At 44.9% G+C, this 113,231-nt stretch overlaps 1 protein-coding gene across 10 annotated transcripts; it reads left to right on the top strand.

The window, feature by feature from the left end:
* The first annotated feature begins 32,784 nt into the window (after window positions 1-32,784).
* On the top strand, window positions 32,785-106,042 carry SLC9A8 (solute carrier family 9 member A8). 10 transcript variants are annotated; one of them, XM_036244092.1, is made up of 17 exons: window positions 32,785-32,874; window positions 34,722-34,900; window positions 41,962-42,042; window positions 54,676-54,734; window positions 60,434-60,517; window positions 65,127-65,228; window positions 66,773-66,807; window positions 72,013-72,156; window positions 77,798-77,936; window positions 80,399-80,504; window positions 89,064-89,180; window positions 91,664-91,746; window positions 94,343-94,454; window positions 95,169-95,389; window positions 100,088-100,234; window positions 101,659-101,705; window positions 101,794-106,042. In XM_036244092.1, exons 1-17 carry the CDS (start codon window positions 32,861-32,863, stop codon window positions 101,864-101,866), a joined length of 1,743 nt encoding a protein of 580 aa, XP_036099985.1. In that variant the 5' UTR covers window positions 32,785-32,860; the 3' UTR covers window positions 101,867-106,042. The 10 variants fall into 10 exon arrangements, 9 of the variants coding, with proteins under 9 accessions (XP_036099985.1, XP_036099986.1, XP_036099984.1 ...); XR_004957017.1 differs by lacking the exon at window positions 101,794-106,042 and having other exon boundaries at window positions 100,088-100,866; window positions 101,659-101,702; XM_036244093.1 differs by having other exon boundaries at window positions 101,659-106,042.
* Window positions 106,043-113,231: the final 7,189 nt, after the last annotated feature.

The raw sequence follows: 113,231 nt of genomic DNA, 5'->3' as shown, positions 1-113,231 counted from the left end.
CGAGCTAAGGGCCCTCAAAGATGGTTTTGTCATTTGTTTTACAAGTCAGGAGGTAGGATTTCTTTCCAAAGTCACATGAAGTCCATTGGTGACAGGATGGGAGTCACCAAGGATTTCCTGTCAGCCTGTGTGTACTTAGTTTGGCACCTTTAATGCTTCTGGTCTGCCCAGGGTTCCTTATTTCCTCGAAGGGGCCTCCCTGGTCCTCAGTGTTAGCACTGGGAAATCCCCTCTGAAAACCAATTTGACATCCACAGTTCATTAGTCTGGGGAATGATGCATTTTCTAACCCCCTCCCGGAGATTCACGGAGCATGCTAGCAGATTCAAGGCTCTGGAAAGTCTTGCAATAAAGGAAACTATTTTAAGAAAAAAAATTTCCCCACAACAGCAGCTGGGGAGTCAGTCTGCCTTGGGTTCACAACCACCCTTTCCCACCCCTGAGCTAGGTGGCCCTGGGCAAAGCACAGAATGACTCTGAGCTTCAGTTTCCTCTTCAATAAAATAAGGATTTGAATGGCACCCACCTCACAGGGTTGCCATGAGGACTAATAGGGCAAGTCCACAGTCTCTGATCAGAAATCAACGTTTGAAAATGTAGAAATGTGTAAATTTGAGAAAGTAACGTGGTATCCATGGCACCTACGTTACAACATCTCGTAATCAAACACACTGATACGAAACATACGGAGATTCACTCTAAGTGGGTTCAACAAAACAATAAAGAGCCTCAGAAAAGGTCAGGGTCTGCTCCCAAATCAATTTTGGTGCCAGACTTTTGGGAAATTGTTGTTTTTTGTAGCTTTAAAAAATAATTTCACGCCCTGGCAGGCTTGGCTCAGTGGTTAGAGCGTCGGCCTGCGGTCCAGAAAGACTCAAGTTTAGTTCCCACTAAGGGCATGTACCTCAGTTGCAGTTTGTCCCTGGCCCTGGTTGGGTCGTGCAGGTGGCAGCCACTCAATGTGTCCCTTTCACATCAATGTTTTTCTCTCTTTCTCTTCCTCTCTCTCCCTCCCACTCTATCTGAATAAAAAATGGAAAAACGTCCTTGGGTGAGGATTAAAAATAATAATAATAATAATAAATTCATGGCTGTGGTGGTCTCTTGAGTGGGGGACCTTGGTTCTCCTTTCGTGATCTGGACCAAAGAATAACTTGGACCCCAAAAGGGATCCAGAGATTTATGGCCTAGACCAGGTACTCTACACTGGGCATCTGCTGTCCTTGCCTGTCCAGCATTCATTCCGCTATGTTTGCTCATAGCACCCAGTATTTATTAGGGGAACTTCACCCCACCCCACATTCAGTCCTACCCCAACAGGTATGTGAGCAGGCCTGGGCAATTAGTATTGCCTTCTCTGCGTGACAGTGATTGGTTCAGAGACGGGCCATGACCTGTTAGTTCAATCAGAGCAAATGCTAGAACTTCAGTGGAGTTTCCAGGAAATGACTCTCTCCTCCCCACCAGACTTGTACAGAGCCCCCCGCCCCCCATCTGCGGTTTGCTTTCCACGGTTTCACTTACCTGCGGTCAACTGCGGTCCCAAAATGTTAAATGGAAAATTCCAGAAATAAACAATTTATAAGTCTTAAATTGTGCGGCATTCTGAGTATCGCCATAAAATCTTGTGCCATCCGCCCTGGCCAGTTTGGCTCAGCAGTTGAGCGTCGGCCTGTGGACCAGAGAGTCCCGGGTTCGGTTCCCACTAGGGGCACGTACCACCAAAAAAAAATCTTGTGCCATCTATCAACTGCTTCCTTTAAGTGAAAAGGTATGTACAGGAAAAAACATAGTATACATAGGGTTCAGTATAATCCAAGGTTTCAGGCATCCACTAGGAATCTTGGAACATATTCCCCAAGGCTAATGAGGAACTACTGTACCTGGCAGGGTGCAGGTATGGAGCTACTGGTTGCCATCTTGTCGAGTAGAGACTGAGAACGGAGCCAACTCAGTGACGAGCGAAGTCAAGAGAGGGCAAGACAATGTCTGGCAACTTCATTTGGGTTCATGGATCCAGCCAAGCCTAAAGCCAGAACTCTTCAGTTAAGTCAGTGTGGGTTTTTTCGTTTGTTTGTTTGTTTCAGTTACTTAAGTCAATAAATTGCCCTTTATGCATAAGCCAGTTTCAAATGGGTATTCTATCATTTACACATAAAAGAATCCTAAGTTTCTCAACTTTTAGAGAAGAGTGTTTGAAAGGCAAATTTTCAGGTCTGGTCCCCAAAGATTGTGATTGAGTCACCCGGACTCCTCCAGGAACTAGTTCCTCCGGGTCCCCATGTAGGTGGTCTTGCCCACCCCAATCTGAGATGCTGTGACTTTGACTTTTGGGGAGAAAAGGGCCTGTTAATTGCACGTGGGGGTAAAAGAAACTCAGACCTTCCCATCCCATCACCAAGTCCCAGCTAGCTGCCTGGCAAAGACCAGGGGAAATACCTTTCATTCTTTCTTAATGACTCTGGAGTGGAGGAAATGAAGGCAGCTCATTTCCCCGAGCACCAAGCACCGGTGAGGTAACTAACATTAAACTTTGGTAACTCTCCTTGCTCCACAGTGTTGCTAAAGCAACTTGTCAAGAACTGTTTTCTATCTAAACTTAGAAATTGCAAACCCTGTGGCTTTGAGGGGCCAGGTAGGGAGGAAATACATAGGGAGTAGTCCTGCCTGTGGTGAACAGCATAGCTCAGGATGTCTCAGCCTAATCAATGACATTTAAAATGACTTATAGCCTGGCCGGTGTGGCTCAGTGGTTGAGTGTTGACCCATGCACCAAGAGGTCACCGGTTTGATTCCTACTGGTTGGGGCACATGCCCAGGGTGGGTCCTATCCCCAGTGTGCAGGAGACGGTCCCTCGATGTTCTCTTTCATCGATGTTTCTATCTCTTCCTCTCCCTTCCCCTCTCTCTAAACATCAATAAAAAGGGGGGAGGGGGGGTGTAGTAACTTATATACTGCCCTGAACCAGAGATGCACTTAAAGCCATCAGGATCTGACTAGTCTTTCTCATTTCAGCACTGCTATCCTCTGAGGTGGCCTTACTCTCAGAGAATGTGGGTCCCCAAGCCAACATCCTAAAGTTTAAGGACCATAGTAAAAAAAAAAATGTTCTCTTTCTCATTTGTTCCAACAGAAATCCAGGAAGAAGTTATCGCTGGCCCAGTTGGGGTCACATGGCAGTCTCTGAACTAATCACAGTCGCTAAAGAGTTATGGTGGTGATTAGTCATATCTGAGTCATGTGCCCCTCCCTGGAGTTGGGGTGGGGTCAGCGATACTTTAACCACATAGAAAGAGACCAGAGAATGGGAGGGTAGTTGCCTCCCTTAGATTGGGCTCCCCCAGTAGAAGACCCCAAGACAAGGACTTCAGGTGCAAGTAGATAATTTGGGTGATGATCCCAGGCAGCACCATTAGGGATTTAAAGGAATGAGACAGGAAAGGGAAGGCAGCGCATAGAGGATGTGGAATCAGGTGAGTTACCACTGCAGGCCATTGGAGCTTAATCTCAGCTGGGAACTCTGGCAGCCAGTGTGGAACAGGCACGTCAGAGTTACCCCATCTCAGGGTTGGGGTACTGAGGGATTTATCTACCAATTGCTGTCAGTTATCTGACAACTGCTCTCAGAAGTTTTAATTGCCCAGAACTTACATGCAAGGACAAACTGGTCCCTAGTGATTTCAGAAAGTCCTCACACAAAGAGGTAAAGGTTGGGCCAGTGTGCAATGAAGGTTATGACAATGGCCGGGGGACTGATGGCATCTTCTCCATTCTCCAAAGTAAAACTAGGGCTCTGTAATCAGAAGAAGGCACTGATGTCAGGCAGACCAAACAAACAGTTGTTCATCTTGGGAGTCAGCTGGGTAGCCCAATAATTTCTGAGTCCATCAACCAAGCATCGGCAGAGTAGCATACAGAAACCTGAGTTGCAGTCTTGTATGGACATTTCTAGCTTTGTAACTTTGGGGTAGTCCCTTGTCCTCTCCAAGCTTTGGCTTCCTCATCTGAAAGATGGGGATCATAACTCTTACCTGCACTAAGTGTTGTGAGGATTTAATGGACAAAGGATGTCAAGCACCTGGTACACAGCAGGAGCTCAATAAATGGTAGTGACTGTGGCAGACACTGCCAATTACCCACACACCCAAACCATTTCTTCTTCTTCATGAGTAATAGAAATCCTAAATTTAGCTGGGCACGTGGACAACCAGGATAAAGACTACATTTTCAAGCCCCCTTGACACTAGAGGTGGCCATGTGACTACCGCCTGACCGATGAGGTTGCCAGGGCCAGCCAGTTGGCTCCTCCCAGTGGCTCACACTCAGAGATGCTGGCACCACTATCACTCCCCACCACCCTCACACACAGCAGCGCAGTTCTCTCTGGTTCTCCAACCTTCTCCACCCCCCTCCCTTAACTCTATTTTATGTCGTGGGCAACTCTGTGCTAACGCAATAGAAATGTATCCTTTTTAAAAAAAATAAAATATTTTTTCTTTACTGATTTTAGAGAGATAGGAAGGGAGAGGGAGAGAGAGAGAAATATCGATGAGCGAGAACATGGATTGGCCACCTCCTGCATGCCCCCCACTGGGGATCAGGCCCACAACCTGGGCATGTGCCCCGACCGGGAATCGAACCGGCAACCTCTTGGTGCATGGGTCACGCTCAACCACTGAGCCACACCGGCTGGGCTAGAAATGTATCCTTGCCTTCTACCCTCCTTAGAACACATGACACATTTATGCCTTTAACCTGAGTTTTTCCATCTTGGCACTAGTGACATCTGGGGCCAGACACATTCTCTGTATTGGGGTCCATTCTGTGTACTGTAGGATATTTAGCAGCATCCCTGGCCTCTATTCACTAAAAGCCAGTAGCAGCCTCCTCTCACCCCTTCCCCCCAGTTATAATAGCCAAAAATGTCTAGACATTACCACATGTCCTCTGGGGGACAAAATCACCCCCAATTGGGAGCCATTGTTAACTCATGCTACGAACTACTGAGATGAGTAATATCGTCATTTTACAGATGAGGAAACCAGGGCTGTGGAAGTAGGAGGAAGTAAAGGGCAAAATCAGGGATTAAAATTAATCTCCCAAACTGGTAATTCCCCAATTCGTTAGCTGAGGAAACCCACAAGGGCATGAACAGAGGTCCCTGCCTCATCCCAGACCCAAACATTGGAATGTAAGAGTCATTCCCATTTTAAAGAGGAAACTGAGGCACAAAGAGATTAAATGACTTGTCCAAACTACTTAGTAAGAAGAGTGTTATCACATGCCTGAGCCCATTACTGGCAAGTGGATGTTTTGGAGTTATTGTGATTCACTTAGACTGTGTGTGTGTGTACACAATTACACACGTGTGTGTACTCAACCTGGACACAGAAACACTGGGGTTGGGGAGAGGCCCAGCCTGTCCCTGAAACACATGCCATCCAATGCATCCCCTCCCCACAACTGAGGTTCTGTAAGCAAGAAAGAAGGGACAGGACAATTACTGACAGGCAAACACCAGGATCTTCTTCATACTTCTTTCACTTTATAGATGGGAGAGGTCCCACAGCAAGTTGATTGGCTGGACTGGACCTTGAGCCCGTTGTCCGGGGCCAGCAGACTCTCCACACTGTCTGCTACAACCAGGGACTGCGTGTCTGCCGGAGGCTGTTTCTGGGGCAACAGCAATCAGCCACTGGCCACACAGACACTCAGGAGCCCCTCATTCCCCCTGCCAACCCTGAGGAGTCTATACAGAACCCACCTGCTTAAGGAGCAGGCGATGACGCTCTGGTCACTAGGGAACTCTTTGCCAAAGCAAAACCCTGTGAGTCACTCTCCTGAGGCTTCGGGCTAAAAGGACTCCCAGATAGCGGCCCATCCCAGAGAGAAATAAAGCCTTGGCACAAGGCCCAGGCTTTCAGGGAAACCAGCTGGCCCCCTTGGGGTGGAGAGGTCACCTTAAATCGAGGTCTCTCTGAATAAAACTGTTTTCTTATTCAATCATTCATCAACTACTTATACTTAAGATTTTTATTTCTTCATTCAACAAATATTTATTGGGAGGGGCAAGGGAGCTCACTTTTTTTTTTTTTAAACTCATCTTTATTGTTGAATGTATTACAGATGTCCCCCCTTTTTTTCCCCATTGACCCCCTCCTCCCAATCCCACCCCCTCCTGCCTTCCCCACACTATTGTCAGTGTCCATTGGTTATGCATATATGCCCAGAAGGTCTTCAGTTTATCTCATCCCGCCCTCCCTCCCCCCCTCCCTTTGAGGTTCATCAGTCTAACAAACAATTTGTACTTCTTAATCCCTTCATCTTTTTTCACCCATCCCTCCAGCCCCCACTCATCTGGCAAGCAACAAAAAGTTCTCTGTATCTATGAGTCTGTCTCTATTCTGCTTGCTCATTTTGTTTGTAGATTCGATTGTTGATAGATATGTATTAATTGACATTTTATTGTTCATATTTTTGTTCTTCGCCTTCAAGAAGACCCTTCAACATTTCATATAATACTGGTTTGGTGGTGATGAACTCCTGTAGCTTTTTCTTGTCTGAGAAACTCTTGATATGTCCATCGATTCTAAATGATAGTTTTGCAAGATAGAGTAATCTTGGTTGTAGGTCGTTGCTTTTCATCACCGTGAATATCTCTTGCCACCCCTTTCTGGCCTGCAGAGTTTCTTTTGAGAAATCAGCTGACAGTCTTATGGGAAGGTAGCTCACTTTTAACTATACTTTTGAATTGTATACATTCATTATTACAAAGAGCATGTGTTGCTTTTGTTAAGCCCCATTTTAAATTACTTTTTAATAATGACTGATACATAGACACATTCTTCTTGTAACCACCATGATGCAAGGTAACTTATACCATGATGCATGGGTGGTATCTTTCCAGACTCTATTTGTGCATTTCCATATGGACCCATAGAAAAGTTATACACTTGTTTTATGCATATTTGCATATATGCTATCATAAATTAATTTGTAATTTTTTTTCTTTATTGATTTTTTTAGAGAGAAAGGAAGGGACAGGGAGAGAGAGATAGAATAATCAATGAGAGAGAACATCGATTGGCCACTTCCTGCATGCCCCCCACTGGGGATTTGACCCACAACCTGGGCATGTGCCCCGACTGGGAATCGAACCAATGACCTCTTGGTGCATGGGTCGATGCTCAACCACTGAGCCACACTGGCCAGGCACATTTATAATTTTTAAAAGGCAATTAAAATTGAATTTATTGAGTTGCTATTATGTGCCATACATGGCTATGTGCTAGAGATACAGCAGTAAAATGAGGTGTAACTGCTCCTTGAGTTTAATGGGAGATATGAGTAAACAAAGAGATCATTATGAGACAACCTAATAAGTGCAATGAAACAGAGAAAAGGGGGCTATGTGAAATCCCAAAGAGGGGACCCACTCCAACCCAGGGTCAAGGAGTATTAGTTAGGTGTATTTAGGTTGTAAGTGATAGAATACCCACCAAACTAGTCAAATAAATAAAGAGGGGTAGAGAGATTATTGGTTTATGAGAAATCATGTAAAACTGCCTTCAGGCAAGACCGAATCCAGGGGCTCGAGTAGTGTGTGTGTGTGTGTGTGTGTGTGTGTGTGTGTGTACACATACATACATATCTGTCTCTTCTCTCTCTCTCTCTCTCTCTCTCTCTCTCTCTCTCTCTCTCTCTCTCTGTCTCCATCTTTCAGCTCTGCTTTCTTCTGTTTGGACTTACTTTCAGATTGGCTTTTGGCACATGGTGGCAAAGATGGCCAGCGGCCACTTGAAGCTTGCCTTGTTTTGGTAACTGGCAACCCCAGTGGAAAGGGAGATCCTCTTTTCCAACCATTCCAACCAAATTCCCAGGAATGAGTCTCATTGGTCTCTCTGGAATGACATGCCCATCAAGAAACCAATCACTGTGGCCAGAGAAATAGAATATGCTGACGGGCTGGGCTCACCTATGAAGCCAGGGGTCCATCCCTGAACCCCATGAATAAGAATGGGGGAGCCCTGGCCAGTTTGGCTCAGCGGTTAGAGCGTCGGTCTGCGGACCAGAGAGTCCTGGGTTCGGTCCCACTAGGGGCACATACCAAAAAAAAAAAAAAAAAAAAAAAGAATGGGGAGGGAGTGGTTTTCCAGAGGAAAATTGAAGTGCTGTTTTCTGATCCAGAGGTAAAACTGTTGCACAGGCAAGATAAAAGATCTCCACTGCAGAAAGCTTCCTGGAGAAGTTGACCTCTAAGTGGAAATCTCAAGGATGAACTGGACTGTGCCAGGTGACAGGGAAAACATGAGCAGAAAGGGGGGTGCTCCTGGCAGAGAGAACTTTGTGTGCAGAGGTCTGGAGAGCATTGCTTGTCCCAGGGAATGCAAGTGATTTCCTCTGACTGACTGGTGGTCCCGCAGGAGGAGGGCGAGGAAGTGCTGAGGTCAGAGAGAAAGGCAGAAGCCTTTAGGGAACCGTGATTTTTATCAGTCCCCTTTCACTCCTTCCCTACCTCCTCACCCCCTTCTGCTCCCTTAGGATCATGACTTAGTCATGGGGTTTTCACACTCTCAAGCTTAAAGCTTAGCACAGTTTCTCCATCTCAGCGAATATGTCTCCATCTCAGCAGAGCATGTCACACCACTGATCCACCATGGGATTCCCAATTGTCAGCTGATCATCACAGATTTGACCGAGTTTCACAAGGCTAAGGAATTCCAACTTGAAAATCAAGGGAGCATGAATACATGTGATACAGCCACATGCACAGCGCTGGAATGTTTAGGTGAGTTTTGTTCATTTGGAAAGAGGGAAATCACATCATGACTAAGTCTACAGTGTCCTGTCTCTAGGAGCTGAGTTCCCGTTCAGGCTCAGAAGAACTCCCTGAGGGAAATACTTTTGCTATCCCCATTTCACAGATGAGAACTGAGGCCAAGAACTCAGATTTCACTCAAATCGCACATGCATGATTTCTTTTTAATCCTCATAACAGTGCATCCCCATCTCAGATATGGGAAACTAAGTCCCCGAGAGCTGAAACAACTTGCCAGAGTCACAGCCAAAGTGAGGTTGGGGAGATTGGGAAATGGTGCAGTCGCTTTGGAATACAATCTGGCAGTTTCTCAAGAGGTTAAACAACATTATCATATCACCCAGCAATACCACTCCCAGGTATACACTCCCAAATGGAAAACATATGTCCACACAAAAATGTGTACACTGGATTTATAGCAGTATTATTTATTATAGTCGAACATAGAAACAACACAAATGTTCAGCAACTGAGGAATGGGTAAATAAAATGTAGTCTATCCACACAATGGAATATTATTCAGCAAAAGAAGGAATGATGTAGTGATACATGCTACAACATGGATGAACCCTAAAAACATGCTAAATGAAAGAAAGACCCAAAGGAACGCATAGGATATAATCATATTTATATGAAATGTCCAGATGGGCAACTCTAGAGAGACAGGAAGTAGATTAGTACTTTCAACAATAGCGATACATTTTAAAAATGAGTGATAAAAAAAGTAGATTAGTGATTACTAAGTGTCGCAAGGAGAAAGGTTGGGGGTTAAGTGGAGAGTGGGTAATAATGGCTAGAAGGTTTCTTTTTTTTTTTTTAATCCTCACCAAGGATATTTTTTCATTCATCTACAGATAGAGTAGGAGAGAGAGAGAGAGAGAGAGAGAGAGAGAGAAACATCGATGTGAGAGAGACACATTGATTGGTTGCCTCCTATACAACCCTGACCAGGGCTGGGGACCGAACCACAACCAAGGTACGTGACCAGAATCAAACCCGAGACTCTTTGGTCTGCGGGCTGATGCTCTAACTGCTGAACCAAACCGGCCAGGACATACAAGGCTTCTTTTAAGAGTGATGACTATTCTAAAATTGATTGTGGAGATGGTTGCATGACTCTGAATATATATAAAAAGCCATTCAAACACTTTATTTATTTATTTATTTTTAAAATTTAATTTTGTTACAGATGTTTCTCCTTTTTTACCCCATTGACACCCTCCTCCCCATCCCCCCACCCCGTCCCTAGCTTTGTTGTCCATGTCCACTGGTTATGCATACATGCATATAAGTTCTTTGGTTTATCTCTTCCCTCCCCCCACCCCCCTCTTCTGAGGGTTGTCAGTCTGTACCCCACTTCCACGTCTCTGGGTCTATCCTATTCCTCAGACTGTTATGTTCATTATATTCCACAAATAAGTGAGATCATATGATACTTGTCTTTCTCCGTTTGGCTTGTTTCGCTTAGGATAATACTCTCCAGGTCCCTCCGTGTTGTCTCAAAGGATAAGAGATCTTTCTTTCTTACAGGTGCATAGTACTCCATTGTGTATATGTACCACAGATTTTTTTATCCATTCGTCTACTGATAGACACTTGGGCTGTTTCCAAATCTTAGCTATTGTAAATAGTGCTGCTATGAACATGGAGGTACATATATTTTTTCTGATTGGTGTTTCAGGCTTCTTAGGGTATATTCCTACAAGTGGAATCTCTGGGTCAAAAGGCAGTTCAATTTTTAATTTTTTGAGGTAACACCATATTGTTTTCCATAGTGGCTGCACCAGTCTGCATTCCCACCAGCAGTGTACTAGAGTCCCCTTTTCTCCACACCCTCGCCAACACTTGTTGTTTGATGATTTGTTGATGGCAGCCATTCTGACAGGTGTGAGGTGACATCTCATTGTTGTGTTTTTTTTTTTATCTTCACCCGAGGACATTTTCCCATTTTTTGTTCAGATAGAGTGGGAGGGAGAAAGAGGAAGAGAGAGAGAGAGAGACAGAGAGAGAGACAGAGAGAGAGAGAAAAACATCGACGTGAAAGGGACACATCGAGTGGCTGCCACCCGCACAACCAACCAGGTCCGGGTACAAACTGCAACCGAGGTACGTGCCCTGAGCGGGAACTGAACCCGGGTCCCTCTGGACTGCAGGCCGACGCTCTAACCGCTGAGCCAAACCGGCCCAGGGCTGTTGTTTCAATTTGCATCTCTCTGATGATTAGTGATGTTGAACATTTCTTCATATGTCTCTTGGCCATTTGTATGTCCTGTCTGGAGAGGTACAAACACTTTAAATGGGTGAATTGTATGGTATATGAATTTTATATCTCAATAAAGCTGTTAAAGAAAGTAAAAAAGAAAGAAAGAAGGAAAGAAGGAAAGGAAGGAAGGAAGGAAGGAAGGAAGGAAGGAAGGAAGGAAGGAAGGAAGGAAGGAAGGAAGGAAGGAAGAAAAAGTAAGGGGATGGGCTGTGACCATGACCTAAACTACAACCAATGTTTGAACATCTACTCTTACTATGTGCTAAACTAGCCTGAGCCAAAAAATGGGGACAGGGGAAGGAGGAGAGAGACAGAATATATTAATTCACATAATAGAAAAGTCTACATTTTTCAGGGTATTTCAGGCATGGCTGGATCTAGGAATGTGGTCATGCTCATTCTTTTAGCTCAGATTTGCCTGCGTTGCCTTCTTTCTCAAACAAGTGAAAAGAGGGACTTGGAAGCTCTTACCATTCCGGCCACCCTAAAGGAGTACTTTCTTCTGCATGATTTTAGTAAAAAATTGAGGGAGGGTTCTCATGGACCTGGCTGGGGTCACTATTGAATTGATCACTGTGGCCAGGACCATTTGTGGCTCTGATGGGCCAGGACTGGGTGACATGACTCACCCAAGAGCCAGAGAGTGTTGTCAGCTCTACCCAAATCGTATGGTCTATAGAAGGGCACGTGGGTCCCCAAAGGAAAATTGGGATTCTGGCAGGTGTGAGCCACAAATGCCCATAGTATTGGGGGACCATGGACCCACTGCCCAGGTTTGACCCCTGTTTCCACATGCCAGTCCTGTGACCTTGGCAAAGTATTTCACCTTTCTGTGCCTCAGTGTCTTCATCCGTAAAGTGGACATAGTAATAGTACGTCCCTCGTAGGATTGCTCTAAGACTTAAGCGAGATGCCTTCAGTAAAGGACTTGGGGTGTGCCTAGCACATAAGAAGCACTCATTATGTTACCTAGCATTATCACACACGTGCTATCGAGCCATTGACAGTTACCCAGGCCACTTTGGGGACAGCAGGAAAGCAGGTAATACAGATATCAATTGCTGGTCAAAAAGGAGTTTTGGAGGCAACGGTGAGGAAAGGGAGAAAGCTCTGGAACTTCATGAGTGACTGGACCCACGCTGTGGGGCATTGCTCAGCCCCATCAGCCCTGGGGCCCCCTTGACCTGTAGTGGTTATGGGCTCTAAAGTTCATGCAATGTTAGGAAAAAGAATACAAAATTTTAAATATGAAATAGGAAGAACGTGGGTATTTATTGACAATGCAAATAGTAGCTCATCTCAAATTATTGGACACTTGGAGAGCCGGGACCATTTTTTCTGAGATCTCTCTCTTTTTTTTCCCCTTTTATTGATTTGAGAGAGAGAGAGAGAGAGAGAGAGAGAGAGAGAAACATAGATTTCTTGCCTCCCATATGACCCGTCTAGGACTGTAACTTGCGATCTGGGTATGTGCCTGCGACCCTGGCATGACGCTCCAACCAACCGAGCTACACTGGCCAGGGCTCTTCTGAGCTGTCTTTAGGCAATTTACACAGAAATGCTTCCTGGTTGTGCCCTGGCTACCCCTCAGTCACCCCGGAACACTCTAGAACTCCTAACACCTCCCAGTACTGGTAAATCTGCTTTTGGGTCCAATAAAGATTCTCCATAAACGTCTGTTGGATGACTAATTGGTCAAATAGCTACACCCAGATTAATGTTCACAATGGACAACCCACACACAGCTAAGAGCCTACTGCTTATTATTATTATTATTATTATTATTATTATTGTCCTTTATTGATTTTACAGTGAGAGGGAGAGAGAGATAGAAACATCGATGAGAGAGAACATTGATTGGCCGCCTCCCACATGCCTCCCACTGGGGATCAGGCCCACAGCCTGTGCATGTGTCCTGATCAGGAATCGAACTGGTGACCTCTTGGTGCGTGGGTTGACGCTCAATTGCTGAACCACACCAGCTAGACTGCTTTTTTTTTTTTTTTCATTTAAATAATGAAGATGGTTTTGAGAAATCTCCCCTCCTTGAAAGCAAAGATCCTGCCCAACTGATTCTGAGGCCTCTGCAATGAGACTGACCTGGGTTAGTTCTTGGTTCTGGGCTCTGCCTTGGACAAATCACCTCCCTTCTCTGAGCCTCCGTTTTTCTCCTCCATGCAATGGGAATACTTGAGAGAAATAAATGAGAATCATCTCAAACACGTAAGAGGCTTCACACAGTGCCTAGAATGCATATCTAATACATGAACTTCTGTTATTTTTCACTTTTTACTTATTTGACTAAGTTGTACTTTCAAAAAGGGTGAAAGGTGAGTCTCTCCTTCTCCATTTCTTTCCTCACCCACTTCCCCACCCCGGAAGCAACTGCAATTACAGGTTGCAAAATAGTTTTAGGTTTATAGAAATGTTGCAAGAATAATTCAGAGAATTCCAGTATACCCTTTACCCAGATTCACCAATTTTTAATATTTTACTGGGTTTGTTTTATCATCCTCTCTTTGTTCATGTGAATGTATTTATTCATTATTATTAGTATTTATTTTTCTGAATCATTTGAGAATAGATTGCACACATCATGCCCCATTTGCCCCTTAATATTTCAGCATATATTTTCTAAGAACAGGATACCATGTAACTACATCACAATTACCAAATGCAGGAGATTTGCCTTGATACAATACTTTAATCTACCATCCATACTAGAATTTTGTCAATTATTGCAACAATGTCCTTTACAGCACTTTTCCCTCTAGTACAGGATCCAGTTCAAGGTCATGTTTTGCATGTAGTCATTTCATCCGTTTAGTTTTCTTTTTTTTTTAATCCTCACCTGAGGATTTTTTTTTTCCCATTTATCTTCAGATAGAGTGGGAAGGAGGGAGAAAGGGAGGGATAGACAGAGAGAGAGAGAGAGAAACATCAATGTGAGAGAGACACACCGATTGGTTGCCTCCCGCACTACCCCAACCAGGGCCTCCGGAGGGCCTCAAACTGCAAATGAGGTATGTGCCCTTGACAGGCATCAAACCCATGACTCTTTGGTCCAAGGGCCGACACTCTAACCGCTGAGTCAAACCAGCCAGAGTTGTTTCGTTTTCTTTAATCTGGAGTGATTCCTCGATTTTCTTTATTTCTATGACATGAACATTGCAGGGATCTGCTTCCCTGCAACTTCTCTGACCTCAACAGCCCCCTCTCCTCTGGCTGGAATGTTGTTTCTCCAGGTGCTCACGTGGCCCACTGCCTCTGCTCCAAGTCTTTGCTTAAATGGTACCTTCTCAGGGAGGCATTCCCTGAGCACTCTGCTAAAGAGTGCAAACTCCAGACCTGTCTTATACTCCATATCCCATCTCTGCTCAATTTTTCCCCATGGCACTCATCACCATCTAATATACTGTATATTTACTTGTTTAATTATCGTCCATCGCCCTCCACTAAAGAGTTAGCTCCAGGAGAGCAGGGACCGTGTCTATTTTCTGCACAGAGGCATCTCCAGTACCATGCCTGGTAGGTGCTCAATTAATATTTATTGACTCACTGAATGAATGAATGAATGAATGAATGAATGAAGCATTTTTGTACAAACCATGAGGCTCACCTAGAGCTACATACATAGTGGGTTGCCCAAAAGTGCTTCAATTAATGAAATAAAGAATGAACAGCACCAACCTCACTTGTGAAATGAAGAATATGAGGCTGCTGTTCATGGTGACTTACTGATATTTCCTGTTCAGGAGCTGATGACATTGTTGGGCTGGCTGGCATCATAATGGACCCGGATGTGGGGCAAGGGGAGCTCTGTGGGCACCAGACTGGACACGGATGTGGTGATCGGGCTGCATCACAAGAGGAATTTGTGGGTGCCAAGTGGAGCATTTGGAGAGGAAGCTCATGCCTATACCTTGAGTTGAAACAGAAACTGTGGTGACTGGCAAGGAAAGAGGCCCTATTTGTGCCCCTCAGCGCTTCAGCAACTACTCTCTTCCAACAGACCACAGATACTTTTTGAGGCAAACTTTCTTTCTTTCTGTTTTTTAAATCCCCACTCGAGGACATTTTTGCATTTATATTTAGATAGAGCGGGAGGGAGAGGAGGAGGAAGAGAGAGAGAGAGAAACACTGACATGGAGAGACACATCAACTGGCTGCCACCCACATGACCCCAGCTAGGGCCAGGGACAAACTGCAACCGAGGTACGTGCCCTTAGCGGGAACCGAACCCGGGTTTTTCTGGTCCGCAGGCCAACGCTCTAACCGCTGAGCCAAACTGGCCAGGGTGAGGCAAATTTTCCACTGAAGTGTAACATACATACAGAAAAGTGCACACATAAATGACAGTTGATTAATTTTCACAAAGGCAGCACACTTGGGTAACCAGCCCTCAGACCAAGGAACGGACTGATACCATCACCTAGCAGCCCCCTTCCGGTCTCCACTACCACCCTCAGTGGTAACCATTACCCTGATTCCCAGGACCAATGACTAGTTTTCTGGTTGTGAACTTTGTGTAATGGTGTGATGCAGCACTAATTCTTCATGTATGACTTCTTTGCACAACACTGTTTTGTGCCTTTTAACCCTGCTTCTTCCTCCACAAGCTCAGAGTGGGAACAGGAACCTAAGAAGAACTCACTTTGCTCGGCTGGTTTCAAGGTGCCAGCCATTCCTTAGAGCCTCAAAACCACTTAGTGAGTTGGGCCTGTTATTGATCCCATTTCACAGATGAGGAGACTGAGGTGCAGAGAGGTTAAATAATTTGCCCAGCTAGGAAATAGGACATTCTGTATTTGACCCCAGATCTGTCTGATCTCTGAGCTCATGTTCTTACCCACCAGACACAATTTTTATCAATACAATGACCCTTTATTGGTTATCTCTTTGGGCTGGACATTGCGCTTGAGGTTTATGTTCATTGTTTTCTTTTATTTTCCCAGTCCTTGTATGAGTAATATACATTCATCCCTGCTTGACAGATGACTCAGAGAGGTTAAGTAGTTTATCCAAGGTCACATAGCTTAGAAAGGCATGAAAATAAAGATTTGAAACCTACTGCATTGACTCCAAAGTCAAATGTAGGGTGGGATCAGTACCCGGGAGTTTAGTGCATCTTTCAAATATACCTACAGGGCTTTTCAAAGAAGAGGTGACAAAAATAGCACTTATTTTTTGTAGGGCTACTTTGAGTCAGATGCTTTGGGCAAAGATTACAAATGATTCCCCCCCAATATCAGTTCCTGCCCTCCCTCTCCTAGGAAGAGAACACATGATTTTTAGCTGGAAACACAGCTTCCCATGACTTCACCACGTATCCCAGGCTTCTTTGCAGCCAGCTGGAGCCATGTGACTAAGTTATAAGCAATGGAAACCTCTTCCCTCGTGATCCACAGGCCCCCACCACTTCTGGGTCCTGCCCCTCACAGAGAATGGGCAATGCTGTTTCTTTCTCTGTTCCCTTCCTGCTGGCTGGAATAACAGACACGGTGTCGGGGAGCCATCCTGGACCACGTGAACAAGGCTGTCTCTGCAGCGATGGAGAAGCCAGGGTGGCGTGGCTCCACAGGGTGGGGCCTGGGCTCCTTCCACGTTGTTACTCATCCATCCCTGGAGAATGCTGAGGAGGGGGGTTTCACACTTGCCTAGGAACAGCCCTTAACCAATAAGTGACAGAAGTTGATGGATACATACCCCTACCCCTTCAATTGGGTGGACAATTCCGAGGGGTGTTTTACTCTGGGTCCTGGAGTTCTATGGTGGGCTGAGGCTTAGTTACCCAGAGGGAAACCTGCTCAGCAACCCACATTCTATTGGCTTCTTTTTCTTCCCTGTCTCACTTCCAGATTCCCCCACCAGTGCTTCCTGGCAAGCATTCTTTGAAAATATTCGCTTCATGCTTATATTTTTCTCACCTACTTTTCAGCTGGTAAACAATGCAAGCACTGACCTACTGATGTACATGGCAGAAAGGGACCCAATGGGAGAACACCCCCCCCCCCTTGTCTGGCCCTGGGACGGCTCAGGGATCCACCCTGCCTGCTGCCTCCTTCTCATACATCAATGTTTCCCTGAACCCATTCATTGCAGGGCTCCAGCCAGCTCCCCTGCCCACCCCGGGCGTTAGCCCCAGTTCCTTCCTCGGTGTCTATTTCATCCGTAAGGCCTCCGTGTTCTGTCCTGCCAGTGATAAGACATTCCACATCGTCTTTCTATCCCTGACCTTTAAAAGAACAGTACCCAGTACCTATCCAGGACCTGTGACGTTACTCCTTGGGGATAAAAGCAGCGGGAACGGGAAGATAGAGAAATGGAGGCACAGAGAGGTGAAGTAACTAGCCTCGAATCACTCAGGAGAGGCAGAGTGTGCTATGAACTCAGGGGCTGCTTCCACAGCCTGAGCTATGAACCACCCTTCTACACGTTGGTATTTTCTGATTTTCAAATTGCTGTCAGTCTTTGGCTGTGAAACATCTCTAAGTGTTTGAACCAACTAGATTACCCTGCTTTGGAGGGACCTTGAGGATCTTTCCATCCATTTGTTGACTAGTCAGGTGTCCTCTTGGGAAAAATGCCTCTTTGTAGCCTTGGCTGCCCCTAAATTTCTGATCTTCAAAGTAAATGCTCTGGAGGTCAGAACGCCGGGCAGGGCCTGGCACAGTGTGGGTGCTTGGTGGAAATATACCAGACTGAACTGGCCATGTCTCTCACCCTGTCTTCCTCTCAGAAACCTGATGCTGATTAATAAACCTGCGTATATGGCCCTGGCTAGTTTGGCTTAGTGGTTAGAGCGTTGGCCCTCGGACCAAAGGGTCTCAGGTTCAATTCCCAGTTGAGGGCATACACCTGGGTTGCAGGTTTGATTCCCCCGGCCCTGGTTGGAGTCAGGAGGGAGGGAACCAATCAATGTGTCTCTCTCACATTGATGTTCTCGCTCTCTCTCTCTCTCTCCCCCTCCCTCCTCCTCCCTCCCTTCCACTCTATCTAAAAATCAATGGAAAAATATCCTCAAGTGAAGATTAACAAAAAAATAAAATAACATAATGAACCTGCATATATTACTGGCCTATCACCGGGGCACATGAGCAGCTCCTTGGCCTCAAACCCATTTCTCCCTCTGTGATCTGACTCCAGACTATCTCACTGACTTCATCTCCTTCAACTCCCCACTCCCTTGTTTCTCATGAATCCCACTGGCCATTCTCCCGTCCCTTCACTCAGCCAGCTTCGCTCCAACCTCAGGCCTTTGCATGTGCCGTTCCCTCTGCCTGGAACTCTGCCAAGACCGCTCTGTCTCATCCTTCGGGCCTCGGCTCAAATGCCACCTCCTCAGAGGCTTTTCTACGACTTTGTTCAGAGGAAACAGAGGCACAAAACTATTGAGCATAATTGCCAACAATTATGCAACTAAAGTATCGGTAAGAGTTCTGAATTACGTTATCTTATTACATGAATGTATTTCCAACTTTTTTCTAAAATGGTGATGTATTCCCTACATGAATTTTTTTTCTTACTCAAATTTGAAATTAAGTAAGAGCAAAATAATAATAATAATAATAATAAAAATTAAGTAAAAGCAAATCCTTAGAGAGGACAAGTACATTTCTGGGGCTCTATTTGCCAATCTTCCTGGCTCAACACTTCAGCAGGATTGAAATAGGATCCTGGCCTTTTGTAACCTCCAGGAATTCCTTACTCCCCACCCCCTTGCCTGCCCTTGGCTATGTATGAATCATCAACCCGTAAGCAATCCTCAGATCCAAAATCTTCTCTGCTAAACACCTCCCCTATGGGTGTTTGTGATCTACAAAATGGGGATAATAAAAGCACTTACTTCAAAGGGTAGTTATAAGGATTCATTTTCATGGTGCTTAAATGGCATGTAACAGAAGAAAGGTTACTACTGTGCGGGAACTGTACTGTGTGATGAGTATGAAATCAAACAAACCCTGGATTAAAGCTCTGTTTGCTGTGTGACTTTAGGCAACTCACTTGGACTCTCTTAGCCTTAGTTTCCCCATCTGTGAAATGAAGATTAAAAAAATCCATACAGCCCTGGCCGGTTTGGCTCAGCGGTTGGAGCGTCGGCCTGCGGACCAGAGAGTCCCAGGTTCGATTCCTGCTAGGGGCACATACCAAAAAAAAAAAAAAAAAATCCATACTGAATCCATTAGAATACCTTTTACTAGAAAGAAGAGAGCTAATAAAATCCAAACTGGCTTAACTGGAATAAGCCATCCTGCCTCCCACTTGGGACAGTGGTAGATGTAGCAGCCTTATGACATCATCAAGGCCCCAGGTTCTTTCTATTTCTGTTCTGCTATCCACAGTGTTGGTTTCATCCTGAGGCTGGTTCTCCTTGTGATCATAGGATGACTGCCAAGAGCTATCAGGGCTACAGGCGTCCTCTTTCATGTCCCGTATGCAAATAGTGTCACTTCCAGACCCTCTCCTGGAAGAGGGAGGAAGAACTTTCCTGGCAACCATCTCCTCACTTGTCATTGGCTGGATGTGGGATACATACCCATTCCTGAACCAATCTCTGGCAAGGGGATGCAATTTCTATGATTGGCTTAGACTAATTGGGTCCCAGGCCTATGGCTGGGCTGGAAAGGATGTTAAGGAGTCAACTACGCTGTCCACTGCACCTGCCTCAAGGGTTGCAGGGGAGATGAAATGAGATGATGCTTACAAAGCTTAGCACACAGTAGGTACTCAACAAATAGTAGCTCTTGTTACTATAATTATTAACATGGTCATCATCTTTGGGGGGCTTTGGCATCAGAGAGACTTCAATTAACAGTTTCTCCACTTCTTAGCTGCCTCGCCTTACAAACGTTGCTGACCTTCATTTGTACTCTGTAAAAATGGAAACAAGTATTCCTATCTCCTGTCATTGTTGAGTGGCAAATAGTTAATGTTCAATCTGTGCTAATTGTGCTTTTTTCTTTTTTTAGCTTTCCAGTTGGATTTGATGGCCTCTCCCTCTCCTCAGTAGATGCAGTTCAAGTGAGGGAGACTCTCCCTTCTGGCTCCAGGAGTGGATGCATTATCCTTACCTGAATTTCCAAATCCCTCAGGCCAATGTGATTGGTTCAGGGGAAGCATGCGATCCACACTGGACCAATGACTGGCAGCTCTAGAACTTTGCTGATCTTCCCAAGAAAAGGGACGCTCTATCCTCTCTCTCTCCTCTCTTCTCCCTTCTCTCTCAGCTACAAGGACAGAAGCTGGGAGCTGCTGGAGACCATCTTGGTGACCACATGGGAAAAGCCTGCCTGAGAATGAGGCCAACAGAAGGGAAAGCAGAAATAGGAGATTGAAAGGGACAAAGGCCTGTCAACACTGTTTAGCTCCTGGATCCAGCCATGCCTGAATGAGTTATACCACTAGACTTTTCCTTCTGTGACCTAATTTTGTTTAGATTACTTTAAGTTTCTGTTACTTGCAATGAGGAGTTCAGAGTCCAGCCTAGCTTGGCTGAGTGGGGAATCGGAGAAGGAGGCAGTCCTCTGAGGGCAGGACCATGCCTACCCAAATCAGCTTGGTTTCCTAAGAATTTTGCCCAGGCCAATGCATAGAACAGAATTCCAGAAGTATACTGAGTTAAAAGCACCGTCTGGCCGGTGTGGCTCAGTTGGTTGAGCATTGTCAAGTGCACCAAAAGGTTGCCGGTTTGATTCCTAGTCAGAGCACATACCCAGGTTGTGGGTTTGATCCCCGGTTGCGGTGTGTATGTGAATGTGTACATCAATGTATCTGTCTTACATTGATGTTTCTTTCTCCCTCTCCCTCTCCCTTCTTCTCTCTCTAAAATCAATAAAAACCATAAAACCAAAAAAAAAAAAAAAAAAAAAAAAAGCACAAATAGTCTGGTGAGAATTCCTTTTTCTTAGTTTATAATAAATAGACATACACACACAGAAAGAAGTCTTTTTACAAAACTGGAATCACACTGTACGTCTTCAAATGTCACTTTCTGCACAGGCCTTCTATGACCACCCCATCTACGTCGCTCGGCCTCCATCCCATCTCTTGTACCATAGCGTGTTTCACTATCTAAATTAGGTTATTTTGTTTCTTCTGCACCGTCTCTTCTCCCAGAATGTCAGCTCTACGAGACCAGGGGTTTTTCTCCGCTTATCATTGCTGTGTCTCCAGGCTCTCGAACAGAATGGTTAAGTATTCAATACGTATTTTTTGAATCAATATCGTTCTGTATGTTGTTGGTTTGTTTGTTTTAACGAAGTGTTGTGATCACAAACATCTTTCTAGGGTAAAAATATGAATCTCCCTCTACGTTTGAGATGAAGGCATGGAATTGTACTGGTCGGATGGGCCGTGTTTGTTTCCCAGACCTTACTGAATGACTGTGTGTGAAATAAACAGCCACATGAACCAGGGGATGGGTGGATCAGTACTTCTTTTCCTGCAGCGTAGAGTAGGGCAAGGGGAAGAAGAACCCACCCAGCTTTAACAGGCTCGTCCTGATTCGCAGGGAGAGGACTTGAGCAAACACAGGTGACTTTGTGCTCTAACAAGAATTTCCCAGGCAAAAACAGTCCTCAAACACACACAGCTGAGGACAGGCAAACAGTTCATTGAGGATGGAGTTGTTTATTAGGCTCCCACCCTCAAATAGAATTAACTTTAATTTTTTCTAATTACAAAAATAGTATTGATTTAGTATAATAAATTTTCTTTTCAGACAATACAGAAAAATATAAAGAGAGTAAAAAACAACCATAGTTTTAGAGCATTTTATAAATTATTTCATAGGTTTTTTTCATGGCATCGACATTATTTAAATCCTAAGGCATATTTGTGCTTTTTAAAAATTCAACAGTAATAGCTAAGGTTTATTAAGAACTTATAATCATATGCTTGTTGCTCTCTGTTTACTAATTTTAGCCTAACAATAGTTCTGTGTGATAAGTTATATTACTAACTCATTTTGCAGATGGGAAAACTGAGACACAGAGAGGTTAAATGACTTAGCCAAGGTCACACAGCTATAGAGGTGGTTAAGCTGGGATTCAGACAGAGGTTAGCCTGGCTTCAAGGCCCATGACCTTAACCACTACACTACATTGCCAGGGCGGGGCACAGGCCCTTTACTAAGACAATATCCACAGATAAGAATAATCATTTTTAGTATCTGCATTTACTTTCATATTAATGGATAATTAGGATTTTTGCAAGTTTCCCCTATTCATAAACAGAGGGGGATTTCCCTTTTGGTCTTTAAATGAGGTAAGAAAACTGGTTAGAGACACCACAACCAGTGTTTCTAACCCAGGAGAATCAATAAAGGGGCACAGCACACTTGGAGCCATTATGCACGTATACATCATCTGGGGGAGTTACTTTAATTTTCGAAATATCCATAAAGTACTTATCACGTGCCTGTCATGCTTCTAAGAATTCATGAATATAAGTTCAATTCAGTCCAAAAATAACACTCTGAAATACTTACTTGGGAATCTTGCCCAAGATGACAAAGGCGGTAAGGAGCAGTGCTGGGATTCAAACCCTGAATATTTGGCCAGTGTCTGATTCTTTTTTTTTTTTATCCTCACCGGAGGACATTTTTACATTTATCTTCAGATAGAGCGGGAGGGAGAGGAGAGAGAGAGAAACATCCATGTGAGAAAGACACTTGGACTGGTTGCCACCCACACGACCCCAACCAGGGCCGGGGACAAACTGCAACTGAGGTACGTGCCTTTAGCAGGAACCGAACCCAGGACTCTCTGGTCTGTGGGCTGATGCTCTAATGGTTAGAGTCTAACTACTGAGCCAAACTGGCCAGGGCCACGGTGTCTGACTCTTAACCCATGTTCTGCCTGACCGGTGGCCCACAGAAGCCACCCAGCCTGCCAGGCCTCAAAGCCTGCTTTCAGCTGGGAACTGAAAGGAGCAAAGTGAGTATCTTTTCTTCTTCTTTTAAACTACGTCCAGATTGGAGTTCTTATGGCCTAAGTCCACGCAGGCTCTGCCCTGTTCTATGCTCGGGGTCTCCCAGGCTGAAGTCAAGATGGCAGCCTGTCTGTGTCCTCGCCTGGAGGTGCGGGTGATTCCACGTCCAGGCCCGTTCCAGGCGGCGGGCAGAATTCGCTCCTTGCAGTGGTAGGACTGAGGCCCCAGTTCCCTTGCTTGTTGGCGGTAGAGGCTGTTCTCTGCCATTAGAGGCCTCCCGCATGCCTTGTCCCATGGCTTCTTGCGTTTTTTATTTAAGAGAATCATCTAAATATCCCACAGATTTGTCTTGAATAAGAACCAAAGAAACCGGGAAATCCCTTAGAAACAGGTGCTCAGCAGGACTTCAGTTTTGTTCGGGGCCCCTGTGCTGGTGTGAGGTGTCCCTTTCTACAGAAAGCTGGATCATGTCTGCTGGGCCAGGATAAGGGAGATTTCCCCAAACCAGCACCTTCGGGGTGTACAAGGGGAGCCTTGGAGATCACTGAGGAGCAGAGAGTTTCTTTGGAGAGGGTCTTTTGTGTTACTGCATACATAGCACATAATAGGTGCTTAATCCGTATTTCATGACTTATACTGGACACTATTACAGGTGTTAGAGTTCCTGAGAGTCTAAAGGGGATGACAGATAATAAGGAGGTAAATTAAAAAACAAACTCAGAATATTCTGCTACATAAAAGAAGCCACACCCAAAATGCCACATATATGATTCCATTTATAGGAAATGTTCAGAATAGGCAAATCCAGAGAGACAGAAAGTAGATCAATGATTGACACTTTGGGTGATGGAAATGTTTGGAACACAGACAGTGGTGATGGTTGTAAACATAATAAAAGCCATTGAATTGGACACTTTTTAAATGATGAAGTCTGTGCTATATGAATTACATCTCAATAATAGTTTTTCAAACTTTTTTTTTTGTGGTACGTGCCCCGAGCGGGAACCGAACCCGGGACTCTCTGGTCCGCAGGCTGACGCTCAACTGCTGAGCCAAACTGGCCAGGGTTAATTTTTTAAACATTTTAAAAAGGGAAAGAAATGGGATAATTTCACATGATATGTGCAGTGAGGACAAGGAAGTAAAATGTTGGAAGAAGTAGTAGCTGGTTGGGCAAGTGAACAGGGTGGTTTCTGAAGGCTCCAGGGAGGTGTGACATTTGTAATGACCCCTGATTTATGACTAGGAGGCAGCTATGTAAATATCTAGGACAAGGCAGATGAAAGATCAGTATATGTGAAGGGCCTTTTTTCGGAGGGCTTCCACACTGGGGAACTGGCGCGCTTCTAGGTGCCCACCGTGCCACGCCCCAAGCTGCACGCGGACGGAGCTCCTTTGTTTGGGACCTTGCTTACGTATCTCTTCATCGGGCTGTTGATTCACCAGAGTGATAATGCTAGCACCGTAATTCAGATATATCAAAAAGAAGCCATAAAGTGCTTCCTTTAAATGAAAAGAGCATCTCAAATGATGTCTGTGTTTACTTTGTGTTTTTATAGGACAGCCCTGCTAGGGCCTCTCCGGGTATAAGGGTTCGGGAAGGACTTATTTATGTAAAACAAAAGACACACCCAACTACTGATGTCAGTGTGCTTAGCCTGCTCCTTGTACAGCCTGGTGCACGGTGCCTCCCTGGACACCGACATGTGACTTGATGTTTGTTTACTGTCCAGGGGACGTGTGGAAGATCAAGGGCACAACCCTCATACCGATAACTTTTAAACATCCACAGATCCACGTAAGGATTTGTTCAATGAAGTGATTGACTAAAATGTGAAAACAACAACAAAAACCAAAGGCCCTGAGGTGGAGACAAGTTTGGCACGTTCAAGGAGCAGATCAGGGAGCAGAGCCTGGAGCCCAGTGAGTTGGGGTCCAGTGAAAAAGGTACAAGAGAAGGTCAGAGACCCCTGCAGGGCAGAAAGCAGACCAAAGAGGGCCTGCAGAGCACTCAGGGGAGTTTGTTTTTAGTTCACAATAAGATGGGGAGCCATGGGATACTTCAGAGCAAGAGAATAGCATGATATAATGAATGCTTAACAAGCAAGTAAGAGGCCCTGGTCGGTGTGTCTCAGCGGTAGAGTGTCAGCCCATGGACCAAAGAACTGCGGATTTGATTCTGACCAAGGGCACGTAGCTCGATTGCGGTTTGTCCCTGGTCCTGGTAGGGGTCGTACGGGAGGCAACCAATCGATGTGTCCCTCTCATGTCAATATTTCTCTCTCTCCCCTTCTCTCCCTTCCACTCTATCTGAAGATAAATAGAAAAATATCCTCGGGTGAACATTTAAAAAAAGCAAGTAAGAGTAGAAGCAGCAGAAAATACAAGTAAAGCCCTTTGTCACTCTGCCTGTCACGAGGAATGTTCAGTAACTGCCAGGCGTCTGTCATAAACTAGACACATGCCAGCTTGTCATACAGGAAGTCGAGGCCATGGTTATTTGATATTTTCATCTTTGACACTGCCTCACCTTCTTATTCCGTGAGTCACCAAGCTCTGTCAATTCTTCCTCCCTAGCCCCTCACCCCTTCCCCTTTGTATCCTTCCCACTGTCCCCATCTTGAGACCTAGTGACAGATGGAAACACTAGTTTCCAGGCTGCTCCTGGGATACCTTTTTTTTTCTCCCTTTAAAAATACCCCTCCCCCCCATTTCCTTGCTGTATATTATTTTCAGGGGAAAAAAAAAAATTAAATACCAATAAAAAGAAAAGGAATACCCATGATCTACAATTCAGAGACAACCGTTATCAAAACAACAATATGTTATTCCTGCCCTTTTTAATTTAATTTAATTTTTATTTCTTTTTGTCTTAGGTTTTATTTGTATCAAGGTTATGCATACACATAAATTGAAGAGCCAAAGTTTCTAAAAACAGAAATCTCCACTTCACTCCCTCCTCCCACCTCTCCCTTCCCAAAGACAACCACTTTGACCTCTTTTAACTGATGTTTGATATTTAACTTTATGTCTCTAAATAATAGGCTTCTATTTCCATTTCTAAATTTTCCAGTCTAATCGTCTTTCCCACTACAGGATATGAGGGTCCTCCTCTCTTTCCTTCCCTACACTTGACCCCAGCACGTACACATACCCTTCCCCCACCCCCCATCCTGTCAAGACTGTGATAGTTTTGGTGAGATCAACATTTACTGTTTACATAATCGTGACCATGCAAATGCCATTCGTAGCCGCGCTCCATGGTAAACTATGGTGTCCTTTGCTTTCCTGCACAGCTTTATAGTTTTCCTTGAGTTAATAATTGTCTTGTCCCCTTTCCCCACCCCGAGCGGACCTCAATTCCTCAGTATTTGTTTTCAGTTCAACTTTAAACTTTTGCCAGTGGTCCAAGTGGCCGTTCAACATCGTCCAATGCTTCAGAAATGGTATTCATTTACCTTTTTTGGAGGAATCTCCCTGGGGCCTTCAGACGTGCTGGAATCTTGACTGGTTACCCTCTCTGGGATCTTCCTTCACTATCACCCGGGAATTCCAGTTGTTTCTATTTTGTGCTGGGTTTCTGTTTCCTAAATGTGCTGTCAAGTGGGTCACCCTTCTGGGCAGCTGAAACTCTGGGAAACTGTTTAGAACATGCACCTCAGAGTTGTCCCACCCAAGGGGCAAGGGACTGGAGGTACTTGTCCTTCAACTTCTGTCAGTCATTGGTTGAGGGCTGTTCTGGGAACATCAGCATCCCAGTAACGCTGGCTTGTCCTGTGCTCAGAGAAGTGCTTAGAGCAGTAGGCCCCTCCAGGGAGTTATGAGCGGTCACCAACAGTCTGCTATGATGTCTGCTATGATGTGAGATCCGGACACTGGAGATCCGGGAGGGCTGTGATAGGACTGGAATCTGTATTTCTTCACAAACTCTCTCAGATGTATCTTTTGCACTTGACTCCACTGAATTCTACAAGCCCAGATTTTTCATTTCTGCCCAGTAATTTTAGTGCCTGTTACCTGCCAAGTGGCCAGGACTAGATTAAAACATTAAAGTCCACAGCTATAAAAAAAAAAGTATGCCCTTGCGCTGGCTGGTTTGGCTCAGCAGTAGAGCGTCGGCCTGCAGACCAGTGAGTCGCAGATTCAATTCCAGTCAAGGGCACATATCTCGGTTGCAGTTTGTCCCCGTCCCTGGTCAGGGTTGTGCAGGAGGCAACTAGTCGAGGTGTCTCTCTCACCTCAATGTTTCTCTCTCTCTCCCTCCCACTCTATCTGAAGATATAGAAAAATATCCTCCTGTGAGGAGTAAAAAAAACCAAAACGTTATGCCCAGCTCTCCCTTATATGTAAATCCACATGAAACAATACTAAATAGTAAAAATAAATGAAGGGAAGGTCAACAGAGAACTTATATTTTCCACAGTGTGGTAGGCAGAGAAATGCCCCCCACCCCCAAAATATCCACGTGCTAATCCCCAAACCCTGCAAATACGTTCTTTCACATGACAAGGGGGGATTAAAGTTGCTAATCAGTTGAATTTGAGAACATCAGGATGAGCTCAATGTAATCACAAGTCTCTTTTTTTTTTAATCCTCACCCAAGGACATTTTTCCTTTTTTTTTTTTTTTTGTTCAGATAGAGCGGGAGGGAGAGAGAGGAAGAGAGAGAGAGAGAAACATCGATGTTAAGGGACACATTGAGTGGCTGCCACCCGCACGACCAACCGGGGCCAGGGACAAACTGCAACCGAGGTACGTGCCCTTAGCGGGAACCGAACCCGGGTCTCTCTGTACCGCAGGCCGACGCTCCAACCGCTGAGCCAAACCGGCCAGGGCATCACAAGTCTCTTTATAAAGGAAAGAAGGCAGGAAAGTCAGAGAGAAGATGTGATGACCAAAGCAGAGGTTGAAGTAATGCCATTGTTGGCTGTTTTTTTTTTTTTTTAATCCTCACCCACCTGAGGATATTTTTCCATTTATCATCAGATAAAGTGTGAGGGAGGGAGAGAAAGAAAGAGGGAGGGAGAGAGACACACATCGAATGGTTGCCTCCTGCAGGACCCAGGGCCGGGGACGAACCGCAACCGAGGTATGTGCCCTTGATCAGAATCGAAACCACAACTCATTGGTCCGCGGGCTGATGCTCTAACCGCTGAACCAAACTGGCCAAGGCTCATTGTTGGCTTTGAAGAGAGGAGATGTGGCCACAAACCATGGAATGTTGGCGCCTCTAGAAGCTCGAAAAGGCAAGAAAACAGATTCTTCCCTAGAGCTTCCAGGAGGAACACAAGCAGCCCTACAGACACCTTGCTTTTAACTCCATGACACTTCTAACCTATACAACTGTAAGATAAAAATCCGCATGGTTTTAGGCCAGTTCTTTGTAATTAATCTCTTAATATATTTCTCCTCCTGGTTCTGCTTCTCTGATGGAAACCTGACTGGTACACATTTGGTAACTGCTTTGATTTCCTTTAAAAACATATTTGAAACAGCAAATGCATTAAGTTTTTGTTGGTGCCCCTGTTCTGCTGACAGCTTCGAGCATTTTCTAAGCTCTCTGGGGGAAAGAGTAATGAACAAGACATCGAGTTTCCATAGCTGTAAAATTAGGCTAATCAGAGTATCTCATAGGGTTTTTTATAAAAGGTAAATAAATTACTGAACATAATGTGCTTGGAATAATATCTGGTACAGAGTAAGTGTTCAATAAATGTTAAAAGAGAGAAAGAACAGCCTGGCTGGTGTGGCTCAGTGGTTGAGCATCAATCCATGCATTAAGAGGTCACTGGTTCGATTCCCGGTCAGGGCACATGCCCAGGTTGTGGGCCTGATCCCCAGTGGGGGGCATGCAGGAGGGGGCCAATCAATGTTCTCTCTCATTGGTGTTTCTACTTTCTCTTCCTCTCCCTCTAAGATCAATAAAGAAAAAAAACTTTTTTTAAAAAGATAAAGAACAGGATATAGACAGGAGTGTGATAAGCTCTGCTTTCAGGGACTTATATACTAGAGGGGAAAAAGGATGATAAACTTAGGAAAGAAGGAAAAGAGGGAGGGATGGAAAGAAGAAGGGTAAAAAAAGTCTGATACTGGTAAGTAGCTCAGAAACACTTATTTTAAGACTAGACTAGGCTCAGCTGTCCATGGTAGGCCAAATCCAGCCTGCCACCTGCTTTCATATGGCCCCTAGCTACAAATGGTTTCCACATTTTTAAACAGTTGAAAAAAAAAAATCAAAAGAATATTTTGTGACATGTGAAAATGGTAAGAAATCCGAATTTCAATATCCATAAAGTTTTATTGGAACATAGCCATGCCCATTGAAATAATCTATGGCGACTTTCCCACTGTAAAAGCACGGTGGAGTTGTTGTGACAGAGATCAGACTGAAATATTTACTGTCTAGCTTTTTACAGAAAAAGTTTGCCAACCTCTGCTTTAGGCTGAGTGGTCATGGAGGGCCTCCCTGAGGAGGTGACATTTAAGTTGAAATCTGAATGGCAAAGTTAGACATAAGAGGGCAGAGAGAACAGAGAACAAAGGTACAGCTTTCTCTCTAATCCTATAAAAACCTCCCAAAGGCTTCTGTCACAACCATGATGGGGCCTTGAGTTTCTGCAGGATCTGTGGGGTCCCAGGGTCACAGAGCCCACAGAGATCACGTTGGGGTAGGGAGCCGGGACTGCCTTGCACCAGAGCCTGCCATGCCCTGCGCCAGCTCCTTTGTAGCCTGGCAGGGCACAGGAGCCCAGGAACTGCATGTCAAATGGCTTTATTTGCCTTCCAGGGGGCAATGACCGGGGATTTTAGATTCGTTCCCAGGAATAGGTGAGAAGGGCCTGTAATGTACTCATAGGCCTGAGAGCAGGTGTTCTTTTACTTCCTGGCAGCAGGTCTGTGATTGCCACAAAGCCTGGACCTGATGACAGGATGTGTGGCTAGGGCAGTGGGTGGGACGGCAGATAAAATGGGGCATCCATTGCTCAATTCTGGGCCGTGCTTTCATCCTGGCTGACCTGCAGTCCAATGCAAGGGTCCTACCCCTGCCCATGGGGGCTCGACTCCAGCTAGTTGGGGTTTTCTGGGGCTGGAAGGAAAGTGACAACCTCAAGCCCTGTCCATAAGTGTGGCTCAGAGAGAACCTAGCTCTCAATCCCAATCATTTTTGCCAGGCTTCATCTGTGACAAGGGGAAAAAAGAGGCTGTTCACCCCATTTAGAGCACAGCCTTTGCCAGAATCACAGCCTCGGCACTTGCCAGCTGTGTGACCTCAGGCAAGTGATTGACTTCTCTGGGCTTTAGTTTACAGATTGTGGTAGTATCTGTCTCAAAAGAAATGTAAGGAATTGAGGAAACAATACTGTAGCCCAGCACCACACCCACAGGAAGGACTCAGTAAAACCTTGGCTGATTCTAAACACATTCTCTCAGTTAGCTTTGATAGCAGTTGAAAAAGGTATGGGTTTGAGCCAGTCAGATCTCTTCTCTGCCCAGCCAAAAGCTGGAAGTCATCCTTGACTTCTCTCTTTCTTTTACATGCCACAGTCCATCAGCAAATCTTACCTTCAGTATGCACCCAGAGTCCAAGCATTCCTGCCATCTCCATAGTATCACCTTAATCCAAATTGCGATCAGCTCTCACCCAGATTATTGCAAAGGCCTCGCGGCACATCTGAGGGCTTCCATCCTTGCCCCCAAGCACCCCCCCCCCCGCCCCACCCAACTTATGGTCAAAGAGGTCCTAATAAAAGTCAGGTCACGCCCCATCCGGTGTGGCTCAGTGGTTAGAGCCTCAGCCAGCACACCAAAGGGTCATGGGTTAGACTCCTGGTCAAGGGCACGTATCTGGATTGCAGGTTTGTTCCCTGGTCTCGACTGGTCAGGGCATGTGTAGCGGGCAACCGATAGATGTGTCTCTCTCACATCGATGTTTCTCTCTCTCCGTTCCAGTCTCTCTAAAATAATCAATGGAAAAAATATCCTCGGGTGAGGGTTAACAACAACAAAAAGTCAGGTCATATCACTCCTCTTTTCAAAACCCTATTGTTTCCTAACACATCTAGAGTTAACTAATGTCTTTATTTATTCAGTGATCATTTATTATTGAGTACCTACTATGTGCCAGCTACTGTTCTAGGCATTGGAGATAAAACAGAACAAAAACCTCTTCATTCTGGAAATTTACATGCTCATGGAGGGAGAAGAACAATAAACAAATATATATGTAAAACATAATAAGTTTGGTGTTCTGGTGAAAAATAACTCAGGGAAGGGGATGGGTCTTGGATTTTAAACAGGATGGTCAGGGAAGGTAGAACGGACAAGATAAGGATTAAACAAAAAGCCCTAAAGTGGGAAAAGTGGGAGCTAAGGGCCAACGGAGTACAGCCATGTGCCACTTGACAATGGGGATACATTTTGAGAAATGCATCGTTAGGTGATGTCATTCATCATTGTACAAACATCACAGTGCACACTTACACAAACCTAGACGGTATAGCCTACTGCACACCTAGCCTACCACTGTGTATGTGAGGTCGGTTGTTGACAGAAAGTCATTATGGTGATTATGCAGCACATGACTGTATTCTAGGTGAAAGGATCAGCCAGCGCAGAGGTGGCAGTGTTCCTGGTGTATTTCAGCACAGGAGAAAGCCACTGTGACCAGAGTAGAAAGAGTGCAGAGTGGAAGAGGGGATCCTCCTCAGAAGGGGAAAGAGAGTAGGGTTGAGTCCTGTAAATATTCCAAGTTGTCTTTTTTTTTTTTTCTCTGATAAAGATTGGAAGCCAGTGGAGGTTTTGAGCAGTTTTACTTTTTTTTTTTGTACGTGCCCCTAGCGGGAACCGAACCTGGGACTCTGGTCTGCAGGCCAATGCTCCAACCACTGAGCCAAACCGGCCAGGGCTGGGGCAGAGTTTTAAAAGATCACTGGGGCCCGCTGTGTGGAAGACCGTGGGAACAATGGCAGGGTCAGAGAGACCATTTAGGCAGCTTTGCAGATGTTATAAGATGGCTTGGACCAGGACAGAGGTAGCAGCAGAGGTGGTGTCAAATCCAAAAGCCTTATTATATTAGTCCAGCTCTCCTGATGGGATCCCTCTTACTCCTCTAACCTCACCTTGTTCCTTCCTGTATCACCAACCCACAGACCACTGCTGGGCACATATAGGCATCAATGATCAAATTAATCAATGATCCATCCCCTAGATCATTATCACCTATTTTAATAATAGCCATATAATCAGAACTCAATAAATGTTTACAGATAGAATACTGCACAATTCTGCAAAGGCCAGGGGGCTAGTCGTCTTTACAGCTGAGAGAAACTAAGGCTTAGACCGGAGAAAGGTACCCCGCACCCGCACCCGCACCCGCACCCGCACCCGCACCCGCACCCGCACCCGCACCCGCACCCGCACCCGCACCCGCACCCGCACCCGCACCCGCACCCGCACCCGCACCCGCACCCGCACCCCGTGGAGTCCCTCTGCCCAACCTAGGGTAGAAGCTTCCTTCCCCACATTCAATAAGGGTGAATCACAGGGACCGCTCAAGAGTTTCCCTCAAAACGTCCCCGCCCTGAGGTGGGGAAAAGCCGAAAAAAACCCCGTGGAGTCAAAAAGTCAAGAAGTCCTGGAAAAGCCCAGGAATGACCTCCCAGAGGCCTCCTCCCACCCCGGGCTATCGAGACAAAGGGACGGAAGGGCCGCCCCGGCGCGGCCGAGGCCCCGCCCACGGCCGTCGGCCCGCCCTCGCCTTCAGCGGAAGCCGGAAGCAAAAGCGGGCCCTGCTAGCCCCGCGGCGCCGAACTCTGTGGTCAGGAGGCTCCGCAGGATTGGGGAGAAGATGGCGGAAGAGGAGTGAGTGGGCTTTTCCGGGGCGGCGGAGGCGACAGGGCTGGGCCCCAGTGGGTGACAGCTAGAGCCTCAGGCCGCCCCCGTTCCCAGAAGGCGGAGCTCCTTGCGCTGGTTGGCCAGGACTGACCTTGCTGGCCCCTGCGAGGAGGGCGGGAGGGACGGGCCTGGGCCCAGCCCAGCCTTGCATTCTACTTGAGGTCGGAACCTCGGCCTGGGGATCGGTCGCCCAGCGCAGGCCTCGAAAGCCTTCTTGCGGCAACCGCAACCCCGTTTCCCTTTCCCAGTTTTCGGTCATCGGATGATTACGGAGTGTTCCGCCTCCTCCTCCGGGAAGTCCTCCTCCCGCATCCCTTAATTAGCCATTCTCCTCCACTGTAACGATCATTTTTCGCATCTGACTTCACTGAGTTTCATTCATTCCTTAACTGTTGGCCATCTACTATATTTCAGGCCCTGGGCACATAGTAGTGAGGGAGGTAGACCAGGAGCCGCCCTCTGGAGATTTACTTTGTAGTAGGAAAAGACCATAAATAGACAGGATGATTTCAGTGCTCTAAGGAAGTGAAATAGTGGTAGGGTGGGGGAGTCTACTCAGGAAGGAGTGCTAGTGCCGAGGGTACAGCGAATACAAGAGACCAGAGACAAGAAGGGCTTCAGTGCCTTTGAGGGACAGAAGGGCAGGCAAGGTGGTTGGAATGTAGAGAGCAAGGGGGCTAGCCATACAAGATGAGATGGGGGTGGGCTGGGTCCAGTCCTCCAGGTACTTCTGGGGAAGGACCACCTTCAGTCCATCTCCATGCCTGTTGGGCACAGTGTATTGCATGTTACAGATGCCTTATCTGTGTTTGTGGAATGAATATGTGAAAACTCACAGGGAATCCCATGGTTGAAATGTGGCTCCCTCAGCTGACAACTTTTCAGATATGTCTCTTGGCTGGGTGGTCATTTCTTTTAGTCACCTTATTTATTAAGCATCCACTTTGTCCCAGACACTAAACTGTACCTCAGCAGCACAAAGCAGAAGGCAAAAGAAGTGGTATGAACCAGTGATTTCAAGTTTGGTCTCAGTTCTGCCACTGACTGAGACATTGGCCAAGTTATGCAACCTCTCTGAATCTCTGTTGTTCATCGGTATAAAAGGGAAAGTAAGAGTATCCACCTCGGGCATGTTCTGCTTATTAAATGAGAAGTTGTATGTTACTTAGCCCCTGAATGAAGCAAGCCTCAATAAACATTAACTGTTATAATCACAGTTACAATGACTATTACATCAATATTGCACTAGTGTACAATCCCAACACATGTGAGAGAGCCATAGGGAACGTAAGCAGTGGAGTGGAGTGGGGTATTAGACAGGGAGGTTACACTGAGCCTTTTGAAATCTGAGAAGGATTTTGTCAACTAGGATAGGGCATTCCAACCAGATCACCAATTGCGCAAATTCAGGTGGCTTCTTCAACTTGTGGATATAATCCAAGGCAAAGAATGTAAACTGGAGAAATAAAGGCGCCAAGTAAATAATGTTGGACCTTGTAATTGATGAGACTCCAGTTTGCCTCTGTTTAAATCCCCGATTAAGGCCCCAAAGCAGGCGGCATGTGGTTTCTACACAGGCCCGGATTCCCTCTTGTTCCTGTCCTCTAAGTGGCTGCGTTCAGTGAGGACACTGGTACCATTCTGTGGCAGCAGGCAGGAATTTTCTTAATCAGTTTCTCGCCAAGGCCTGGTTGTTGGTTATAAGACTTATGATTCCTATGAAGCTCTGTGCCAAGTTCTCTCTGTCTTTGTATGTTGATACTTTGGGGCCCTTTTTCCTTTATCTAATTTTGTTTTTTTGTGTCCTCCAACAGGTTCCCCAACACAACTCATGAAGGTTTCAATGTCACCCTGCACACTACCCTGGTTGTCACTACGAAACTGGTGCTCCCGACCCCTGCCAAGCCCATCCTCCCTGTGCAGACAGGGGAGCAGGCTCAGCAGGAGGAGCAGTCAAGTGGAATGACTATTTTCTTCAGCCTCCTCGTCCTAGGTGAATGCTGAGTCACCATCGTCTGCCATCTTGAGTGCCTGTGTATGCTGTCTGTGTGGTTAACTCGGTTTAAATCACTGTTTAATTTGTCAAGTCCTCCATTTGGTTTTCACTGCAGACACTGAGGGACAGTGATCAGTGCATAATATTATAGCAGAGTACTTTTTTTCATAAAATCATAGAGCTTAGCAATTCTGAAGAGCCCATTATGAAATATCTTAGATGTCCTTTGGAAGAGAGAATTAAAGAGTTTTTTTACCTAGAAAGGACCTTGAACATCTTATCGTTTAGTGGATTTCAAACTCTGCTCATGAGAGTCTATGTGTGAGTGTGTGTGTGAGAGTGTATGTGTGTGGTGGTGGTGGTGGTGGTGGTGGCAGGAGGTAGGGGGAGTCAGATGGGAAGGCATCTGACTTTGATCAGAGCATTTGTCTCATATCTATTAAGCTTCTGTGTAAAATTTTATCTAAAGGTTTTGCTGCTGAGGAAAAGACCAGGTGCCCTTGCCCTAACACACTGCTGTCCTTAACCTCTCATTCCACTAACCGTGGTCATGACTTCCGTCGTATCTGTTATTTACTTATGTAATGTTTTTCTTTAAGTGGATTCACTCTCTCAAACTTAAAGTCTCATTTTGTTCAACCTCCTACTTTAACCGGTGAGGAAATTTAGGTCCAGAGAGGTTGTTAAGCGATTGCCTGGCGTTTGGGAGACTAGTGACTGATACCCAGGTTACCAGACATCGGTTAAGAAGTTTAGATAAAAGGCATCAACTTCAGTGCCTCCCAGAGTCTATAGACAGTAGACAGCTGTGTTAAACACAAAAAATCCAGTTGAAACTGTACAACTACTTTGGGTTAACTGACTATAGAACAAATAGCTTAGAATTTGACCCAAGTTCAAACTCTTGTTTGAAAAGCAAAGTTGGCATGTTTACATTTCCCAATCTTCTTTAATGATAGTTAGTCACATTACCAATTAGATCTTTTCATAAAAGTGAGAGTTGTAACTGGATTTAAAGGTGCAGAGTATTTCTCTGATGTCTATTAAGAGTGTTTTTTAAAAAAATATGTTTGTATTTATTTATTTTTTATCCTCACTTGAGGACATTTTTCCATTTTTTGTTCAGATAGAGTGGGAGAGAGAGAGAGAAACATCGACGTGAAAGGGACGCATCAGGTGGCTGCCACCCACACGACCAACCAGGGCTGGGGACAAACTGCAACTGAGGTATGCGCTCTTAGCGGGAACCGAACCCAGGTCTCTCTCTGGACCGCAGGCCAATGCTCTAACCACTGAGCCAAACTGACCAGGGCTATTTTTATTTTTTAGAGAGAGAGGAAGGGAGAGAGAGATAGAAATATTGATGTGAGAGAGAAACATCGACTGATTGCCTCCTGCACACCCCTCTACTGGGCATCAACCCTACAACCCAGGCATGTGCCCTGGCTGGGAATCTAACTGGGACCTCCCAGTCCATGAGAGGATGCTCAGTTCATTGAGCCACACTGGCTGGGCTTAAGAGTGTTTTTTGAGGGATAAGGTCATTTGTTTCACCCTTGCATTCAGACTATTTTAGAGTCGATTTTAATAATACAGTGATTTAATTTAAAGTCCTACGACTCATCCTTGTCTCTTCATAGATTAAAAAAACAAAACAAAACAAAACTGTTACATCAGGCTTCTTTCACTTAGCATCATGTCTTCAAGGTTCACCTGTGTTGTAGCATGTGTTAGAATTACTTCTTTGTATGGCTGAATAATATTCCATTGTAAGGATATACCACATTATGTTTATTCATTCACCAGTTGATAGGCATTTGTGTTTTCCACCTATTGACTATTGCAAATAGTGCTGCTATGAACATTTGTATACATGTTTCTATTTCTTTTGGATAAACAGTATATACATAGGAGTGGAATTGCTGGGTTAAATGGTTACCCTCTGTGTAACTTTCTCAGGAACTGCCAGACTTTTCCAGAGGCTGGCTGCACCATTTTACATTTCCTCCAGCAATGCCCAAGTGTACAGTGTCCCATACAGATTTATAATATGCCCAGGTAATTTTTTACCCTGTAAATGTAGTTAAAGTCTATTTCTAGGGAATTACTTCAACAATCAAGGACTCCTATTTTGTTAATTTTTGTTGTTATAGTAGCTGAATACAAAGAAGAAAAGCTGTTCTTTTCTTGATCAAGAAATCTTTAGTTCCTTAAGTCCTGGAGTATTTTTAATTTATTTACATTGTTGTCAGCTTGATATATTAGGGAATATAAAAGACTGGCCTGGAAAAAAACTTTTGTTTTGTGATCTTTTTTTTTCACAGGAGGATGAAAAGCATAAGTAAGACTCAAAGTAATTTTCAGGGTGTGTAGCATTTAAGATTATTTTGTGCCAAAGACCACAAAACTGGTTTTTATAATGTGCTTTTTCATCCAGGCAAGATTCTGCCCAGTGTTAATACATGTTTGGGGCCAGAAAGGTCTGAACTGTATTTAATAGTGCTGTATATTTCTCTTGGATTGTCTTCTCTTCATACAAATCATAAACCTAGGTTCTAGCGTCCCTCTAATGTCATGTGGGTCCCATTTTCACCTAATCAGATTCTTGGCAGTTTATGAGTTGGTATCTCCACTTTTTATGTGTAGGTCAACATGCTTTAGCAGAATGGAATGCTTCTTTTTAAGTAGATTTGAAGGTATTTCCTTTGTTCTTGTATATTCCTGATTAGATGTTAAGTCTGATAAAGTAAAAAAAAAATACTGTGAATAGGTAACTTGCTAACTCATTTAATGCATGAACTTTGTTGAACTGAGGGAAAACATTATTAGTCCATAGTTCATTCTAGATTTCAGGAACTACTAACCTGTAACATACTTGCCACTTTTGTTTACTATGTTAGTCAAATCAAATGAGATTGTAACATTTGGTCCCATAAAGATGGGAAAGGATTACAGTGTGTTCCTCTTTGTTGAGAAGGGATGCCAAAACTTTTGACTTTTAGAAACTTGTCATCAGTTGACTTATGTGTACTTAACCTTTGCTGATCTTTGACTCTGCAGAAACATTGCGGAGTCACTGTTATTGATTTGCACTAGAGTTAGCAATTAGCATCATTTGACACGTATTTTATGGGCCATTAAATTTATTGAGTTATTAAAATGGACATGTCTGTTTTAATATAATTTACATAATTATTGCTTCAGGCATGAAAAATTGGATGCATTTTAACTTTTGGTATGCATATCTTCCATGCCACATAGAAGTTTTTGTCTCTTCTTGCTTTCTCTTACCCCAAGTGTACTTGGAAACATGTATTTGTATTTGTGTATTTAGTTTTGTACATTCATGAGCACATACACACGTACAGGCATATATAGCTTGGAGTTTGTTTATTTTAATATAAACGGGGTCCTGTAGCTTGCTTTTTCTTCTCACAGAATGTCTTGGAGATCTTTTCATGTTAGTGGGGTTTTTTAAAATTATTTCATTTTATTTTTTGGTAGGTGCCCCTAGCGGGAACCAAACCCAGGACTCTGGTCCACAGGCCAATGCTCCAACCGCTGAGCCAACTGGCCAGGGCTCTATGTTAGTGTTTTTTATATATATCATCTTTTTTATTTATCATCTTTTTAAAGGATGTGTATGTGGTAAAAATAAACAACAAAATTTACCACTTTATTTTTTTAAAACACACAGGACAGCTTATTTATTTATTTTTAATCCTCATCCAAGAATATTTTTCCATTTATCTTTAGATAGAGCGGGAGAGCGAGACAGAGAGAGAGAGAGAGAGAGAAACATTGATGTGAGAGAGAAACATTGATGTGAGAGAGACACATCGACCAGCTGCCCCCCATACAACCCTGATCATGGCTGGGGACGAACTGCAACCAAGGCACATGCCCTTGATGGGACTCTAACCTGCAGCTCTTTGGTCTGAGGGCCCACGCTCTTAACCACTGAACCAAACCAGCCAGTGCCAAAATTTACCACTTTAAAGTGTACAATTCAGTGGCATTTACCACATTCACAATGTTGTGCAACCATCACTATTTAGTTCCAGAACGTTTTTATCACCTCAAAAGGAAACTCAATACCCAGTAAAAAGCATTCACTCCCCATTTGCCCCTGCCCCCAGTCTCTGGTAAATATAATTCTGCTTTTAGTCTAAGAATTTGCCTACTCAAAATATTTTCTACAAATGGAATCATAATATATGATATTTTATGTCTGGCTTCTTAGTGTCATGTCTTCAAGGTTCACCCATGTTGTAGCGTGTATTAGAATTACTCCTTTGTATGGCTGAATTGTATTCCATTGTAAGGATATACCACATTATGTTTATCCATTCACCAGTTGATGGGCATTTGTGTTGTTTCCACCTGTTAACTATTGTAAATAGTGCTATGAACATTTGTGTACATGTTTTTATATGGACATAAGTTTTTATTTCTCTTGGATATATACTTAGGAGTGGACTTGCTGGGTTAAATGGTTATTCTCTGTGTAACTTTCTTAGGAACTGCCAGACTTTTCCATAGAGGTTGGCTGCACCATTTTACATTCCCTCCAACAAGGCCCAAGGGTTCCCATTTCTTTACTTCCTTACCAACATTTGTTATTTTCCACTTTGTTGTGTTTTGTTTTTTAATTATAGCCATCCTAGTGTGTGTGAAGTTTTATTTCACTGTGGCTTTGATTTGCATTTTTATAATGACTAATGATGTTAAGCATCTTTTCATGTGCTTATTGGTCATTTATATATCTTGGAGAAGTGTCTGTTCAGGTCCTTTGTTCATATTTAAATTGTGTCGTTCTTTTTGTTGTTGAATTGTAAGAGTTCTTTATGTATTTTGGATACTAGATCCTTATCAGATATCTGATTTACAAATATTTTCTCCTATTCTGTAGGTTGTTTCTTTCAGACCTTATTCTTTTTAATGGCTGAAGACCTTCCTTGAGCCCTATATTTTGCTCCCTCTGTTGATAGTTTCCCCCTTTGCTCTGAAAGATGCAAATCATTCTTTGATTTATGAGAATAAATGTGTTAAATACTTTTTTTTCCATCCAGCTTGGTGCAAAGAAAGAGCAGAAACTGATTCAGCTCCCTAATTTATTATCAATCTACTTTTCAACCTGCCCTTTTAGACCGTAGGCATGCTTTGGTCACATGTTACAATTATGCATTGGAACTTTTTTCTTGCTCTTAGTATTTAATGTAGGATTTTTCTGACTAGGTTAAATATTTATAATAACACCACAGATTGACAGTTTAGAGCACAGAATGAAAGGAGGACAAAATTTCTATATTTACAACTGTTTCCTTTCTCTGGCCACCTGGTGCTTTTTGGTGGAACTAAAGATATCTAATTTGTCAATGCAGACTCTGAGGATGGCCATTTCACAGCCATGCAGATTGTTGAAACATCTCTTTTTACAAAAAACCCCAACAAAATTATTTTTAGTATTACTGAGATGATACTGTGATTGATGAGATGGCACACCACCTACATGCCTAGCAGAAAGAGACGTGCACGTTAACATTTGGACCAGGAAATTACATTTAGGAATATTTATGAGAAAGTATGCTTTTGGGGAGGGGGTCCAGAAATAATTTATTCCTCTCAAATAGTTTGATATTCTATTGTTCTCTTTTCTTTCATGATAACACCTCTGTGAGGAAAGTCAGACATTATTCGAATTTTGGTGACTGGGGAATGAAAACAGCCAGGAGAGAGGTGGTGGGTGCCCGAGGTTAAGGGCACAGGGTTGAAATCTGGTTCCACCCTGCAGTACCTACCAGTGAACTGATCTCTGATCCTCAGTTTTCTCATCTAGAATCAAAGGAGATGATGGTAATAATAGCTAATTAAGAGGGGTGTTGGGGGTCAGGTGAGACAGTGTTTGGAAGTGCTCACTGCAGTGCCTGGCTCATGGGGAGCCCTCAACCAGTGGGAGGCCCAGTATCCAGCTGGAGAGCAGGTACCCCATCTTGAGGTCTCTGGCGTTCTTAACAGCAAACCAGAATATTTACTTTGTTCTGTTTATAAAACACCCTCATTTTCTGTGTTAAGAAAATCAATGACCAGGTGGCGAAATACTTTGTGTCAGCATATTCTGTTGTAATTACATAAAAGTGATTGATTTTATTGACTTGCGCCTCACTATTTAGAGTTTTCCAGTGGATGACTACTTCAAAAAAGTTGAGGACCATTTCTTAGAATCAGGGAAGTTTGCCCTGGCCAGTCTGGCTCAGCGGTCAGAGCGTCGGCCTGCAGACCAGAGAATTAGGGAAGTTTGAATAATTTTAAATGGTTGTATAATGTTTAGAACAAAATTAGATGTCTGATGCTCTTAGATGTAAGGAAGCATGAAGAAAATGTTATAGACACTGTGAGTCTACATCCAGTTTAAGAAATAAGAAATTGAGCCCTAGCCAGTTTGGCTCAGCGGTTAGAGTGTCGGCCTGTGGTCCAGAGAGACCCGGGTTTGGTTCCCCCTAAGGGCACGTACCTCGGTTGTAGTTTGTCCCCAGCCCTGGCCCTGGTTGGGTCATGCGGGTGGCAACCACTTGATTTGTCCCTTTCACGTCGATGTTTCTCTCTCTTTCCCCCTCCCACTCTACCTGAACAAAATATCGAAAAATGTCCTCAGGTGAGGATAAAAAAAAAAAAAGAATAAGATATTGAGCCCAGCTGGTGTGGCTCAGTGGTTGAGTGTCAACCCATGCACCAAGAGGTCGCCGGTTCAATTTCTGGTCAGGGCACATGCCCAGGTTGTGGGCCTGATCCCCAGTAGGGGCATGCAGGAGGCGGCCAATAAATGTCCTCTCTCATCGATGTGTCTGTCTCTCTCCCCCTCTCCCTTCCTCTCTCTCAAATCAATAAAGAAAAAAATTTTTTAAAAAAAAGAAGAGATTGAAAATTCCACCGAAGTTTACAGTATCACTGACAGTTATCCATTTCCCTGGCAGCCCTACAGAAGTAACTGTTGCTTTGAACTTGGTGTTTATTGTTTAAAAATGTGCTGTTTTAACAATGTCTTGTTTTCCCCACAGCTATCTGCATCATATTGGTGCATTTACTGATTCGATACAGATTACATTTCTTGCCAGAGAGCGTTGCCGTTGTTTCTTTAGGTAAGTGCTTATTGGTGAGTCTATAATAAAAGCAGTAGCAAAAACTATCATTTTTTTAGTGCCTCCTACTGCCAGGAACCACAAGAGATGTGGCACATACCTGATCTCATTTAATCCTCACTGCAACCTGCCATGAGGGTGTTATGATCCCATTTTACAGGTGAGGACACTGTGCCACAGAGAGGGGTGATGACCTTATGAAGGTCACATAGAAGCCCCTTTGTACAGCTCGAAGGTCTTTTCTACTTCTAGAACAAACACATTGGGGCACATTGAGCTCTGCTACTAGGCTATGCTGGCATCCAGCTGAACTAAGGCATGTCACTGACACTTTAATTCATAGTGTCACTGAATTGTACAGCCAAGAGAGGCTCTCACTTTGCAGTTTAGTGAGAAATGACACACTTTAACCAGAGTCAGATCTAACAGTCTTCAGAGAGCATTCCATTCTACCCCGAATTTCTCTCGTTTCCTGTGGCAGTGAACTCTTAAGATAATTAGCCTCTATTTAGAGTGAATGAATTGGCATAATAACAGGTGTGAGCTCACATGCACACACGTTCATTGAAGTGGTTAGTGGAGGAAGAAGCAGAGACCTTATTTTCAGTATGTATTAAGATCAAGTGGAAAATGTGGGTGGATGCTTAAGGCATAGTAAGTAAGGTTTTACTAAGTTCAGCTAAAGCTCTCATCAGATTCTATTGTAGTTACTTACGGGCCTACTGATGATATTTAATTTTTTCTTATCGCTGATGCTTTAAGTTAATTTTCTTTGCCTTGTAGATCTTGTTTAGTATATTTAGTAATTCTTTCACAGTATAGCTGTGTTTTAGGTTAGCTTTGGAAATGAACTCTCAGAGTTTGTTCTTTCTCCTCCCCTCTGTCACCATCTGCATTCCTACTGCAGTGGTTCAGCCCCTACTATATTGTCCCCGCCCTTCACAGTACAAGTTCTGGCCTATGAGCTTTCACGCTGCCATCTCACTTAAGCCTCATGACCCCCAGAGATGCCATATTTTAAGGAAGAGGCACCACTGTATAGAATTGATCTTCGGTAAAGAGCTGGAAACCAGTTTTGCTCAAAGGAGATCCTGTTCTCTATTTAGCAGGCTCTTCAGCTGTGCATCCCGGCAGATTCCAACAACCTTAGCTAACAGTATAGCCTTAGTGCTCTAAGAATGGGAGGGTCATTCATTAACATCTCTTTCCTGATATTGGGCATGTTGAAAATAGGTACATAGCTAATACCTATTATTCTGGGGCATTTCAGTAAAGACTTTAAAAAAGCTATTCCAAGGAATTTACAGTTTTGCAGTCAGTTTTCATAGTTTCGTAAGAATAATAAATATAGTTGGTGTGTATTTAGGTGTGTGCACATGGAAATTAAAATGATGGTTCTTATCATTTGGTTTGGAATGTCAAATTCTTCACTGTCTCTTTAACATGTGGGTTACTGCAGGGCAGATCAGTGGCTACCGGTGCTTATATTAGGACCTACAACATACATTGGTGGTTGCCTACCCAAGAGCCCTCTCTTTCCTTCTTCCTTGAAAGTAGAACCTCTATATTGATCAGGTGTCTTGCCGAAATGTGCTCAAGGAAGATCGGCTCCTCCAGCTCAAGACTGGCCTTCAACATCATCATAATTTTATTCTCCTTTGCCAGAGAGGGATGGAGGCAGCAAGGAAGTGTGAAATCCAGTTCTGGCCAGTGAGACCAAGGGGAAGGGTGCTCACTGGTGGGTCTGGGAAAAATCTTTTCCTCTCTGATAAAAAGAGTAATCTTCCCTTTCTTTGAGCTATTATATGAGGATAGGCTGCCTGGAGTACTGGTAGCCATCTTGCTGTCACTGTGGCTCAAAGACAAAAGCCAGAATGCTAAGGATTGCCAGGGGACAGATGAGAAGCCTAGTCTGGACTGCATTTTTGTTTTGTTGAATTGAAAGCTACCTATCTCTGAGCTGCCTATTATATGAGATGATAAACATCTATTGTTTAAACCATTTTTTAGTCAGGTATTCTTTTACTTGCAGCCAAAAACATCTTAACTGATACGGGATAGAACTCTTTCCATTCAAAGGACAAAATCAATTCAAATGGACTCAAAGGAAATAAATTGGTGGGGATGAAGTTACACATCTATTGGCTCATAGAACCCAAAAAACCACAGGTGGTGCTAGCTTCAGACTTAACTGGGTCAAGTCTCCTGCACTGAGTTTTTCTCCATTTTTCCACAGTGCTTCCCTTTGTTTTGGCTTCACTTTTGGGCAGGCTCTGTCCATGTGGTGAGCCCTCATAGCTTCAGGCTTACTGTCTTCACAGTGGCAAGCACAGTGGGAAAGGTGGCTTCCTCTTCTCTCTGGTTCCACCAGAAACTGTAGATGAACTTTGACCCCTTGGCTACCCCAGAACTGGGCATGGGGGTGAATGGTGTTGGGGGTCAGCCAAGGCTCTCTATCCACAGGATTCATTTCTTCACTGATAAATGCAGAAATTACTATAATCTGTACAGCCAGGTCTTGGGAGGGGTGATGGAGAGTAAGTCATGCTTTCAATAATTACTTGCTGACTAGGGTGCTTGGAACACTAAGAGCACTTCCAGGAAGAGCGCTGGGGTCAGAAAGTAGTTTTTATTATATTAGAGGACATTTGGTTAAAAGTTAGAAAAGCTGACAAAGCTATCAAAATAGTTCTGCATTTCATAAAGTTATGTAAATTGAAGGAGAACTTTTGTACTACTGGAGCAAAGTGTAACAAAATACTGAGATATTCACCATTTCAAGAATTTCCAACTTTTGTTCCAAAAAATAATCTAGATGAAGCTGCCAGAGAGAATGGGGTTTTCATTCTTTCAGGGATAAATTTCCTAGCCTACCTCTTCTAGCCAGAAGTTACAGAAGTCCACAGTCATTCAGAGACGTTCTTGGCCTTTTGAGCGATAGGTAAGAAATTTCTTCAGAATTCCTAAGAAATTGTTGGTATAGGAAAGGACTTATCTGCACTGTAAAAGCACATTTTCTCCCTTATATTTTATTGTATTTTAAAATGAATCTTGAGACTTTTTTCTTTCTTTATAAAAATTAGTATCAACATGAAGTTCTAAAGATAGTTCCTTGGCCTGTATTCAGGGCTTTCATATACTTTCTATACTATATGAAATGATGTAGTTTGGACCTCTTTTTTAAAATAAAATTTTTGCACAGTTAAACAGCTATACAGAAAAAGGGAAATCCTATATGCGTAACCAATGGACACAGACAGTAGTTTGGGGAAAGCAGGAGGGGGGTGGGGGCAGGGAGGAGGGGGTCAATGGGGAAAAAGGGGAAGAACACCTGTAATACTTTCAGCAATAAAGATAAAAATAAAATAAAGAAAAAGGGAAATCCTTTTCATTGACAAATTTAACTATATCATGCTTCATTCTCTTCCACAGCATTTGTAGGCATATATATCGATTAGATTACTTTATTTGGTTTGAGTTAAATAATTTCTTTGTGTTTGTTTCTTTTTACTTTTCTTTCCATGTATTATTTAAGTTCACATATTTATTTTCATTGGCCATTTAGTGCTGATTTAGTGTTCACAGATTTGAGGCTGAAATTTATAAAGAAAAAAAGTGAAATTCTTATATTGTCCACTATCCTCTGTTGTGTATAGCAAAAACAGTAGTAGATTTTCCCCCCCACCCTTTATTTTAGAGCATAGAAAGGCCAGAATGGGAGTAAGCAAAGGCTGGAAATGTGACTTTCCAATGCCACGGTTTAGCCTGAACACCGCTGTTAGAAAACCTGGTTTTAACTTATATTGAGTGAATAGGATACACAAAAATACCCCCTGTCATAACCTTAACTATATCTGTGTTCTTACTTATAGCAATGCCTTGTTTTGACTAAAGGATTTTAATTTTTTTTTTAAGTGTAGTGCTCTTTTTTGTTGATGGGAATTTTGAGTGGAAGATGATGAGAGATCACTCAGTTCCTGAGTTATTGACTAACGGTAATTCTGGAAAAAAGCAAATAGAGTAATTATATTCTAATTGTACTTAAGTTATAAAAAATGGTTTTAAAGGAAACTTAAAGGGAGGCTCCTAACTGTAACAGCTTTCATTGCTTTATTTACTTATTTATTTATTTATTTATTTATTTATTTATCCTCACCCGAGGACACTTTTCACATTTATGTTCAGATAGAGCTAGAGGGAGAGAGGGAGGAAGAGAGAGAGAGAAACATCAATGTGAGAGAGACACATCGACTGGCCACCACCCACACGACCCCAACTGGGGCCAGGGACAAACTGCAACCGAGGTACGTGCCCTTAGTGGGAACCGAACCCGGGTCTCTCTGGACCGCGGGCCGACACTCTTACCGCTGAGCCTAACTGGCTAGGGCCATTACTTAATTTTTTTAAACACTTTTTTAAAGTGTTTTTTTATTTTTTATTTTTGAGAGAGAGAGAGAGAGAGATTAACATCAATCTGCTGCCTCTTACATACCCCTCACTGAGGTTTGAGCCCATGACCCAGGCATGTATCTTGTCCTGGAATCGAACCTGGACCTCTCAGTCCATGGGAAGATACTCAATCCACTGAGCCACACTGGCCAGGAACTTTTATTATTTTTAGACTCTTAGAGTCTAACACTGATACAGCTTAAGCTGTCTCACAGGTAACTCCCCGAATCTGAGGTGCTTTGATTTATTAGAGAAGAAACAGGCATTTGTGTGTTGGTATTAGAGTAGCTGTCTTAGAGGCCCAAACTCGTTGTCAGACCGACAAAATGATTACATTAGACTGAGGATTTTCCAGGCTGTCACAGTCTAAGGAAGTGTTAACACAGATTTTCAGCCTCCTTATTTCTAGAAGCATGGATTAGAAGTGCTAATTTATCCTTGGAACGTCATGTTGCTGTTTTGCTGCCATTAGCTAACTGTGTGCTCCATGTGTAATAACTACCTACTTTTGCCTGGAGTCTTGCTTTGCCTTTTCTAGTTTTATGATCATTTTCTCTTGTGTCAGCATTTTATCATCTCTAAGCTGTCTTTTATACTTAAATCTTCCAGCTATATGCCAGAATAGTGAGGGAGTCTAAATTTTAAAAGAAAAAAGTTTGTTGAAGAATTGCATTTTGAAACTGGCTGTATTGGGGCTAATTTCTACAAATTTCCTCTTTCACCGTATAAATGTTCTCTGTGGGTTAGTAAGGAATACCATTCCTTTGAAGAAGTCAGGTACTTTAAAAACAAAACATTTAGCCCTGGCCAGTTTGGCTCAGTGGTTACAGCGTTGGCCCGCGGACCAACGAGTCTCGGGTTCAATTCCGGGCAAGGGCGTGTACCTCAGTTGCGATTCGTCCAGGCCCTGGTTGGGGTTGTGCGGGAGGCAGCCACTCAGTGTGTCCCTTTCACGTCGATGTTTCTCTCTCTCTCTCTTCCTTTCTTTACCTCCCACTCTATCTGAACAAAAATGGAAAAATGTCCTCCATTGAGGATTAGAAAAAACAAAACATTTAAACAGCCTTTCTCCCAGAAAACAGACTGACAACCCTGAGGTACTAATTCCTATCTTATTGGCAGGTCTTCTGTCTTTTAGAGATTCTTTGGAGTCATAGATGCTTTACATGAGCAGCAGGATCAAGGACTGGATTTTCAAAATTACCTTATTGCAATATAACTTGATTCTATAATTATAGCAGACAGAACATGCTGACAATATTTTAAAGTATTTTCAATAAATCATTTATAGTTGAAAAGCATTACATAAGCAGTTATATTCCTTTTTGCCCGATTATGTAGTAGATCTATGTCCTTATGATGATCAGGGTCAATCATTCCTGCCAGTGTGGTAGCCTGTTTCTAGGCCCACTGGTCTATTGGCACAAAGAACCCAGTGACTGGGCAGCAGCCATTGTAACTCTTACTATGTGAACCCTGGTGGAAATGCCCTTTCAACTAATTGAGCCTAAAGTTCTAGGCTAAGGAAGCAGAAATTCCCCAAGTAGGTATCCCCACTCCCACGTGAGTCCTTGAGGGGTGTTGAGTGGGACCACATCTATTTATTGTGCGCTGTCCCCATGCTTACCTGTTGGGGACGTACCACCATATATGGCCGTCTGTTTAGAGAGTGTACTGTATCCTGGAGGAGGGCTCCATTCCTCACAGGATGTCACCTCCAGCAGGTGCCTCAGCTCCGTCTGTAAGAGGCCGTCTCAGCACTGCTGGCTGGCAGCTTGTGTCCCACAGAGCAAAACAAGAAGCGGGGAGCCCTTTCTGTGTCGGTGTGGAATGGTTTCCAAGATACAGTGTGAGTCAGAGACAAAGAACAGTGAATATCATACTACCATTTGTCTTAAAAGTTATTTTGTACGTGCATACACGATTTTAAATGTATGGACACTCTCAGAGAAAACATCCTATGTAACCAAGAAACTGATAACACTGCTGGCCTCTGGGAAGGAGAAAAGGGAACGGGGATGGGAGGGAGACTTAAGTTTCACTGAATACTGTTTTGTACCTTTAAATTTGTACTATACGCATCTGTTACATAATTACATGAGAAGAAAATAACTTATTTTTAAAACAATTCCAGATATGCTGTTTACTAGCTAAGTGTGGTTGGGTCTTAGCCTCAGTTTCCTTATATGTAAAATGTGAGTGACAGTGCCTTCACTTCCAGATTACAAGCACTAAACAGAGTGAAATGTGGAAATCCCTTAGCCTAGCCTCTAAGCAATCAATAAATGTTGGCTGCTGCTGTTAATGTTATCATCTATATTATTGTAGTTTGTTACCTTATAGGCTAATTGTGAGAATGAGCTAAGTAATGTATATTTTATACATTGGCATGGTGCCTGGCACTGTGTTTCAGTGTGTTTATTTTTAACACAGTGCAAATAAATATATGTGGGCAAATATATACTTTAAGGGAACTAGGATCATGTTCTACATACTATTCTGTAACCTGGTTATTATACTTAATGCATTTTAAGCATTTTCCTGAAATGTTAATTATCAGGAACACTGTTGTTTTACAGTGGTCGTGGTAGGCCAGCCTCATGAGGTGGTAGAATGTACCAGGGAAGTACTCAGTCCAATGTCACTGGCTGGTCCTGAGCTGTCAGATGAGCTTCTTAAACTCTCTGAGCCTTCCTACCCGCAACATTCTCTTGAGGATTAGAAATTAGTTAAAGTGACAAATCCTGGGAGAAGAGATTCAACAAATAATTATTTATTTATTTATTTAAATTTTTTTTTCTTTATCCTCACCCGAGGACATTTTTCCATTTTTTATTCAGATAGAGCAGGAGGGAGAGAAAGGAAGAGAGAGAGAGAAACATCAACGTGAAAGGGACACATTGAGTGGCCGTCACCCGCACGACCCAACCAGGGCCGGGGACAAACTACAGCCAAGGTACATGCTCTTAGCGGGAATCGAACCCCGGTCTCTGTAGACCGCAGGCCAGTGCACCTACCGTTGAGCCAAACCGGCCAGGGCTCAACAAATAATTACTAATTGTTCCCGATGTTTTGATTTAATCCAGCAGTGTCCATAATGAGGTGAGTGCATGAAGATCCATTGGGGGCAGGGGGGCAAAAGAAAATAGTAGAATTTATGTTTCTATTTAATTTTAATCTCACTTTTTTACAATTCATATTTTTTGTGTTCTAAAATATAGTAGCACTGTTTTATAATAAACATTTGTAACTCAAAAGGGCATGCTCAAATTCTTTTTACTGATAGGAATATAGAAAATTGTATCTAGGGCATTATTTCTATCTGATGGCCGGTTGTGTGGTATAAATTAATTTCTCCTAATGTTGGACCTCAATCTCAAAAGGTAAAAGAATAGTTTGCCAATTTAATGCTGCACCACAGTTTAGTTCTAGGATTTCTCAAAAGGATTACTCAAGCAATAATAATAATAAGACTAGTAGTAATAATATCGTATATTACAAAGCTTTCTAATGCCTCATAAATAATATAAAAACAAGCTTGGGCAATAGAATAATTACTGATTTTCAAATGTTACTGCTTCATGTGTAGTTACAAGTGTTAATCATGCTATTAAAATTTGGTGTACATTTACAAGGGAAAAAGCAAATTGAAGTTTTAGTAGAGCAGAAAAACACTAGCTTTAAATGTGAAATCTGAAACCACGAAGAGCCGTTCAACTTTCCTACTATTCAGGAATGATTACCGAAGGCAGATGGACTGCAAATGCAAATTGAACCCTCAAGTGCAGTTTCTTGCTCTCCATATTGGCAGAAATGTTTCAAGCCTGATGATGAGGGGGTTGGTGAGGACGTGGGGATTGCTCTGGTAGAAAGCAGTACTGCCATTTTGGAGAGCAATTTGGCAACATTTTCAGAGATAAAAAAGCTCATGCCATTCATTGTCTCTGGATCCACTTTAAGGCAACACTCTTAACAAGGGGCATGCACAAGCATGTTCACTGCAGCGCCAGTGTTAATAGCAAACAGTTGGAGATGCCATCATTGGGGGAATGGTTTTTGTCCTGGCCAGTGTGGCTCTGTTGGTGGAGTGTTGTCCCGTGTACCGAAACTTTGCCAGTTAGTCTCCCTGGTCAGAGCATACACCCAAGTTTCGGGTTACCCTAGTCAGGGTGTATATGGGAGGCAACCAATTGATGTTTCTCTCTCACATCCATGTTTCTCTTGCCCTCCCTCTTCCTTCTTCTCTCTCTAAAATCAATAAAAACATATTTTTTAAAAGTGACTTAAAAAAAAGTAAAATGTAATTTGTATACCATAAACTTCACAGTCTCTAAATGTACAATGCATTGCTTTTTGGTATAGTCACAGGGTTGTGCAACCACCACCACCATCTAATTCCAGAACATTTTTGTCACTACAAAAAGAAACCCTCTACTCATTTATAGTAACTCCCATGTCCCATTTCCCCTTTAGCAACTACTAAGTTGTCTCTATAGATTTACCTTTCAGGACTTTTCATATAAATGGATTACAAAAGATGTCTTCTGTGTCTGACTTCTTTCACTTAGTATGTTTTCTTTTTTTTTTTATCCTCACCCAAGGACATTTTTTCCATCCTTTGTTCTGATAGAGCGGGAGGGAGAGAGAAGAAGAGAGAGAGAGAGAGAAACATCGATGTGAAGGGGCACATCGAGTGGCTGCCACCTGCATGACCAACCAGGGCCGGGGACAGACTGCAACCGAGGTACGTGCCCTCAGCGGGAACCGAACCCGGGTCTCTCTGCACCGTAGGCCGACGTTCTAACCGCTGAGCCAAACCGGCCAGGGCTCACCTAGTATGTTTTCAAGATTCATCCATATTACTGCATGAATTAGTGCTTCATTCCTTATTTATATATGTGTGTGTGTATTTATTGATTTTTTTTAGAGAGAGAGGAAGGGGGGGAGAGAGAAATATTGATGTGAGAGAGAAACACCCCCATTGGGGATCAAACCCATAACTCAGCATGTGCCCCCTGACTGGGAATCAGACTGGGACCTCTCAGTCCATGGGATGACACTCAGTCTACTGAGCCACACCAGCCAGGAGTGCTTCATTCCTTTTTATTGCTGGGTAATATTCCATTGTGTGGATATACTACAATGTTTATCCATTTATCAGTTGATAGACATTTGGGTTGTATCCACCTTTGGGCTATTAAGAATAATGCTGTTAATGAACATCCACGTACAAGTTTCTGTAGGAAAGTATGTTTTAAGTTGTCTTGGTGGAATTCCTGAGTCCTGTGGTAACTCAGTTTAAATTTTCAAGGAACTGCCAAACTGCTTTCCCACATCAATTGCACCATTTTACAATGCCACCAGCAATGTAGGAGGGTTCCAGTTTCTCTATAGCCTTGCCAGCACTTGTTTTCTGCATTTTTAAAATTATAACCATCCTAGTGAATATGAAGAGGTATCTCATTGTGGTTTTGATTTGCATTTCCGTGATGACTAATGTTAAGCATCTTTTCATGTGCTTCTTGGTCGTTTGTATATCTTCTTTGAAGAAATAGCTATTCGATCTGTGGCAATTTCTTTTGGGGGGGGTGTGTATATGCCCCTAGCAGGAACTGAACCTGGGACTCTCTGGTCCACAGGCCGATGCTCCAACCGCTGAGCCAAACCGGCCAGGGTGAATCTGTGGCATTTTTATGTTACACTGTAGAACTGTTAAAAGGAATGAGGCAGCCCTGGCCAGTTTGGCTTAGCGGTTAGAGCATCAGCCTGCGGTCCAGAGAGACCCAGGTTCGGTTCCCACTAAGGGCACGTACCTCAGTTGCAGTTTTTCCCTGGTCCTGGTTGGTCGTGCGGGTGGCAGCCACTCAATGTGTCCCTTTCACGTCAATGTTTCTCTCTCTCTCTCTTCCTCTCTCTCCCTCCCACTCTATCTGTACAAAAAATGGAAAATGTCCTCGAGTGAGGATAAAAAAAAAAGCAATGAGACAGATCTGCATGTAATAATCCCTGATCTGTTATTACATATAGATTAAGACTTAACACTGAGCAAAATAGCAAATAGTAGAAAGATACATTACAGCACCATAAATTTTATATGAATACACACAGGTGTGTGCCTTGTGTATACACACACACAGTGTGTGCGCACACACATATGCACACACCAGGACTGTATGGTTAAATAGAAATATGTAAGGGGATAGAGAAGGGTCTGGAAGAATATTTCCCAAACCTATCAAGATGGTTGGTTACCTTGGGGCAAGAAGAGAGACAATTAAGATGAGAGTCGGGGGTGGGATCTCATCAAAAGGGACTTTTGTCTTTTCTATAACATCTTACCAAGTATTAATGAAGTGTTTGCTTAATAACATAAAACTCCTTAAAATGTATACACAATTTGAAAAGATAAGGACAAAGAAGCGATTGGGAAACTCCAGCTGGAGAGGGTTGGAAACAGTGTTTCCTGCCGTCCTGCAGATGCGGACAGTGACTCCCTGTATGGCTCATCTCTTTTCAAAGTAATTTTATTAGTCGTTTAATAATATATAACAATTCAAATAGCCTAGAGGTTCATAAGTTAAAATTGTTCATCTCCTCTCTTCACCTCAAGTCCCTCCTTCCCCAGGGCAATTCGTGTTAGTGCGACTCCTTTTCCCAATAAACTTCTGTGTTCTATAATTGTCTCCTCACCCCTCCCAACAAAGTATGTTTCTTCAGCTGTCTATAATTGATGGAAAGCTCCTTCCTCTGCTGGGGGAAGGGGGTCTGTTGCTAAGTGTCTATGACAGTGGTTTTCAGGCTTGCTTTGTGTCACCCCCTACCAGAGATAGTGGTTCAGTATGTCTGGAGTTCTGCTCTACTGTCTTTATTTTTTAAAAAGCTCCCATGGTGATTATAATGAGCCAGCAGGGTTAAGAATCGTTTACCTAGCCCGGCTGGTGTGGCTCAGTGGTTGAGCGTGGACCCATGCACGAAGAGGTTGCTGGTTCGATTCCAGGTTAGGGCATGTGCCTGGTTGCAGGCTTGATCCCCTGTGGGGGGTGTGCAGGAGGCAGCTGATCGATATTTCTTTTTTCTTTTTTCTTTATTGATTTTAGAGAGAGAGGAGAGAGAGAGAGAAACATCGATGAGAGAGAACATTGATTGGCTGCCTCCTGCATGCCTCCACTGGGGATCGGGCCCACAACCTAGTCATGTGCCCTGACCAGGAATCAAACTGGCGACCTCTTGGTGCATGGGTCCATGCTCAGCCACTAAGCTATACCAGCCGGGCTCTCATCGATGTTTCTGTCTCTTTCTTCCTCTCCTTTTCTCTTTCTCTAAGATAATCAATGGAAGCTTATTTTTTAAAAAAATCATTTACTTAGTGAGTAACACAGCAGTCATAAATTGTATCCATGATGCTTCTTTGAGAATTATTTTATGGGAGACTTATGAGCCTGTCAGCTTTATGGAAACATGCCTGACCTTAGATGGTCTGTTTTATTCCAAGAATTTCACAGAATTTTTACTTTAGGTTACTTTCAGCATTGGGATTTTATCTCTAAATATTCCACTTTGAGCTGCTGAGTCCAAGAAAGTGATCTTGGATTCATTTTTTTTTCTTTATTGATTTTAGAGAGAGGGAGAGAGAGATAGAAGCATCAATGAGAGAGAACATTGATTGGCTGCCTCCTGCATGCCCCCTACTGGGGATTTGGCCCACAACTGGGCATGTGCCCTGACCAGGAATCAAACTGGCGACCTGTTGGGGCATGGGTCGATGCTCAACCACTGAGCCACACTAGATTCCACTGAGCTGGGCTAGATTCATTTTTGAAAATAGTAGGAATAAGGGGCAAACTTAGCATGTAAGATTTCTCCCATTTCATGGTGATGATGGATGTAGAAATAATCAGAGGTATTAAATCTTCTGGGTCAGGCAGACAGACTGTCCTTGCGTACTATTTTGTAAACTCCCCCACGCCAATTTTTGTAGACTTTATTATAGTATGTTTACCTGAGGTGCAAGTCAGAAACTCATAAAACTTCACACTAATTTCCATTCTTGTGTTTTCAGACATGAAATTGCAGAAATCCATAAAAGCCATTTAGAGACATAATATTCACTTTCCCTAGAATAATAAACCTGAGTAATCTTTCTCACACCTTAAATTTATGTTAAACTTACATTTTCTCTTCTAGGTATTCTCATGGGAGCAGTTATAAAAATTATAGAGTTTAAAAAACTGGCAAATTGGAAGGTAGGTTTGCCCAACTATTCATTTTTCAATGTAATTATAATTTTTATTGGTTGTTATTTTTAGTAACACTGATGGTTATGGTGGCTTTCTTATCAGTGAAGTTTACATTATTATATAAATTTATTTAACATTCTATTAAATTAGGGTTGATACTTTCACATTTGAGTGGGTTTTTTTTAAAGCATATATCTGTTTCAAGTTAACATGCGGCACTCAATATTATGTTATGTTATTTATGCACATTTTTATAATCTTAGGGAAAGGCTCTAATTAGCATTACTTATTTTTATTTATTTATTTAAATTAATTTAGACAGAGGAAGGGGGAAAGAGAGAGAGAGAGACTGATCGGTTGCCTCCTGCACGCGCCCTGACCGGGGATTGAACCTGCAACCTGGGTATGTGCCCTGACCAGGAGGAATCAAACCTGCCACTTTTTGGTGTATGGGCCGACGCTCCAACCAACTAAGCCACACTGGTTGGGGATCTAATTAGCATTAAATATTGAACAGTGTTCATTGCTCCCAATTCCATTCTTACAGCTGAGAATAATAAAACATACTTGTCTAGCACTGTAGAGCTTACAGAATGCTTTACAAACTGTAGCTCATGTTGTCCTCATAATTTCCATGGGAGGTAGATTGAGTATTATTATCATACCATTTTACAGATGAAGAAAGTAATGCTCAGAGAAGTCGGGACATGTCCAACATCACAGAACTAGAAAGTGGCTGAGTTGAGTCATGTGTCCAGACCCTCTGGTCCTGTGTATTCTATATTTTCTCCACACATCATGCTGTCCTTAGTGTGTGGATGTCCATACCTTTGTGTTTACACAATGGTCATTAGAGAGTGAGCATCATCTTGTGGTATGAAGACCAACTGAAACTTGAATTTCAACTTAAACTTGAGCATCCGATATTGAGTAGAGGGATTAACAAGTGTGTTACAAAGTTGTATTTGTGAATGGACATAAGGTCCATTTCAAAATATTAAAGAATTGGATGGTTAAAATTGATCTAATTTGAGCTCCCACTAGGATTAATGTGCCTATTATGCTGTAGAGTATAAACTTTTACAAACAAGCCGTATAGCCTGACCTAAAACACAATTTGAAACTGTTAAAAATAATATTCAGGAAGCATTGTATGTATTAAATGAATTCTCAAGTGTATATTCAGCTCCTAATATTACAGAACTCCCCTCTGCTGGGGCTGAGACAGGCAGGCCTCACTGGAACACGTTGTAAATGGTATGTCTGCCTTCCTGCAACTTGTTAAATTTAACCATGCTCGCTGTGGCTCGTCCTAGGCCATGGGTGCAGACTAGGCTTGTTAGAGAATTGAACGTAATACATTTTGTTTCATTTGATTTAAAAGCAATTGACTAAAATTGGAATTGATTTAAAAACAATTAAAAATTGCTTGATTTTAAAATATACTTATTTTATATAAAATTTGGGAACTTCCACATAAAAATCTGAACTCCTAGCTTCTGTTGAAAAAGCAGCTCTTTAACATCAGCCCACATTCTGGTAGCAGAGATCCAAGGCACTGAGGGGCAACTGCTCCCCTGGTAATGTGTGGCCCCCAGAAGACTTTGAGTTGGTGACCTTGCTCTGAGTAGTGGGAGGAGGGGATGGGAGGTTACCTCTCACTTTTAGTTTTATACACTTCAGTGTTATTTTTATTTATTTTTTTTATCCTCACCCGAGGACATTTTCCCATTTTTTTGTTCAGGTAGAGTGGGAGGGAGAGAGAGGAACAGAGAGAGAGAGAAACATCGATGTGAAAGGGACACATCGAGTGGCTGCCACCCGCACGACCGACCAGGGCCGGGGACAAACTGCAACCGAGGTACGTGCCCTTAGCGGGAACCGAACCCGGGTCTCTCAGGACCGCAGGCCGACGCTCTAACCGCTGAGCCAAACCGGCCAGGCTACACTTCAGTGTTATTGAATTTGTTTTTCAAAATGTTTCTTTCCAAATAAAAATAATAGTAATACATTTAATAGTACAGACAAGTGAGCCCAAGTTGAGTGATGAATTAAGCACCTGCAGAGCCATCCAGACAACCAGTGCTTGCCCTCAGAACAGGGCGGGGTTTCTGGCGGGGATGGTTGGGGTAGGCTTCCTGGAAGAACAGGTGTCTGTAAAGCCGAAGCGGGAAGCAGCACCCGTTTGGAACCTGGGTGCTGCATGAGGAGTTGGAGATGAGAAAAACAAGGAGCTTGGTGTTTTTTCTCCAAGAAGTTCTATTTTCGGGCTGTCTCACTAGGCCTGCCTTCTACCTGTATTGTTATACACCTGATAGGTTTCTTTAAATCAACTTGCTCTTTTTCTTTTTTGGTACATGTCCTTAGGGGGAACCGAACCCGGGACTCTCTGGTCTGCAGGCTGACACTCCAACTGCTGAGCCAAACCAGCCAGGGGTCAACTTGCTTTTTTATTTATATACATTCTTATAGCAGTTTTTAAAGCTTTATTGTGATAAAATATACATAACATAAAATTTGCCATTTTAGCCATTTTAAATGTACAATTCAGTAGCATTAAATATACCCAAAATGTTGTGTAATCATCACCACTATTTCCAGAACTTTTTCATCATCCCAAGTAGAAACTCTGCCCATTAAACAACTCCCCATCGCCCCCTCACTTTCTATTCTTTTTTTTAGTAGCCCTATTCTATTTTGTCTTCATGAATTTACCTACTCTGAGTACCTCATATAAATGAAACCATACAATATTTAGCCTTTATGTCTGGCTTATTTTACTCAGCATATTGTTTTTAAGGTTTATCCATATTGTAGCATGTATCAACTGCCTTTCTTTTTATGGCTGAACGATATTCCATGTAGGTCTGTGCCACACTTTGTGTATCCATTCCTCCATTGACAGACCCTGGGGTTGTTTCCAGCTTTTGGCTGTTGTAAATAATGCTGCTGTGAACACTGGTATACTATATATACCTGTATTTTAAAGGAAACATCATAATACTGTTTTAAGTGGAAAACCAATATTGTTTTTATACATAAACATGATAAAAACAAAGGAGTACATACGCCTGCTGAAGCCTCTAAGGTCAAACCTGTTCTCTTTGTCAGAAAGAGAGGTCGGCACGCTGGAGAGAGGCGAGGCTGTACACGCAGTAGCACCAGGCCAAGGTGGCTCTGACTTAACTGGGATTGAAAAAGAATGCAAAGGGGCTGACTTTCCCAGTCTGTGGGGTCAGCAGTGTTGGGCACACACTTCTCAAGGGCCACCAAAAATCACCTCTGACTATTTTGGGGGAGATGTTACCAAAAGGAATCAGGGAGCCTAAGGTGGTGGGTGCATTTCCTATGGCCACTGTAACAAATTGCCACAAACTGGGTGACTTAAAACAACTGAGATTGCTCTCTCCTGGTCCTGGAGGCTAGAAGTCTGAAATCAAGGTGTTGGCGGGGTCACACTCCCTCTAGGGAGCAAATCCAGGCTCCTGGGGAGAATCCTTCATTGCCTCTTCTAGCTTCTGGTGGCCCCAGGCGCTCCTTGGCTGTGTCCTTCTCTGTGTCTGTGTGTCCTTTTCTGTCCCTAATGGGACACTCTCATTGGGTTTGGGGCCCACCCTAATCCAGTATGCTCTCATTTGAATTCTTCCCTTAATTACATCTGCAAAGACCCGATTTCCAAATGAGGTCACATTCTTAGGTTCCAGGAAGACATGAATTGGGGTTGGAAGACACTACGCAATCCATTGTAGGTGGGTTCTCCTTTTCCCCAGGGGAGGTTTAGTTTCTGAAACGCCAAAGGAATCTATACAGTGGCCCCACTGCACAGCTCCTGAGAATTGGTTGCCTCACAAAACACACGAATCAGCCCACTTCTTTTCACATGGTCCAAGTCTGAGTCACGAGCTTGTTGTACAGGCTCATTGTACTATTTTAAGACGTAATCAGAAGTCATCATTTGCTTCTATTTTGAACCTTTTAAAAATGCTATTTTAGTCTTCATGGTAACAGCTGTACATTTGTAAGAATACATTTAGTTATTCTTTTGAATAGGGAATTTTGATAAGAAACTAGACTGTCAAGATTGTGGCATAGAAATTTTCATATGAAAAGGGCCTGATTTTGCAGTGTTTAATAGACTGTATATTACATGTAGTCATTTTGGACGTGAGGACCAATATGTATTTTCCCCCAATCCACCAACAATTAGAGAAATCGATTAATATAGAAAATCCAAGTGTTATTTCATCCCACCAAAGTTGGCTGTATCTAGAAACACCTTTCATAATTGTAATTAGTATTTGAATCTGAAAGCACGGTGAGGGGCTGCCTTGATAGGCGTGTCCCAAGTCTCAAAGGCCTCAGGTGGGGACTCTTATCACTGTCAGATTTAGGAAAATGGCAGTTGTATGAGAGGCAGAGAAAAGGTGGGGCTGTCCTAGACCTTTGGAGGGTTTGCTCTTCTCTAAGTGGATTGTTTTAGGGCTTATCATTACCTTTATCCTGGACGGTTCCAATTTGTGGACTTGTTTTTGAAAGTGTTCTGTTTGGTCCTGGCCAGTTGGCTCAGCGATTAGAGCGTCGGCCCACGGACCAGAGAGACCCGGGTTCGGTTCCTGCTAAGGGCACCTATATCGGTTGTGGTTTGTCCCTGGCCCCAGTTGGGGTCGTGTGGGTGGCAGCCAGTTGATGTGTCTCTCTCACATCGATGTTTCTCTCTCTCTCTTCCTCCCTCTCTCCCTCCCACTCTATCTAAAGATAAATACAAAAATGTCCTCAGGTGAGGATAAAAAAAAAAAAAAGAAAGTGTTCTGTTTGAATTGAAATGTTTTCTGTATTAATCTTTTTTTTTTTTTTTTTATCCTCACCCGAGGACATTTTTCCATTTTTTGTTCAGGTAGAGTGGGAGGGAGAGAGAGGAACAGAGAGAGAGAGAGAAACATCGATGTGAAAGGAACACATCGAGTGGCTGCCACCCGCACAACCGACCAGGGCCGGGGCAAACTGCAACCGAGGTACGCGCCCTTAGCAGGAACCGAACCCGGGTCTCTCAGGACCGCAGGCCGACGCTCTAACCGCTGAGCCAAACCGGCCAGGGCTGTTTTCTGTATTAAAATGAACTTTTCTTATTAGTAAAGGATGAAAAGCATATGACTGACTGTTCCAAAGCAGTTCATTCTGCTTTTTCTTTAGCTGGTCACCTTTTAAAGCCACTTATCCTACATTTTTTTTTTTTTATTGACCTTTACCTGAGGATATTTTTTTCCATTGATTTTTAGAGAGAGTTGAAGGGAGAGGGGGGAGGGGGAGAGACAGAGAGAGAGAGAGAGAGAGAGAGACATCAGTGTGAGAGAGACACATTGATTGGTTGCCTTCCGCTTACTCCCCAACCGGGGCCGGGTAGTGAACCTACAATCCTAGGTACGTGCCCTTGAGCAGGAATCAAACCCATGACCCTTTGGTGTGTAGGCTGACACTCTAACCACTGAGCACCACCGGCCAGGGCTGTCTTACATTTTTAAATGCATGCATTTTTTGGGGGGGGTGTTTTTTTTGGTCTGTCTTCCTGCTTGATGTTTTAATGAGGTAGGTACTTGAACGTGGTCTGTTTCTACTGAGCCTGAAAGATGAATTACTCCTCATTGATGGGTTTATTTCTTAATTACACAAGTTTCATGCCCCTGAAAATACCCATTTTATATTTACAGGAAGAAGAAATGTTTCGTCCAAATATGTTTTTCCTTCTGTTGCTTCCACCTATTATATTTGAGTCGGGATATTCATTACACAAGGTAAGACCCAGGCACACATTAGGGGTTTTGGTCCAGGTGGCTTCTCGAGTTTGTAAGGCAAGGTCCTTAAAAGCCTGGATGTTAATTTCGCAGTATTGTCTCCACGCGCACATCCTGGGTGTGCATGGTAGAAGCTGGACGGGACTGCCTCACTTGTGGACAGGAGCAGACATGGTCAGTGGGCTGCTTTCATAGTTTCAGGCAGTGTGCTCGTTAAACTAGTATTTTCCACAGAGGGGTGCTTTGCCTAGGAAGGTGGTAAGAGTGATTTCAAATGGTAGATGGATGACACATTGACTCTTCTTGTTGGACACAGACTGACACGTGTGAATAGGATAGACTGTGTACTGGGAGAACAGGGACATGGGCCCTGGGCCTTTTGTTTCTCTCAGCTCATCACGTGGGGCCTTTCTACTTCCTTCGCTCATTCATCCTTCAGTGTCTCCCCTCTCAGTACCTGCCCTGGGCCTCAGCTCCCAGCTGGTATCCCCTTCTCCCCACTTTTCCATCTTTTCCCTTCTTCTGCCTGGCCCGGCTGCTCTGCACAGGCTGGAGCCCCCTCCTTCTACCTAGTCCTTCAGCTCCCACCCTTGGCTACCCGGCTCCACCCTGAAGAGCGGCGTCACTGGCCCCTGCACATTGCATTTGCCTTGTCATTTCTGGTCTCTCGTCCTCCAGCTTCCCTTTGGGCTCTTTCTGCCTGGGTGGGAGCATCTCACTTTTGAGCCAGTTTTGTGTGTATGCATGGGTGGGTTTTTTTCTTTGCCTATTCTTTAAATATAAAGGTATTTAGGTTTTAAAATAGATTATTCAACTTAAAATGTTAGTAATACAAAAGTTATTTTGTGAGTATGATAAAAAGTTATGAAGGTTGAAAGCACTAAGGTTTATCCTACCCTTGGAGAGAGGCAAGAGCCTGGACTTTGGAGCCTGAGACCTAGATCTAATCATGTGCTGCCCCCTATGGATTCTTTTTGGGTATAGTAGAAATTAAAAACAAAAAACAAAAATCCCAGAGAACCCTACCTCTCAGGTTGCTTTGAAAGTTACACTAGATGAAAAAATGTATTCAAAGCGCCAACCACCTCATTAAATCAACGGTAGTGCTTCTTGTTATTAAGAAGAGTATCTGTTGTTACTAATATCAATGTTCCCAGTAGTGTTATGAACACTAATATAATAAACTTGAGAGTTAAATTTGTCAGGAGAGTTTTGGTTAAAACACAAATTAATCTTTAATTTTTCACCTGGGTACTAAAGCAAAAATATTCTAAGATGTTCAGTTCAGATTTTTTTAAATTGTTATTTTATTTTATATCTATCTATATAAAATGTGAAAAGGGATTTTAATGTAAAAAAAAAATCCAAGTCTTATAAACCATTACTGACATCTGGTAATTCTTAAAAAGAAAACAAGCAAGAAAGAATTGAAGGTCAATGTCTTTTACTCTCTCATTTTATAAATCTTTAAAAGAACTATCAGTAGATTATGAAAATATTTCAAAATGTTGAGGAAGCGGATTTGATTTTAACTTAAAAACACAACACCTAGATTACTATATTAGAGCATTGAAAGTTTTATTTTCTAATTTTTTTGGAGGGAGGGGAAATAAACTTGCTCAAAATTTGAGGAAAATAATAGTTTCTTTAAAAATCATTTCTTGTCCTGGCTGGTTTGGCTCAGCAGTTAGAGCATCAGCCCACGGACCAGAGAGACCCAGGTTCGGTTCCTGCTGAGGACACGTACCTTGGTTACAGTTTGTCCCCAGCCCCGGTTGGGGTTGTGTGGGTGGCAACCAGTCAATGTGTCTCTCTCACATTGATGTTTCTCTCTCCTGCTCTATCTGAAGATAAATGCAAAAATGTCCTTGGGTGAGGATAAAAAATAAAATAAAAATAATTTCTTAACTTGGGGTGGTGAACACATATAATACAGATATATTATAGAATTGTATAACTGGAGCCCGTGTAATTTTATTAACCAGTGTCACCCCAATAAATTCAGTGAAAAACAAAAAAATATTTCTTTGAAGATGGCTTTCCAGCAGAAATAGTGATCATGTATGTGAAAGGGACCAATGTGATATGGAAATATGAATTAAGAAACTGTGTCCACTTCTTATCCTTCCCCAAAGAAGACAGGAAGTCAACGCTGAATGTTTTATTTTAATATTGCTGTATTTGCTGATGTAAATTTGGACTTGGAATAAAAAATTCAGTAAGACTATTCTAAGTTGATATATACTAGGGAGGCAGGTACTGGCTCTTTAAATTATTAATATCATACAAAGAATAGGACAATTATGTCAGAAACAGATAAATTCACTTTGTATAGCAAAGAGAAGTTCTTATAGTATGGTAACTTGTATTTGGGTAAAATTTCAATATCCAGATTGATATTAACCAACTATATATATTTTCTCAGAATTAGCTCCCTACAAACAGATCAAAACTTAGTTTAATCTATTTTTATTAAAAAAATTTTTTCTTTGATTTTAGAGAGAGGAAGGGGGAGAGAGAGAGAGAGAGAGAAACATTGATGAGAGAGAACATCAATTGGCCACCTCCTGCATGGCCCCCACTGGGGATTGGGCCCACAACCTGGGCATGTGCCCTGCCTGGGAACTAAACTGGCAACCTCTCTTGGTGCCTGGGTTGACGCTCAACCACTGACCCACACCAGCTGGGCAGTTTAATCTATTTTTAAAATAACAAAATAAAGCAGCTTTTTTGCAAAGAGAAGCTCATAGATGAAAGCCTTTTGTTTAGGAAAAAAACAAATCATCGTGTTTGCCTTGAGTTTTTTTAAAGTTCTTTGTGTGCTAAGGATTGTTATGCCAAGCAAAGTAATTGAATGTCAGATTATGGCGAGCCAGATCAAAATCGCAATGAATGTAGCAGAGAAACCTCCTTAAGGAGGTAGGATTAGTGGGCTGTCAGGGTTGAGCTGAGCACACCCATTTGAAGTGAGCTTTAAAATGTTAGTCCCTGTTGTCTATGGCTTGACAGTTCCTGATCAAAAAGATGGGATCCCTGGTCCACAGTCACAGTCAAGGTGTCATCAAGGTTCCCTGGTGTTGCTCCTAAGTGGATCCACAGGATTCTAACAAACTGCTACTTTTCTTAGTTTTATGGAAATTTGAAAGATGTTACCATGCTACTTGGACTCAAATATTTTCTCTTAAATGCCATATAGAGGGAAATATATTTTATCTATCATTTATATATGATGATGATGATACTAATAGAGTGAAATAAAAAATTGTTTAAAAGACCTAGACAGAAAAAATAAGTTTCTAATAGTATAACCTTCTATCTTGACAGTCTTTGTAGTAATGCACCTTTTCTTTTCTTTTATCTTTATTGTTTTATTTTGTTTTGTTTTATCCTCACCCAAGGACATTTTTCCATTTTTTGTTCAGAGAGGGAGGAAGAGAGAGGAAGAGAGAGAGAGAGAAACATCGACGTGAAAGGGACACATCGAGTGGCTGACACCCGCACGACCCCAATCGGAGCCGGGGACAAACTGCAAACTAGGCACATGCCCTTAGAGGGAACCAAACCCGGGACTCTCTGGACTGCAGGCCAACGCTCTAACCGCTGAGCCAAACCGGCCAGGGCTATCTTTATTATTGTATTACAGATGTTCCCTCCTTTTCCCCCATTGATCCCCTCCTCCCTGCTCCTACTACCTTTTCTTAATTAAATGAAAAATTATAATTGTATAAACTTTGAATTTAGGTCAGACATGAAACACAGTTAATTCCTTTGGTACCTATTCATTGGGCATCTTGCATCTAATAGGCATTATGTCAGTGGCGTTGTACAAAAGCAGATGTGGTCATTGCCCCTGTTGAGCCTGCAGCCCAGTGGGAAAGACAGATATCAGTCAAATAGTTAGATGAATAAATATAAATTTCAGCCATATCAAGTGCTGCCAAAAGAGAGTCATTGTGCATTAAGAGCATAGAACAGGATCTCACCTTGCTGAGAGATCAGAGAAGGCTTCCCTCAGGAACAGTGAAAATGTCCTGAGACCTTAGGATGATAAAAGCTCATCAAGCAATGAGGAAGGAAGTGTGGTCCAAACCCAGGGAGCACGGAAAGCCACCATTATGACTGGCCCCCAGAAAACAAAGAGGGAGGTTAGAAGTCTTCACAGGGATCGAATCATCCAGGCTTTGGTTGAATTTTAGCTGCATTTTGAGTGGAAGTGGGGGATCAGAGTGAAGGTAGCACAATCAGATTTGTCTTTTGCAAAGATCATTCTGGAAGCCTTTGGAGAGAGGAGGGCAAGGAGCCAGGACTGGTTGAGACTTGTTAGAAGCTATTGCAGTGGCCCTGGGAGAGGCGATGATGGCTTGGGCAAGGCGGTGGAGACATGACGATGGAGAGAAGCAGGGAGATGTGAGTGACATGGGGAAGGTAACGCCACTGCCTAGGCTCTGCAACAGATGTGGGCGTGAGGGAAGACTCCCAGGGTCCCAGCTTGCCAGACAGGGTGGGCGATGGTGCCTCTCACAGAGAATCAAGCACGTGTGGGGGCAGTGCCGTCACTGACTGGACCAGCTGTTCTAATCATTTCTCTCATTTCTGCTCTTTCAAACAGGGTAACTTCTTTCAAAATATTGGTTCCATCACCTTGTTCTCTGTTTTTGGTACAGCAATTTCCGCTTTTGTAGTAGGTGGAGGAATTTATTTTCTGGGTCAGGTAAGAAAAACATCTTTGAAAACCTTTGAGAATCTTACATTCTTAGAGCTGGTGCAGGGAGGTGGGGTAGGGACACCTCATGGGGCCTGGGTTCCACATTCGAGGTGAATGCTCCTCTGGAATGACCTCCAGACTCATGTGAGGCACAGTCAGTCATGTTAAAATTGTTTCTCAGATTCCTCGAAGAGCTCTGATGTCTGGAATTGAGTGAATCTTCTCCATAATCATCAGAAGTATTTGTTTGCTCTTACTTGCAAAGCAACATTGTCTTAAGTTGGAATACCTGAAGATAAAGAAGATTAGATACCATCAAGATCTTCAGATTATAACAATATCAGTTTTGTTGTTAGGTATACTAAATAGGGCAAATGCTCTTTTTTTGTTTATTAATCCTCCTGAGGACACCTTTGCACGGATTTTTTAGATAGAGTAGGAGGGAGGGAGAGAGAGAGAAAAACAAACAAACTTCAATATGAGAGAGACACATCAGTTGGCCACCTCCTGCATGGCCCCAATCAGGGCTGTGGATTGAACCTGCAACCCACGGGCCAACACTCCAACTGCTGAGCTAGACTGGCCAGGGCTAAATGCTCTTTTTTTTTTTCAATTGATTTTTTAGAGAGAGAGAGATAGAAACATCAATGTGAGAAGGAAACATCGATCGGCTGCCTCCAGCACACCCCTTATTAGGGATCCACCCAGCAACCGGGGCATGTGCCCTGACTGGCGATCAAACCAGGACCTCTCAGTCCATGGGACAACGCTCAATCCACTGAGCCACACCGGCCAGGCTAAATGCTCTCTTTTTAATTAAAATTTATGTTTTAAAAATCAAAGATGATTTTGAATGTGTTCACTCAATTCCAACTTGTCCGTCTGTAGACTTATATACTCTGGATTTTTCACAGTTACTAAACCAGTTCCCAGTGTCATCAATTGGCTGTTCTGTACTTGGGGTACAAATTACTCGAATTCACTTAAATCAGACCCACCTAGGAAGGTAGTGTCTCTGGTTTGCATTATGCACACCCATACCTGTCAGTTCTTTACCTTTATGGTCAGTAACGGAAGTTTGCCTGCCCCAGTTCTGTAAAGTAAGATGGAGGTTCAGGCAGCTGGGTGGTGTGCAGATTTCTCTTATGTGTGTTAGATGTGCTTGCTTCTTTTGATGGCTGGAGGCTAAAAACCATCCATCTGATTTCACCTTCACTGCTGCCTCAGTGGCACCAGAATAAATCTGTCTGTCCTGCAGCCTTCTTCAGTGCCCATCTTCCAGTACCAAATGGGAATACACTTCAAAGAAGAAAACTGAAGTTAATTTAGCTTGAAAAATGTAGCATGCTTTTTCATACTTCTGTTGTATGATGATCGGATGCATATTTAAATGAAAGCTTGGGAGTTTTTAAAAATTTTCAAGTGGTTTGAGGACTAACGATGAGTGTCCTTATCCCTTTGTGATAAAGCACTAATGGACATTTTAATCTTCTTGGCTGTTCTCCAGGGGATTTTTTTGTGTCTGTGTGTTTGTGTCTTTTATTTTACAGGCTGATGTAATCTCTAAACTCAACATGACAGACAGGTAAATCTTTCATACTCTAATACCCATGTGAGACTACTTTTGAGATGGGGGAAAAGCTTCTCCACATTAATTCCTGGGTGTAATACCTCTCTGTTCTTTTTCTCTTTTTGTTTTGCTGATTATTTCTCTGTAGAATCTGTTCTGAATTAATTTGGGTCTCTGAAATGAATAAAAACTAATCAAGGAAATTTTGAAGATCTCTAATCAGAGCATTGATAATTGAAATTATTAATTTAGTTTAAGCTTTGGAGAGAATAACTCATGACCTTATTGCCCCCCCGCCCCCCCCCACACACCACGTGCTACACCATTGATTTATTATGAAGAATCCTCTTCAACTGATTTATAAATCTTTTCAATGGCCACAATGAAAAGTTGTCTTCTTGATGGGTTAGGGATAGGAGTTAGGGGAAGTGAGATGTAAATCTTCACTCTGGGATTTCCACCAGTTGGGGGGGGGGGGGTGAGGGGAGGGAAGCAGACAGATGGGCTCTATTGCGCATGTCCTCCTCAGTCTGAAGCTACACCAGTAAGCTCTCAGAGCTGCTTTGCCTAGGAGCCCAGTCCAGGAATTCCCATATTGTCTTTGCAAGAAGCCACCTAGGCAGCTGTCTCTGAGAAGGTACCAGATCTAGTGCTGAAAAAGTGCACATGCAGAGTTCAGCCTGGTTTCCCCGCTCTGAGAAGTCCAGCGAGGATGCAGCCCTGCTCTGTGTTTCTGCGTCTCCTAAGTTCTGTCCTGCGGGGGCTGGTGTGGCTGCCACGCTAGGAAGCAGGGTGAGCGCTCAGCCCCGGGACACTCCCATCAGCCAGCCACCGCTTTCAGCTTATAGCAGCGCCCTGGGGACTAGAACCTGGAGCCCTTTTCCTGGGAAATGTGCCTCTGATAACATTAAGTCCAGTCTCATTTTTCTCCCAGGGACGTACATTTCAGAGCTTTGATTGTAAGATAGTTTTGATATATAAACAAGTAGCAAAAGTCACATTTTTATTCCATAAGGAGTTGGAAATAAAACAGAACTTGTCACAGACAATAGTTGGGGGAAAGCAGGAGGGGGGTGGGAGTGGGGAGGAGGGGGGAATGGGGGGACATCTGTAATACTTTCAACAATGAAGATTTAAAAACAAACAAACAAAACAACACAGAACTGGTACCTTGCATGGTGTAGGTATTTTGCCAGTAAAAAGAAATGTTCCAAGCCCAGTTCAAGCAAAGTAAGAGGTCACAGCGTTCAAGCCTTTAACCTGTTTGCGGGCAACTGTTAGAGATACAGAAAATGCTTGGCAAATTCTTGTAAAATTGAATTGGGCTTTTGGTTGGGATGTTCAGAGGAGATGAGTAAGAGAATTAATTGATCCTTAGACAAGCAGATTAACAGCCAGGTAGTTTCTTCCTCCATGGGCTGACACTTCGTTTCCTGTGGAAAATGGCCAGCATTTGCTTCTTTTTTTTTTTTATTCTTCACCTGAGGATATTTTTTTACTTATTATCAGATAGAGTGAGAGGGAGAGAGAGAGACAGAGAGAAACATCAATGCGACAGAGCCATATGAACTGGTTGCCTCCCGCACGACCTGACCAGGGCCGGGAACGAACTGCAACTGAGGTACGTGCCCTTGACCACAACCGAACCCGAGACTCATCGGTCCATGGGCCGACGCTCTAACCACTGAGCCAAACTGGTCAGGACAGCCAGCATTTGTAAACCTACACTGCTGCAGGGCCTGGCAGAACATGTCACAGGGGAAGCTGGCCAGGTGGCGACAGTGAACTGGAGAGCACGCCCTGTCTGAAGGAGACAGCCATGTCTCAGCTCCACCTAGTAATATTTAAGATTAAAAATACGTATCTAGTAATTCTGTGGGCCCAGAATTACTAGATAGTTTTTTAAATTTTTCAAAAGAGGCCAAGTTTTTAGATATTAATAGGGAATTTTCTGGTTTTCCATGTTGACAGTTTATTCAGTTTTTCAAAACACCATGTAGGTCAAACATGGGACCCACAGACCTCTGCACTAGAGAAAACATTTTTTTTTTTTTTTAATGAAAACTTTGTTGCATTTTATTTTAGTGATATTTCTGCTGGAGAGAGATTTTACTCATCGATACACCCTGAATTATTTCACCATCCTAGACTGTTTCCTTTTTGTTTTCTTGATGTCGCTATCCTTTGAGACGATGGAATCAAGAAAACACACTTTTAAATTAAACTTCCAGCTTCTGGCGTTTTTTAAAAAGTGGGTCATGAAGGGATGAAATGGAGCAACTGATGGCAAGGTCAAATGACCCCCCAAACTCAGGCCTCTTGATGACTCAGGCAGTTCATAGGTCAGACTTTTCATTGTCCTGTCAGATGCTCGGCCCCAATTTAGATTCCCAGCCAAAGGCAAATGTGTTACATAATTTATGAAAAGCGTTTTCCCCCAACCCTGTGTTATGAAAATCTCAAACTTGCAGCAAAGGTGGACATTGTACAATGGACACCCACGTGACCCTGAGTCTATCTTTTCCATTTCAGTGTATCTGCTTTAACACAGACCTTTCCATCTCTCCATCCTTCTATCCATTCATCAGTCCCCCTTCTGGTTGCTGCTCTCTGATTTCCCGTTCAGGACGCCACAGTGACTGTGACAAAGAACATCAGGCAGGCCTCTTCCAGTGCAACTGAAGCCCAGCGCTAAGTAGCTTTAGCAAAAAAAAAGGAAGTTTGTTGGTTCATAGAACTGAAGTGTCCCCCAGAGTAATGGCTTCTGGCATGACAGTTTCAGGGGCCCACGATGTCAGGAATCTCTCTTTTGCTGTCTCAGTTCAGCTCTTCCCTGACTGACTTCATCCTTGGGCACATTTGCCCCGTGTGGCAGCACTGGTGGCCCTGGGCTCACCGCACCCTTTAGCCATCCCTGCCAAAAGAGCCGTCCTAATTCCCCTGACTTGGTACATGCCTGGTGATGGCCCTCGTTCAACAAACGTGGATCCCTTGCTCACTCCTGGAGTCCCATGCAACTGCATGGATGGAGAGAAAGTAGGGGAGGTAGCCCCCCAAAGGAAAACTGGGTGCTATTACCAAAACCAGGGTCCATGGGTGTTCAGCAGGGAGAACCACGTCTGTCTGGTCTGCTGCACGGCCCTAGGGATGGAGGGAGGGGCCAGTTGAGCCGAACAAAGTCACACAGCCCACCAGATGATCCCAGAGCCGTCCCCCATGCCTCCACCTCACCCACCACTTCAGAATACACTTTCTAGATCTTCTTTCTTAGAGGCCCTTGCGATGTTGCCATGGGTGATGAGAGGGAACAAAAGAAGAGAAACCAGAAGGTCTATGTTTGGGTTGCAGCACAAGGGCCTCAAGGCCAGCTACCAACCAAACAGGGCCTCCCAGGTTGGCAGTCCCTTATTACCTACCCTCTCTCCCTGCCTCCATCCCTTCTGCCTGCCTGCCTTCCGCAGATCTCATTGGGCTATGCTTAGTACCAGTCCTGGGAATACACCTGTGACTAAAACACAGTGCCCGTGCACCTGGCACTCATGGTGCAGGTGAGAGGCAGGTAGAGTCACAGCTCATAATATGTATGACAACTTTTGTGAGGACAGAGAAAGTCTGGGAACTGGGGTCTGAGCTGAGACCATCTTTTGGGTCTGGTCCTCAGCTTGGGATCCAGAGACTCCTTGAGGTAAGCAGGCTCTCCTGCGTGAATTCACATGAATCAAACTCCCAGGGAGCTACCCAGGAGACCAGAATGCTAGGTTATTGATTTGCAAAGAGAACTGTAACAGGCAGGGCAGCTGAGCATCTCCTCCCATCAGCACCCCTCTCCCTGCACCAGGAGTCCAGTGACCATCCAGGGCTGCTGCTGGTGGCAGCGTGGACAGGGCACACTCCATCCCCAGGCCAAGTGGCTCCCTCTTCCCTCGCAGACTGCAAGCTGGCGAGGGTGGGAAGCAGAGGTGGACAGTCTCTGGCTTCCATCTCTCGTGCAGGACTGTCCCACTGGGGCTCTGTGTTTGGCCTTGTGTTGTAGAAGGGGCCGGCCGGCCATCCTGCTGGCGTGGAAAGAAGGCAGTGCCAGCCGTAGCAGTTTGAGGGGCCAGGAAGCTTGCAGGAACACTGAGGTAGAAGAAAGACAAAGGGCTGAGAACGGATCCCCCAGACCCCTCAGGTGGCCCATGGGGTGATCTGGCGCTGCATCCCTCGCCACCCTCTACCATCTCCTGCCACTCGCCTCACCGTGCAGCTGCCACACTCGCCTGTTTATTTCTCAGGCAGCCGAGCCGACTCCCACCTCAGATCTTGCCCTCTCATTGCCCCGGTTTCCTGTGTAAAACGTGCCATTTTCTGAATTGGTCTCAGTCTCTGGGTATCGCTATATCTAGTGGTGTGGTTCGGGGCAGCAACTCTGAGCCAGTAGATCTGGGTTTGAATCCTCACTCTGCCATTTGTTAGCTGTCCATCCTTGGGCAAGTTCCTTAACAGCATTGTCTCTGTTTCTCCTGTGTAATCGGGGCAGTAATAGTACCAGCTCATACAGTGGATCCTTGAGTTACTATATGTAAAGTGTTTAAGTGCCTGGAACATGGTGTCACATAAATGTTTGCTTTACTATTAGCGTCAGTGCTTGAAACACATTAGGCCATTAATGCATATTTGTTGGAGGTAATGGGCACTGTCGATGAGAGCAGCTGGCCTGGTGGGAGGTGGCACGGGGTGGGGTTGGTGCCTGTCAGCCAAGCCGCCTGTCCTCTGAAGCTGGGGTTGCTGCTGGCATTCGTTTAGATGTCACAGATATAACTGGAGGCTGGGGTCGGTCACAGGTGGTGGCAAGGGCAAAGCAGAGGTCAGGCCCAGGAGCCCATGGGTCATTTCGGGGAGGCCCTGGAGCCATCATGGTTCCAACTGCTCTGACCAAAAAAGCTGGGGAGTCTAATGCATTTAAGCAAAAGTTTTCCATCCATCACTGGTCAAAATCTTGATACTTACAGGGAGAAACGAGGCCATTCCTAACAACTCTTAGAGTGGGCACTTCACTGCTCCCTCACAGTCACTCCGCAGATACCTATTGTAAGAGGGAGGAAAGACGCCAACTTTGCCATTACTTCAACTGCAGCGTGTGTACTGTTACACCACATGCAGTCCCCGGCTCTAATGCTTTAACAGTGGACCAAGTGATGAACGTTACAGAATATCCCCTTCCTGTTCCCTTCTTTACAGTTTTGCATTTGGCTCCCTAATTTCTGCTGTTGATCCAGTGGCTACTATTGCTATTTTCAATGCACTTCACGTGGACCCAGTGCTCAACATGCTGGTTTTTGGAGAGAGTATTCTCAACGACGCGGTCTCCATTGTCTTGACCAAGTAAGTGTGCTCTCTTCAAGGGACAGAACTGAAGGTCTTTGTAACAAAGGGACGGGTGTTTCCATACAGCTCTGTATGCAATTGCTTGTCCTCTGGGTGATCAGTTCACCTGTTTCATCTTTCTGTCCTGACATGCCCGAGGGATGCTGTCAAGGTCCAGATTGATCCGCCTTTTATGACCTACCTTTTAGCAGTAGTTTTGAGTGCAGCTTCTCGTCTGCATTCCTGGGGTGCTTATTAAATGTAGTGTTCCCAGGCCCCACCCTCCGCTTCTAAGGCAGTGACTGGTCTGGGGTGAGTCCTAAGAACTTAGGTCTTTAATCATTTCCCCAGATGGTGATGGGGCAGCCCATTGAGGGATTAGAGTTTGGACTGCATTGTTGTAGACAACAATAGACAGAGGTTTTACTCTCTCACTTAGGAGCTGTTGCAGGTCATCTTTCATTTCACAGCTATAAAAGAAAGTAGTGATACTAATAGGCATCCCTCCTTAAGATGCTGTTGGGTGAGTCACTTTGGAAACCGCAAATCTTATTTATATGTCCATTGGTATTACTGCCCTTGTTGATAGGATTTGAGAAATTAAAGGTGATTCATAAAATGTCACTGGGAAAAGGAAATGAATTCAAGATTATTTCAAATGTGTTTATCTGATGCAGGGCTGTTTCCTTGAACGCTACATTTTGTGGTGGTCATTAGCGTGTGTGGGCAGGAGACCCAAACAGTTCTGCAAAAAAACAGAAAAGGCACCAATAGTCAACGCAGTTGGAGGAAAGAGCCCTTGTACAGTGTATCAGAGATGAGCCATGAGAATTTTAGGAGCCAATCAGTGTTCTGTTAGAGAACAGAATTTTCATGATCTGAATTCTGACTTGTTTCCTTTGTCGCAAGGTTCCTTGCTAAGTATAACATACTGTGGTAGTTAGCATTTTATTAAAAGCTTTATCATAGACCACATTTGAAATTCTTACATTGGACTAAAAGGATGTTTTGTAGTGGAAAGAGCCCAGATTTTGGAGTCAGGCTGACCTGGGTTCAAGGCCTAGTGAAGCCACTCAAAGCTGTGTGATCCTGGTCAGCTCTTCCACCTCCCTGAGCCGCAGGTTTCTCAGTAGTCTAGTGAGGGTGATAATGCCTCTGCCGAGGGTGGATTTAAGTATGGAATGGTTTAGTATGGTGCTATGTGAAAAGCGTCTGACATCAATTAACGTGAGACCCTTTCCTCTTCTACTCCTGCCCCCGTTACTGTTTCACTGTTTACCCCATTTTTATCCTACTTTTGTAGGGAAAAACTTACCAAAAGTTGCTTAATTGCAAGAGGTTCTCAGCAGACCTAAACAATACAAACTTTAAAATATTTTTGTCTTTCTAAAACTGGTACATTATAGCCCAGCCAATGTGGCTCAATGGTTGAGCGTTGACCCACATACTGAGAGGTCGCTGGTTCATTTCCTGGTCAGGGCACATGCCCAGGTTGTGGGCCAAATCCCCAGTGGGGGGCTTGCAGGAGGCGGCCCGTTGATGTTCTCTCTCATTGATGTTTCTATCTTTCCCTCTCCCTTCCTCTCCCTCTAAAATCAAAAAAGAAAAAGAAAAATTTTAAGTAGTACATATATTCTTCTTATGAAATTTAGAATACACACAAGCAAAAAAGAAATATTACCTGCATTATTACCCAGAGATAATTACAGTTAACAATTTGGTAGAAGTATACATATATTTTATTTAGATGGGCTTATATTCCATATACTGTACTGTAGCTTTTCCATTAAACAGAGTTGATAAAATAATCTTCTGTAATAGCATATACTGGTTACAGAGTATTCCTTTCTATGGATTTGCTACGACCTATTTAACCTATTCCCTGTTATTGGCTTTTTAAGATTTTTCTTGGTAACAATTTCTATAGCTTCATTAGGAAATTTTCATACATCATGCTATAAGACCTTTAAGAAACCCGATGGCAATATTTTTTTCTTATGTAAGATCTACCCTGAAAGCTTCTTAGCTTTCTGGTTTTGACTTTTATCTCATATTCTAGCTGCACATATTGAACATTTGTGATAAAGAATTTTGCCCAAATTGGAGGTGACATCATTGAGTTATTTTTATACATTAGGAGCTAAACTCAATGGCTTTGTTTCTAATTTATTTTGTTTTTAAAAATCTGTCAGAATTAGGATCTTTTCTGAGCTTTTTCATGTCTCTTTGCTACAAAAAGGCCGAAGATTAGGAGATATTTTATTTTTAAAATGAGAAATGATGGGATCATTCATTATAAGTAGCCAAAGGCTTCCTGGAAAAAGTGCTTTTGAAGTTGGAGATCACTTGTGATGATGGTCCCCCAAACTGGACCTGTGGACCACATGCACATATAGTTTGCAGCCCCCACCTCCAACACCCCTGGGACACAGAAGTCACTGACCTACCACACCATCCTCACTGACTCCAGACCTGCTACACATTAGTTGTCCACCATCAGCATTTGGTGAGGGCCCTCTGTGTTCCAGACACTGTTCGAGACCAGTTGGACTTGACAAACTCAATCCAAGGTGAAAGATGCTCACAGAGAAGTGAACACAGTGGTGCAGGGGGGAAACAGTCACTGGATTACAGAGAGGCCCTTGGGCAAGCTGTCTTGTGAGCTATTTGAGACAGAAGAGGGAGATAGGGGAGAAAGAGGCATGGTAGGCCTGCCCAGTTTCCGCATTACAGGTTGGAGCTGTTGTCCGCTTTCCTTGATTCTCACATAGAATCACGTCTTGTTTTTAAGGGTGTACGTCATAAGTGATCATTTTCAAAGTGATCTGACACATTTATCTTTGCAACTGAATATAGTAATGAATTGCCCCTTTTTTTAATGTTTTCACCTTCATCAGTGCCAGAATGCTGAGTATCTTCTGTTTCTTCTTTAACTTTAATTAAATTATTTTTGGCTTTGATTTGTTACTATGACAATACTTAAAATAATTGCTGTAGAGGAAACCTTTTGTTCTCTCCAGCTACAACTTAAGCTCATGAAATAGATCCTGAAACAGCATTGACTTATATTCTTGAGGTGTGAGAAACATGACCTGAAAAAATAAAATCCAGGCCAGAAACAGTCCAAATTCTACTTCTATTTATCTTGAGTTCAGAAACCATTGGCCTAAGCCTTCTCTGCGTAAAAAGAGAGCAGTGACACTAGTCAGTATACCAACCGAGGAAGCCATATGAGGTGGGTGCTAGACACTGTGTGCATGTGGTCCACAGGTCATTTGGGAACTGTGGGTGATCTTAGCCTTTGAAAGCACTGTCCCAGTAAGAACCCTTGTTGGATCCCAGCATCCCCCAAGATAGCATGTTAACCCGTGATCTACTAGGAAAGAAAGGGAGTGGGAGAGATTGTGCATTTAGGTGAATTTGGAAAACATTTGTGTGAAAAAATGTAGATTAAATTTTTTGCAGGACTTCTCAGAACCTTTATTATGTTACATTGTACAGTGAAGTGCCATGAAAGGCTTCTTGAGGTTACTTGATCAAGCTACTCTTTTATCAGAGATTATCTTGCTTTATAATTATACCAGTTCATGAAATTCTGAATAATGAAGCTGAATTCTTTATTGTCTATTGACAATTCTTCACTTTGTTTACTGATTCAGCAAAAATGGATTGAGTGTCTTTTGTGTGCTAGGCTCTGCCTTAGGTCCTGGACATATGGCAGTTAAACAGGATTGGTCCTCATGGAATGATTCGTTTCCACATGCTGTGGAGAAGGCAGCAGAAGAGCCTGTAAATGACTGGCTATGTGAAGGGGTCAGGGCAGGTGTCCCCGAGGAAGTAACACTGACCGTAGGTTCTGAGAAACAAACCGGGAAGTTAGCTGGGGCCAAGGAGGAGTGAAAGGTGACTTACAAGGAGGTGCCAGTGACCATGGGGCTGTCCCTGGATGAGGAGGAGATGGGATCAAGAGGTATGCCAGGGAGAGGAGTCAGACTGAAACGACACAGAGGGAGTGGGCCCGGAAATAGAAAATATCTGTGGCCAGGAGGCCAAGTTAAGACCAGGTGACCAGAAGGAATGCAAACATGTCACCACCCCTCCACTCTCTACTCAAAAACCTAGAGGTAGTTAATGTTTTCTCCCTTCTAACTGCCTGCTTTAACTACTGACCCGCATGCACAGTTGGTCGAGGTTTGACTGCTAGACTTGCTAGGGCGGTGGTAACCAGCAGGCCGCCATCTTGCCCCAGCAGCACACGCGTGACTGAAGTCACCATGCCCCGCAGCAGAAAAAGGAAGTCATCCCACCCTGAAATGGAGAATTTGCAGGCCTAATTTTTTCAAAAAGCCTGCCTTATTGTGTAAGCCCAGTTTGTTGCCAGCCTGTAAAAGCAGCCAAGCAGAGCCAGCCCCGGAGTTGGTTCAGAGGACCATCATTGCCTCTGTGCTGCTGTCCATGTGCTCGGGCACAACCCTAGTAAAATCTGTCTCAGATTTCTTTGGGGTTTCCTCTCAATTTCTGTCTCAGGGAACCCAAGAACCTCAACCCATTAACAAGGTTATGCTAAGAAGACTAGGCTTCCTCCTACGCAGCAGCAGGAAACTTGATGGGTTTTGAACAGGCCGATAACCTGATGAGGTGTGAATTGTATGAGGATCATTTAGGCCACTGAATGGAGAACGGGTTGGTCCTAGGAAGACAAGGAGGTATATAGAGAGCAATGAGGCATGAACCTGGGGCAGCAGACAGTAGGGCAGGGAGAGAAGTGAATGGATTTAAGAGACAGTCTGAAAGGGAGAAACAGACTGTTTAGGAGAAGGGCATTTAATGAGAGTAACTCCATTTTAATGGTATAACGGTTTTCCCTTGGGGGATAAAACCAACAATTGAATTTAATGGCTTCTGATAGTTTTACTTTGTTCTGTTACAATGAAAGGGAAGTTCTTTCCATTCTTCCTCCTAAACCCACACTCTCTGAACCCAATGGCAGTTTTTCTTTAGGTGGCTCCATTCTAATCTGACTTCATGCCACAGCCTCAGTCTCAGTTCTTACCACAGGGTCCCCCATACTGCAAACACTCCCCAGGGCCTTCAGGATGAAAAACCACCTCCTTAGCCTGGTTCCTCAAAAGCCTTCCCCAGGTTCTGCGCTGCCTGCTGCTCCGGCCTCACCTCTTGCCACTGTCCTCCCCACCGCACAGCCCCTTCTGTTCTGTGTCTTAGCCGTACTGACCTGTGCAGCAGCGCCCCAGAGTGCGCGGGTATTGTCGGGCTCTGCCTCTGCCCAGGGTGCTTCCCTCGGGGTTCTTTCTCCTCCCTAAACCCAGCCCGTGTGTCATGAAGAGTCTCCTTGAGGCGAGATGCCCAACTGTGTGTCTGTAGCCCCTTTGCTCTTACCCCAGATGGTCATTAGCTCCCATCTCATTAGACCGGGGGAGCTCCTCAAGGGCAGGGCCTTTGCGCTCATCTCTGAACCCCCAGAAACTGCCACAGCGCCTGGAACCAAGCAGGGGAACAAATGAACGCGTGACTCACTGAATGAATGATGGAACGAACGAATGAGAGAATAATCAAGAAATAAGTTTTGAGTTCTAAGTTAATTTCTAATAACTTTGTCTATAACATTTTAACTTCTTTCTGTTTTTCTTTTATTTCCTAGCACAGCTGAAGGTTTAACAAGAAAAAATATGTCAGATGTCAGTGGGTGGCAAACATTTTTACAAGCCCTTGGCTACTTCCTCAAAATGTTCTTTGGCTCAGCAGCACTTGGCACTCTCACTGGCTTAATCTCTGCATTGATATCCTTTTATACGATGCATATGCTTGGCTGAGAAGGGTATTCTTGATTATATCCACTGAGCAGTTCTGTCCGGTTCCTTGAGGGCACCAGTTCTAGTCTAAGGTTGTGTTTGATGGAGAATTTTTATCCTTAGTTTTGGTTTGAGAAGCCCTTTAATTTAAACTCAAGGATTTTTAAATTTAACATGAAAATTTTAGGGTGTCGTTTTTTTAAAGCTTAAAAAACATGTCCGGCTGGGGTGGCTCAGTGGTTGAGCATCAACCCATGCACCAAGGGGTCACCAGTTCAATTCCCAGTCAGGACACATGCCCAGGTTGTAGCTCCAGTAGGGGGCATGCAGGAGGCGGCCAATCGAAGTTCTCTCTCATCGATGTTTCTTTCTCTCTCTCCCTCTCCCTTCTTCTCTCTTAAATATCAATAAAGGGAAATTTTTTTTTAAAAAACGTACACTATTGGATATCAGATCTGATTTGGGAGGCTTCTTAGTTCCTAGAGTATGGTAACTGCATTCAGATGATTTTCATTTTCTGCTGTCTCACTTTTTTTTTCTATCTTCACCCGAAGACATTTCTCCATTTTTTTATTCAGATAGAGTGGGAGGGAGAGAGAGGAAGAGAGAGAGAGAGAGAGAAACATTGACGTGAAAGGGACACATCGAGTGGCTGCCACCTGCACAACCAACCAGGTTCAGGGACAAACAGCAACCGAGGTACATGCCCTTAGCGGGAACCGAACCCGGGTCTCTCTGGACCGCAGGCCGATGCTCTAACCACTGAGCAAAACCAGCGAGGGCCTGTCTCACTTTTCACATTCAAAAAATTAGAAATTAATTTCCTTTGAAAACATCAAATTGAGAAAATCTGGAAGTGTTTATCCCGAAGGACCAGAAAAGAGACTTTCAAAGTAAGCTCATCTGTTTGCACTGATTTTCTTGCTGAACAACCCGTAAGCTTTTCCAGCCAGAAAAGGAGCGAGGCTTGTGAAGGCCGATGACACCGTCCTTTGTTGCTGTAGAAAATTCATCGTGTTCATAATAGGAATAGACACCAGCCCATTTCTGTGCGAACCTAAGCCTACATTTTGGGGAGCTGGCCACCTGGCCCCCCTCCATGAGCAGTTTGTCGCACAGGTGGCTGGAAAAGCCTCTTTTCCCTGTGACCGGCATGTCTGCCGTCCTTTCGAGTTTTCCCTTCGACTCCTTTGTTCAGAAGTCTAAAGGCTCTATTGAGTTGATTGACAGCTCTCATATTGTACCAATAAACAGAATGGAAAAGAAAACTTTTTCCAGCTCAATACTTTCTTTCATATTTACTTTTTTTCTCAAAAGGGGCAGGGGGAGCATCTACTGTAATGAAGCCGGTGAATGGGACTGTGAGCTCCAGCATGGGCATGTGGACAGCACTGGAGTATGTGGGAGACTCCTTTTTCAGAAGCACGAGTTTGAAAATCTCCAGAAGTAGGAAAGACAGCCCTTCGATGGGGCATTGAACCCAGGGTCTAGAAACCCCATTAGTCATCTCATCTGATGGAGGAGGAGGGAGGTGAAAGGGTGACAAGGCCCTGGAAGGGACCTGGCAGTGTGGGCTATCCTCGGCCCATCTGCAGCCCAGCTTTGCCCCCACTGCCTTGGCACATTATCTGCCTTCCAAGTCAGCATTTTTCTAAAGAATTTTTTGGGGGGCGTTAATCCTCACCTGAAGATATTTTTCCATTGATTTTAGATATAGAGTGGAAGAGGAGGGAGGGAGGGGGGGGAGAGAGAGAGAGAGAGAGAGAGAGAGAGAGAGAGAGAGAGAGAGAGAAAATGTGTGTGAAATGTCAATGTGAGAGACACATCGATTGGTTGCCTCCCACATGACCCCAACCTGGGCTGGCAGTCGAACCTGCAACATAGGTATGTGCCACTGACCGGGAATCAAACCTGTGACCTTTTGCTCCATAAGCCAATGCGTTAACTGAGCCAAACTGGCCAGGGCTTAAAAGATTTTTTTAATTGACTTTTAGAGAGGAAGGGGGAGAGAGAGAGAGAGAGAGAACATCGACTGGCTGCCTCCTGTACGCCCCCTAATGGGAATTGGGCCCAGAATCCAGGCATGTACCCTGACTGGGAATTGAAACCTTTTGATGCATGGAATGAAACCCAACCAAATGAGTCACACTGGCCAGGGCTCAAGTCAATCTTTTTAAATGAGCTAACTTAGGTTGATTTTAATGTTCCCTCCACCATTTGCCTCAGGCATTTATATTTCTTAGTGTGTCAGCTTCCCTTTCTCAAAACAACAGTCTCCCTGCAAAGGAAAAAAAAAGTCCATGATGACAGGTTTTCAACTAACATTAGAGTGTTCCATAATCTTTTGTATCTGTTGTTTAACTTATATCTGGAAGGCAGCAGTTTTGTGACTTTACTAGATCTTCCTTCAACTGTCCCTTGATTCTTTTCCCTTGACAACTGTCATTTACGTGCTAAAGCATATTGACTTGAGGAAAACCCCTTCCTTGGAGTTCGGCATGATGATCATTTTTGCATATCTTCCCTACGGGCTCGCGGAAGGAATCTCCCTCTCGGGTAAGTGAACGAGAGCACTGAGGTGCTAGGTGATGGCATGCTGTCCTGCTCGGTGAGAGAAGCTGTGTCATCTGGGCCACTTTCAATCGCAAGAGGCAGTCACAACTCAGAACTTGCAACAAAGGGAATCCGCTGGCTCCTACATCTGGATTTACCCCTGGCTGGATCCAGGGCCTCTGTGTTGTCACACACTTTCTCTTTACCAACCATCCTGTAGCAGATCAGAATATCACTTCCAGTTTTGCCTCTTTCCCAGAACAAGAGCTCTGAAGAGTCTTTCCCCTGGAACCCACTGAGCTGCATTCTATCACTTTAGTTTTCTTTTACCAGAATGTCATATAAGTGAAGTCATATATTATGCAGTCTTTTGTGTCTTACTTCTTTTCAGTTATAACACTCCTGAGCAACATCATGTTTTTGCATGTATCACATTCATGATTGCCTCTACATTCTTGAGCACATAGAACATATTTATAACAGCTGTTTTAATGTCCTTGTTGGTTAATTCCAGAGATCTGTCAATTCTAGGTCTGTTTCTGTTGATTGATTTTCTTCTGTTTGTAAGTGATAAATTGCTACGCCTTGCTTGCCTATTAATTTTCTATTGGAGGCCAGTCATTGTGAACTTCATTATGTTGTTGATTATTCGATTTTAGTATATTCTTCATAGAGTATTGGATTTTATTCTGCCATATATCTAAGTTTCCTGGAATCAATTTAATCCTTTTGAGGTTTACTTTTAAACTTTATCAGGACAGGTCCAGAGTAGCACCAGGAACTACTGCACTGTCCTTCTGAGGACTCCAGCTCATGTCCTGTGTAATATGAGGTCACTCCATTCTGGCCCTTGGGAACGCAAACTATTCCTAGCCTTGGGTGTGCTTGGGGAATTGCTTGACCTATTCCTTTTTAGTGATTCTCTCCCAGCCTCTGGGAATCTTACCTCATGCATGTACAGATCAGTATCAGTCCAAGATTCAAGGGGACTCCATTGTAGCTCTCTCTCTTTTTTTTTCATCCTCACCCGAGGACATTTTTTCATTTTTTGTTCAGATAGAGTGGGAGGGGGAGAGACAGAGAGAGAGAGAAACATCGACGTGAAAGGGACACATCGAGTGGCTGCCACCCGCACGACCCAACCAGGGCTGGGGACAAACTGCAACCGAGGTACGTGCCTTTAACGGGAACCGAACCCGGGTCTCTCTGGACCGCAGGCCCACGCTCTAACCCCGCTGAGCTAAACCAGCCAGGGCAGGAGCTTTTTTTGTAGCTTCTCCTCTCTGGTATTCGAGCTGCTTTGGCCTCCCCCAACTCTCATTTGTCTTCTCTTCTCAGCAAGACTGAGAACGCTGGGCTGGGCTTGGGGTTCCACTGCCTGGTCCTCAGCCTGGAGTCTGCATCCAGGCAGGAAGCTGGACCGGGGCGTGGAGTAGCAGTGGCCACCTTGTTTGTTCCCTTCTATCAGGAAGGGATAGAAGGGATAGTCCTGCCCTGCCCTGCACCACTGTCAGAAGACAGTTCTGTTCTATATCTTTCATCAAGTTTTTTAGTTGTTTATGGCAGGTACAATAATTTATATTACGATTATTTCCTCATGGGCAAAGTGGAAGTCCCCAGTGATTTTTAATGACCCCGTTAAACAGATTCTTTCCACAGATCACTTTCTGGAATCACACATGGACACTCTGAGCAGATCTTGCCAAGGAGGAAGCAGAGAGGTCTCTGGCCATTTTCACTGAAAAACTCATTGTAAACATCAGAAACATCAGGGTTTTGGGTTTTTTTTTTAAATCCCAAGCCAGTTCTCTTGGATAATTTCATCCTGGCATCTGCCCTCCAGTGTCCCCTCTTTTGTGTGTGTGTGTGTGGTACGTGCTCCTAGTGGGAACCAAACCCGAGACTCTCTGGTCCGCAGGCCGATGCTCAACCGCTGAGCCAACCTGGCCAGGGCGTCCCCTCTTATCTTTCCCGAATTTGGGCACTTAGATAAATATTACCTGTGAGTCATTTGGCTCCAGCCAAGCTATTTTTACCTCTGTTTTTCTAAATTGTTTCTCACCCCTTGAGCTGAACACTGAGTACCCGATGGCAAAGATGTATTTCATACATCCGTTTGGAACCTGTGATTAAAACAAGGGAGTATTTGTCTTTTCTTCAGAGAGGCAGTTTTCTGTCTGTAAGGGTCTTGTTTCCTTAAGGATTTCAGCTGTTTACACTAGTGGGGCCAAAGACAGCACATGCCAGCCAAGGACATGCGAGCCACCTCTGCAGGACCTCTGGGATCTCTGCCACGCGGGGCTGGGGTGGGGGGGTGTGAGGACCCTCTGCGTCCCACTGTAAGATCATATTTTTGCTCTGTACTCCTGATTGTCACAAAGGCCTGATAGTGAGTGGTTCCCACGACCACCAAGCAGGACATTCTCTCCCTACAAGTCATTTACCCAAATCATGCATTTAGAACACAGTGGTTAAGGACACCAGACTGACCTGGGTTTGAATCCCAGCCCCACCTCTCCTCATTAGCTGAGTAACCTCAGTCAGCAGACTTAACCCCTCTGAGCATTCACTTCCTTAGATAATAAAAGCGCCACCCTCAGGCTTGTGGTGAGGATTCAAGGGAACCAAGCAAGTGAGAGTCCTGACAGAGGCATCCCTGTGTCATTACTAGGGCAGCCGTACAGTTTCTTGCTTTTGTCCCAACACGATAAATTAACAGCACACCCTTTCATTCACAAAAGTGTCCTGGTTTCAACAGCAAATTAAATAGTCTCCCTAATTACTACTCGGACGTGTGAGCTAGTCTCAGAATCTTTGTTCTAACTCTATTTCTATTTCTATTTTTCCTTCAAGTCAGGGTTGAGGGCTGCTTTGCCCTTTGGCTATAAAGAGCCAAAGATGGATCGTGCCCCGCCCCCCCTGCCATGTGAGCCAACTCTGGGCCGAGGGAGGGGAATTGGGGCAGAGAACTGGAGGGAGTCACAGAGGATGGAACTCTCAGGGTTGCAGGATGAGTTTGTAAAATTGATCAGGACATAATGCTTTCTGTAAAATGGAAACATGTTGGCCAAAGATGGGATGTATTGTACGGCACTCACATGCTCAGGCGTATGCCCCAGGAATTCCTTCGCAGCGCTCGGGGAGAGACTGCAAGCAAGGACATGCTCATCAGTGATGGGAATGATTGAGCAAGTGGATCCGTTGCGACTGTGGCATACTGCGCAGCCACTTAAAAAGTGAATTTGATCTATTTGTATTGCCACTCCAAGATATATTGCTAAATTTTAAGAAAGAAAAGAAAAACCATTCATTCATCTATTCCGTGAATATTTATTAAATACCCGCCCTGTGCCGAGAACTGTGAGAACTGTCCTTGGTGTCGGGCTATAGCGGTAAACAAGATTAAGTTTCTGCCTGCAGAAGGACAATAAGCAGTATTTATTAAATACCCACCCTGAGCCGAGAACTGTCCTTGGTGTCGGGGCTATAGTAGCAAACGACAAGATCAAGTTTCTGCCTGCAGACGGACAATAAGCAGTATTTATTAAATACCCACCCTGTGCCGAGAACTGTCCTTGGTGTCGGGGCTGTAGAGGTAAACAAAGCAAGATCAGGGTCCTGCCTGCAGAAGGACAGTAAGCAAATGAGGGAACACAGCATAGTCTCAGGCAGTGGGAAATGACATTAAGAAATCAGAGTAAGCCCTGGCCGGTTTGGCTCAGCGGTTAGAGCGTCAGCTTGCGGACCAGAGAGTCCCGGGTTTGGTTGCCGCTAAGGGCATGTACCTTGGCTGCAGTTTGTCCCTGGCCCTGGTTGGGTCGTGTGGGTGGCGGCCACTCGATCACATTAATGTTTCTCTCTCTTCCTCTCTCTCCTTCCCACTCTATCTGAGTAAAAAATGGAAAAATGTCCTCGGATGAGGATAAAAAAAAAAAAAGAAATCAGACTAAGTCCTGACCGGTTGGTCAGTGGTTAGAGCATCGGCCTGTGGACCAGAGAGTCCCGGGTTCGGGTCCCGCTAAGGGCATGTACCTTGGTTGCAGTTTGTCCCTGGCCCTGATTGGGGTCGTGTGGGTGGCAACCAGTCAATGTGTATCTCTCACATCGATGTTTCTCTCTCTTCCTCCCTCTCTCCCTCCTGCTGTATTTGAAGATAAATGCAAAAATGTCCTCAGGTGAGGTTAAAAAAAAAAACACAGAAGAAATCAGAGTAATGTGATGGACAGTGGCACGGGGGAGAGGGAGAAGCATCATGGCTTAGGAGGGCTCAGAAGATCTCCTTGAAGAGGTGAGAGGGAGCCAGCCGTGGGACGGTCTGGGGAGCGTGTTCAGCAGTGGGAACAGTAGGTGCTAAAGGTCCCAGATAGGCATGAGGGAGTGAGGCACACCCCAGAAGGGCAGGAAGACCGTGTGGCTGGGACAGGGGCAAGGACCCCATCCCGCAGGGTTCTATAGGCCTGGGAAGGAGTTGGGATTCTGCTAATCATGCAAAGGCAAATGTTGGAGGCCTTCGAAAAAATCATTTTGCTAGCAATACATGCCATATGTCTAACAGGATCCCGTTTATTACTTTTTAAAGATAGGTAGGTAAACTTCATAATGGCATAGTAAGAGAACTGGCAATCCGTATATCGAACTGTTAATGGTAGTTAACTTCTGGGCAGGCGGTGTGAATGAAGACTTGTTTTACTCTATACCTCTGAGTTTGGATGTCTTATAGCAAAATATGTTTATTATTGGCTAATTAACAGAAAACTAACTACGGTTTGACTCAGCCTTCAAAAAGTACGTTGTATTTTGCCCTGGCCGGTTCGGTTCCTCAATAGAGTGTCGGCCCTTGGTTAGGGCACGTACCTGGGTTTCAGGTTCGATCCCGGCCCTGGTTGAGTCATGTGGGAGGCAACCAGTTGTTGTTTCTCTCTTTCTCTCCACCTCTCCCTCCCTTCCACTCTATCTAAAAAATGGAAAAATATCCTCGAGTGAGGATTAACAAAAATAAAATAAAAAGAAGTACCTTGTATTTTACCCACAGTAAGATACAATACAGTGAAAATTGTACCATGATACCCTTTCAACGTCTGCCTTTCGGACTTGAATCCCTTTACTCTGCTCCTTACTGCGTTGAAAACCATGCATTTAACTGAGACTAGAAGTGGAGTTCCTCCCTCTTCCCTTTTTTCCTTCCAAGAGGCTGCCTGTTTCCCTACACTGTTATCTGCTTCCTTACATGATTTTTTCTTTTAAAAGAAGTCAATGTGAAAGGAACTCTTCCTTACAGGGCATTTTTATCTCTAGAAGTGGGCTTGTTTTCGCCATTTAGCCCGTTAGTGTTTTACAGCTCATGCAGGTGGCAGCTACAGTGGACGAGGGTGATCTGGGTGGTGGTGGAGTCACCTTTGCTTAGGGAGGGCACAGAGGGCAGACGCTTGAGCCATCCCTCGGGCTTTTGCACCTAGTGCTTACCTTGATTCTGGGCCTTGAGAGATGCCCTGACCCCACATCGGCTCAGGGTCGAGGTGGCGGCTGGCTGTTCACTCTGCAGCGACCAGAGGTTTATTTTTATCTGGTCTGAATTCATCCCCCGGATAGAACTTGTTTATTTATACAAAAAATTTTAAACATTTGAGTTAGTTGCCATCATTAAATTCAGCCCCCAGATGGGGTTTATCTATGCAGAAAATATTTAAACATTTGAATTAGTTACATCATTAAGTTAGGAGATGTCCCATGAGAAACAGATATCTGGCACCTCTAAGAAAACCGGAAGAAACACTGGTCAGCACGAGGCCCCATGCACAGGGCTGCCCTCAGCCCCTTGCAGATGGGCTTGTCTGTGCCTTCTTCACCCGTGGGCTCCTCTCCCACTCTTTATTTACTTTTATTGATTTTTTAGAGGAAGGAACATCAATGTGAGAGAAAAAATATAAATTGACTGCCTCCCACATGTCCCCTACTGGGGATCGAGCCTGCAACTCAGGCATGTGCCCTGACCAAGAATCAAACAGGAATTCTCAGTCCATGGGACATCACTCAGTCCACTGAGCCACACCAGCTGGGCTTTATTTTTATTGTCTGGCCCCTGAGGAGTCTGCTTCATACCCCTGGCCTAGTTCACCAGACTAAGCTGGCCAGCAAACCCCTTCTGTGCAGAGCCTGAGGCAGGATGGCCTGGGGCCTGGCAGTGGGCTCCAGGGTTCAGCACTGAGACAACGTCTGTGTTCCTCTGTCCTCTGACTTGCAGAGCCTTTGGCTTTCTGGAGTGGTTGTTTAATGTCAGGACTGCCGTGGACTGTAACAACCTGTTTCTACGAGTAGGACAACAGTGTGGTGTCACCACTTAATCAAGCTCCTCTGGTGACTTTTACTTCAAGATAGGAACCCCAAAGTCTCGGCTGTGGGGATATGGGGGTTTGGAAAATGGATATTTTATAACCTTGTGTTAATGCACTCTTAACCTTGTGTTAATGTATTCTCGGAAACCTGGCCCTCCCAGGTGCTTTGAGGGCCTCATTTGCATGTGAATTAGGGTTTGTTATCTTTTGGCTTCAAAGGCTTTTCCCTTAAACAGCAAGAGACCAAGCTAGGGTGGATGGCTTGTAGAAAGGCCATGTCAAGGACATGATTTACATAAATCCCCTTGTAACCTGAGGGTACCAATCTCCAAATAAATGGGACTGCGTCCAAAGCTTGGGAGCATTTGCCCCCTTGCAAAGCTCCCCCTCACTCCAGGCAGCGTGTGCTTGTCGTTTCATTGCGTTGCATCAATCCCGGCAGACTGAGAGATGGCACTCAGTTTTGCCAAGGAATTATTAAACAGGCTGGCGAAACAAAGCCCTTTGAAAGCCCAGAAGCCAACAACTTCCGTATTGGCCTGCAGTGCTCAAGACCAAGTCCGTAAAAGCAGAAGTGTGTCTTGTCCTGTTTTCCTCTCCGGTCTCCACGGGGTTCCAGATCCAGGTTCTGGTCTCTCCCCCACCACTTCCCCGTTGGCTTTGCCTTCTGATGGCTCTGTGGCAGGGTCAGCTCTCCAGGTGGTCACCTGCAGCACACACTGAACCACCAGGTGTGTGGTGTGTTTGTCCTCCCGCAGGGCAGTGGTTCAGAACGACTTGAGCTGCAGTCTTCGCAGTGCTCTGCGGTAGCAAGTACACAAGTCACCTGCTCCTTCCCTTCTCCCATCTTGTCGGGTGCGGCTGGGGACAGCATTGCTGGGATGTCCCTGTCCCACCTCTGTACAGGAAAATGAAAGAGCAAAGAATTTGCTGTTTCTTTCTTTTTTTAAGAATTTGCTATTTCTTAAGAGGGCTAGGAGATATAATGTCCTACTACTAGATAAAATGTTCCAACTACTGTTGTCCTTCAGGCCAGCAAATGCCTTTGGGCAACACAAAGAGTAGGCTTTTCCTGCATCTTGTAGGGTATTGTTTATAGAGCAAGTTTCACCGCTGAAATGTCTCCAGTGCAGTTTTATGAATTTTCACCCTTTTATAAATGGAAAGTTCACCAGTAATATCTATTTCTACAGAATGGCAGGAGTTAAGTTTTTTTTTAAAATCCTCATCTGAGGATATTTTTCCATTTATCTTTAGATAGAGTGGGAAGAAGGGAGGGAGGAAGGAAGAGAGAAACAGCGATGTGAGAGAGACACATCGATTGATTGCCTCCTACATGACCCCAACTAGGGTCAGGGACTGGATTGCAACCGAGGTACATGCCCTTGACTGGAATCGAACCTGCACCTCTTTGGTCCACGGGCCGACGCTCTAACTGCTGAGTCAAACCAGCTAGGGCTGGAGTTAAGATTTTGCTTATAAAGCTTGACTTGTGTCATGTATTTTGGCTTATTTAGTGACTGTGTAAAAATGTCAGCTTCCTTACATGAACTCGAGGCCCTAGACAGGGAGACACTCCTAGGAACCTCCCATGAAGTGCTTCGGAAGGGATTCGGGGTAGTGGCCAAATGGTGAGGCTCAAATCCTCAGTAAACAACAAAAGTTGTAAACTCTCATGGAGAGCTTTAAAGAAAAGACATTACATGTTATAGCACATTTCTCTTTCTATAAGAGTATTTCATGGTGATCATGGAGAAATTCAAAATTAAGACAAAGTATAAAAAGTAAATCAAAAGCTACCCAGATTCTTATACTCTCTGTCCAAAGAGTGGTTTGTCTGCCCTCCTTCTGACTGTGGATGACAGTGACAGCTCATACCTGTCCTGTGATGGGCACTTGCATGGCTAGTCTTCATTACCCTCCTAACAGTTCATGAGTGGGTACTGTTAGTTCCTCTGTACAGATGAGAAAACTGAGGCTTGGGGGGGGGGGTGGGGGGCTTGGCCCAAGGTCAACTAGCTGATAGTGAAGCTGCTAGACAGAAGGGGCTCTTAGAATTTCTCTGCAGCCTCCGGGAGGCCTCAGGTAATATTTTCTTCTTTTTCTTAAAACACCTAACACTGTAGGCTCCAAGGACTTGTGGGAAGTGTGACATTACTTGTGGATAACATGGTAGATGCTTTCCTGCTCCGTTCATGTCTGGGTGCTTTGCCCCTTTGTCCCTCTCCAGGCATCATGGCCATCCTGTTCTCGGGCATCGTGATGTCCCACTACACGCACCATAACCTGTCCCCAGTCACACAGATCCTCATGCAGCAAACCCTCCGGACTGTGGCCTTCTTGTGCGGTGAGTTCTGCTTCTCTGTGGTCCGGCGGGGGCCTCCTCAGAGGATCGTTCTTCTCACCCTGTTTGAGGAGCTGAGACTTTCCCTGGCAGAAGAGGTAGCAGGATCCCCCAGAGCCAGAAACTGCACTCCCTTATCTTTTGTTTGTTGCTCTGGCTTTCAAATTCCACAGAGTAGACCTAATACCTAACAAATGAACATTTGACACCTACAGTTTTAAAACCAAAAATAATGAGAGCTATTAATTATGAACATTTGAGCCTCGTACATTTTAATGTATTAAAGTGACATTTCCAAAAATGTTTTCCTTGGAACTGATATTAATGAGGGCTAGGTGAATAAAGACTCCATCATCAAAAAGCTTAGGAAATCCTGGGGTGAAGTTGAACACACTCCAGAATGGCAGGACTGGAACCAGCATGCATTGTGGGTTCTGAGAGAGGAACGTAGTCACAGCCTTTCCTGAACTTGTCCGCAGGCCCTTTGTTCACAAGAGCATCTCGAAGACATAACTTGGGGAAGTGTCGTTGGGCTTTTCAGCCCACGTACCTCCTCCCTAGTTTATGCCTGGCAGTGAAGGAGTCACTCTCACACTGTCCCTTTGCCCTGGTGCCCAGGTGTCTGTGCCCTAGCTGTCACCATCAGTATCACCCCTGGCATTTCCGTGGGACTTGCCACGTGGAAGTGTAGTTCCACCTTGTCACATGCTGGGAGGCTGTACAGGCAGCAGTGCCCGGGTAAGGGGACTCAAGCGCCGATGCGTCCAGCGACTTGCACACAGCCTCATGGCCCAGAAGTGACTCTGAGGCCAGGCCTGTCTCCTCTGGCCCAGTGGGTATTTTTTCCACAGCAGCCCTCTCAGAAAGTCACGGCAAAAGACTCTGACCCTGACTCTCACAATTAGAAGAGTGAAAAGCAAAACCTCTGTCAAATTCTGCTCTGTGCCCAGCAGATGAGTAAATTCTGAGTTTGATAAGACCCTCTTCAGCGCAGGTGTGTGGAAGACAGGCCCTGTGGGTGGGCATGCGTACTGAGCCATCCCTCTGGAGACTCCTCTGCAGCGTGTCTGAATGTGAAGTGCACGTGCTCTCTGACCCACCGGTCTACCGCCAGGAATTGTGCCTCTGCACAGGCACGTTTGTTGTCATTTGTAATATCAGAAATAGAAACAGTTGAATAAACATCTACAAAGAGTTTGTTAAATTAACCATGACATACCCATACAGGTAGGGCAAAAGGAGGTTTACAGTTGTTCATATGGAAAATAATACAATAATTAATACATAATAATACAAGAATAAATTCTAGCCCTGGCTGGTTTGACTCAGCGGTTAGAGCGTCAGCCTACAGACCAAAGAGTCACGGATTCAGTTCTGGACAAGTGCACGTACCTTGGTTGCAGTTCAGGTTCCCGGCCCAGGTGCAGGAGGCAACCGATCGATGTGTCTCTCTCACATCGATGTTTCTCTCTCTCCCCCCTCCCACTCTATCTGAAGATAAATGGAAAAATATCCTCGGATGAGGACCAAAAAAAGAGTAAGTTCTGTGTTTTGTGTACTCACAGCTGCAAACTTACTTTTGCCCTACCCTATATAGTAGAATTTATGCTGCCAGAGAAAAGCATAATGTAGATCTCAATGTGTTCTAAATGAGCTGATTTGGAAAGATCACAAAAAATATTTACTGGATCAGAAAAAAATTCAAGGAGAGAGGTGAATCTACTGTCCAACTTGTGGCTTGTTTTAAAAGGATACACATTTGAAGGAAAAAACATGGCCGAAATGTTTTAAAACAACCTTGCTGTATTATGATGTTCAACTATTTTAAAATACAGTCTTTTCTCCCTGGTTATGAGGCTGTTCTGGGGGGGTGGTTGTCACAACTTAAGCAGGGAGCCTAGCGCTGGAAATGTATGGGGTTCTTCTCCTCAAGGTACACAGCACCCGCTTGTACAAGGAACATAAATGTCAGGCCCTTTTTGATTTGTGGAGTAGAGCCGAGAGCTGGAAATATACCCCTTCCTGCAAACCCTCAGGGTGTGAGCCTTCTAAAACTGCGGTGGTGGTAGCTCTGTGAGCGTAATCAGCAGCTTTGTCCAGGTGGCAAGGACAATAACAGAGGGCCCTTCTCACCGGTCATGTGGCGTCTGTAGCCATTGGCTCTGAGTTTTTCTACTTTGCCAGCAGTCTGGATCTTTGCTAATCACAGTGTTCAGCAAATGGACTGAGGACTTATTTGCTTGAGTATTTGACAATTGCCTCATTAAATGACGACATTCAGAACAGCAAGCACATTTTGATCGTGTGACAAAAAAGAAGGAATTGTAGTACCAGTTTCACCAGGTGTTGGTTGCAGGATGTTCCAGAAAATAAACAGTGTTCTATTGGATGCTGACTTACCTGTGAATGTTTGCTTGCTTAACAGTTTAGTACTGTATCGGAAGAAATAGTTGGGGCTGAATAATCCATTTTTTGGTTTGTTTCAGAAACATGTGTGTTTGCATTTCTTGGCCTGTCCATTTTTAGTTTTCCTCACAAGTTTGAAATTTCCTTTGTCGTCTGGTGCATAGTAAGTATTTTCCTTGTTTTTTATTTAATTACTTATTCATAGCTCAGTGACCACATACGTAGATTCATTTATGTAACTGTTAACTGTTCAAAGTCAACAGCTACATAGACACTCTTATGTTTGTGTTTCTTTTGTTAAAAAAATCACTAACATACAATAAAGGGATGGAAATGAGTGAATGAATATCCCTGGAAAGGAATTTTTCCTTCTTTCTACATTTTAAGTGGACTTGAATGATATAGTCTTCTTTTAAAAGTACAAGTTTAGGGAGAAATGGAAATAAAGCTTTCTTAAAAAAAAAGAAGTACAAGTGTATGTATTTTTATATTAGATGGTAAATGCAGATTTCGGAATTGACTATGTATTTGAGCTAACCATGTAAAAACATTATTCATAGGAAAAAAAAGATGTAAAGAAAATTTCACCAAATGTTCCCAGTACTTATAGAACTGAGGATGATTCTTTTTCTTTTCTGTAATTTATAATGCATATATTTCTTCCTGCGGTTCTCTTTCGATATGTCCATTCATAAGCATGACCTTGACCACTTGTGTAAAGATTACCAGACCCTTAGTTTCCCTGGAGATTCATCCAGGGGACTCATCCCCGGTGATTCTTACCATCGGAAAGGTTTAGGAAACTGCTATAATTGGACTGGGGATGCAGTAGGAGACAAATTAAAATACATCTCTGAAAAAGGAAAGTAGAAGTTAATCATTTGCAGGAGAATCAAACCCTCGTGGGGGAATGAAAGCTTAGCATTTAAAAGAAAGGTCCAGCTCTTTCAGGCATCTAATCAAAGTGACACAAGTGACTTCTAACAATTTGGGCATTTTGCCCGGTGTCCCCAGGTCGCTGTCTGTGTTCCTCTGTGTGTCTGTTCCCTCCGAGCGAGCTCTTCCGGAGGCCCTCCTGCTGACTCACACTCCAGTCCCCAGTTTGATTTCTTTGTTGCCTTTTTAGATCCTTTTTTACTTTAAGGCATTTAAGAAGTATACCTTATTATTGTTGAATTATAATTCATCTTCAGTTAACTATTATTACCAACTCCACTTAATAAAGCACAGCTATCAAGAGGCAAACCTTTATTTCACACAGTCCTCTACCTTGTGCACACCAGGGAGGCCTACCTGTTTGGCATATGGGGAAACTGAGACACAGAGAAGACAAGGAGCCCTAAGGAAAAACATGTTTCTCCTTGCAACCTGGTACTTTCACCTCTCAGTCGGCAAGAGCACGTGGCTTTTGTCACTGTTATCTGTCCTCTAAACTCTGTTTCAGGACAAGAGGATGGCAGCAGGTCTTTTCTGAAAGTATAATCGTCTTTAGTGTGGTCACTAGGTAAAAGGGGCCACCTCTGGTGAAACCTGAGACAGAGGTGTCAGAATGGAAGATTGGATTCTAGTGGTGAAACGGAGGCGGCTGTGTCAGCCGTGGGTTGGGAGGAAAGGAGAATGAGATGCCCTGGAGCGGGGACTCGGTTTCCCCCGAGCACACAGGCTGGCCCTGCTGCTCCTGGGGGCCACTTGTGCTCTTCGGATGGATTACCTGCCACTGGATAGTGGTCAAGGGCATGATTTTGGGGACTGAACCAGGTTTGAGACTTGGCTCCACCACTCCTGCCTGGGTCAGCTTGGGCCAGTTACTTAAGCTCTCTTTGTCTGTTTCCTGGTCTCCAAAATGGAGACAGTATACCTACTTCATAAGACCATTGCAGGGATCTAATTTACCAAGATAATGCATGTTAAATGCTTAGCATATTGTCTGGCATATAAATGTTAGATGATTGGGAGCCATTATTAACTTGACCATCCAAGGTACACACGCCAAAGCACACTCATTTGGTGCTGGTTAAAAGGTAAACATGGAGCCTACAGGATGTTCAAGATTTTTTAAATGGAGGTGAGTTAGTAAGTAGCTCTAAGTATCCACTTAGATAAGATTTGAACTTTGCATAAAGCCGTATTTTGTTAAGACCAGCATGCCTTTGGAGATGGTTAGGAGCCCAAAGCCATGGCAAGCATCTGGCTGGGTTGTGTGGCCTCTTTTAGAACTTACCTGTGCATTCCTTTTGCTCGGGGAACAGTGTTTACATGTATGGGTTGGCCCTTCTCAGTCTTCCCTCCTTTACCTGAAGAGTAGGGCCCCCACAGGAGAGGCAGGAACACCTTGGCTGTCCCTCCAGAGCTAGCCCTTTGGGAATCATTAGCACAGCCCTGTCCCATGGTGGAGCACCTCTGGAGGAATTCGATTGCCCTTAAGTTAATTGATCTCTGGGTACTTCTGCATGGCCTCTTGGCATTTGCTTCTGTTCTGCTGCCATTACGAAAGCCATCGCTGATGCCTTGACAGTCCTCTCTTTCTGACTACTGAGATGTAACGTACAAAGCTTTATCCTTCCCAGACACAGAAACCAGGCAATGAGGACCACACCCGGCTGGGTTTCTGACTAGCATAGTGTTATCCACGCCTTTTATAACCAAGGGGGATGCCGTATTTGTAGTGGGTGTGCTACAAGTCCTGTGTGAGCTTCAACAAGCTTCAACTTGAAGAACCAGAGGTTTCCACCTAAGACTTGGTTTGTTGCTGTTAACAGGTGCTTGTACTCTTTGGCAGAGCGTTGAACATTTTCCCTCTTTCTTACCTGCTGAATTTCTTCCGTGATCATAAAATCACACCGAAGATGATGTTCATCATGTGGTTTAGTGGTAAGTCCAATCTGGAACGAACAGTGGGGGAACGATAGCTCTTACAAAGACACACTGCGCAGAGGCATATGGGCCAGAGCCCTTGGAAAACAAGTGTGCCTCATGAGCCCAAATAATACAGGTTCCCAAGCCTGTCTGTGCTGCCAGGAGCCACGCAGTGGGGCGACGGACAAATTGCATCCTGTGCTGTGGACTGTGAAGCTGTGTGGCCCTGGGGGGACACTGTTCTCTCAGTCTCAGTTCCTCCTCTGTAGAGTAACAGGACCTGCTTTATGGGTTTCCATGAACATCAAATGAGATCATGCACACAAAGCACTTAGCACAGGGTGTGGCTCACACACAGGAAGGCTCGGTCTGCACTAGCTGTCGTATTTCTAATATGTGAGTGTTGGGCTTGATAAATATACTCAGTCACTCACACTCGCGCGTGCACGCTCACGTACGGTACTTCATGGCCTGGACAGAGCACCTCATTTGATCTGTGAATTCACTTGACCCTGTGAAGTGGGGATGGAGGTGAGCCTCCACCTGGGCCCCACTTCTCTGCGCCTGCTTTTCTCACCCCTAGGGCCTCACATGATGAGTTTGTGCTCTCCGGGTGTCTGTTAGGATGTTCGCCTGCCATGATGCTGGGCCGTCCACAGGTCCCCTGAGAACTGGGTCAGGATATGCCGCTGTCTTCTCCTCCTCTTACTCTCTTCGCTGTTCCCCCAGGCCTGCGGGGTGCCATCCCCTACGCCCTGAGCCTGCACCTGGACCTGGAGCCCATGGAGAAGCGGCAGCTCATTGGCACCACCACGATCATTATTGTGCTCTTCACCATCTTGCTACTGGGTGGCAGCACCATGCCCCTCATCCGCCTCATGGACATCGAGGACGCCAAGGCGCGTCGCCGGAATAAGAAGGACGTCAACCTCAGCAAGACAGAGAAGATGGTTAGTGCTTGGTGGGTTAGTCCCTGCTGACTGCCAGGAATAGGGGAAATGAGAACGATTTGATGCTCAGCACCTGTGCACGCCCACTGCATGCACGCACACCTGCATGCATGCACACCCTGCACACATGCAGTTGCCCAACCTGACAAGGAGGTTGAACTAAGGTTCTGAAGCATGGCTGTTTGGTGCCTCGTCTGCCAGCCTCATGGCCTAGTGCAGCATGGAGGTCGTGGAGCAGGGGATATGGGCCTGTATCAGACTCTCCAGCAGCGCTCCTCTCCTGCCATCAGGGCCCAGGACAGAAGGTTTTAAAATCACATCATTCCCCAGTATTTACCGAACACCTCCTGTTGGGGCCTGAGTGGGGGAAGGTGCTTACAGTGGCTTTGAGGACCATGAGAGAGGTGCCCTCCACCGAGGCCGGACAAGGGCCTGATTGGGAGCTGAGGTGCCCAGGGCACGGCTGCAGTGAGCCTGCGGTCCCGGTACCTCTGCCTCCCTCTGTTCCTCCAAGCCACCCTTCTGCCTGGCAGCTGCTCCTGCCAGTGGGCTGTCCCTCCCAGGCCAGCTGTGGTCATGTGTCCCCTGTGTCCCCCTGTGAGCCCCATGTGCCGAGTCAGACTCTGACAGGAGCAGAGGCCGCCCTGGCCTCTCATCCCACCTTTCTGCACCCACCGCCCCCCACACACGAATATCCAGAAACTAATCTTTTTCTAGTTGCCTTATTCAAGGCCATCAGTAACTTAATTAGTCATGGATGGCACATCAATCCTCGACCAGGAACAGGGAGAGACGGCCCGCTTCTCGCACTGGAAGGCCGGGTCTGGGTAGATCTTGGCGCCTTGTGTCTGCCCTGCTGGGAAGGAGCCTTCCGGGGGCCGCGTGCTGGGCTGCCTCGGCCTTCCCGCTCCCGTCTCAGCTGCCCTTTCCCACCCTCCCACCAACTTCGTTGTTGTTTTAATCCTCACTGAGGATGTGTTTATTGATTCTCAGAGAGAGGGGAAGGGAGAAAGAGAGAAGCATCCATGTGACAGGGAAACGTTAATCGGTTGCATCCCATATGCGCCCCGACCCGTGGTTGAACCTGCAACCTAGGTATGTGCCCTGACAGGGAACTGAACCACAAACTTCTTTTGGTGTATGAGACAATGCTCCAACCAACTGTGCCACGCAGCCGGGGCCCAACTTTGTGGGTGTCAGAATCCGTGAAGGCTCCAGGGTCCTACAGGTCTGGGGTGGGGCTAGAAAGAAGTGGCATTTCTAACAGATTGCCAGGTGCTGATTCTGCAGCCACACTAGGTGACCCAGCCGCCCTGGGCTCCAGTAGAAGCAGGATGTTTGCTCAGAGGAAGCACATGCTGTGCGAGGAGTGTCCTATGGCGCAGGCACTGTGCTTGAGTCTCCTTGGACCCTCAGGTCGCCCGTGACCTGCAAGAAGCAGAGGCTCTCGTGCCCATTTTACAGATGAGAGCACTGAGGCACACAGCTAAGGTCACACAGACTCCAGAGCCTGCATTCTTTTTTTTTTTTTTTTATCCTCACCCGAGGATAGTTTTCCATTTTTTGTACAGATAGAGCGGGAGGGAGAGAGAGGAAGGGAGAGACAGACAGAAACATCGACGTGAAGGGACACATCGAGTGGTCGCCACCCGCACGACCAACCAGGGCCGGGGACAAACTGCAACCGAAGTACATGCCCTTAACGGGAACTGAACCCGGGTCTCTCCAGACCGCAGGCCGACGCTCTAACCGCTGAGCCAAACTGGCCAGGGCCAGAGCCTGCATTTTTAACTGCCACAGTCTCCATTAGTGGTGTCTGATGTGGGGCTCCTGGACCAGCAGCACCACTGGGAACTTGTTAGGAATGCAGATTCTTGGGCCCCATCCCATACTTCCTGAATCAGGAACTCTGCACATGGGGCCAGCATGTGGATTCACAAGCCCTCCAAACCTGCACTGGCTGCAGGGGCTCCCTGGTGGAGGCCCAGTTATTTTTATTTATTTATTTTCATTTCCCTTTTTTTTGTTGTTTTTTTTATCCTCACCCGAGGACATTTTTCCAATTTTTGTACAGATAGAGTGGGAGGGAGGGAGAGAGGGAGGGAGGGAGGGGGAGAGAGAGAGAGAGAAACATTGACGTGAAAGGGACACACCGAGTGGTTGCCACCTGCACGACCAACCAGGGCCGGGGACAAACTGCAACCGAAATACGTGCCCTTAGCGGGAACCGAACCCGGGTCTCTCCGGACCGCGGGCCAATGCTCTAACCGCTGAGCCAAACCAGCCAGGGCTCCCTTTCTTTTTTTATTTATTTTTGTTACAGATGTTTCTCCTTTTTCCCCCATTGGCACCCTCCTTCCGATCCCACGCCCCCCGTAATACCCCCCCCAGCATTGTTTTCTATATCCATTGGTTACACATATAAGTTCTGTGGTTTATCTCTTCCCTCCCCCTCGTCCCCCTCTTCTGAGGTTTGTCATTCTGCACCCTACTTCTATGTCTCTGGGTCTATTTTGTTCATCAGCTTATCTTGTTTATTATATTCCACAAATAAGTGAAATCATGTGATATTTGTCTTTCTCTGATTGGCTTGTTTCGCTTAGGATAATACTCTCCAGATCCCTCCATGTCATCTCAAAGGATACGAGATCTTTCTTTCTTACAGCTGCATAGTATTCCATTGTGTATATATACCACAGCTTTTTTATCCACTCATCTATTGATGGACACTTGGGTCTTTCCAGATCTTAGCTATTGTAAATAGTGCTGCTATGAACATGGGGGTACATATATTCTTTCTGGTTGGTGTTTCAGGCTTCTTAGGGTATATTCCTAGAAGTGGGATCACTGGGTCAAATGGCAGTTCAATTTTTAATTTTTTGAGGTAACACCATATTGTTTTCCATAGTGGCAGCACCAGTCTGCATTCCCACCAGCAGTGTACTAGAGTCCCCTTTTCTCCACACCCTCGCCAACACTTGTTGTTTAAGGATTTGTTGATGGTGACCATTCTGACAGGTGTGAGGTGATACCTCATAATCATTTTAATTTGCATCTCTCTGATGATTAGTGACATTGAGCATTTTTTCATATGTCTCTTTCTTGGCCATTTGTATGTCCTGTTTGGAGAGATGTCTATGTAGATCCTATGCCTATTTTTTAATGGAGTTGTCTTCCTTTTGTTGAGTTGTATGAGTACTCTATATATTTTGGAAATTAACCCCTTACCTCATGTATCATTGGCAATTATACTCTCCCATATAGTGGGTTCCCTTTCCATTTTGATGGTTGTTTCTTTTGCTGTGCAGAAGCTTTTTAGTTTGATGTAGTCCCATGCGTCCATTTTTTCCTTTGTTTCTCTTGCCTTAGGTGATGTATCAGTGAAAATTCTGCTGCGTGTGATGTCTGAAATTTTGTTGCCTACATTTTTTCCCAGGATTTTTATGGATTCATGAGTCACATTTAAGTCTTTTATGCATTTTGAGTTTATTCTTGTGCATGGTGTAAGTTGGTGGTCTAGCTTCATTTTTTGCATGTAGCTGTCCAAAATTCCCAACACCATTTATTAAAGAGGCTGTCCTTACTCCACTGTATGCTCTTGCCACCTTTGTCAAATATTAATTGAGCATTATGACTTGGGTCCATTTCTGGGTTCTCTGTTCTGTTCATTGATCTATATGAGGCCCAGTTATTGACTGTGGCTAGTGCAGCTCCTCTAGCAAAGCAGCAAACACTGCGTTCGAATCCTGTGTGGTTGGCTCTGCAGAGGCCTGGCGCAGGGCCGAGTAGATGCAGTGAACCTGAGACCTACTTGCCTTCCAGACCTGCTGCGCCAGGTGCAGTCTTCTCTTCATTCCTCTCTGGTTCCCGCTGGGATTGTGTGTATCTCCCCGCTCCCCCGCCCCACTCCCTCCCCTCCCTGGCACTGACCTGCAGATTAAAACCTGGAAGCTGGCCCTGGCCGGTTTGGCTCAGCGGTTAGAGCGTCGGCCTGCGGTCCCAAGAGACCCGGGTTCGGTTCCCGCTAAGGGCACGTACCTCGGTTGCAGTTTGTCCCCGGCCCTGGTTGGTCGTGCGGGTGGCAGCCACTTGATGTGTCCCTTCACGTCGATGTTTCTCTCTCTCTCTCTTCCTCTCTCTCCCTCCCTCTCTATCTGAACAAAAAATGTCCTCGGGTGAGGATAAAAAAAAAAAAAACCTGGAAGCTGCCCAGCTGGTGTGGTTGAGCGTCAACCCATGCCGGTTCGATTCCTGGTCAGGGCACATGCCCAGGTTATGGGTCCAATCCCCAGTGAGGGGCATGCAGGAGGCGGCCAATTGATGTTCTCTCTTACTGATTATTCTATCTCTCTCTCACTTTCCCTTTTTCTCTCTCTAAAATCAATAAAGGAAAAAACATTTAAAAAAAACACCTGGAAGCTTACAAACCAAGCCCAGCTCCAGCCCAGAACTTCTGACGTATTCACAATTCTGATTTATTCCTGGATATCCATGTTTTTACAAACCTTCCTGCCTCCCTCCAGGCTCTCAGGAAGCCCTCTGCCACCCACAGACACACTGCATTGATTCAAAAGTGCAGTTAGGGTTGGGGACACTGGTGCTGGGGTGAAGGGCTGCTGGGTAAGATGGGTGGTGTGGGGGCTTCCAGGAAGATGCTAGCCCATCTACCGACCCTCCGCTGCCTTCCTTCCCCCACAGGGCAACACGGTGGAGTCGGAACACCTGTCAGAGCTCACCGAGGAGGAGTATGAAGCCCACTACATCAGGCGGCAGGACCTGAAAGGCTTCCTGTGGTTGGATGTCAAGTACCTGAACCCCTTCTTCACACGGCGGCTGACCCAGGAGGTGGGCCGGGGGCCAGGCCACAAGGCCAGGGTCCTTTGCCTTCTTCCCTCAGAACCTGCAGTGGCCCAGAGGCAGGGGAGGGGGCAGGGAAGGCCCACATGCTGTGCTGGGGAGGCAGCCAGGCCACCTCCTCCCACTTGGCTCTCCTTCCCAGGATCACATCTGCTGTTTTTCCTTTGCTGCCGGATTTAGTGCTAGTTTAATAATAGACTTGTTAACACAGTTTGCTTTTCCTGGATGATAAGACTCGGGACACTGATCAGCTACTGAATCTGAGCTGAGGAATTTCAGACACGCCAGGGCCACAGGCAGTCTCGAGGCTCACTCGGGCTCTTGTTCCGTCATTCCGGGCACTGCTGGCCTCTGGGTGACAGTCTGTGAGACAGTCTCATGGGGGCCAGCTTGGGCCTGCTTTGCTGAACCCGTCACCCTGCCCCATGCAGGCCTTCAGGTTGGGGTGGGGTTCTTGGCTGCTGCCCCCCTTTGTTTCCGAGCAGTCACAACGCTGTACGTGAGCTCTCACACGAGCCAGGCGTCGCACCAGATGGTGTTCTCTGTTGCTTCTGTTCTTCTCCCAGCAACCTATGCAGCTGTTACCTTGCTTGATACCTGGGGAGGCTGAGGCCAGAGAGGTAAGGTAGCCCCTGAGGTCACACAGGCAGTTAAGAGGCAAAAGTGGGAGTAGAGCCCGAGTGTGTCTGATTCTACCGTTTCTGTTTGTTTGAGGGGGAGAGAGAGAAAGAAACACATTAGTTAGTTGTCTCTCACACATGCTCCAACTGGGGCTGAGGATCGAACCTGCAACCCAGGTACATGCCCTTGACTGGGGATCGGAGCTCTGATCACTGAACCCATCGGCCACAGCCACAGCTACCGTTTTTTGTGTGTGTGTTTTTTTACGTTGTTTTTTATGTTTTATTGACTTATTTATTTATTTTTTTCCTTACCCGAGGACATTTTTGCATTTATCTTCAGATAGAGCGGGAAGGAGAGAGGGAGGAAGAGAGAGAGAAAGAAACATCGATGAGAGAGAGACACATCGAGTGGTTGCCACACACACGACCCCAACCGGGGCTGGGGACAAACTGCAACCCGAGGTACGTGCCCTTAGCAGAACCGAACCCAAGACTCTCCGGCCTGCGGGCTGACGCTCCAACTGCTGAGCCAAGCCAGCCAGGGCACAGCCACCGTTTTTAACATCCTGCCATCCTGCCATCCTGCCATCCTGCCATCCTGCCTCCTACTCCTGCTTCTGTTCTTCTCCACCCCCACAAAGAAGAATCCCAGCTGAGTCAGTCAGTTAACACTTTGAAATTGCCTGTAGCCATGTACCCTGCCTCCCATCCCCCACACAAGATACTAAGCAGCTCCTCTCCCTTGACCCTGACCCTGACCCACTGGCTTGGTTGTGTTTTCTGTCTCAGGACCTCCACCATGGGCGCATCCAGATGAAAACCCTCACCAACAAGTGGTACGAGGAGGTGCGCCAGGGCCCCTCCGGCTCTGAGGACGACGAGCAGGAGCTGCTGTGACGAGCAGGGCCTCCCCTTCGCCCCCAGGATGGACACCCCACAAGAGCCCTGGAGGCAGGTGCATCTGGCAGCTTCTTCAGGGAGGATGAAAGCAGCGTGAAGCCAAGGCGCTGCCTACTTAACCTGACTGTCCAAGCCAGCTGGCTTCTGAAAAATGCCATCTCCCACTGCTCCGAGCCGGACCTCCGCGCGCAGCGTCACTCCCACCCGCAGATCGGAGGGACACCTGTCCAGGTAAACGTTTCCTTTAGCTCCGCAGCCAGGGAAGACAGCCATCTGCGCGGAGGAGAAATCCTGCGGTGGGAGCTGCAGTGAGGGGTGCCCTGGGGGGGGCTGGTCTGCAGCTTTTGCCATTTCAGGGGCGGGCGAGGTGCGAGAGCAGCCGCCAGCTTCCTGATCACCAGGATGCTCAGGCCTCGCAGCAGCACTTCTGACCCGAGTAGCCCAGAAATCTCCAAAACCTCACACTCCCCTTTGTGATGTTGCTTGTACACTCCCCCCCGCCCCAAAGAAAAACTGAGTGACCTTTTTCTTTACCTCTGATTGGCACCTCGCTGGCTGTCTCCCTGGGTCGCAGGCAGCCACTGCCTTCTCTGGGAATACTGTGAATGTTTACACTGGTAAGCAGCACGTGGGCACAGGCCCTTGGGAAGCTGCATCCCTCAGTTTTTCGTGGTGAGTGGGCCTATTCTGTGGTGTCAGAGCGCCCTCTAGAGGAAAAAAGCTAGAGGTACAGTGCTTAGGTGGGCCAGCAACTGCTGTCTGAATTGTTTCAATTCATGCACTTGAACAAAGTGGTGAGAGCCTAGCAGTCACCTCCCTCACCGTGATTCCCTACTTGGTGTCCTTGTGTGTCCAGAGGCCCCTTTTCCTGGGATCCACAGGGGGGTCTACTGCCACCTTCACTGCTAATCAGAATTTCCCAATTTTCTGTTGTTTGGGGTCCCACTTGTCCCCCATGCCAGTTTCCCAGCTCACCCAAGCACAAAGATGGGGTGCCAGAGCCTGCCACTCCTCCCCAGGACTCCAGTGGTCTGCAGCCACATGCATCCAATCCTCACCCACAATCCCCAAGCAGCCACTCTGACCCCAGGACCCGTTCCATTCAGAGTGCTCGCACTGTGTCTCACACGCACCATGGCCGACTCTGTGGGCCCGGCCTCTGGGCCATCTCAGGGTGAAGAGCTGCCAATCATGTCCAGATGAAATGGATTACTGACTCTCACATCCACTCCTCACCTGCCCTTTAACAAGCCTGGAACCTGCTTGCCTTTGCCCATCCATCTACAGGCTGTTTTGGCAATTCTCATGTGTGGCTTAGGGTCCCAGGCAGAGCTGGGACTTGGCACCCTCTGGGTGATTTAATTCATCATGTGCATGTTCTTGGTTCTGTGTGGGGCCTCAGTGGCCAGCATGGACCTGGCTGGCAGCCAGTACGCATCCATCCCTTCTCCTCAGGCAGTGTGGCTCTGGATGTCAGGAAGGACTGACATTGGGACCCTTCAGGACTGTCCAGCCCACGAGGCCAGGCCCCTCCCCTACGCCATTTCCTTTCCCCAGATGTGTAAGTGTAAGGCCAGTCAGGCAGGAAGCACGCGGTTTCCTTTTCATGCATGAAAAGTAAATTTGTACTTGATAGACTAAAATATGATCATTTGTTTTTATAATCTCCCACCTTAACCCAATAATTTGAGCCAAACAGGATTCTTTCACTCCACCTGATACCCCCCTGGAGAAGTAATGTGTGCACAATTCTGGTCTCCTCATTTCCTACTTCCTTTTAGTGGGAAAGTCAGAGAAGATCCAAGAGGGAGAGACCTTTGTCCACATGAAGTGGGGAGTAGGCAGAGATCTGGGACCATATTGTTCTCTCATCCCCCAACTCACAAGTGATTTACTTTCTGCCCTAAAACTCAGGGTCTGATCTCAGAGGTGGGAATTCCATTGCAAACTCAATAGCTTGCCAGAGGAAAACAATTTGTTTTTTTTTAGTTCACAGAGTAAGCAATGAAAACAGGTTCTTTTCAATTCAGACTGCCCCTTGTCACAAGGTCTTGCCTGGCTTCCCACTTGTAGCTGAGACCTGCAAATGACACTGTGGTAGAGAAGCATGTGGGGGACTTGGTGGAAGGTCCCCAAGGCGTGGCTATGGAGGAGGAGGGGCCCCTTTCCTGGCAGGTACCAGCACTGGCCTGGACCTTCTGTGGGCCTCCTCTGCCCCCTGCTGGCTGAGGGAGGGTTTAGCCTGGGAGACTGCTCCTCGGCAGTCTGTCTGGCTAGTCACCTTTGGAACAGGCAGAAGTCCATAGAGAGATATTTTTTCTGGTGGGTTTTTTCAAATGTCTTTGCCTGAGAATCAAAAATCGCTGCTGTGTACATTTAGCATACCTAATAATTCTATTATTTGGGGTAATAAATGCCTAGAGAATTTTAAAAATCCAGCATACCTCTTACCTTCTCGCACATTTTCTTTTAGGTCTAGACCATGGGACAGGAGACATGTATGTAGCAGGTAGAGAAGGTAATGCTTTAGAATGAGGTGAAGGCTGTGAGTCAGTGCCATTGGGGAAGCTGGCCGTTAAACCGCTGAACTCGGGAGACATGCCTCTCCTGGGGAGCTGGGGAGCCCTGGCAGCAAGACCCACCCCAGAATTCTCTCTGCAGCCCTGTCATTGTAGGACCCTTGGAACGCTCAGGGTGTGAGGCCTTACAGGGAGAGGAGCTGCTTTTCCTCGGTTCCCAGAGATCAAGTTTGGGCTGGCCTGGGCCAGGGCCAGGCAGAAGATGGCTCAGTTCCCTAGTCTGATGCTCAGACACTCAGCCCAGAGGCAGAATTGAGACCCTCCCACCCCCAGGCCAGCCACCTCTTTTCACAGTGGGAATGTTGGCTAGGCCCTGGTTGTTGTGAGGCCAAGTGGCAGGGTCTGGCCCAGAATGTTGGCAGCCCCCGGCTCCCCCCGCCAGCACAGACAGGCCGTGATTTGCCTGCAGGCTCCGTTGTGTGAGAAGAATGCAGAAAGATTGGTGAGTGGGGATCCTTCTCTCCTTTAAACCCACACTGGGGGTACCATCAGCAAGACTTGGCCTCATGAGGTTTCAGTTCCACATCCCCACAGGGGCCCACACACTGGGCAAAGTCCTCAGTGGGGTAGCCACAGACAGGACCCCACTTCTGCTTTGGTGGGGAGAGCTAGGAGAGGCAGGGTGGGAGCCAGCTTCTCAGCCAAGTCATGGCCATCAGGTTGCGGGCACGGCTTGGGATGGATCTGGTCGTAGAACCGGTCCCTGCTTCGGAGTGAGAAGGAATCAGCAGCAGCAATGCCGTGCCGCTGGCTAGAACTTAAAATGCAGGAAGAGAAGAGGCCCCCTTTTCCTTCCCCATCTCTAGAATGCAGGCATTGCTTCTCCTGCTGATTGGGGAGTAGAAATCAAATCTGAAACATTCCTGATGTAGCAGCCAGAAGTTGTTCCACCAGGAACCCAATCTCCAAGGCCCCAGGCCATATGTTTTCAATGAAAACACCACAGTCAGAATAAAGGCGCAAAGGGTAAAAGTAGCCACACTCCCTTCCGTTTAGGCTCCTGCCATTTCTCACACAAATGGGGTTAATTTTTCTTTTTTAATCCTCACCCAAGAATATGGTTTTCATTAATTCTAGAGAGGAAGGGAGAGGGAAAGAGAAAATTGAACCCACGGCCCCTCGGTCCACAAGACAGCGCTCCAACCAACCGAGCCACACTGGCCTGGGCTGGAGTTTGGTAGTCAAGGACTTCATTGGCCATGTGACAAAAGAAGGAAGACTTTTAAATTTCCCCTGATCCAACCATCCCCCTGGCCCACTCTGTTTTTTAGCCTTTCACACCCTGGCCAGCATTACCCCAGGGGGAAAAAGTCTTTCTTCCAGGAGTTGGTGTCCTCCCAGGCTGCTGAGCGGTTGAGTGTAGCCTCGGGGACCCTGTGCCTGCATGGGGATATGCGGTCACCTACAGGCCGGCAGCCACATGAACAGCCTGTTAGCACGTCCCGGCGCTCACTTCTCTCAGCCCCAGTCCCGCTCTGAGGAACAGGGAGCGCACCGAATGAGCAGTCTCTGTACTTGCTGGCCCGCTCTGAGGTTCCTGATTTACCAAGGGCTTTAATGTTTTCTCCAAGTACAGCTCCTGCAAACTTGATTTGTTCTCAAGGTGAATCAGAATCTTTTATTAAAAAAAAAATTTTTTTTTAATTAATTTTGAGAGAGAGAGGAAAGAAGAGAGAAACATCAATCTGTTCCACCCATTCATGCATTCATTGATTGACTCCTCCTGTATGTGCCCTGACCGGGGACAGAACCCACAATCCTGGTGTATCGGGACGATGCTCCAACCAGCTGAGCCACTCGGCCAGGGAAGAATATTGTTTTTTGTTTTTGTTTTTGTTTTTTTGTGGTACGTTCCCCTAGCAGGAACCGAACCCGGGACTCTCTGGTCTGCAGGCCAACGTTCAACCGCTGAGCCAAACTGGCCAGGACAAGAATCTTGTATTTTTTAAAGCAATTTTCTTCTTTTAAGTATGGCTTTTTAAATTTGTTTTAAGGACCACTGGGAAAGTCAGGCTTATTCTTTTGCCCTCCCCAAGTAAGTTGTCAGAGGCATCTGTTAGGTCCTGGTTCCTGAGAAATGACTTGCTACCCTTCATGATGGGGCCTCGGATTGTGGAGTGGAAGATGAGTCAGTGATGAAGGGACCTGGGGGCTTTAGCATCAGCCTGGTTGTGGGGACAGGAGGGACTAGGAGCCCTCTGCACACAGGCAGTTTTCAGATGATGCTCAGATGCAAATGGGGAAGAAAATAGGTCTTTGCTTACCAAAACAGGGCCACAAAAATGTAGTTGGTTTACACCGTGGCAAAGTGAACTCCTGCTTGGTGGGAGGGCCAGCTGGTTCAGTCTTTTTGGAGGGCAATGTGGGGACACCTGTCAAATGCCTGGAAGTGTCCCGTGCTTTGCTGTAGCAGTTTCAAATTGTTTGGGGAAAAAATATTTCATGACATGAAAACTATATGAAATTTCAAATTTCAATGTCCATAAATAAAGTTTTGAATTTTTAAATTAAAAAATTATGTAAAGTTGTTTTATTATACAAGTACCTACTTTTTTTTTTTTTTCCCCTCTGTGGTACACACCCCTAGCGGGAACCAAACCTGGGACTCTCTGGTCCACAGGCCGACGCTCAACCGCTGAGCGAAACTGGCCAGGGCTAAGTACCTACATTTTTTTGGCTGCCTAGCTCCCAAAGCTGAAAATATTCACTCTCTGGCCACTTACAAAATAATCTTACCCACCACCCCTGGCCTGCCCTAGAGAAATTCTTTTTCTTTTATTTATTTATTTTTTAAATTGAATTTAGAGAGAGAGGAAGGACGAGGGAGAGAGAGAGAGACATTGATGTGAGAAAGAAGCATCAACTGGTTGCCTCCCATATGCACCCTGATTAGGGCTTGAACCTGAAACCTGAATTATGTGCCCTGACTGGGAATCAAACCTGTGACCTTTCAGTATATGGGATGACTCTCCAACCAGCTGAGCCACACTGGACAGGCCTAGAGAAATTCTTACGACTCATGCACCATGACACACCTACAAGAATATCAGTAATAGCAAGATACTATACACAACCCTGGCCGGTTTGGCACAGCGGTTACAGCATCGGCTTGCGGTCCACAGAGACCCAGGTTCGGTTCCCGCTAAGGGCACGTACCTCGGTTGCAGTTTGTCCCCGGCCCTGGTTGGTCGTGCGGATGGCGGCCATTCGATGTGTCCCTTTTGTGTCGATGCTTCTCTCTCTCTCTTTCTCTCTTCCTCTCTCTCCCTCCCACTCTATCTGAACAAAAAATGGAGAAATTTCCTCGGGTGAGGATATAAATAAATAAGTAAGTAAATAAAGTAAAAGTGTCAACCTGTTCCTACCTCTGCCCATTGAAAACACCTAGAAACATTGACCAATCCAGGGGCAGTCAGCACCATGACTGCTCAGACTGTGGTCTCCAAATGTCATTTCACAGTGAAAGGACCAGGACTCTTTGCAGAAGCATGTGTTTCCAGGACTTGGGCAGGACCTGGAGCTTCTTGTCATACCCGGTAGTGAGGAAGCGAGGGGGTCGTGTCAGAAGTACTCAGGAGCCAGCTTGAAGAGGTTCCTACGGGCTACAGATGGGAATTTGAGCATCGATAACAGTAGAAATGATGCACTGAGACACTGAAAATATACTGAAATCAATGAGTTCATAATGACTAAAAACTAGTCACTCTTGGGGAATTCTAAGGCATCAACTCATTATTCTAAATAAAAATAAAGGGAAAGAATTAAGCATTTATCCTGCCTTTTTTATACCAGTGGTAGTCAAATAGTAGATGAAGGAAGAAGTTTTTTTAACTTAAAAAAAAAAAAAAAAAAGGTCGGTTTATAGGAAATTGCAGAAAAATAGTAATGAAAGCCCTGGCCCGTGTGGCTTAGTAGGTTGGAGTGTCACCACGTGTTGGTCCCCAGTCAGGGCACGTATCCAGGTTGCAGGTTTGGTCCCCAGTCAGGGCAGGTACAGGAGGCAACTGATCGGTTTCTCTCTCACATTGATGTTTCTCCCTCCCTTTCCTCTTTAAAATAAAAAAATAAAAATAATACCAAAAGGTCCCATGTACCCTGCACTCGGTTTCCCCAGTGGTAACATCTTGCACAGATACAGAACAATATCACAACCAGGGACTTGACATTGGTATACTCCACAGATCTTGTTCAAACGACACCGCTTTTACATGTACTCCTGTGTGTACATGTGTTTAGATCTATGCGATTGTATCACATGTGTAGATTCACACCAACACAGGGAAGTTTCTTTTTATAGTATTGCAGTTGCCAAAGAAGGAACGCTAGAGTTGGAGTATCTCCATTTTGCAACTTCCAGTGAAATCATGGATTTAAATACTAAGTAACAGCTCTTCATATCCTAAGGGATAGAATGGGGTATCATGTGCCTCCTGATGAAAGAACACAACATCTATGAAGTATTCTTCCCAAAAGGATCAAACCCTAATCTGAGTATGCCTCAAAGGTCAACTACCATGTGATATACTATATTAACAGCATGAAGGACAAAAACCACATGATCATCTCAAGTGATGCAGAAAAACATTCGACAAAATTTAACACACTTTCCTGTTCCTGACAAAAACACTCAACAAACTAGGAATAGAAGGAAATTACCTCCACAAAATAAAGGCCACATGTGAAAGTATATGTACCACAGCTAACATCGCACTCAATGATGAAAGACGGAAAACTTTTAAGATCAGGAACAAGGCGAGGGTGCCCACTCTTGCCACTTCTATTTAACCTAGTACTGGAAGTCCTAGCCAGAGCAGTTAGGCAAGGAAAAGAAATTTTAAAAATCCAAATTGGAAATAAGCAAAATTATATCTAGTCTAGGATGATGTGACTTTATGTGTAGAAAACTCTAAAAATTCTTAAAAAAACAAAAACTACTGTTGGAATAAATGAATTTCCAAGTTGCAGGATTCAAAATCAACACACAAATATCAGTTGCTTTCTACACACAATGAACAATCTGAAAAGAAAATTTCAAAAATAACTCTGTGCATCAAAGGAATACCCCCTCTCTGCTGCAGGCAGCCTCCCCCAGATCTCGCAGGCCCTGCCCCACTGTGAGAGTCTTCCAGCCAGTTTCCTATCCCTCCACCTGCCTCGGGCTCACTCAGGGGTTTTCCAGCTGAAGGCTGCCCCAGAGAGTCCTAAACTGGAGATTCTCCAGGGACAGGGACTTCTCAGAAACCAGGCTTTCCCGTTACTGAATTTTAGTTTCTCTTTCATTCTTAGCATTTGTCCAGGTTCACCTGGACCACCCACTGATGACTTCTCAGTTAAACTGGAAATGCAATTTCCATTTGCTATTTCATTTACATCAGTTGGGACTGCCCAGTGAGCCTGGCTAAAAGCAGAGCCATGTAGCCAGACTTGAGATTTGGCCATGGCTACAGCTTGGGTCCTGGTGCTGGTGACTGTGGTGCTGGGCTTTGCCAGAGCAGGCCCTGTCCCCACATCCCAACTCACCATATCCAGGAGGGTTCCACTCTCTGTTACCACGGGAGCTGGAAGCTTTCAAGAAGGCCAATGACACCTTGGAAGAGTCGCTCTCCCTGAGTAACTGGAGCCCCAGCTCTTGCCTCTTCCCCAGAACTAGGGACCTGAGCCCTGTGGCCTTGGGGGCCCGGCTAGACTTGATACACATGGTCCTGGGAACTATGGCTGACGTGTCCCCTGGGGGTTGTCCTGGACCAGCCCTTCGAAGGCTGTGCCACATCCACCCCAAGTTCCAGGTTTGTGCCTCGGCTCAGCCTACAGCAGGCCCCAGCCCGAGGCCACCTCTGCCACTGGCTTCAGCTCCAGAAGGCCCCAAAGGAGTCCCAAGGCTGCCTGAGGCCTCTGTCACTTTCAACCTCTGTTGCCTCCTCACGTGGAACCTGAACTGTGTTGCCAGTGGAGCCGTGCCCGGCTGAGAACCGGACCCACCCCCACCCATCCGGGGCCCAGAACTCCTTTACGCGCTAAGCTCCACCTAGGCCTTAAGTTCTCTCCTTATTTATGAAGCTGCAGCCCTGACTCATAAGGAATGTTTATTTTTCCACTTTTGTAAACAGTAAGGGATTGGAAAAAAAGAGCCAACGACCAATTTTCAGGAGATTGAAAGAACATAGGAACAGCAGGGCCGCGATGAGCAAAATGTAGACTGGCAAACTTGAAAGGTCATTCCAGTTTCTTCAAAAAATATATTTCTAGGAAAAGAGAAAGATGGGGCCCCTATGCTCTATAGGGACATTTTATAGAGTAACTGTGATTTAAAGAGCTATCCACCAATCCCTGGGACTTTTTTAGAGCATGGATTTATAAGACCACTGGACGTAGGACATTGACTGGATATTTGTCACTATAAAGCAGTTCTTGACCTGTGGGTCACGACCCCTTTAGGGGTCGAATGACTCTTTCACAGGGATTGCCTAAGACATAACAGTAGCAAAATTACAGTTACAAAGTAGCAACGAAAATAATTTTATGGTTGGGGGTCACCACAACATGAAGAACTGTATTAAAGTGTCACGGCATTAGGAATGAGCGGATAGAAAAAATGCACTTTAAGGAAGATAATAGCATCAGGAGCCCCCTTCCAGCCACAGCCCCACCCTCTTCTTCACTCAGCTTCCACCTGCGTCTTACGTGGCTGCTCCGTTCCAGCCAGAAAGGAGGATCAGGGTGGGAAGGACGACTCAGAAGCCACACAAAGCACTTTTCCATCCCAGGGGACCAGACAGTTATTTGACCACACCTGGCTTCAGGAGAAGCTAGGAAAGGCAGTGTTTATTCTGGATGGCCATATATCTGAAAACCAGGGCTTCCGATACCAAAGGAGAAGGGGTGAATGGAGATCAGGGTTCGATTTGCAGTGTCTGGCACAACACTCATCCCTCTGACACAGGTACAGGTGCGTGGGGTGCCACAGACTGGTGCTCGGAGCTGGCAGCAGAGCTAATGTTGTACAGCTGGTGGGCCCGATGATGTTTAAATATGCTTGTCATTTACATTACAAATTAAGAATCTGCTCGAAGCCTCCACTCCACTTTGGATGCAGAAGCGAGTGTCTGGCTTCCTTTGCTCTCCTAGGCTGGGTGCCTACCTCTTGGAAGCTGTTACTGGCAGCCAGGATGGTGGGTGCCATTTCCTAATGCTGTACCTAAAACCAAGCCCAGCACCTGGGCCCTGATCTGGCCCAAGGCCTGGATATTTGTTTAGCCGGTGCACGAAATGGAGAAAGCTGTTCAGTCTCTTCCCCGGCAGCTGAGCCACCTCGTGGAGGCCAACCCAGCAGAGTCAGCATCGTGGGCACATGAAGCCAAGGCACCCCAAACAACAGCTGCTCTTATACCACCCTTAAGATTTTTGCCATGCATTTTGCTTTTGAGTCAGGTGTCATTTTTTTTTTATCTTAAATTGATTTTTAAAGGAATCTCCCATCATTGCTGTAGATAGAAAACCAATATAGCCTACACTAAAAAAGGTAACTGAAAACCTAGCTAAGATTCTGCCAAAGGCTCTGAGCCTGAAGCCTTTCTCTCTGTTAAAACAAGCTAACATTAAACTGACTTCCTCTTTGAGGCATTAAAATGGATCGAAAGAATTAAAAATGGAATTCCTTTTTTTCCATAACATCCTTCAATGTTATTTAATGCCTGTCAGTCACCTACAACAGTCATTTCTCCTGGGCAACATGGCTGAACTCTGTATACCTGTTTCCCCATCTGTAACCTTATAGGAGTGTTGAGACTATTATATAAGCTCATGCATGTAACATCCCAGCATATAAAGTGCCTGGCTCATAATATAAGCACTCAAATGCTGGCTCTCATTATCTGTCAGTTTCATGGAAAAGACAATGTCATTAGGCTGGCTGGTGTCGATTTCCAGGCAGGGCACATGCCTGAGTTGCGGGCTCAATCCCCAGTAGGGGGCGTGCAGGAGGCAGCCGACCAGATGTTTGTCACTGACATTGATGTTTCTCTCTCTCTCTGAAAAGTCAATAAAAGCATATTTAAAAGGAAGAAAATGTCATTAAAGAACTAAATATGGCCTGGCTGGTGTGGCTCAGTGGACTGAGCATCCTCCTATGGACTGAGAGGTCCCGGTTCGATTCCCAGTCAGGGCACATGTCCCGGTTGCGGGCTCAATTCCCAGCAGAGAGCATGCAGGAGGAGGCTGATCAAGGTTTCTCTCTCACATCGATGTTTCAATCTCTCTCTCTAAAAAATCAATTAAAAAATATTTAAAAAAAAAAAAAAAAGATCTAAATAAAACCCGAGCAACTCAAACTTCAGAGCAGCAGGGAAAGAAGACATAAAACCCCAAACACTTTATTTAATAATGGAAGACACTTTATTATTTTTTTAAATCATCCCTCAACATTTCAACTCTTGGTAGAAATCAAATGCAAAACACTTGCATTTTTAAATTAGCATATATTTAACTTTCTCACTCACAGCAATCTCATACAGAGGCACACACCGAGGAGCATGGTCAGCGCATTTCCTAGTCCAGTCCACGAACACAGTATTTCCGTGATGAAACAAACATGGGACTTTCTCTCCAAGACAGACTTAGCCGTTCCTGCTTTCGTCCACTGCATGAGTTACGTGGCATCAGTTGGTAAAAAGAGTTACTGTAGTGCTGGAGTGATTGGGAAATGGAAAACTAGAAAACTAGAGCTCTCAGGAGTGGGACAGGCATCGACACTTCTGAAACGTGGAAAGGAAGAACATCAAAGATGAATGAATGCCCCAGAATGGGGTGGTCTTAGTAATAAAGTTGGTTGAAATTCAGCTTTATATACACGTTTAATATCTACATGTAATCTACTAGATATATATA

This window comes from Molossus molossus, unplaced genomic scaffold, assembly GCF_014108415.1.
Source record: "Molossus molossus isolate mMolMol1 unplaced genomic scaffold, mMolMol1.p scaffold_m16_p_6, whole genome shotgun sequence".
Classification (NCBI taxonomy): Eukaryota; Metazoa; Chordata; class Mammalia; order Chiroptera; family Molossidae; genus Molossus; species Molossus molossus.
The sequence above is the reverse complement of the archived record's forward strand: the minus strand, read 5'-3'. Positions and strand labels throughout refer to the sequence as shown.

Excerpts from the sequence above, each read along its gene's own strand:
- SLC9A8 (XM_036244091.1), top strand. Across the intron at positions 54,735-60,433 it reads AAAAACTGGCAAATTGGAAG|GAAGAAGAAATGTTTCGTCC; the intron begins GTAGGTTTGCCC and ends TTATATTTACAG. Across the intron at positions 72,157-77,797 it reads GTCTCCATTGTCTTGACCAA|CACAGCTGAAGGTTTAACAA; the intron begins GTAAGTGTGCTC and ends TTTATTTCCTAG.